This window comes from Brachycentrus maculatus, unplaced genomic scaffold (assembly GCF_059751285.1).
Source record: "Brachycentrus maculatus isolate JH-2025_06_01 unplaced genomic scaffold, ASM5975128v1 h1tg000374l, whole genome shotgun sequence".
Lineage (NCBI taxonomy): Eukaryota > Metazoa > Arthropoda > Insecta > Trichoptera > Brachycentridae > Brachycentrus > Brachycentrus maculatus.
Window position 1 is genome coordinate 872,509 of NW_028281123.1, and position 110,238 is coordinate 982,746.

Sequence of the window (110,238 nt, forward strand, 5' to 3'; positions counted from 1 at the left end):
GCTCCCTCTTTTATTTCTTATACATTCAAACAGATTGAGCCATTTAGGGTCATAGCCAGTATAGAATATTATAAAATCAGTCTAGTACTTACTTTATGATAACTCTCTTTTCCGCCAGGAAGCAGTATATCATGGTATCAGGGTTGATAAACTACTTTCTACACTATTTTGCTGGTTTGCGATACACGTGTGATGTTTTAATGTCACTTATGCCGGTAAAACGGCAATTTATTGCGTTAATTATAAATATTTACAACATTCCATATGCGTTTTATGAAAAAAATATTCATTTACCCAGTTTATACAAATAAATAACGGTAAGCAAGCATTTATTTATTTTTCATAGATACATTTTTTTAAATTATGTTTTACGGCTATTTAGGCATAGCCTGTGTTTAGCCGAAATACTTACATCGCTCACTCCTTTCAAGAACATCATAAATAAAAAAACTTGATTTTTCAGGAGAACGTTTTTAAAGTTTAAAAATATAACACAATGTATTAAAAATAAATATCAAGCCACTGATTGAGCTTTTTACTGTGCAACAGATCTTTTTAGGTAAAACCTGAAGGTTTTTTCTCCATTTGAAAAATATTTAGTTTATTTAAAATAATAATTTAACAATACCTTTTCTTCAAAATACAAAAACAACACTTTCTGCCCTGTAGCGGGTAAATATTAAGTTAAAAATATGCCTATTTTGCTGGGATATAGTACATTTTCTGGGCATTCCGAAAACATGCACAACTGAAAATTGACGATTTTTGATTTATGACGTTCTTGAAAGAAGTGAGCGACATGTTTATACAAAAAAAATTACTAGATTTTATACATTACATACAATACGGTTGTCCAAACTTAAAACACAGTAGGTAAGGGACATTTTTTTAAAAGTAAGTTTTTTTGCATTTTTGGACTTAGTAGAATTTAAGTAGTATATAGTCCAAAAATGCAAAAAAAACGCACTATAAAAAAATGTCCCTTACTGTGTTTTGAGTTTGGACAACCGAATAGATACAAGCACAATTTACGGTAGAAAGGTATTGCAATAAAATAATTACACCTGGATTTTAATTAATTAACATTGAACGATTGTCATCCTGGCGGATCGATAACAATGAATAAATACGGCGTCACTGCTTTAAGATAAAAAAAAAAACTTTAGTTCCAATCTTTTGTTTTTGAGAACTTTGGCACTTCGCAGTCAATTATATTTCCTTTTTTATAGAGTATTTGAAAATATATCAAAAATCGTAAATTTTCAGTTGGGCGTGTTTTCGGAATGCCCAGAATATGTACTATATCCCAGCAGAAGCGGCATATTTTAAACTTAATATTTACCCGCTACAGGACAGAAAGTGTTGTTTTTGCATTTTGAAGAAAAGGTATTGTTTGATAATTTTTTTAAACATACTTTTTTCAAATGGAGTAAAAACCTTCATGTTTTACCTAAAAAGATCAATAAGTGGCTTGATATTTATTTTTAATGCATTTTATTATATTCTTAAACTTTAAAAACGATCTCCTGAAAAACCAAGTTTTTTGATATTTGATGTTGAAAGGAGTGAGCGATATGTCACTAGAGCAACCCCTTCAATATATATTGTATTTTAACGTAGAAATGATTTACAAAATAATAATATCAATAATAATGATCTCATAATATTGTGATCGTCCGATTCGCTCGATCATTCGATTAAATAACCGATTATTAGCGTTGGATTTTTCAATTAATCGATGATTTACATATATCCATCCCTAGTTGAGACCTTTTAATATATTTTGTATTTAAAAGCCTTATTAACTTTGTGCTATGGTAATATACCACTCTCATTATTATTCATATTTTACTTTGTGTAACAGCACTTTAAAAAGTGGCCACATTTTAAGTGTAACAAGGTAAGTGTACAAGATAACCGATAAATTATAAGGAGAGTGTTACGAAGCCCTTCGAGTCTGGACTCGCTCGCAAGCGTATAATAATTTCACCAAAAATGCGTTAATTTCCCCAAATTTCCTCTGCGCATGTTCGAATAGGCGGGGTGAGCGGGAAAACGCCCCGGGGACGGAAAATCGCGAACGGTGGCGGAGACGACCGAAAGGGAAATCACGGAAATTGCCGAAGTGAGCCGAGCATTGCCGAAACGTAGAATCCCGGCGAGAACGGTGGCTAGTAAAAATTATTATTCCTATAGTAGAACGCGCAGAAATTCAGGATAACATTGTGAATACAAGGACCTTACTAATAAGGCGTTCTAGGTCTCCAATCTTGGATGTTTATTCACAGGGTTCTAAAATACATGATTTCCAAAAAATGTTTATACAAATTTCAAAGTATGAATTCACATAGATAAAGAAAAACATGGAAAAAATAATATGGATATTTAAAGGGGCTTACGACCTGTCATAGGCTGGTTAAGTGGTCACTTTACTTTACTTTAATTTTTAAACATGGAAATACTATGAGAATTTCAATGATTTAGAATTAGCACATAAACCCTGATGATGACAAGGTTCTTGTCTAAACCGGTTGGAAAAAACGTAACAATAAAAAGTGGTTAAAACAAAGTTGTTTTATTTTATAAAGTATAAACATATGGCTTCCTTTTAATTTTATTTATTTGCAAAAAATACGTACGAATTTTATGTTGTACAAATACTATACGATATAATCATTTCTGCAGAATTATTATTTATTATTTATGAGGCGAATGTTATTGGGAAAAGAAGCAGAGGAAGACCGAGAATGCCAAATACTTGAAAGTGATCAGGTTAGGAGTCGTAACAATCAGCGGGTATGTATGAGGAGATGCATGAACGTGGAAGAGGCGAAGAATGTTTGCAAGGACAGAGTGGTGTGGCGTTCTATTCTCTCTGCCTACCCCTGCGGGGAAGCAGCGTGATGGTTAGTTAGTTAGTTTTTTAAGAATTATTATTTGATATTTGAGTTTTCCATTTATCATTCGAAAGCTTAATTGATTTTCTTTACATAATTTACTCAATGAAATAAAAATTTAATGTATAAAATTAACGAAAATAGTAACTAATATAAGAGTTTCTGCTTAATAAAAAGCTTCTTTACATCTCACCAATAGATGTCTCTAGTGAAGTTCTATTGATTCAAGAACAAGATTTCTAAATTGGTTCATATATACAGAACTTCCAAGAATTTGAGTAGTGTGGTTGTCAATAATGGGTAGAATTGGTGAATGTTACACGTGTGTAAACTGATCACTTAAACCAGCCTATGACGGTCGTCAGCCCCGTAAATGCCCAGACTTCCATATTCTTCTTCATCTTTGATGAGATGTCAAAAATAATATAGTAAAAAATGGTTTACATAAAAAAATTCTTTGAATTACCTCCTCATTTGATGAAAATATAAATATGGCCTCCTTGTAATTTGATGTATGTACAAGTATTTGTACAATGTTCTCATAACTCATGTTGTACAAATACATACAAACATTTCCACAGAATTATTACTTAATATTTGAACTTATCATTCATCTTTCCAAATCTTAATTGAATGGTCGTGATTTTTTCAATGACTTTAATATTTGTGCTCTGTGATTGAAATTGAATTTTAAATAAAGTACCTACGTGTGTAATGAAATAAAACTTAATAAGTGGTATCATGCAAGTATTTTATTTTTTAAAACGTCAATAGATATATCGCGCACTCCTTTCAAGAATGTCATAAATCAAAAAACTTGATTCTTCAGGAGATCGTTTTTAAAGTTTAAAAATATAAAACAATGTATTCAAAATAAATATCAAGCCACTTATTGAACTTTTTACTGTGCAACAGATATTTTTAGGAAACCTGAATGTTTTTTCTCCATTTAAAAAATATTTGACTAACCCCCTCCCCTAACTTACCCCTCTCCTTATGTAAAGAACAGTTGTTTATTTTATATTTTAATTATTATTCAGACCTATTATTATTATTATTTTTGAGATTATGGAAGTTTAGCTTCTGAAACTGGTAGTCTTTATTAAAACTTAAACGGTATAAAAACAAGTGTTTCCTTAATCATTGAAAAATATTTAGTAAATTTAAAAAAATAATTAAAAGATACATTTTCTTCAAACTGCAAAAACAACACTTTCTGCCCTGTAGCGGGTAAATATTAAGTTAAAAATATGCCGCTTTTGCTGGGATATACTGTAGTACATTTTTTGGGGATTCCGAAAACAAGCACAATTGAAAATTGACGATTTTTGATATGTGACGTTGTTGAAAGGAGTGAGCGATATGTCAATCTGATAGTTTTGACCGTTTCAAGAATCAAAGCATCGGATTTTTAACAGCATAAGACGATTAGATCGTTGAATTAAAATGGCCTCCTTTTAAGCAGCTCACAAACCTAAAATCTCTCTCTTTTATTTTCTATAATTGCAGTGCAATAAAATACCATGTGGAGAACTTCATGCACCATTCCGATCATGGCCTATCCACTTCTCAGTAGATAAGTAATACTTTCCATTCCTACATAACACATCATTCTTTAGTCATTCCTTTTCTGTTTAAGCGGCTAGACCTGTGATTCCCAAAGTGGTCTATATCGATCCCTAGGGGTCTATGACAACCTGCAAGGGGTCTACGTCAGCGAAAAAAAAATTGGGGGTCCATGAAATGAAAATAGGGGTCCACGATAGTGGATCTCAACATATACACTGATAATACCTATTTTCTTACATCATACTATCTTATAATATCAAGACATATACATTATTTATAAAAGTACCTATGAAGTAAAAAAATTATTATATATGTTTATAAAATTGTGTAAGTTGTAGGATGTTGGTATTCGCTTTGTGGTCAGTAAAATTTTTATTTTGAGTAGTTTTAATTTAAATTCAATTAATAAATGTATAGATTAACATGTGTTTTTAATTAAAGTTTTTAACACTAAACTTCACGACAGTTAGAAATTGACAGGAAATCAATATCAGGTAAGTAGGGGGTCTACCCAACACGGAAAAACATGGCAAGGAGTCTACGACACAAAAAAGTTTGGGGAACTCTGGGCTAGACTATGGAACAAATTACCTTTTGACGTAAATATTACACCTTATGAAGACCTTCAAGAAACGTCAAAAATATTTTAATATACTTATAATATTCTTTAAAAAAAAACTATTATATCTTTTATAATATAACATTAAACCACGAGTGTAAGTCCCTTTCCAAGCACAAGAGCACATACTCTTTTATGGAGAGGCACGGCGAATCGTAATATAAAAGTTCTCCATATGTATAAATGATTCAAATGTATTATTTTATAAATAAAAATGTAAATATATTAAATGAAAAAAAAAAATATATTCTAACGACCCTCACTGATTATAATACCATCAAACAAAATATTTTAATTGATTTTATTTGTTCGGGAATTGTACAGCTTTACATTAAAAAAAATGAAAAAATAAAATAAAGTTACATTAACAATAATAAACATTACATTACATTAACAAAAATAGTAACATTAATTAAAAAAAAACCAAATCAACAATTCCGCATAAATGTTATAATAACTATTAAAACATTAAGAGATAAAAGAAAAGAAAAAAAAGGGTGGGAGTGTGTGTGTGAGGAAGGGAGTAAAAGGGTAAGTATGGTATAAAAAATAGATTTTGCAGGAAGGAAAATTCATTTAGTATTTTTTTTGGGGGAAAAGGGGATACTAATAATTAAATTAGCAAACAATTTAAGTAACAATAAAAACTAATGTCATTTTTAAAGGTGTCTTAACTTGATATGTCCGCCTCCGTAGTGTAATTTTTTTTATTTATTTTTTGTATTTAAATTAAGTTTTTTGTATTTTGTATTAACTAATTATACTTAGAAACCTATACCCTTATATCCTGTACTATGACTATTTATTTTGTATACCCACACACAGGCCATGCCTTTGTGGGATCTTTTTTTGTATTCATTTTTATTATTTATAAATATTTTTGTTTTTGAATTTATGTAATGCAAAAGAATTTTAAATAAAGAAAAAAAAATGGTCAGCACGCTCGGCTACCGTTCTGAAGGTCCCGGGTTCGATTCCCAAGGGGGGTAAAATAAATATTAGTGATTTTTTCACTGTCATATTTATTCAATATTACCCTGGACTGGTACCTGAAGCGGAGGGCTGATCACCTTTCCTTCATGTGTAAACGATCAAGATAACACTGCGTTTATATGACGCAGTGCCCTATGCACCATTGGGGTGCGGATAAGGGTTTTATTATTTTATTATATTAACTTGATATGAAACATATTTCTTATTTCTTTCTTTTTTCACGAAAGAAGATAGGGGGAGTCTGAGCAACCTGGGGCTTACGATCTGGTATAAGGTACGCATTGAACATCCACATTGCGTTATTGCATCCACATTGCGAGTGTTTTTGCCAAGAATTTTCACTCATGAATAAGGTACATGAAATTATAGTAATTTTAAACATAAAGAGTAAATCCACTCACGAGTAGGCAACGGCTATGAAACTTAAAAAGCTAAAGCCTGAGTAGGGTCATGATAAGCAGTGTTGTATAAGCCGTAGCTAGATTTCAGAGTCACTTGGACGTTAGGTAATAAAAAAAAACACATTGCATTAATTCTTGAAACCCGTATTTATGCATTGATCTTGGATCCTTCCGCCTAACGGTAAGGTTTTCGATACATTGATGAAATATCACTGATTGTTGCGTCATCAGTTGAGGGATCTGCGAAGTAATTAGTGGGCCTTAAAAATATATAAAAAAATATTAAATTAGCGAACAATTGAATAAATTAACAAAATAATTAATAAGCCAAAAGAATCTTTCAATTAAAAAATTAATTTTGTATTCTCTTAATTCTCCAAATACTTATACAAATACTTGAATATCTTGGTAGATTTTTGTTTCGTAAGGAAAAAAACCTTAAAAAAATAAACGTTAATTTTTTGATCTGTTATAGGCTGGTTACTGACCAGCCTATGACAGGTCATAAGCCCTGTGAATTCCCAGATTTCCATATTCTTCTTCATCTTTATTGAGACGTCAAAAATGTTAAATTAACTTCTTAGTGGAGAAATCTAGATTTGTGAAAAAGTATTTGGACTACACAAAAAAAAGTGAGTTTCATATTTATTAATATCACCCTGGACTGGTACAAGAAGCGCAGGGCTGATCACGACCAAGACTAAGTAAGTCGCTACGATGCAGTGCCCTATGGGGTGCGGAGAAGGTTTAAAAAAAAATGTTAGTAAAATTTATAGTTTGCGTAAAATTAGTATTGTTTAAAAAAAATACAACAATACTAATTTTACACATATAAAATTTTTCAGTTTTTATCTGAGTTAAGTTTTTTCTATGAAATTAATCCAATTGTAAAGAAAAGCCAGTAAAATTGTCAATTTATAATTTGATTAATTTAATTACTAAAAAAAATAGATGTAAAATAGTTATTCACAGTTGTGAACCGAGTTTTTTGTAACCAATTTATCGTTAGCAGAGGTAATTCAAATAAATACAATTTATGACTTCTCACTGGTAATGAATGCTGAGAAATTTCAATACCGAAAATAGTCTCCAAATAAAGCAGTTATTTTTAAATATATAAAAATAAAATTTTCAGCGTCTGAATTATTTATACGGCGGTAAAGGTTAAATTTATTTTTGAAAACCGAATCGCCTTTAAATTCGGATCTGTCAAAAAAACAAACGTATTTAATACGTCGGGTACTGTTCCAAATTTAAACGCTTCACGCAAAAAGCGGACAATAAAATAAAAGGCTATTGGGAAAGGCAGTTCACGGAGAGGCGAGATGTGCGCGAGTGCGAGGGAGAGGGCAGACGCGTTGATCGGGCTATTCTAGAGCACTTTCTCTTTTCAACCGTGTGACAGTTTCAGCGTTCCGCGCCTACAGACTGGAGAGAAATGGGAGCGACTGTGATGGGACGTGTTAAAAAACTATTTGTTATTTTAAAAAATAAAATTGTATTATTGTTTATTATTTTATTTTAACCATATTTTCATGATGATTTGTTATTGCATCCTAATTTCTTTATTCGACAAGAATTATTTAAGGGACAGAGACTTTAAATTGTTTTATACAATTAATTTAATGTAATAAATTATTAACTTCCGCCCTTTTTAAATTTTGTATAATCACTACTATAATTGACGTCCTAACAAGAGAAAAGTAACTAAGGACTTTCTTTTTTCTCAGGTCTTAAAGCTGAGAACGATGAGAAGCTCGTAAGATGCTTGAGATTCATGGCATTTATAAAGGCATTAATTATATAGGCATTAATATTTTACTTTCAACTGTCTAAAATTCTTTGCTTTATTTATCTGTATCGCAATATAGGTAATGATTTCGTTTTTGAGATTTAAAAATCGAGTTCAGATCTAAAACCGTTAGCATCATTGTGAATACAATTCGATAACAAGTTAATTTAACCAATTAATAAAAAATCTTTACTTGGTTATGTTATTTTCTATTTGTTGGGTTGTTAATACCTTTAAAAATTTTGAACGTGTGTTTATGATAACATTAATTTTTTTACATGTTGATTATCTCAATAAATTCAATATCTTTATTTTGGAAGTCAAGAATTGAAGTGCTAATGCTTTCTTTATTGAAACAAGAATAAGATACTGTCGAATGCTGATTAATTTATTTCTTACATGACCCATATATTATATTGATTTATTTATTGAATAAATCGATATTTGCTTCCAACAAACTGAAAAAAGTTTTCTTTTATTTTCTTTTTTCTTCTTTCTTTCTCCTAATGAACCTCTACTCGTCGCTTCAACTCAAATCCACTTTCACGTAAGGCAGATCGGCCACGATCGGAAATCTCCGTCATTGTTCGTCGCCGGGCGTTCAGTCGTTCAGCCAGGCTATTGGTTCCCGCTTTCCGAGGCTCAGTTTTTGCCCGGCGCTCGCGGAAGGAGTGTTAAAGCATTTTCCGACAGTTTTCACGTGAGATTCAATACCTTTACTATATTACAATCATCAATCTCCCTCAATATATCACACGCTCTATCATAAATGTCGTCAATCATCCAAACTATTCATTTAAATTAAGCAAAATACGTTCGAAATGTCGTTACGGATTTTTCGCGCCTATTTGACAACGTTCATAGATGTTGCACGAAGATCGATGATTGATTTTCTACTGGTGCAAATCAAACGTACCCAAATTTGAACATTTGAAGTAGGTACGCTACGGATAATTTAAATTCAACATAATTTTTTTTATTTTTTTATTTTTTTATTTATTGGCAAAGCACCAAAAATTGGGTGATACATGCCGTACTAGTAAATTTTACTTAAACAATTTTTTTAATGATTTTACTTGGGGTTACATGTTTTTGCCATACTTTTTTCAACATTATTTCCACAAGGTTCCAAGGCAGACACATCTATATTTTTTTATTATCATAAAATCTCCAAAAAAATTATCGGTTATTTATTTTGTAGAAGTTTCTGAGTAATTTTGCATTTTCGTATCAAATATGGAATTTTAAACAACATAAGTTTTTTTTTAAAAAAAAAAAACATTTTGATAAAAAAAAAATTGTAAAAAATACGGTAAATGTTTTTATTTTTTATTCTTGACCCTGTCTGCCCCTTGTTGGTGCTTAGGGCATCACGTTGTATATATATATATATATATATATATATATATATATATATATATATATATATATATATATATATATATATATATATATATATATATATATATATATATATATATATATATATATATATATATATATATATATATATATATATATATATATATATATATATATATATATATATATATATATATATATATATATATATATATATATATATATATATATATATATATATATATATATATATATATATATATATATATATATGATAATACCAACCATAAACACATAGCAACACAAGTCAAGGTTTCAAAAGTCATTGTTTCTTATACTGCCGTTTTAAATTGAAAAAAAGTCAGGTTGCGTGAAAAAATATGAAAAGTAAAAAAAAACAGGTGTCGGGTTGTGGTCCCGTGGTTAGTGTCGCGGACTCTTGAGTCAGAGTTTCTCGGTTCGAACCCACTCTACCATAATTTGATACCTATTTCTAATAATGAGCCGCTTGGGCTCACAGAAATAGAATGAAATTGAAATATTTATGCAACAATAAAAACACAAATATTTCTCTTTTTTTAAAAAAAACGCTTTTTGTACATACTTACATATTTGTTATGTGCAAAATAAAATTTTGAATTTTTTTAAGTCAGAGTTTTGTTACATTATGTATGCTTGTGTTTTTTTTCCTCGTGTAAGAAATCTATTATAATTTCCTCTGGTCATTAAAACATAATCATTTAAAAACAAGTAGAACCTGTTTTTTTCAAATCAACTTATGGTGTATTTGATGTCTTGCTTATTAATATTCACGTTTTAATTATTGTACGTCGCGAGGATCTTTAAAAAAAAACATAAATTAATTTGCTTTTGAACAGTGTGCCATTTGACCATAAGTTAAAAAAGTCCAATTTAAAAACAAAGTATTAATATTACGCGTTTTTAATAAATTGATCGTTTTACATCTATTTCAAACCCTTATTCGTACCCGATGGTGCATAGGGCACTGCATCATATAAACGCAGTGTTATCTTAATCGCTAACACATGAAGGAAATGTTATCAGCCCTCCTTTTCAGGTACCAGTCTAGGATAATATAAAATAAATATTAGAGTGAAAAATCAGACATATGTATTAGACACCCCTCTGGGAATCGAACCCTGGACCTCCAGTACAGTAGCCAAGCTTGCTGACTGTTACTCTACGGAGGCGGACATCTCTCTGCCTACCCCTGCGATGAAGCGGTGTGATGGTTAGTTAGTTAGTAAGTTATATAATATCGAAAAAAATAACTAACTAACTAACCATCACGCCGCTTCCCCGCAGGGGTAGGCAGAGAGAATCGAACGCCACACCACTCTGTCTTTGCAAACATTCTTTGCCTCTTCTACATTCATGCATCTCCTCATACATACCCGACGATTATTACGACTCCTGGCCCGGCCGCTTTCAAGTATTTGACATACCTGATTGTTCCAAGTTTTCCTCGGTCTTCCTATGCTTCTTTTTCCAACTACATTCGCCTCATAAATTAAAGAAAGAAAGAAAGATCGAAGAAAATAAGATGTAGTTATGATAGTCTGAGAATTAATTATATATGAACTGTTTTTAAAAATCTATGTAAAATGTGAACCCCATTATCTTAATTGAATGCCCTCCCCTCTCGATTAACGTACACAAAAAAGAAAATACTCGCTAAGTCACTGAATGAAAATAGCCCTTAATAAGTAAACACAAATAAATGTATCCGTTTAGATAACATCCCCCTGCAATTTTAATGGACTCGATTTAAAGGGAAGGGGGAGATACACCAAAGAGAAATTTCCCTTTGGGGGTAACTGTGAATACTGATTCGGTACCTACCTTCCTCCCGCCGTAAACGACACACGACCAGATAATGGAATCGCCCATCGCCGATCTGCGAAATGATGTTCGTCTTAACACGCACAGCGATTTTGAAAATGGAACCCCTTTGTGTAGAAGGCTGATGAATATATGAATTTGTAATACAATAGTACCTACCCGTATTACTTTACTTAGCTGGCGACGGGCAACGCTATTGGATTTTTATACGTGTCGTCAGTTTTTTTTGTTTATACCGTTAGACAGGGATTTTTGCGCATAATTTATTTAATAGAAATATCGCTCACTCCTTATCAACAACGTCATATATAAAAAAAACTTGATTTTTCAGATCGTTTTTAAAGTTTAAAAATATAATACAATGTATTAAAAATAAATATCAGCCACTTATTAAACTTTTTACTGTGCAACAGATCGTTTTAGGCAAAACCTGAATGTTTTTTTCTCCGTTTGAAAAATATTTAGTATATTTAAAAAAAAAAATAATAAAACCTTTTCTTCAAAATACAAAAACAATATATATTTAGTATAGAAAAATATTTAGTATATTTAAAAAAAAAAAAAAAAACCTTTTCTTCAAAATACAAAAACAACACTTTCTGCCCTGTAGCAGGTAAATACTAAGTTTAAAATATGCCGCTTTTGCTGAGATATAGTACATTTTCTGAGCATTACGAAAACATGCACAACTGAAAATTGACGATTTTTGATATATGACGTTGTTGAAAGGAGTGAGCGATATATTTAAACTACACATATTTATATAAATACATATTGCAGTATTTTTTTGTTATCAGTAAGCGTATTCACATTTTTTCCAATTTCGTTGCTACTCTGACCTGTGCTCTGGTTCGATCCATTTGTTTTGATATGATTCATTCCCATGCATCTTGTCTTATCATCTTGTCTTGTCTTATCATCTTGCTATGCATCTTGACATATCTTTACTATATTTTGGGTTTTATAACAAAGAACAGATCTGTAATACAAGTCATTCACAATAGAGCCATAGTAAATATTTTCCATCTACCGAACACCGCTAATGTATAGATATTTATTTTATGACTAATACAAAGCCATTTGTTTGACATTCTTTCACGTATGAGACGCGTATATCATGCCTCAAATTATTTTCCAGGAAAAAAATATCAACAGAACATACGAACACATAATAGAATAAATGTGGAGCAGATACGAACATCAAAGTTTGCAGATAGGTTTTTGCATTAAATTGAATTGCTTCGCCTTTTCTTTGGAAAATATTCTTTAATAATTATAATTTTGCAAAATTAATTTTTATCTTGTAATCTATTGATTACTGTCTGTAGTTAATTTAATGTGCGCCACATCTGATATCCTATGCGGAAGTTAACGCTTCAACACTACGCTACGAACTATTTTTATTCGGTTAAAATTCATTTTTTTACCCTTAAGTACGGATCGACATTTTTACCGGTTTAAAGACGCAAAGTCATTAGAAACATATAATTAAATAACAACTATATTTTTTTTAAACATTTATTTTATTCGACTAGTGAACAGGTTTCGTCCTTACCAACATCATCATCAGTAACGACGAAACCCGGTCACTGGTCGAATAAAATATATGTGGAAAAAAACTATGTTATTTTATTATATAAAATGCAGTTCTACCAAGAAATGTCAGTAAAAATTTTAAATCATTAGAAATATGTAAATGTATTATATTGGCGAATTTACGCCGTTTGATGTTAATTTGAATAAAGATTATATTAAAATTAGTGTAAAAAAAGACTCTAATACAACATTTTCAGTAATTTAATGTTTCACTAGTAAAAAGGTATATGTTTAAAGGTGATAATTCGTCGAACAAACAAACGCAATATTGCCAGTTAATAATGTTCCCATTAATAAATTTTATAATGTAAATAGTAGCAAACGCGTATTTATAAATATTTTCGTCTTTAAAGGAATTTTTCTCGAAGACAAATAATATTTACCGTTCCTTTGATCTGAACGTTTCAACAACAAAAAATGGCGGAAGAAAATATAATATCATTCATGAAACGTCTAAAAATCAACAGTTGCCTTTTCCAGACAAAAATGTTGATTTATCTCTTTTCTTTCATAAAGACTTCCGCTGTCGGAGCGAGATAAAAAATGTGCGAAATTCCATAGATAACGTCTCCCACGCAGAAAGGTTTTCGAATTACAGAGCATTCTATTTAATATTACGAATTTAAATAACCTTGGTGCCAAAAGGCGGTGCGTGGGAGTTGACAAGATAGCATTTTAAAGGTTAAAGGTTTATTGGACTCACCCCATAATTTTCCTTAAAATACCTACATTGTAGAAAAAACATCAAATACAAATTGAGTATTATCTTCTACGCCTGAATATTTGGCAATTTTCACGACATTAATTTATTTATTTTCATCCTTACAAAATAAACAAAAAATGTTTTGTGTGTCCTATTTACATAATTTTTCCACCTCCGCAGTGTAATGGTCAGCACGCTTGGCTACCGTTCCGGAGATCCCGGGATCGATTCCCAAGGGGGGACAAATAAATTTTATAAATTTATTCAAGATTACCCTGGACTGGTACCTGAAGCGGAGGGCTGATCACCTTCCCTTCATGTCTTAATGATCAAGATAACACTGCGTTTATATGATGCAGTGCCCTATGCACCATTGGGGTGCGGATAAGGGTTTGAATGTAATGAATTTACATATTAATAATAATATCAATAAAAATGATTCCATATTATTGTGTCTGAATTAAATTATAGATAAAAAAAACTCGTTTTTTTCCGCTTCAGTATTATATTGTTACGTCTAGTTTCGGAAGCTATGGATGCTTGCTTCTACGGGTTTGAATGTAAACCTACGGCTGGGAGCATCTGTAGCTTCAGAAATTAGTCTTACCAATATTATATTTAAGTGGTAAAAAACAAGCGTTTTATTTTTTGTGTTTATAATTTAATCATATTTTACCACAAAATGAATGCCGATACAAATAATATAAATAAAGTTGTGTCTGGGTTAATTGATTACTTTATACACAGTGTAAAATTCACCATTTATAAAGCATGGCCTATCACGTTTGAAGCGCCATTTTTTAATATTCCCGTGTAATCTCTATGTATTGCCAAAACCTTTATTTATGTTTGTGAGATTCTTTTTCTAATAATATCACCTACTAGGAAGTGTTTGAAAATATGCATAAAAAAACAAAACTCTGAAAATCCCCACTTCCTATTCTTTAAAAAATAAATCTTCTTCCTCTCTGTTAGGAAATCTAAATTTAACTCAACAGTACTTCCTCGGATTAACACTCATAAATCCCGTTTTTGTGTACATGTATGAGAATAGTTTAACTCTAAAATTCATATTTTAGTAATCCCTGTAATTTAAACTTTTGAACCTGAATAAAAATACCTGCTATTAAACTTTAATTTAAATTTACTATTAAAACTACATAAACATGACATTTCAAACTACTAAGTGTATTTTGCCAGTTTATGAAACGTTGAAAATTTTATAATGTGCGTCATTAAGACAAAATTGCATATTTTCGAGTTGACGTTTTTTGCCACTACACCCACGATTTTTTAAGATATTGTTACCATTGAAATATTTACCGATTAGATTAATTTTGACTTCCTCTAGTTCTTTCGTAAAGTGACTCGTTCACTCGTATTACTTACACAAGCTTCATACATGTTTGGTATACAACCCTGAGCCCCCTAGTTATTGTTACTATTGTCTTTCACTGCCTAATATTCCTTGTGTATTAACGACATTTTGAGTGTGTCCAAATACTTGTTCACAAATCTGGATTATCTCCAATTAAAAGTTATTTTTTATACGATTTAAAAAAAGCTTTTTTCATCTCACCATAGCTGTCTCTTATGAAATTCTAGTGAATTCAAGAACTATGTTTCGAATTTGAACAATATATATAGAAGTTCCAAGATTTGGGTTTTGGGGTTGTCAATCATGGGGAGAATTGGTGAATGTTACGCGTGTGTAAAGTGATCACTTAAACCTACCTATGACAATCGTAAATGCCCAGACTTCCATATTCTTCTACATGTTTGTTGATATGTCAAAAAACCTTATTTATTTCCTTATCCATACATATATTTTTTTTCACCCTGAGCTCCTTCACTTACGTCATGAAATATATTCTACTCTTAAAGATTTAATTAATAATATCAATTTACGTGTTTTCAATTGAATATAATATATTTATTTATTTTTTTACAGTGCAAGAACATGAACATCAGGAAACTCGGAATAAATAAAAAACTAAAAATTATTTTTAAAAACCTCAGTTTATTTGGTTTAAATTAAAAAAATAAAGAATCAAAATAATATAAGGATGGTGCTAAATAAAATTTTTTAAATTAAATGTAATCAACAATTTATTTTGAAATTAAAACCTAGTTAAATTGTTAATTTTTAAACATTTTTTGTTTTGTTATTTTTTTTATTTTTTACTAGTGAAGTCAATAAAAAGTGTCTTCAGCCATTAAAAATAAAGTCTGTTACGACAATAATAATTAAAATTAAAATTTCTGTTAATAATTGTTATAAATGTGTGAGTGACAATAAACAAAAAAACGACTATTTACCTGTTAAAATAATTTTTAAATTAATATTGTCATCCGTGAAATGATGCGTTAAAAATAAGAATGGTATTTTATAAATTTTAAATAAAAAAAAAATAAAAAAACTCGTCGAGGCTGAATAAAGTCAATAAATAAATGTTGCCACGGGTGAAATAATATCTACATATAAATTTTTCCATAGTATTTTGATGGGATTATATGAAATCAAGTTCGAATTATTTGAAATTTAAATAATTTGTGTTGCCGCGTGTGAAAAAAGAAGAGTACCTATTTTCTTTAATCGGTATTTCGGTACCTACCCGGCGAAATAAACGCCGCATTCGATTTGTTTGAATTTAAAACCGTAGTACGGTCGGCGTTTAGGAGTTTATGTAGGTACTCGGCTGCGTAGTAGTGTAGTGCGTGAAGGTGTACCTCGCTCTGCCCGGCGTAGCCGTGACATTTGTCTCTTTGTCTGTGGATCGCAAGCCCCGCCCACCGCAGTTTTCCCGCGCCGGAAAATGGACCGATCCACGGCGGCCATTTTACTGTTTGCAGCCATCTCCTTCGGCCTCGTGCACAACGGTGAGAATGATAAATAATTTTGTATTGATGTATGTTTCATTTCCTGCAGGAGATTGTTATTTATGAACGCCGCTCTGGAATGGACATGGAAACGAAAATGAGATTCGCGTTTTAAAATATTTCGCCAGCCCATAAAATACGCACATTTATTTTTTTTTACCTTTCTAAAGCATATTTTATTTATGACAGATATTTATATTTTTAAAATACACACACACACACACACACACACATACACACACACACACACACACACCGTCAGCGGTTCTAAAACTTCGGAATTTGTTAGACGTCTGAAAATATTATCACAGTTAAGTACCAAATATTCAGATTCATTATGAATTCGTTCTTCTTCTTCTTATGTGCCACGTTACGTCACCCCGACGTCGACTATCACTTGTGTCTTTGTCATGAATTCGTTAACAAATTGTTCTAGATTTAAAAAAAAAATCTTTTCTTATAGAGATAAGATAATCCTTCACTTCATTCATTTAAAAAAAATCATTATCTATGCATGGTAGACAATAATGGACGCCATTTTGGATAAAGAATGGAACTAGCTGTCAATCCATTATCTATGGTAAATGACACCAGGTGTCAAAATGTCGTAACCTGACTAAATAAAACTTAATTGAAAAAATACCATTGAAATGAAATCAAGTCTTTTTTTTAAAATGCAGTGGATCATCTTCGTTCGTCAGATTCGATATTCGGTAGGATTTGATGCCAAAAATATTCCAGTATTCGTCGATATTTTCGATATTTTTCACATCCATCTTCCAGCACTGTGTTGCTCAATTGGGGCTGTAGGTATGTCCGAACTTGCAAGGGCTTGTTTTTAGAAATTAACTGTTGTTTCTTTCGCAAAGATCTGCGCAAATATCTAGTATTTCTCTTCGATATTCCAACATTGGTCTCGTCAAACCACAAGATGAACTTAATTTGGTTCTGTATCGTGCGGCTTTTGTGAAAGTGAAACTTTTTGTATTGCTTTCGCTGAGAGTTTTAGCAAAGACGGACGAAAAGAAAGTGACGCGGTTCATTTCGTCATTCTAGAAACGTGAATTACATTTTCAATTTACTAGATAACCAGCGATTGTTGTTTGGTATTCTTTTTCTTCTTCTAATTGTGCCACTCCTTGCTAAAGGTTATCAATCATCGTTGCCATTTTTACATTGTCTACAGCAGCTCTAAATAGAGACATAGTGCTACAGTGTAACTTTTCCAATATATGATATAAGCCTTCTTCCTATGCTGTATTTACCTTCCGCGTTTCCTTGTACAGTGTGGCGCAAAATTAACCATCCTGTTTTGTTTTGAAATAACTTTTTTACTAAATGAAAAAATTCAAATTGAGTACTGAATATCTTTATTTGAATCACTACAATTTTATTTGTTACGTTGAAAAGATGATACCCGTTAAGTGGATGCCGCCAGTGTTGATACACATGTCGCTCACTCTTTTCAACAACGTCATGTATCAAAAATCGTCAATTTTCAGTTGTGCATGTTTTCGGAATGCCCAGAAAATGTACTTTATCCCAGCAAAAGCAGCATATTTTTAACATAATATTTACCTGCTACAGGGTAGAAAATGTTGTTTTTGCATTTAAAGAAAAGGTATTGTTTAATTATTTTTTTAAATATGCTAAACATTTTTCAAATGGGGAAAAAACCTTCAGGTGTTACCTAAAAAGGTCTGTTGCACAGTAAAATATTCAATAAGTGGCTTGATATTTATTTTTAATACATTTCATTATATTCTTAAACTTTAAAAACGATCTCCTGAAAAATCTTTTTTTTTTATATATTTATGACGTTGTTGAAAGGAGTGAGCGATGTGTTCCCGTTTTATCAATCTGTTTGTATACTGCAGCTGTTTAGCACCGTGTCACTTGAATGCACAATTGGGTGGATAAGGGTTCAAATTAGTCAAATAATCGTAAGAATCATATGTCGCTCACTCCTTTCAACAACGTCACATATAAAAAAAACACTTGAATTTTTAGGAAATCGTTTTCAAAGTTTAAGAATATAATGAAATGTATTAAAAGTAAATATCAAGCCACTTATTGAACTTTTTACTGTGCAACACCTTGACCTTTTTAGGTAAAACCTGAAGGTTTTTTCCCTATTTGAAAAATATTTAGGATATTTAAAAAAAATAATTAAACTATACCCTTTCTTCAAAATGCAAAAACATCACTTTCTGCCCTGTAGCGGATAAATATTATGTTTAAAATATACCGCTTATGTGGGATATAGTACATTTTCTGGGCATTCCGGAAACCTTCACAACTCAAAATTGACGATTTTTGATATATGACGTTGTTGAAAGGAGTGAGCGATGTGACATTCTGACCTAAATACAAGGTCACATTTCATTTCAAGTACGATTTGTAACCTGTAATTGTATAATAAGTTTCAAGAATTGCTCTTCTTAGGTCGTGATCGAAGATTAGTAAAGTACAAATTGAAGCATTGTACAAGTGACCGTGTTCTTGTTTTGTGCAATTTGTTACATGCAGTGAATTGAATGAGAGCGTCGTGGTCGTGTGAGCTTACAGCCATAGCATTGAAAGGCTTAAAATTGTATAAATTCATATGACATTGAATTCACAGAACAAAAAAAAACTATTCAGAACTCAATGTCATCACTGCAAACTTGAATAAAGAAACAAATAGTAATTTTCTAAGAGAAATAAAAATGAATAAATAATAAAAATAATTAAAAATTTTAAAATATTTTAAAATTAAACACTGATTTTTATTAAAGTCTACTTATTCTGAGTCTAATTTGGTAGATCTTAAAATAATTGTTTAATTTTAATATTAAGTACAAAAATTAAAATGGAGTTCTACAAATTAAACGCCAAATCTTCAAATATAGAAATAAACATAAATTTTTGGAATACGTGTTATATCCTAAAACTGTTTTTTTTTTTACATTTTAACATCTCAACATAGATGAAGAATAATATGGAAGTCTGGGCATTTACGGGGCTGACGACCATCATAGTGTAACATCAATTTATTATTTACCTTGCTTATTGTGTACAAGGTTTATAGATCATCAAATGGATTTTTGTTTCTTCTAACCAAATAAATATGTTTTTATTTTAATCTGTATTGGGAACAGGAGGGATAATCTAGTGTGGGCCAATCAGGAACTTCTCAGTATTTGCTCATTGCTGGGAGGAAACCACGTTGCACTCCTCAGTAGAAGCCGGTCTGCTGACTGTCGTCAGCAGACGTTCCGTTCCACTAGAAGAGGGTTCGGCATTTTGTGTCCTAGCTTGGTTTGTGTTACCTATGTCCTTCACTATTTGTACTTTTTAATGTTTTTACAAAAATGTTAATAATATTAGTATATAACCTCTCACCGAGATTTTTATGTCTACTGGTTTCGAGACGTACCCGTCTCTTCGTCAGGACAATCACTACCACAGCATGCAAACAATACCACCCTTCACCACCATAGCACCATTTACACACTTAAAACTACACAAAATGTTTAACACATGCGATTTTTGGTCGGCACGAAGACCAACATGCACTATAGGTTTCAGCACAAACATGCGTTACGAGCCGAGATCAAACATGCACTAGGATTAAACACATTAATAAACCAGCTTATATCCTCGTAGGATGAAACCGGTAGACATAAAAATCTCGGTGAGTGGTTATATACTAATATTATTAACATTTTTGTAAAAAAAAAATAAGTAAAAATGACTAACCACAAAGTAAATGCTTTAAATATTAATAATAACGAGAATATCACTATTTTTACTACATTTACGGGGCTAAGACTTCCATTTTCTTCTTTGTCTATGTTGAGATATCAAAAAAGAATATAAAAATAACTCTCAGAATTGGAGATCATCCAGATTTGTGAACAAGTATTTGGACACACTCAAAATGTTGTAAATAAATAAAATAATTTATATCACGATATTGTGGTTTTCACCGGTTGATAAAACAGCCAATTTCGAGCCCTCTTCAAGTGGAGCTAGGCACTTTTGATTCGCATCGACTCGTAAAACGAATGTTCCGGTGGTGTAATATGTTAGGTAGGTAATATTTCACATTGTATGATCATATTCCTTTAGGGGAAGATTTATAGTGTACATGATAACCCACCCCTGCGTACCCCCACACGTCATGGGGTGAGCGGTAACTAAGGATGCTTACAATTCTATCTTGTATCTCTTACAAATTGGAACATATCGTACCTACTTTAGACATAAGTTGAAAAATATTTTCTTTTTTTTTTAACCCGTGGATGCTTTTGGTGAAATAAGGTGAAATAGGGCACATTTTTTTAAAATGGAAATTGCTTTATTATTTACAATGCTTATTGTGTACAATGTTTATTAATAATTAAGTGGATTTTTGTTTATTCTAACTAGATAAAGATACTTTATTTAAATCTGTGTTGGGAACAGGAGAGATAGATAGATCTAGTGGTGGCCAAATAAGGATGTTGGTTGCAAAATAAAATAACAACCATGTAATTTTTCTACATAAATTTTACTTGACCAGCAACCGGGTTTCATCTCGACGCTTTGCAGATTATTATTTTAGAAAAAAGTTGACTGGAAATAGTGTTTTACTTATTATTTTAGATGTACTTAAGGCTCAGCTTTCGTTAAGTCGCAACTTAGTTTTCTCTAAATCCAGGTAAGATTTTACGTATTTGTTTTTTTTTCTTAAAACGCAATTTTTGCATTGAAAAATAAGTTTGAAAAAGAAAAGATTTATTGAAAGGTCAGTAGTTAAAAAAAAGATATGAGGAAAATATTTTTTCTGTGTATATTCTAATATTTTGTCCGCCTCCGTAGTGTAATGGTCAGCATGCTCGGCTACCGTTCTGGAGGTCCCAGGTTCATTTCCCAGGGGGGTTTAATAAATATAAGTGATTTTTTCACTCTAATATTTATTCAATATTACACTGGACTGGTACCTGAAGTGGAGGGCTGATCACCTTTCCTTCATGTGTAATCAATCGAGATAACACTGCGTTTATATGAAGCAGTGCCCTATGCACCATTGGGGTGCGGTAACGGATTTATTATTATTTATTATATTCTAAAAAACTAAAATTATCCAATATATGTATATTCTTTTCAAAAATCGGTCGTGAAGAGACATTTCACCTCTTCGGTAGAATGAATGCGACTTAACGAATTCTGGGTCTTGATTTCATATACCAAAGATGACCGATTAATTTCTAAAAGCGGTATATTCGAATCTATACTTATATAAAAGTCATATTCTTTTAAAAAATCGGGCGTGAAGAGACATTTCACCTCTTCGGTAGAATGAATGCGACTTAACGAATGCTGGGTCTTAATTTCATATACCAAAGATGACCGATTAATTTCTAAAAGCGGTATATTCGAATCTATACTTATATAAAAGTCATATTCTTTTAAAAAATCGGGCGTGAAGAGACATTTCACCTCTTCGGTAGAATGAATGCGACTTAACGAATGCTGGGTCTTAATTTCATATACCAAAGATGACCGATTAATTTCTAAAAGCGATATATTCGAATCTATACTTATATAAAATGCATATGCTTTTAAAAAATCGGGCGTGAAGAGACATTTGACCTCTTTGGTGGAATGAATGCGACTTTAACAAATGCTGGGTCTTAATTTCATATACCAAAGATGACCGTTTAATTTCTAAAAGCGGTATATTCGAATCTATACTTATATAAAATGCATATTCTTTAAAAAAAAAGGGCGTGAAGAGACATTTGACCTCTTCGGTGGAATGAATGCGACTTAACAAATGCTGGATCTTAATTTCATATACCTACCAAAGATGACCGTTTAATTTCTAAAAGCGGTATTTTCGAATCTATACTTAATAATATAAAATGCATTGAAGGTAGAACAATTTTCCCCTCTTCTTGTACTCTAAGGGTACGTTCTTTATCCAGACCTATCGAAGCTCTCCTGTCTCATTAACGTCAGATGAGTAGACGCCAGATAAACACGTCACAAAAATGCAGAGATGGACTTAGTTTATCGAAAAAAAATCATCGCCTGCATTTAAAAAAAATATATTAGTAAGTTTTGTACTGACATTTTATAGTGGAACTGCATTTTAAAGAATAAAATAAAAACTATGTAGTTTCAAGTACAACCGGGTTTCATCGTAACCGACATGTCTGATGATGTCGGTTACGACGAACCCCAATTGCTGGTCAAATAAAATTCATGTGGAAATAAGTACAAAGCTGTTGTTATTTTATTCTACATTTTTTTTAAATATCAGCAAGTATGTCTTCTTCTTTCTAGTCTTTTCCTAACTAATCGTCTTTGAAGGCTGTTAGGGCAGCTCTCCTCGTCCTCAGGTTGTAGGTCCTTCTATCATATACAACGTCACCTGGGTTATGCCTTCGATTCATGTTATCTTTCTGCAGCATCCATGAATTTTTCAGTCTTCCTTTAGATGTCTTTCGAGGAAGATCCATGGCGATTGCCTGGTTTACAATATGATCAGGTTCTTTACATTCTATGTGCCCATACCATCTCAATTGCCTTTCCTCTACCTTAATATTGATGTCAGTTACACCCAGGCTTCCAAAAATGCGCGAACTGTGGTATGTATAATATTGTATTTGTGGAGGTCCATACCAAAAGGTTACATTTCCATTATAAATTATTTGAAGTAATCAGGAATTCCAGCTTGTAAAAATTGTTACGTTTTGGTACGATTTAATGATTTCTTACAACTGTAATTGAGATTTCGATAGAATACAATAATAATATAATAATATAAAATAATACCCTTATCCGCACCCCAATGGTGCATAGGGCACTGCTTCATATAAACGCAGTGTTATCTTGATCGTTTACACATGAAGGAAAGGTGATCAGCCCTCCGCTTCAGGTACCAGTCCAGGGTAATATTGAATAAATATTAGAGTGAAAAAATCACTTATATTTATTTGACCCCCCTGGGGATCGAACCCGGGACCTCCAGAACGGTAGCCGAGCGTGCTGACCATTACACTGCGGAGGCGGACACAATACAATAAACAGAAACGATTTGCATTTAAAGGATTTTTAGTGCTATATTTGAAATGTAACATTTTGGTGAGGACCTCCACATTTGTTGGTATGTTTTAGTAAAGAAACGATGAAAATGATTTCTATTCTGACTTTTTTAATCTTCAAACTAAAGATGGAAATTTATTAATAGACTTTTAGAAATTTATAAATAGACTTCTTTGAAAATGTTTTGGCATATTATAAACTGCGTGGGAACGAACCTTACCAAAAAGTATTATTTTTGTATTATATTTTACGTAAAGCGTATTTCCGCATGTCATCTCAATATTTGATATTCTCTTTCATGCTTTTTCTTGTTTACTCGTACTTTTCATATTTGTCATTTATTAAATACAATTAACTTCTATTTTGAAATTGAATATTTTAGAACTACCTATATTTAGTTACTTCTAAAATAGAGTTACATTATATTTTTCTAAAGTTGAGAGTAATTATATTGTTTTTTTTAACTAACTTATTAAATAAATGTATGTTATGTATACAATGAATACGAATAAATACTTTTTTTTTTCGAATTAGCTAACGTCCAAGTGACTCAGAAATCTACCTACGGCTTATGCAACACCGCTTATCATGACCCTACTCAGGCTTAAAATTTTTAAGTTTCATAGCCTATGCCTACTCGTGAGTGGATTTACTCTTTATGTTTAAAATTACTATAATTTCATGTACCTAATTTATGAGTGAAAATTCTTGGCAAAAACACTCGCAATGTGGATGCAATAATGCAATGTAGATGTTTAATGCGTACCTTATACCAGATCGTAAGCCCCAGGTTGCTCAGACTCTAAAATTTTTAAGTTTCATAGCCTATGCCTACTCGTGAGTGTATTTACTCTTTATGTTACTTCATATTTCATGTAATTCATTAGTGAAAATTCTAGGCAAAAACACTCGCTGAATGAATAGATTGGATTATCAGTAACAAATATGTAAACCTCTAAAAAAAACAGTAAAACTTGTCTTTTCTGATTACCTACCTGTTTGTTTAGCTATACATATCTTTCTTGTATACCTAACAAAATTATTAATTAAAAAAAAAATCCAATCCGGCCCTTCCCCGCTCCATTTATCAGCCGTCCACGTGGGCGCATCACAATCTCGATAGACGGATTTGATGAAGTCCTTGTGCACGCGGCTTTGTTGGCTATCCTCGCCCCTTTCAGACTGACTTGCAACGCACTATGGTGCCATTTGCAAATCTGGAGGGACATCCGTGTTTTTTTATATTTGTCACTTTATATTTGTATATTTAATTTATTTTATTTTATCATACAAATAATTATACTTGGATCTGTTGTTCTTTATCTCTGACAACAATAACTAAACGTCAAGAAAGTATAATACTTAAAGCGCCATCTAGTTACAAAAGGCTGACTTAATTCTAACACCTAGGTGTGTGATTAATATGCAACAGTGTGAATTATAACAACATTTTGAGTGTGTCCGAATACTTGTTCACAAATCTGGATTATCTCCAATTATAGGAGTTATTTTTTATATTATTTTTTTACATACTTAAACTCTTGGAAGTTCTATATATATATGAACCAATTTTGAAACCCACTTTTCATCTCACCAATAGAAGTTCTAGTGATTCAAGAACAATGTTTCAAAATTGGCTCATATATTTATATATATATATATATATAAATATATATATATATATATATATATATATATATATATATATATATATATATATATATATATTTATGTATATATGTATATATATATATATATATATATATATATATATATATATATATATATATATATATATATATATATATATATTTATATATATATATGTATATATATATATATATATATATATATATATATATATATATATATATATATATATATATATATATATATAGAACTGTATGAGTAGTGTGTTTGTATGAGTAGTGTGTTTGTCAATAATGGGTAGAATTAGTGAATGTTACACGTGTCACTTAAACCAGCCTATGACGGTAGTCAGCCCCGTAAATGCCCAGACTTCCATATTCTTCTTCCTCTTTGATGAGATGTAATTTTTTTTTTACAAAAATATCTAGCATTTTCCAGGGAAGGTCCTGTTAGATATGCAAAGAGGCCACAGTGCGCCGTCTAGTTTATTTCTCACCGCTCATCCCTGCCGCTTCACATTATCTCCCTCACTTTCCCCGCCGATCCAGTTGGTACACAATCTGATTAATAGGGTGACCACAAAATAATTATAGAGCTTTTAAAAACAATATAAAAAAATGACATGCCAATTTTTCGTCGATCTTCCTCTGCTTCGATTTACAACCACATTTGTCAATTAAATTTATTTTAATTTTTTTGTTCACTCATTTGGTTTACCAAAGTATGATGAGTAATTTCCATTACTCATTTTGTGACATGAGATTAAGGTTAACAAGACTGAGGCACAAATAAGAAAGTTAAAAAAATATCAAAATTGAAAAAAACTAACATTTTTTAATAAAGGGTAAAATATAAAATAAAAACTAATAAACGGGTAAGGTAAACACATATTTAAAAAAAAAACCATGAGTTAAGAAGCTTGTTTAAAGGAAACAAATGAGTAGGCGTTTGAATTTCCTTGGTATTAAAAAAAAAACACCTCTTTAATACCTCTAAGTGAGTTTTATTTAATTACACACTAGTTTCGTAAACTACAATATAAATGTTTTTATCTACAGGTAAGTAGAAAAACTAACTGCAAAATACATCACCATTATTATCTATATTTCCTTTTACAAAAAATCCCGTTCCTTAACTCCCCCTTTATTTATTACCCTACCCACCTCTATATATACATAAATTATTTTTTGCTCGTTAGTTTTACTATGTACTTACCTGTATATGAAAACATCTGTAGTTTTCGAAACTAGTCGTATGTAATGAAATAAAACTAGTTAAGTGGTATTATTATACAAGTGTTTATTTCTTTCAAATAATCAAAATATAATTCCACAAAGTATGCCGAATCAATAAATAATATATAATTCATATTTGAAGCACTAACTTTGTGATTTTCCATTTTATAATTAAAATGTAACATTGTTTTAAAATCCCTGTAAATATGTTATTATAACTTAATTATAATGTCTACCGGTTTCGAAGCTAACCGCTTCTTTATCAAGACTGATTAATACTTGATAAAGATAAAGAAGCGGTTAGCTTCGAAACCGGTAGACACTATAATTAAGTTATAAAAACAAATTATAAGCATAAATAATAAAAATGAAAATGGCATTTTCTGGCGTTTCTCATGTGTGTGATATCCAGGATTTGGACCTCACATACTAATACAAGAGTTTCTGCTTAATAAAAAGCTTCTTTACATCTCACCAATATATTTCTGTAGTGAAGTTCTAGTGATTCAAGAACAAGGTTTCTAAATTGGTTCATATATATAGAACATCCAAGAATTTGAGTAGTATGGTTGTCAATAATGGGTAGAATTGGTGAATGTTACACGTGTGTAAAGTGATCACTTAAACCAGCCTATGACGGTCGTCAGCCCCGTAAATGTCCAAACATCCATATTATTCCTTATCTTTGACGATGAGAAAAAATAATAAAAGTTATAATAAAATATCAAATGTGATTTTAAAACAAAGTTACATTTTAATTAGTAAATAATATATTTTAAATGGCCATATTTCTCATTCTTTAAATTTTTTGTGTATGGTGCCACTTATCATCCCTTATAAAACCTTTGGCTACCCCCTTCAGTACGACAAACCCCGTCACGGTTTCATACCCTATAATTCATAGGGTTGAGAATTTTTTTCATACCTATTTTATATATCATTATTATTATTCTCAACATTTTGAGTGAATTCCAAAATCTGGATTATCTCCAATTACTGTTATTGGAGATAATCCAGATTTTGTGAACAAGTATTTGGACACACTCAAAATGTTGTAAAATTGTCTGGTCAAATTATAAGCTTACATAATAAAAATTAAAATTATGTTTTCTGGTGTTTCTCATGTGTGTGATTATAATCCAGGATTCGGATCTCACATACTAGTAAGAGACTTTCTGCTCAATAAAAAGCTTCTTTACATCTCACCAATAGATGTCTCTAGTGAAGTTCTAGTGATTCAAGAATAATGTTTCAAAATTGGTTCACATATATATATATATATATAGAACTTCCAAGAATTTGAGTAGTGTGGTTGTCAATAGTGGGTAGAATTAGTGAATGTTACACGTGTGTAAAGTGATCACTTAAGCCTATGACGGTCGTCAGCCTCGTAAATGCCCAGAATTCCTTATTCTTCTTCATCTTTGATGAGATGTCAAAAAAAATATTATTCTATACCTATCTTGAAATAATCTATATCTTTTTAATGATTCATATGAATGAAGGTGTTCACAACACTTTTGGGTACGTCCAAATCCTTGTTCACAAATCTAGGTTTCTCTTTTAGGAGTTTGTTTTATTTTTTATTTTTTTCAAAACATATTACATACATAAGTCATATATATATATATATATATATATATATATATATATATATATATATATATATATATATATATATATATATATATATATATATAATATATATATATATATATATATATATATATATATATATATATATATATATATATATATATATATATATATATATATATATATATATATATATATAAATATATATATTTAAAATATTCCCGAAGAGTAATTTCTATTTCTCATTTTGGGACATGGAATTAAGGTTAACAAGACTGGAACACAAATCATAAAGTTTAAAAAAAAGGTTTTAAAAAAAAAACAAAACTAATACATGGCGAAATATAAAAACAATATACAGGTATAATAAATATGCATAAGAAGCATATTTAAAAGACATAAATGAGAAAAACATAAGGTAAGAAGCATAAACCTATGACAGATCGTAAGCCCTTTAAATACCCAGACATCCATATTCTTCTTCATCCATGTCAAAATGTAAAAATATTAATCAATCGACGGATCACAGCCACCCCTGCCTTAGACTCAGCACAAATGCAAGGGTGCTAGTTCCTTTGTGAGTTAGGGGACGAGACATCATCTTAAATTTATCAATTATACTGAATGACTAAATGACTTTGTTCCCTCTTCCATTAGAGTGCCACCCCCTACAGATATTTATGATTTAAAAATCCATTTATATAATGCTTCATCTCCCACACAGGAAAACAATTCTACCCACGAATGCGAAACTTCTCAGCAAAAAAGCGAATTCGTCTTTGATGAGATGTCAAAAAATAATATGAAAATAACTCCTGTAATTGGAGATAATCCAGATTTTGTGAACAAGTGTTTGGACACACTCAAAATGTTGTAATATTTTTTGCTTAGAATATAGGTTAAGTAGCCAATACTTCAATTTTTCTCTTGAATATGGAGTAATTTAGATGAATGCGCAAGATATTCAACTGTAGGCTCCTTCAGTCTTCATTCCAGAACCAACAATGGCTTTTTTCGTCTGTACCAAGAATGCCTAGACAATGGCATACGATGACGCAACAAAAGACAGTTCGGTTGATGTGTTTCTATAGAAAATATTGATATAAAATAAGACCACTATTATATGTTCCTCAATACTTATATGAAATTGGTAGCGATGCCATGTCGTTCTATTCCATTTACAAAATAAATAATAAAATAACAACTATGTATATAGTTTTTACCACATATATTTTATTTGAACGGTGACAGGTTTCATCGTATCCGACACCATCAGCCTATCACGGTCGTAAGCCCCGTAAATACCCAGACTTCCATATTCGTTTTTAGACATTTTTATCGATTGTTGCGCGGTATGATGGATAATCTTTGAAATTATCCGGAGCATTGGTCTGTATGTTCCCGATAGTTATCTAAGACAGCGTCGACATGGATTGTTTCACATTCCTATATACAGGACCAACCTGCAGATGGTTATGCCTGTAGGAAGAGCTACCGCTATGTTGAACAATATCACATTGGATATTGATCTGTTTCATGTGTCTGAAGGAGTGTTCCGAGGCTAGATTCTTCTACATCTTTGAGTCTTCTTGCTTACTTTTTAATGCAAACGCCTTAAATATATTGTTTGTAATGTATATATTAATTTTTGAATTAATATAAATTGAAATTGAAATTTTATTTATTGTTTCGGCATTAACTTTATAGTAAGACATGTTACAATGATTAAAGAAAACACTTGTTTTTTACCACTTGAGTTTTATTATAGACTACATGTTTCAGAAGTTAAACTTCCATCATTCAGGTCTGTATAATAACAGACCTGAATGATGGAACTTCTGAAACATGTAGTCTATAATAAAACTCAAGTGGTAAAAAACAAGTGTTTTCTTTAATCATTGAAATTGAAATTGGTAATTGAAATTCTTCTTCATCTATGTAGAATGTCAATTTTTTTTTTGGTAAAAAGCTTGACATGAAGTGGGTTTCGGGACTTTTTTGGTTTAATATAAAAAGCCCCGCATACGAGTATATTTAAAAAAATATATATATATTATTACCCCTTTTTTATAAAAGCTTGTCATCTAATTAGATGAATGAACTAGTGAAACCGTTACGTTGGCGAAAGTTTACATAAGTAGTTAATTTAATTACGCATCGCATGTCTAGCTTACTGATAGATTACGTCATCAAATTAGGTTACAAAATGGCGGTGTGATCCAAATAGACTAATGACATTATTACACCAATTAATTTGCGATCATTTGTGCGCAAATTGTGGGTGCGTGTGCGCAAAAATATCTTTAACGAAGATATTTTTATCAGCATTAATTACTTTTTTATTTTTTTTGCAAAAATGTTAGTTATATTAGTATATAACCACTCACTTACACTTGAATAGGGAGAAGTATCACTTAATTCTACTGGAAAAGATACTACCAGAGATACAAAAACGAAGGTCAAATGGTAATCGAATATTTCAGCAGGATTTAACCCCCTGCCACAAATCCAAAAAAAATAATGAAATTTTTCACAAAAAAACAATGAACTGTGTTGGACTCGTCAAGAATTTTGCCAGACATGAACCTAATTGAAAATCTATCGGCAATCTGTAAGAATCGGCTCTCCAAAATTGATTGCACTACGGTGTAAAAGCTCATTTTGTCCATAATTCGAGTATGGTTTCGATACGAAAAAATGGCATCCACGTGCCAAAACCTTATATAATAGATGCCAAGAAGAGTAAAATCTTTGATTGAGCTCATATGAAATATTAATTTGTAATATACAACTAATAAACACAAGAATTTACAAAACTTTTTACGAAAATATAACAAAAAAAGTTTTGTTTTAATTCATCTGTTCCATACTGTACATGTGTAGGCAGTGTCTTGTGTTGTGTCGCATGTCGCGTGTCGCGAAATCAATCAATACCCATCATCGTCATTAGCGTGTCACGTATCGTGTGCCATTAATCTGAGGCTATTAGTATACTGTGGAGACCGCTGCGTCTACCGTGTATATTAATTGATGCAAATCGACCGTAATTTTGTTAGGAGGAAATAATGTAATAAATTAAGTCGAGTCATATTATTGATATGAAAACATACATCTCGACATATCGCTCACTCCTTTCAAGAACGTCATAAATAAAAAATCGTCAATTTTCAGTTTTGTATGTTTTCGGAATGCCTACAAAATGTACTATATCCCAGCAAAAGAGGCATATTTATAACTTAATGTTTACCCGCTACAGGGCAGAAAGTGTTGTTTGTGCATTTTGAATAAAAGGTATTGTTTAATTATATTTTTAAACATACTAAATATTTTTCAAATGGAGAAAAAACCGTCAGGTTTTACCTAAAAAGATCTGTTGCACAGTAAAAAGTTCAATAGGTGGCTTGATATTTATTTTCAATACATTGTGTTATATTTTTAAACATTAAAAACGTTCTCCTGAAAAATCAAGTTTTTTGATATATGACGTTCTTGAAAGGAGTGAGCTATATACATATTACAAGCCATAATATGATCGGTATTCCTGAAATTATCCGGAGTATCGATAACATTCTTATTATCTGTAGGGAACTAAGGGAGATATTAAGGTTTAAACTTTAGATATTTGAATAAAACGAAAAACGTGCGTACGCATACGTCATCAAATTTCCGTCATCGAACGTTTTATGACGTCATGTGGTTTACTGTCTATGGTTTATAGAGCTGTAATAGTAGTAGTTTGGATTGTTTGTTAACCACTACACTACCATTTATGTTGTACAAATATGAGCGTAGGGGGAGTGGGAGGGTGGACCATGGACATCAACAAATAGAGCCGCCAATAATTTAGCAATGTTACCAATATTAAAATAACTCAATCGTTTCTGTGACGTCATTCATTGCCAACTTATGAAAATATCGTTTTATCGAAGGCGAATTTTTCAAATGAAAATCATGAATGAAAATATTTAATTATATTGGGTGTTTTAAACATCATCTAATACAATCTAATACAATCCTTTATAGGTTGAGTATGTTAAATTAGATATTCCTCCCGTCTGACAAAGATCATTTGATTTGTAAAACGTCCATTATGATTTGTAAGGCATCCAATTTGGTTTGTAAAATGTTAAATTTGATGTAAAAATCTGTATTATTTCTTCATGTTATAATGATGTTAATTAAATTGAAGTTACGAGAGATGTATTTTAAGTAACAGGCCACTTAAGGGAAAATAAGCTGATCGTAAAAATGATTCTTATTATTTTTTAATGATGGGACAAATCGGGTGATAAACAGGAACCTGTTCCGGAATAATTCTACCAGAGAAGTCTTTGGTGTGACCTAATTTTCTTTAAACATTTTGACATCTCAACAAAGATGAAGAAGAATATGGAAGTCTGGGCATTTACCCATTCTACCCATGATTGACAACCACACTACTGAAAATTTTAAATATTCTCAATATTATTCATTATTTAAAGCATTTACTTTATGGTTAGTCATTTTTACTTGTTTATTGTTTCACAAAAATGTAAATAATACTAGCATATGACCACTCACCGAGTTTTTTTATCTACCAGTATCGAGACGTACCCGTCTCTTCGTCAGGACAATCACTACCACAGCATGCAAATAATACCACCCTTCACCACCATAGCACTATTTACACACTTAAAACTACACAAAATGTTTAACACATGCGATTTTTGGTCGACCCGAAGACCAACATGCACTAAAGGTTTCAGTACAGACATGCATTACGAGCCGAGGTTAAACATGCACTAGAATTAAACATATTAATGAATCAGCTTATATACTCGTAGAAAGAAAGGAGTGGGCGGGGTTCGATTTGGATATTGACGAATCTTGCTTAGCCGATGTTGAATCAAATAATGGACTATAAGTTAAATTTATTTTGTTGTTAATTAAAGGAATATTATTTTTAAGTGCTTTCCGAATATACAAAAATCTCTATATTATTTAGTTTTAACCCTTTATTATTAGCGTTTAATATTTTTACTCCCGTGTCTTTTTTGAAGACGTGATTTGAATCTATGACGTGTTTGGCAAATTCGGAGAAGTTATTATTGTTTAGACATCGTATGTGTTCATTTATTTGTTATATTAAAATTACGCGACGTTCTACTAATATATTCATAAGGACAAGTTAATTGATATATACCGGAATTGTCTAGGATATTGTTTTTATCTTTATTATTTAAAAGGATTTTCCCAATATTTTTATTAGTATAAAATACCGGTTTTGATATTTTTGGGTAAATGTTTAATTACTTTAATTGTTTTATTATTCATAAACATTATTCTTCTTAATTTATTGTTTTTATTATCATTAGTTACTTTGGGATATAAGAACTGGTTTTAGGTTTTTTGTTTATTTAAAAGAGAATCAATTAATTCTACATTATAACCATTACTTAACGCAATCTGTTTAATCGTATTAACCTCGGTGTCAAAGTTAGATTTGAATAACGGGACATTCACTAAGCGATGTATCATTGAGTGAAAATCGGAATGTTTGTTGGAAATTGGATGATTAGAAATATTATTAATGACCGCGTCTGTATAAGTTGGCTTGCCTTTTCCCCCTTTTCTGATAATTTATATTGTTGTTTTTGATAATTCGTCCTCATTCGAGTCATAACGATCGCGTCGTTGGCAGATCTTTAATTCCACTCGCAATAAAACAGCATTGCCGACAGAATAAACAGTAAAAATGGACAAATTGGTAGCGATATAACATTTTATGCACCCTCGAACGACTGTTCCTCCCTCGCAGAGGTTATAAAGGGTGGTCTACCCTAAAGCTGTAACCTGGACCGGTATATTATCACCGTAGGGAAGTGAGTCCCCGATTAGGAAATCAGGTTTCACACACGCGTTATCTCCAATTTATATACACGTCAAACTTTACTACATTAGAAAAAAAATTGACATCTCATCAAAGATGAAGAAAAAATAATATGAAAATAACTCCTGTAATTGGAGATAATCCAGTTTTCTCAACGAGTATTTGGACACACTCAAAATGTTACATTAGAAAATGTTGGGAAAATTCGAAGGTATCAATTTTATCACGTTAACAATTATATTACCTATCAGCGAAAGCTGAACTGGCAGTGCACAACGGAGTCCTGGTTCCAACTCTAATGTATGGAAGTGAAACATGGAGTTGGCAAAAGAAGGATGAAAGTAGACTGAATGCAGTCGAAATGCGATCTCTCAGGAGAATGTGTGACAAAACGTTGTATGATAGATGTTCGAATAGTGAAATAAGGGAGGAATGCAAAGCTGAGAAAAGCATTATCGATAAAATTAAGAAAGGTGTGTTGAGATGGTTTGGACATGTAGAACGAATGAGTGAGGAAAGAACGATAAAACAAATTTATGAGGCGAATGTTAGTGGGAAAAGAAGCAGAGGAAGACCGAGAAAAACATGGCACGATCAGGTATGCCAAATACTTGAACGTGGTCAGGTTAGGAGTCGTAACAATCGGCGGGTATGTATGAGGAGATGCATGAACGTGGAAGAGGCGAAGAATGTACATATATATATATATATATATATATATATATATATATATATATATATATATATATATATATATATATATATATATATATATATATATATATATATATATATATATATATATATATATATATATATATATATATGTAAATATATATATATATATATATGTATATATATATATATATATATATATATATATATATATATATATATATATATGTATATATATATATATATATATATATATATATATATATATATATATATATATATATATATATATATATATATATATATATATATATATATATATATATATATATATATATATATATATATATATATATATATATATATATATATATATATATATATATATATATATATATATATATATATATATATATATATATATATATATATATATATATATATATATATATATATATATATATATATATATATATATATATATATATATATATATATATATATATATATATATATATATGTATATATATATATATATATATATATATATATATATATATATATATATATATATATATATATATATATATGTATATATATATATATATATATATATATATATATATATATATATATATATATATATATATATATATATATATATATATATATATATATATAAAATATTAACTATCCAAAATTATTTTAATTTCATTTATTGTTAGGGATTCTAAAAACTGAATAAAATGGAAAGGTAAGATGGGGACCGCGCGCTTGTTTCAATTCTGCGTTGTTGACGATTCACGTATCGCGTATAATACTCTCGCTGTAGCTCGGAGGGGATGAATTTTCAATGGTAAAAATACTACCCTTGGCAAAGAATTTTCTAAGAGAAAACACCCCACGCATGGTCTTCATTGACTCGCCTCGCCGCAAGTAGCGACAGAGCAGCGTATTTCTAAAACCCACAAGGACAGAGCGCATCCATAAACTGTAGCACTATACTGTGCACCTGTAAAGTATACAATGAAAAGAAATATTGAGAAACCTTACGTGAAAACATACCATACTAATAATAATCATTAATTAAATCAATAATATAAATTAATAAAAATAAATTAAAAATTATTGATTTTACCTTTTTTGCCCTGATGAGTGAAGACACAGCAATAACAAAACGCGAGTTTGTAATAAATCCAAAGTATAAATGTTTTTTTAAGGTGAAACATCGTAATCGGCGACTCGATAATCGCTAATTGGACGAAAGCTGAGTACAAAAAATACAAATAATATATAATTGACACGTTTAAATCATTAAAAAATACTAACTCACGATTTTTTCCGAATTTTGTTATTTTCTGTTAGGTTCCTGATCGATATTAGATAATAAAAAGAAGGATGAAAGTGAACTTAATGCAGCCGATATGCAATCTCTCAGACAAATGCAGCATACAATGTTTGATATATGTTCGAATGGTGATATAAGAAAGGTAATAAAATTAAGAAAGGTGTGTTGAAATGGTTTGGGCATGTGAATCAAATGAGTGAAGAAAGAATCGTAAAACAAATTTAAAAGGCAAATGTGGTTAATAATAGAAGCAGAGAAAGACCGTGAAAAACTAGTTATTGTGAGAATAATATTATAAATATATGTATGAGTTACAAAAAAATAGTACATAGTGTCAATCAATAATGGTAGAAAGTGATTCCTTAAACCAGACTAAGATAGGTCGTGAGCCCTGTAAGAGCCCAGACATCCTTATTTTTCTCTATCTATGTTGACATGTCAAAAATGTAAATATGTTTTCTATTCCTGATGGTACAGCACTACAACATACAAGTGCTCTCTGACGTTATACACTTTGGAAATACGCGGATCAACATTAGGTATCCGCATGTGCTGGGTGCCCCACACACCACACCACATTTACTAAGCCTCTGTGCTCTACGTCATCCGCACTGCATTCCTTTCTTACCCCTGTTCACTCTTTAATACCGTGTTTTATTTAGCAGGAAGGGTGCTGCGACGGAAACCGGAGAGAATGTGGTATTTTTTTTCATTGTCAAAAGATTTTTAGACGTGGCTAAAGGATAGCAGACATGAGACTTTAATGATACTCCCAGAAGGCGAAACAGTTATCAATGTATCAATTGTACCCCTGGTTTTAGAATATAACAACACAAAAAAGTACTTCTGTTTTACGTTAAACATACACAATATAATATATAATGCGTTAATAACGCGATAAAAGTTTATTTTAATTTTATAAATGATACAAAAATAACTCATATAATAAGAGATAATCCAGATTTGTGAACAAGTATTTGGACACACTCAAAAGGTGTAAATAAATTAACCGGTCAAATTATAAGCTTAAATAATAAAAATGAAAATGAAATTTTCAGGCGTTTCTCGTGTATGTGATTATCAGTGGCGGTACTTCCCTAGAAGCCTAACAACTCCAAATAAAAATGACTAAATCTAGACCAAATGATTAAAAATACATGATTAATGTATGACTATTTTTAAATTATCGCGCGCTTACATGAATATTAAACACTATGCATGCCATTATATGGTGATGGTACTTATTGGTTATGGTTAATATCTAAGGAAAATATTTTACTAAAGTGAACATTTTCTTTATTTCAAGGTGATGGCTATACCTTACAAAAGTTACATGTTAGCATATTTTTACAATGATTACAATACATGGTTTATATTTATAACACTTTCTGGGTGCTTACTATACTGGGAATGATATGAGGTGAAGAAATTATAGGTACATCATGTATTCACGAATGTGAAAAATAATGGGCTTGCCTTACTGGTAAACCCTAGGCACGCCACTGGTGATTATAATCTAGGATTCGGACCTCACATACTAATAAAAGAGTTTCTGTTCACTAAAAAAAGCTTCTTTACATCTCACCAGTAGATGTCTCTAGTGAATTTCTAGTGATTAATGAACAATGTTTTAAAACTGGTTCATATATATATAGAACTTGAGAATATATACAACCAAGAATTTGAGTAGTGTGGTTGTCAATAACGGGTAGAATTGGTGACTCAATTAATTGAATTACACTATGACGGTCGTCAGCCCCGTAAATGTCCAGACTTCCATATTCTTCTTCATCTTTAATGAGATGTCAAATTTTATATGTATTTTATAAATAATACAAAAAATAACTCAAGTAGTTAGAGATAATCCAGATTTGTGAACAAGTATTTGGACACACTCAAAGTGCTGTATATTGTATTATTGGGCCTTCGCAATTAAAAATTATCGTATAATTGCGCCTTCTACTTTTTTACCTAACGTCCAAGTGACTCTGAAATCTAGCTACGGCTTATGCAACACCGCTTACCATGACCCTACACAGGCTTCAACTTTTTAAGTTTCAAAGTGCCTACTCGTGAATGGATTTACTCTTTATGATTAAAGTTACTATAATTTCATGTAATTCATGAGTGAAAATTCTAGGCGAAAAAAATCGCATTACGCCTTCTTGGTCTGCAGCTGTATATACCTATGACACTATATTTTCCTTACTCGAAAGCACCGGTTACTACCCTCTGTAGATGTTTAGGAAAATAGGGTGGAATTGGTGAAAATCCTGTTTATTCTTCCATTGAATCCTCCCCTGATCCGTGCGGATTTCCAGTACAGCAGAGCCTACTGGAACTGCACTATAAATCCTCTACAATCTCTGATAAGCTGTTAAACAGTACAGGGGACGTTATTGCTGTTTTTGTCACGTAAAACTTGGGTTCTTTCTGTACTTTTCGATATTGACAAGTATTTGGAAAGTACCTCAAGGTTTCGCGTTCGAGTCCTGGAGTAAATGTTACTTAAATCCATTAAAAATATACTGAAATAATTGAACATTCAGAAGCATATCAAACATATCGCGTGTATCCTAAAATATCGCTCACTCCTTTAACAACGTCATATATATATGTATCAAAAATCGTCAATTTTTAGTGTTGCATGTTTTCAAAATACCCAAAAAATTTACTATATCCCAGCAAAAGCGGCATGTTTTAAACTTAATATTTACCCGCTACAGGGCAGAAAGTGTTGTTTTTGTATTTTCAAGAAAATGTATTGTTTAATTATTTTTTTAAATATACTAAATATTTTTCAAATGGAGAATAAACCTTCAGGTTTCACCTAAAAAGATCTGTTGCACAGTAAAAAGTTGAATAAGTGGCTTGATATTTATTTTTAATACATTTCATTATATTCTTAAACTTTAAAAACGATCTCCTGAAAAATCAAGTTTTTTGATATATGACGATGTTGAAAGAAGTGAGCGATATGCATTTAAGAAGTACTGCCACATAACATGAGACAACACCTCCCAGCAAAGCAGACAAATAATAATTAACACACTTTATAGAAACGTATATGGAACAACACAGAAACACATAGAACAAAACCTAACACATACCTCTTTTGTTCAAAAATAATTGACAGAGGTATGTGTCCCGATAGTTACCTAAGACAGCGTCGGCATAGATTGTTTCACGTTCCTATATACAGGACCAACCTGCCGATGGTTTTGCCTGTAGGAAGAGCTACCGCTATGTTGAACAATATCTCATTGGATATTGATCTGTTCCATGTGTCTGAAGGAGTTTTCCGAAGCGGGATTCTTCTACGCCTTTAGCAATAGTTCTTGCATATTTTAGATTTTTGTATTATTTTTTAACATCTCATCAAAGATGAATAAGAATATGGAGTCTGGGCATTTACGGGGCTGACAACCGTCATAGGCTGGTTTAAGTGATCACTTTACACACGTGTAACATTCACCAATTCTACCCATTATTGACAACCACACTACTCAAATTCTTGGAAGTTCTATATATATGAACCAATTTAGAAACCTTGTTCTTGAATCACTAGAACTTCACTAGAGACATCTATTGGTGAGATGTAAAGAAGCTTTTTTCTAAGCAGAAACTCTTATATTAGTATGTGAGGTCCGAATCCTGGATTATAATCACACACATGAGAAACGCCAGAAAATACCATTTTCATTTTTATTATTAAGCTTATAATTTGACCAGATAATTTATTTACAACATTTTGAGTGTGTCGAAATACTTGTTCACAAAATCTGGATTATCTCCAATTACAGGAGTTATGATATAAAAAAAATAATATGAAAATAACTCCTATAATTGGAGATAATCCAGATTTTGTGAACAAGTATTTGGACACACTCAAAATGTTGTAATTAGATTTTTGTATTTATTTAATGTATATGCCTTCATTTTTTTAGTTTGTAATGTAAATGTTAATTGAAAATAAATAAATTGAATTGAATTGAATTGAAATGATTATTACGCAATAAAGTAGTACAACCTGCTTCCATTATCCAAAGTCATAAAAAAGTATAAAGGATAATGGATAATGGATAATTAGGGTAGATCTGAAATAGATCGCATTATTTGGCCATGTCGTATTTGATTGCATGTCATAAATAATTTTCTTCCATTAAGTTTTATAAATAAATAATAAAGCGTACTCTCGGCACGATAAAATTTAGTTAGGGCACATTATTGTAATTTCTAATAATGTGTATAATGAAGTATAAATAAATAACTAGGCTTCATTAAAAAATTTAATCTAATTTTCAGGCATCTAATACACATATTACATCCATATTATTATTTCTATTTTTTTTTTATATTTATTTTTTTTTTTTTTTATTTATTGACTTGGCGTTTAATTTGTAGGACTCCATTTTAATTTATGTATTAATTTTAAATCAAACACAGATTTTTTGAGTCTACTAAGTTGTATTTTATTAACAAAAACACATAAAAAATTATATTGTGACAATTGTTTCGCCTTGTTAGGGCATTATCAAACGAATGACATTCGTTTGATAATGCCCTAACAAGGCGAAACAATTGTCACAATATAATTTTTTATGTGTTTTTTGTTAATAAAATACAACTTAGTAGACTCAAAAAATCTGTATTTGATTTAAAATTAATACATAAATTATTATTTCTATATTATTACATCTAATAGATTGTCTGCCTCCGTAGTGTAATGGTCAGCACGCTCGGCTACCGTTCTGGTTCGATTCCCCGGAAGGGTCAAAAAAATACAAGTGATTTTTTCACTGTAATATTTATTCAATATTACCCTGGACTGGTACCTGAAGCGGAGGGCTGATCACCTTTCCTTCATGTATAAACGATTAAGATAACACTGCGTTTATATGAAGCAGTGCCATATGCACCATTGGGGTGCGGATAAGGGTTTTATTTATCATTATTATTAATAGATATAATAATATAGAAAAAATGAGAGAAGAACTAAACTGGTTATCTATAAAAAAGGAGACTTTAATTTAAAATGCTAATCTTCATACAAATATTTTTTAACGATAAATTACCAAAATATTTTAAGGATAAAATAGTTTTAAACAAAAATTGTCATGAACATATTCTGTACTAGAAATAAGGATAAAATAAGACTGCCATTGTTGAAAAAAAACGAGTCGCAAAATTGTTTAATGTATAAGGGTTTGAAAATGTATGATGAGATGCCTAAATGTATGAAGAATGAAAAGAGTCTGAAAGAATTTAAAAATAAAGGTTTTGTTTACTGTAAATATATGTAAATATATGTAGATTATATAAAATAAGTGTAAATAACAGTTTATATTAGTTGTAATATAAGCGAACTTTTTTTTTTTAAATCTCCTAGTATGTGAAATGTTTGATGAAATATTAATGATAATAATAATAATAAAACCCTTATCCGCACCCCAATGGTGCATAGGGCACTGCGTCATATAAACACAGTGTTATCTTGATGGTTTACACATGAAGGAAAGGTGATCAGCCCTCCGCTTCAGGTACCCAGTCCAGGGTAATATTGAATAAATATGACAGTGAAAAAATCACTTAAATTTATTTTACCCCCCTTGGGAATCGAACCCGGGACCTCCAGAACGGTAGCCGAGCGTGCTGACTATTACACTACAGAGGCGGAAATATGATGAAATATTGGCAAATAAATTTTTTGTCCAGATATTTATCAAGACTTTTTTTTCGCCATTTTTTTCTGCAATCCTTTCAAATAATTTCTTCCGAATGATCGCTTACGATATTCTGTCTGTAGGGGTCCGATATGTAGCCATATAATGCGTGTTCACACCGAGTGAATTCAACCATTATTATACGAGTAGGTGGGTGGGTGGGTGCCTTCGTATATCGCGCGGGGTTGGCAAGTTGAACGAACGCGCGCTTTATTCGGACGCATTCAACGAATCGTGAATCGATGGGCAATGCATATAGGCTAGGGTGGGGTAAGTTGGATATGCAATGCATACTAATGTGGGTACATCAGTACCTACTCTAAACCTTCGAAGGATTCTGCTGTTCTTCAGTTTATTACCTAAATGTATCACCGATTTCTGAACACCCTTGGATGGCTCAGTAACATATACGTTCATAATCATAGTATTAGTTTTCATGCATTAAGATCTATTTCTGACATGCTTCATTCACACTAACTAACTATCATGCCCATTTCCCGCAACGGTAGGCAGATAAAACTGAACGCCACACAACTTTGTCTTTGTTAACAATCTTCGCCTCTTTCACGTTCATACATCTCATTCATACCCGCCGATTATTCCGACTCCTAACCTTGAACATGCCCAAGTATTTGATATACTTGATCGTGCCAAGTTTTTCACGGTCGTCTTCTGCTTCTATTTTCAACTACTTTCTTCTCATAAATTTGTTTAACCGTTCTTTCCACATACATTCGTTCCACGTGTCTAAAACATCTGACCACACCTTTCTTGATTATCCGTTTAAGAGATCGCATTTCGATTGTATTCAACCTACTTTTCATCCTTTTTTCAGCTTCATGTTTTGCTTCCATATATTAGGGCTGGTACCAGGACCCCGTTGTGTACTGGCTGCTATGCTTTCACTGATAGACTTTTATATGCTATAACTGATTTTACTGCACTATTCACTCTGTTACCTGCATTTACATCTTTATCAATGTTTCCATTCTTAGAAAGTATTAAAATACATGTAATTCACATTTAATATTAAAAGCCATATTATAAAATATCAAACTGAAGCCCCAAAGCAGTTTTATTTATTAGTAAATAACGTAATTATTCATATTATTTTTGACATCTCATCAAAGATAAAGAAGAATATGGAAGTCTGGGCATTTACGGGGCAGACGAGCGTCAAGGCTGGTTTAAGTGATCACTTTGCACACGTGTAACATTTACCAATTCTACCCATAATTGACAACCACTCTACTCAAATTCTTGGAATTCTATATATATGAACCAATTTTGAAACATTGTTCTTGAATCACTAGAACTTCACTAGAGACGTGAGATTGGTGAGATGAAAAGAAGCTTTTTATTGAGCAGAAACTCTTTTATTAGTACGTAAGTTCCGAATCCTGGATTATAATCACACACATGAGAAACGCCAGAAAATATCATTTTTATTTTTATTACTTAAGCTTATAATTTGACCAGATAATTTATTTACAACATTTTGAAAGTGTCCAAATACTTGTTCATAAAATCTGGATAATCTCCAATTACACGAGTTATTTTCATATTATTTTTTTAGATGTCAAAAAATAATGTGAAAATAACTTCTGTAATTGGAGATAATCCAGATTTTGTGAACAAGTATTTGGACACACTCAAAATGTTGTAAACGTAATTATTATGCTAATATTAAATTTTAGTTCCCTGTTTTCATTTCAAATTACAAAATCATCTGCTGCAGCGAGGATACAAAGGATATTTAATATTTAATTCATCTTCCAATTACAGAAGGACATTTGAATAATGCTCCACTTATAAATCCATCAATTAACTTCATCCCCCGTCTTGAATTTTATTGTTTTCGACTTACCACCTCGTTTTGTTAGGGGTGGTTACCGAGAGTTGCAACGCAGCACATAGGGCTGAATTTCCGCAAATACGGACAAATGCGAATCGAAAGAGTGAAGAAATATTTCAAGTTAATTAATTTACTTATTTTTTTAACGGCTAATGCCCTTAACATAATACATTTATACAGTATCTTATATTAAAATACACTAATGAATACACTAATAGAGAAACAAAAAGTCTCAAACATATAATAAGAATAAAATAACGCATAGTAAGCGCTGGTAAATACACGTCTCCTTCACACACTATCAGCGAGCAGGAAGAGGGAGTGAAACACAACGTTTAAATTTACCCATTATAACATGGAGAAGAAATGCTGACAAAGTACAAGCTTCAAGGTGGATAACAATATATTAAATAAATCTACACTTTCAAAAACATTGGCTAACATGTGAAGCCGCGGAATCAGAGAGAACATGGCATAGTTTGCATTATGTAAAAATACTGCGAATATACATAGATTTTTGCCTAGTACCTCTTCGACGCACGCTAAGCTTTATTTGATGTAGGAGATCAGGGCTGTCCAAAAAATTGTTAAGAATTTTATATAACACGACCAAATCAGTAATAAGTTATTTAAACCCTCATCCGCACCATCATATAACCGCAGTGTTATCTCAATATGCCCTTCAAATATGTATATTACTTTTTTTTAAATATATTCTTCTTCTTCATTCCCTTATTTGCACCCCACTAGTGTAAGGGGCAATGCATTTTATAAACGCGGTGTTATCTTGATCGTTAACGCGTAAGGGAAGGTGATGAGTCCTCTGCTTCAGGTACCAGTCCGGGGTAATATTGAATAAATATTATTATGACGTTTAATAATGAAGAAAGGGTAGGAGATATTTCTTATTTTTTCATTCTTCAACAGCCCAAGGACACGACTCAAAAATTTAGACTTAGTTTCACATACGGTCTTTGAAAATGATGCGGAATGCATCGAAACACGTGTCAAAAGAGATTAAAAAAAAGGGTATTTACCCAGTAAAACAATACGATATTACCACAAAGTGACTGCCGATTCAATTAATTAAATGTATACTGTTGTCCAAACTTTATACATACAAGTTTATTTAAAATGATAATGCGAAATAATTTTACATTATTTTGTTAATATTTGTCCCAGCGTGCGACGCGTCGGTTTTCCGAAAGATCGCAATGAATAAGTCATGTGTTTGAAGCTTGGGGACGCAAACACCGTGAAATGCGAATAAGAAGAACAGAGATACTCAACTAGCAGTCGCACCATCTAAAAATTCGTAATAGAAAGTAAAATGTCAGAGTAAAGAAGATATTTTTTACTACTGTCCGCCTCCGTAGTGTAATGGTCACCACGCTGGGCTTCCGTTCTGGAGGTCCCAGGTTCGATTCCCAGGCAGGGGAGTCAAACAAATATAAATGATTTTATTCACTTTAATATTTATTCAATATTACCTGAAGCGGAGGGCTGATCACCATTCCTTTATCTTACCTTTGTGTGTTAACGATCAAGATAGCACTGCGTTTAAATGGTGCGGTACCCTATGCACCATCGGGTGCAGATAGGGGTTTAAATGAACATATTTTTTGTTTACACTCGTATAACATTCACTAATTCTACCCATGATTGACAATCACACTCCTCAAATTCTTGGTAGTTCTATATACATATACATACATATATGATCAAATTTCGAAACATTGTACTTGAATCACAAGAATTTCACTAGAGACATCTGTTGGTGAGATGAAAGAAGATTTTTTTATTGAGCAGAAACACTTATATTTTTATGTGAGGTCCGAATCCTGAATTATAATCACATACATGAGAAACGCCAGAAAATATCATTTTCATGTTATTATTTTAGCTTATAATTTGACCAGTTAATTTCTTTACAACATCCGTAAATGGCCAGACTTCCATATCGTTCTTCATCTTTATTGAGATGTCAAAAAATAATATAAAAAATAACTCCTATAATTGAAGATAATCCAGATTTATGAACAAGTATTTGGACGCACTCAAAATGTTGTCGATTTTTTTTGTTAAAATGCCTCTCAATAGAAAAGGTTTGTGTTCCCATCGTTCATGGCGAAGGTGGATATACCAGTCTAGGGTGGTCACACTCCAACACCCCTAGGAAATAATATTCATTAACTTCCCGCCAGATCACTAGGGGTTGTTGATCGGGGGTCGGGGAGGATATACGAGATCTGACAGGTGACGAGATAAGTAATGTATTTCCCTCGCCTTGCCAGCTCCCACATATGAAACACACACGAAGATATAATAAAAATGAAATATTACTAATTTGTATGATGTGTGGATCACACAGTTGATTCGCGCTAGCTGTTTTATAGTAATAATAAATATAATAAAACCCTTATCCGCACCCCAATGGTACATAGGGCACTGCGTCATATAAACGCAGTGTTATCTTGATCGTTTACACATGAAGGAAAGGTGATCAGCCCTCCGCTTCAGGTAACAGTCCAGGGTAATATTGAATAAATATGACAGTGAAAAAAATCACTTATATTTATTTTACCCCCCTTGGGAATCGAACCCGGGACCTCCAGAACGTAAAAGTAATAATATTAAAAATAATTTTAGGATATTAAAAATATAATTTATATTTGAAGCACTAACTTTGTGATTTTCCATTTTATAATTAAAATGTAACTTTGTTTTAAAATCAATATAATTTTTTATTAAAATTTAATTATAATGTCTACCGGTTTCGAAGCTAACCGCTTCTTTATCAAGACTGATTAATACTACTTTTAGTATTAATCAGTCTTGTTAAAGAAGCGGTTAGCTCCGAAACCGGTAGACATTTTAATTAAGTTATAATAAAATATTAATAGTTATTTGAAAACAAAGTAATATTTTAATTATAATTTAGTATATTTATTTATAGATTTGGCGTTTAATTTGTAGAACTCCATTTTAATTAATTTATTAAATATTAAAATCAAACATTGATTTTTAGTCTACTAAATTGTGTTTTATTATTAAAAACATATAAAAATAAAATTTGTGAAAATTATTTCACCTTTTTATGGCATTTTCAAACTAATGTCGTAACAATGTGAAACAATTGTCGCAATTTTTATTTTTATGCGTTTTTTATAATAAAATACAATTTAGTAGACTTTGAAAATCAGTGTTTGATTTCAATATTTAATATATAATTTTAAATAATAAATAAAATATAATTAGTGGAGTATTTGACATCTCAACATAGATGAAGAAATAATAAAAGTCTGGGCATTTATGGGCCTTACGACCGTCATAGGCCACTTTACACAGTGTAACATTCACCAATTCTACCCATGATTGCCAACCACACTACTCAAATTCTTGGAACTTCTATATATATGGTTTCATTTCAAAACATAGTGCTTGAGTCACTAGAATTTTACTAGAGACATCTATGGTGAGACGAAAAAAGCTTTTTATTCAGTGAGAACTCTTTAATTTGTATGTGAGGTTCGAATCTTGGATTATCATCACATACATGAGAAATCCTAGAAAATATTATTTTAATTTTATTATGTCAGCTTATAGTTGACCAGTTAATTTATCTACTACATTTGACCAGTTAATTTATCTACTACATTTTAAGTGTGTCCAAATCTGGATAATATAAAAAATAACTCCCAATTCGAGATAATCCAGTTTTGTGGACAAGTATTTGGACACACTCAAAAGGTTGTACATTTAAGTGCATAAGCGTTCAATTTCTCTGGAAAAATATTAAATTCTCGTTATTCGTTTTGAATTCTGCAATAAAATCTGGTCTCGTCGGTTCAAGGATCTCTTAAGGGTCTGTCGGAGACAAATAAAACGTAGAAAACGTCACGAGGGTGAGAACGGGGGGTGAATGCAGCCCCTATATATATTTATAGTGATTTGATTGATGTCCGAGTTCTTTCAACTCCTGATATTATACGTGATTTTTATTCGATGATATAATACACGGTTTTCTTTAAAATTTCTTAACTTTTTTCCAATTAAACATAGCTTAAATAATAAAAATGAAAATTATATTTTCTGGCGTTTGTCATGTCGCTCACTCCTTTCAAGAACGTCATAAATCAAAAAACTCGATTTTTCAGGAGAACGTTTTTAAAGTTTAAAAACATAACACAATGTATAAAAATAAATATAAAGCCACTTATTGAACTTTTTAATGTACAACAGATCTTTTTAGGTAAAACCTGAAGGTTTTTTCTCCATTTGAAAAATATTTAGTTTATTTCAAAAAATAATTAAACAATACCTTTTCTTCAAAATGCAAAAACAACATTTTCTGCCCTGTAGCGGGTATATATTAAGTTAAAAATATGCCTCTTTTGCTGGGATAGTACATTTTCTGGGCATTCCGAAAACATGCATAACTGAAAATTGACGATTTTTGATTTTTGAATGTTCTTGAAAGGAGTGAGCGATGTGTGTTATTATAATCCAGGATTCGGACCTTACATACTAATAAAATAGTTTTGCTCAATAAAAGGCTTCTTTGTGATGAAAAAAGTGATTCAAGAATAATGTTTCAAAATTGGTTCATATATATAGAACTTCCAAGAATTTGAGTAGTGTGGTTGTCAACAATGGGCAGAATTGGTGAATATTACACGTGTAAAGTGATCACTTAAACCAGTCTATGACGGTCGTCAGCCCCGTAAATGCCCAGACTTCCATAATCTTCTTCATGTTTGATGAGATGTTAAAAAATAATATAAACATAGGTGTTCAATTGAAAGCTACGCAGAAGTAATATTCTCACAAACACTCAACTGAGGGCACCGCCGCAAAAAAATTCACATCCATCGAAATGACGACTAACATACGAAAGGAATCCAACAATATTGCGTAAATTTTTGAAAAATTAATGCAATATGACTAACTAACTAACTAACCATCACGCCGCTTCTCCGCAGGGCTAGGCAGAGAGAATAGAACGCTACACCACTCTGTCTTTGCAAACATTCTTCGCCTCTTCCACGTTCATGCATCTCCTCATCCATTCCCGCTTATTATTTCGACTCCTAACCTGACCGCTTTCAAGTATTTGGCATGCCTGATCGTGTAAAAATTTTCTCGGTCTTCCTCTGCTCCTTTTTTACATTCGCCTCATTAATTTGTTTTACCGTTCTTTCCTTACTCATTCGTTCTACATGTCCAAACCATCTCGCCTCACTTTTCTTAATTTCATCGATAATGCATATCTAAAGCTTGCATTCTTTCCTTATTACACACCACACGATGTGTGTGCGTACATTTCCTAAACGTTATGCCTTTTCGCCTTTCACGGCTGAAATCGTTCTACTGGACGCGAGAACCGAGGGCGTTATGTGATTTTTGTAATCTAGATAATCGATTTTCGGCGTGCGGGTAGCGGAATTCGCTATATCGAATAAAAACGCTATCGCGTCGGGAACATCCCGCCGTTTAATTTGCTAAAAAGGATTCCGCCCCTCCCCCGCGCCGTTCCGCCGGCAAGGGGAAAATCGCTTACATCGCATTATTTTAGTTACGGCGCGTTGGCCACCCCTGGATAGCACGCGGTGTTCCAGGGCTGCCACTCGCGATCGGATATCGCTATTCATCTTTTAGACGTATCACTCATGTAGTTTATGTTTTGCTAACTTTTTTCTTTTTCACCTTTTTTATTTTATTTTATTTTTTTATTATTATTTTCTACTTTTTTTCTTACTCAAGTATTTGGTGCAAAGGGTACTGCATCAAATAAGGCAAGGTGATAAGCCTTCCGCTTCTGCCATGAACATAATGAAGCAACATGACATATATGATAAAAGTATGAGTTTCAAAAATTTGAGTAGTGTGGTTGTCAATCATGGATAGAATGGTGAATGTTACACGAGTGTAAAGTGACCACTTAACCAGCCTATGATAGGTCAAAAGCTCTGTTAATTTATGTATTAATTGTTAAATAAAACAAAGATTTTTTGAGTCTACTAAGTTTTTTTTATAATTGATAATTCATATTGTGACAATTGTTTCGCCAAGTTACGGCTTTTTCATACGAATTTGAAGATTAAATGGACTGACGGTCCTTATATAGCTATACTATTCGAGGTACCTGCTTAAGTTTATAATAGTTTTAATATAGTATAATAGGTTAAGTAATAGTTTTAACATGTCGCTCACTCCTTTCAACAACGTCATATATCAAAAAAAATCGTCAATTTTCAGTTGTGCATGTTTTCGGAATGCCCAGAAAATGTACTATATTCCAGAAAAAAAGGCATATTTTTAACTTAATATTTACCCGCTACAGGACAGAAAATATTGTTTTTGAATTTTGAAGAAAAGGCGTTGTTTAATTATATTTTTAAATATAATAAATATTTTTCAAATGGAGAAAAAACCCTCAGGTTTTACCTAAAAAGATCTGTTGCACGGTGAAAAGTTCAATAAGTGGCTTGATATTTATTTTTAATACATTGTATTATATTTTTAAACTTTAAAAACATTCTCCTGCAAAATCAAGTTTTTTGATTTATGACGTTCTTGAAAGGAGTGAGCGATATGTCATGATGGGTTCGCACATATGTTTTACAAGTTTTTTATACCATGAAATATGTGAACAAAAATACATAAATTTTATGAAATATGGTTAAAGTATGAAATAAAACCAGTTTTTAACCAATTAATTTTATTACAGATAAACAAACGGATGAAGTATTTTCAAGAAACTCTTTTTACAATTGTTAGTCGTTGAACAAAAACAATACAAAATGAATGAAAACTTAATTACTTTATTTGAAGCTTCACCCTTACAAGTCTATAATAACATCATCTATTTATTATAGACTTGTAAGGGTCTATATATTGTGTTATATTTTGAAACTTTAAAAATGTTCTCCTGAAAAATCAAGTTTTTTTTATTTATGACGTTCTTGAAAGGAGTGAGCGATGTGTAGTAATAATTAAATAAATAATACGGGAGACAACAATAGTTAATGGGGCATGTAGGTACGTACACTTACATATATTTATTTTCTGGGAAAGGAAGAATCTATTGACAAGCCAATTGCGAGAGAATTAATGTTTTAAAGCTAAATACAATTTACAACATTTTGAATGTGTCCAAATACTTGTTCACAAATCTGGATTATCTCCAATTAAAGGAGTTAATTTTCATATTATTTTTTGACATCTCATCAAAGATGGAGAGAATATGGAAGCCTAAAAAGCTTATTTTCATTCACCAATAGATTTCTCTAGCGAAGTTCTAGTGATTCAAGAACAATGTTACTGAATTGGTTCATATATATATGTAGAACTTCCAAGAATTTGAGTAGTGTGGTTGTCAATAATGGGTAGAATTGGTGAATGTTACACTTGTGTAAAGTGATCACTTAAACCAGCCTATGACGGTCGTCAGCCCCGTAAATGCCCAGACTTCCATATTATTCTTCATCTTTGATGAGATGTCAAAAAATAATACTTAATACAATTGTTGGTAATATTATAATAGGTTATTGATATTTGACTCAATACTATTAATACCCAGACTTCCATATTCTTCTTCATCCTTGTTGACATATCAAAAATTAATATTTTTCCGTTTTAATGTATTTTTTATTATTTTTTATTGTTTTATTATTAATTTCGATGTATAATAAAAGAGCGACACGGCTTTAACACTCAACTTATTAGCTCTCCAGCCCTACCACTTCACCTCTCGAGTCTTTTCAGGAAAATAGGTCAGTGAGTTATTCAACAAATACATATCTTGTACAGTGCACTCCCGATTTTCTGAGAGGGATCATGAAAATCCCGTATAATCGATTTCCCGTTTGATCAGAAAATATAAAAAAAATTAAACAAAGGTAAAATTAAAATATAATATTTTTCAATGTCTCGAGTGTCCCAGATAATCCGCTTCCCATTAAATTCGACAGCGGAAAATCGGTCGCGTATTGTATAAGAAAAACCTACCCTCCTTGCGCACAAAACAAAATTACACCTGTAATTTGGCTGGATTCTCGGAACCACCCTCAGAAATTTGATTTGCTTAATGAAAAAATCAAGTTTCACCCGGAGGGAAATTTAATTTGTCTTTTACGTAATTGAATCTTTTGTGAATGATGTTAAATTGTTTCCCGTTTTTGTGACATTGGAAACCTTCGGCTGAAAGAGGGTCTAGGTCACCATCGATTTTCAGCGAAGTATGAAATTTAGGAATTATAATTAAACAAATTTAATACTAGTACTAATAAATAAATAAATAAATAAACAAATAAATAAGGATATTTAGTTTTCTGCGCGTAATCATTAAGAATTCCAGTAGTGATCATGTCTTTAAGAACAGTGTCCGTCGATGGTTGCTTCTCGTTGGAAGGGACAAGGTAGAAAGTGAATAAATTAAAGTCCAGGTGTAATAATTCTATTGTAAAACCTTTATACTGTATCTATTGTTTGTAATGTATATAATCTAATAATTAAAAAATATATAAAATAATAATAAAAAAAAATATTACATTAACGTAAGTTTTATATTATCCACTGACACTTCGTGATGGAATTGCATTTTTAATATATTATTAGATTAAAACCAATATTTTTAGCTTTTCCACTTTATTTTTATTTGACCAGCGACCGGGTTTCGTCGTTACAGACATCATCAGACCAGTCTGATGATGTCTGTAACGACGAAACCCGGTCGCTGGTCAAATAAAAAAATAAAGTGGAAAAGCTAAAAATATTGGTTTTAATCTAATAATATATTAACGTAAGTATTTCTGCTCAACACAGACCATGCCTAAAGAGTCGTAATACAAATAGTAAAAAAAATGTACTTATGTATGAAACAAATAAATTTAAAATATACTTCGAAATATTAGAAATTAAAAAGGCAATTAATAATAATTTACAACTAATAAATACACAAGTAAATGATTTTGCTAAAAGTCCGTCATTAAATATGTTTCCAATCACTCATCATCCCTGATCCCTTTTGCCTGTAACTGCCAATCAACAAAAAAATAAAGCCACTTGAGATCTACCTAAGCTTCGTTCCCTAACCATCAGAATATTTTGAATATTGTTTAGTAGATAGTGTTTTAGTATTAATGAGTCTTGATAAAGAAGCGGTTAGCGTCGAAACCGGTAGACATTATAATAAATACTTAGAGTGATTTTAAAACAAAGTTACATTTTAATTGTAAAATGGAAAATCACAAAGTTTTTTTCAAACCCTTATCCGCACCCCAATGGTGCATAGGGCACTGCATCATATAAACGCAGTGTTATCTTGATCGTAAACACATGAAGGAAAGGTAATCAGCCCTCCGCTTCAGGTACCAGTCTAGGGTAATATTGAATAAATATTTGAGTGAAAAAATCACTTATATTTATTTTACCCCCCTGGGAATCGAACCCGGGACCTCCAGAACGGCAGCCGAGCGTGCTGACCATTACACTACGGAGGCGGACACAAAGGATCACAAGGTTAGTGCTTCAAATATATGTTATTAAAAAAAACCTTTATGTTGGATCAAATTTGCTGCATCATAAGGGTGTTTTAATTATGCAATGTGCTGCATTGTATTGTTGTTTTAAGGTCATGTCGTGGTTGGGAAATTTGCTGGGTTGTGAGTTAGGGGTTTTTTACAACGTTTGTTACGATTATGATAGTAATAACAATAAAAAAATTGAATAATTAATATAGCGCCATTTTCGTAAAATATTATCTCAAGGCGCTTCAATGTAAATGAATTTGGGAAAAGAAGATAGTAGAAATGATTAAGCAAACAAATGTGTTTTTTTTTTAAATTTATTAAAAGCATTGATATTTTATTTATTGTTTCGGCATTAACTTTGTGGTAAGACATGTTACAATGATTAGAAAAAACACTTCGTTTTTTACCACTTGAGTTTTATTATAGACTACATGAGTCAGAAGTTAAACTTCCATCATTCAGGTCTGTATAGAACAATTTTATATATATATTTTATATTTTAGTTACTATACAGATCTGAATGATGGAAGTTTAACTGCTGAAACATGTAGTCTATAATAAAACTCAAGTGGTAAAAAACAAAGTGTTTTCTTTAATCATTGTAAAAGCATTGATGACTTTGTGTTATAGCTATAAAACATTATCCTTATCATCTATTGTTCACTTTGTGTAATACCCCTTTTATAAACACTTATTCGTGACTACCGGTTTCGGAAAATCATTTCATCTTCGGGTCATAAAAATAAAATTATTACGATTTGACATTTCGCTCACTCCTTTCAACAACGTCATATATCAAAAATCGTCAATTTTCAGTTGTGCATGTTTTTGGAATGCCCAGAAAAAGTACTATATCCCAGCAAAAGTGGCATATGTTTAACTTAATATTTACCCGCTTCAGGGCAGAAAGTGTTATTTTTGCATTTTTAAGAAAAGGTAATGCTAAATTATTTTTTTTTAATATTCTAAATATTTTTCAAATGGAAAAAAAAAACATTCAGGTTTTACGTAAAAAGATCTGTTGCACAGTAAAAAGTTCAATATGTGGCTTGATATTAATTTTTAATATATTTCATTAAATTTTTAAACTTTAAAAACGATCTCCGGAAAAATCTTTATTTTTTATTAAGATGTTGTTGAAAGGAGTGAGCGATTTGTATAAAAATAAAATTTTGAAAAAGTGAAATGCATTTTTAGTTTTTTTTAAAGATCATATCACTCTCTATAATGTATTTATTGTAAGTTGGTACGAAATGATAAAATAATTTTTAAAAAATGTTATAAAAAAAACATGTAAGAAGATCTCTTTTGCTGGAATATTTTCTTTGAATTTCATAATTTCGCTCGAAATATGTTAATTATTTAAGTCTTCAATACTTATTGTATTGATACTTTGATGCCTACGCACATGCCGACTTAAAAATATTTTTTGTTAAATACTTTCCGAAGGATTCTTAAAAAAAAACATTTGGCTAAAAAAAACTTTTCTTCAAAGCTCATTACCTCATTAGCTTTCTTCGAGAAATTCTTTGTTCTCTTTTAAGTTCAAAATTTTCTCTTTTCGATTTTATTTTACTTCTGTATTCGTTTATTACTCAGGAAATCGGTGAATTGAAATGGAAGAAAAAATAAGACAGACTCGAGAAAATAATATTATAAAACAATGTGAGATCGAAATATTGATTTTGTGTATGTTTTAATGTCTCGCGTTTGGCTACCATGTTGGAGATCTCGAGGTCGATTCCCAGGGGGATGAAACAAATACTTTTAAAAAAATACTTACCATCTTTTTGCATTGACTGAAAAAAGTAACAGTTTTTTTTAAAGTTGATTTTTAACATATTATTTTTTGACATCTCATCATTGTTGTCAATAATGGGTAGAAAAACGCCACACTTATCTGTCTTCCAAAACAATATTCGCCTCTTCCACTTTCATTTTGTTTTTTTTTAAACGTTGTAGAATGTAAAAAGCAATAAGTAAACAGTTACATAAGTAGGATTGGATAAGTAGTTGGAGAAGACAAGTGAATGTGCGAAGAGATGGCGATAAGAAGAAAGTGGAAATACGAAATTGCTTTTCGCAAATGGAGAAAAACCAATTTTATACTCTTTTCCCTGCAACTCGAGATAAGGAAAGGCGCCGTATAAAACTACACAAACGTGATGCAGACTTAGTTTTAGACTATGACAAGAGAACATCGGAAATAACGAATATCGGATGTCACCGCCATTCAAAAAACAATTTGAAAACAACATGGACAAATCTGTTAACATACATGGATAGATGAAGTTTAAACTTATTATTTTTTGACATCTCATCAACGATAAAGAAGAAAATGGTCTGGGCACTTACGGGGCTGATGACCGTCATGGGCTGGTTTAAGTGAACCTTTACACACGTGTAACATTTACCAATTCTACCCATTATTGACAATTACACTACTCAAATTCTTGGAGGTTCTATAAATATGAATTGTTTACAAACACAGATTGGTGTAGCGTTCTATTCTCTCTGACTACCCCTGTGGAGAAGTGGCGTAGTAGTTAGTTATTGGTTATCATTTTTGTTTAATATCACCCTGACTTAGAACCAAGAGCACCGGATTTATTACCTTAGTTTGATGTAATAAACAATTAAATTAGGTACCATATTATTTTTGACATCTCATCAAAGATAAATAAGAATATGGAAGTCTGGGTACTTACGGGGCTGATGACCGTCATGAGCTGGTTTAAGTTATTATTGACAACAATGGGTAGAATTGGTGAATGTTACACGTGTGCAAAGTGATCACTTAAACCAGCCTATGACGGTCGTCAGCCCCGTAAATGCACAGACTTCCATATTCTTCTTCATCTTTGAAGAAATGTAAAAAAATAATGTATTTTTTTATGAAAATTAATTTGTTCGTATTAGGTGGCCTATAAATAGACAAAAAAGTATATGTAAAAGTATATGTCAAGTTTATTTTGCCCTTCCTCTGCATCTATTTCCAATAACATTCGCTTTATACATATGTTTACCTGCCTTTCTTCACTCATGCGTTCCACATGACCAAACCTTTAATTAAATATGAAAGATTTTGGTAACGTTTATTTAAACACATTAAAAAATGACCACCTCAGTAGTGTAGTGGTCAGTGCGTTTGGTTACCGTGCTGGAGACCCCGGGTTTGATTCCCGGGGGGGTCAAAATAAATTTGGGAGATTTTCACTCCCATATTTAATTAAAATCACCCTGGACTAGTACTTAAAGCGCAAGGCTGATCACCTTGCCTTCATGCAATTAACGATCAAAATAACATTACGTCTCTACGATGCGAGTGCCCTATTCACCATTGGGTGCGGATAAAGGTTTAAAAAAAAGGTTTATTGTTATTTCTAATTAACTAACCATAACGTCTCGGGGATAGACAGAGAGAATAGAAGGCCACACCAATCTGTCTTCACAAGCTTCGCCTCTTCCATATTCATGCCTACCCGCCGATAATTTTAAATTTATGAGTGAATGTGGTTGGTAATAGAAGCTGAGGAAGACCTAGGAAAACTTGAGCAAGTATTCCAAATACTAGAAAGTAGTCAGGAGTCGAAATAATCGAAGGATACGTTATTTCTATCCAATCAATTCTATAGTTTTAACACTAAATGCAGGTTGATAATTTCCAATTTAATGTGTTGCCATGCTAGTCTGCCTTCCGAGTAACGGGTAGGTACCTCGGTCCCGTTTCTAGAAAGCTCTCGAAGTGTGGCCACCCCAAACAAAGCGAAGGGGGCCGGCTCCGGTGTTGGCAGTTTGTTCCGCAAATCCCCCGATTACTCGAAACAAAATAAATCCCTGTAATGGAATTATTTATCTTGGGCTGGCAACACTGCGGGATTAGCGCGGGAAGACTGCGTTCCTTGTCAACGTATTAGAGATGGAGTCGGACAATGTACGATTTACGTTAAGAAATAGTTTATTCGCAACATTTTGAGTGTGTCCAAATACTTGTTCATAAATCTGGATTATCTCTAATTACATGAGTTATATTTCATATTATTTTTTTGACATCTCATATCGAATCGCTAAAAAGCAATATCTTCCAACCAACCAAAAACAGACTAGTGATATTGATCAAAACGTTTGATACCATATATATGTAGCCGTTTGCAATCAGAGGGTAGATAGTACTTGAACATTATAAAATATTAATTAAAAATAACATACAAAAAAAACATAAATTACAAAAGATGATAATAAGGACAGCAAAGGAAAAAGGGAATTTAAGGAAGAAGGTAGAGGGAAAAACTAAGGGAGGAGGTTTGATGGACAGTTAGGATTCTTATGATAAAAAGTAATTTACAACATTTTGAGTGTGTCCAAATACTTGTTCACAAAATCTGGATTATCTCGAATTACAGGAGTTATTTTCACATAATTTTTTGACATGTCATCAAAGATGAAGAAGAATATGGAAGTCTGGGCATTTACGGGGCTGACAACCGTCATAGGCTGGTTTGGGTGATTACTTTACACTTTAAACATCCACCAATTTTACAATAATAATAAGTAGAATTGGTGAACGTTACACGTGTAAAGTGATCACTTAAAGCAGCCTATGACGGTCGTAAGCCCTGTAAATGCTTAGACTGCCATATTCTTCTTCACCTATATTGAGATGTCATAAAAAACTAAAATTTATAACGGAATTGGAAAAGTACGAAATTACAGAACACGGGCGAAACCGGGTAAGAGAGTAAATAAATAAATACATAAATACTATTAAATTTTGCTTACGAGGGATTAGCCAGATTTTCGCGGGCTAACAATGAAAATATTGCGTAATTCCTCCTTTGAAAATACTTTTCTGTAACAACAGAAAATTTGGTTTCTACTCCTTCCTTAAATTTATTTGTATTATCTTTGCTAATTATTTTTAATACTCGTATTATTCATTGTTCTAAACTCTTATAACCATACTCATTTTAAATATCCTTTATTTTTTTTATTCAAACTCCATGTACAGAAAAAAATAAGTACATTGGCGGGCTTGTTGCTAAAAATCAGTATCTTCCAACCGACCAAAAACAGACTAGTGATATTGGTCAAAACGTTTGATACAATATATAGCTGTTTACAATCAGAGAGGGTAGATGGTGCTTGAACATTAAAAAAACATAAATTCCAAATTGATGATAATAAGGAGGGCAAAGGAAAAAAGGAGTTTAGGGAAGGAGGCAGAGGGAAAAGCTAAGGGAGGAGGTTTGATGGACAGTTAGGATTCTTACGATAGATAGTATTGTCACAGACGTTTCTTTCTTTATTATCCTTCCCCAAGATTATACTTTTTTTCTTAAAGGTGAACTTGAAATTAAACGTTACATTGTATTTTATAAAAAAATAGAATTTAAAAAAATGTATTCAAAGTTTTACTCATGATTCAAAGTCGTATTGAAAATCTTTTTTGAAAACCTGAGTATACATCGCGCGCTCAGACTACGTATTGAATTTTAAAGTAATTTTGCGAATTTAGTGTTTTTTCTGTTTTTTTTTTACTTGATTTTCTATTTATTTAAAATCTTTCTTTTTGCATGTGGTGGGGTGAAATAATTTGTATAATATAAACTGATTAACGAAAAAAACTTTGTTCATAAGTTAGAATTTTTAAAAATCTATTCGAAGTTGTACTCCTGATTCAAAGTAGTATTGAAAATCTTGTCTGAAAACTTGAGTACACATCGCACGCTCAGACTATGACAGCGCGCTGCTCAGTCTTGCCAACTTGACGAGTTTGCAAGTCTTAAGAATAAATGATGTGGGCAGGTATGCACGCTGACGGTATGTGTAGTACCAATATGAATATATCGCTCACTCCTTTCAAGAACTTCATAAATCAAACATCGTAAATATTCAGTTGTGCATGTTTTCAGAATGCCCAAAAAATGTACTATATCCCAGCGAAAGCGGCAAATTTTTAACTTGATATTTACCCGCTGCAGGGCAGAATGTGTTGTTTTTGCATTTTGAAGAAAACGTATTGTTTAATTTTTTTTTAATATACTTAATATATTTCAAATGGAGAAAAAAACCATCAGGTTTTACCTAAAGATATCTGTTGCACAGTAAAAAGTTCTATAAGTGTCTTGATATTTATTTTTAATACATTGTATTATATTTTTAAACTTTAAAAACGTTCTCCTGAAAAATCAAGTTTTTTGATTTATGACGTTCTTGAAAGGAGTGAGCGATGTATTTTCTTTAATCCCTACTTTTTTTATAAAATTCAATATAACGCCCATTATCTTTGTAAAACATCCGTCTCGGAATATTAAGCATTATTTTCATTAAGTGAACACCTAAACCAGCCTATGACTAACTAATAATATAAGTTTTACTGTGAATTTTTCTTATACAGAGCTTCCAAAATTCAAATGTTTCTCGTTCTCCACAGCCATACGAGCTAAATCACTGGATCGATTATCGCTCCAGGCGTTAAGTGTTCGGCTATGGGGTGTGTGCTATGTATGGGCTTTTAAAAGGGTGGTAGTTATGTGAGATGTTTAGTACAAACTATTAAAACCTTCTGAATCTAAAATCTTTGATTTCGGTCGCTTTAATATAACTTAATGCTAGAGCAGTCACGATCTACAAAAATAAAATCTTTATAAAATGAAACTCAAGCTTTGTTTTTAACCACTTTTCTTTTTGGTACTTTTTCCACCTGGTTTCGAAAACCATCTTATCATCTTCAGGGATGGATATGTACTTAACTTAAAATAGAGAAATATTCGTAGTTAGGTGAGTATTCGGGATAAAGAAGTGGGTAATTGAGTAAAGTGAAGTTTGAAGTGAGAGGGGATGGAGACGTTAAGTTTTAATTTTATTTATTTATTTAAAAAAAATATATATATTTGTGTTTTTATTGTATGAGAAGATGCACGAATGTGGAAGAGGCAAATAAATTTTAAAAGCTGAGTGATGTGGCGTTGTATTCTCTCCTCGTGGAAAAGCGGCGTGATTGTCAATTAGATAATTCATATTTTTATAAAATTTACCAATATAAATAAAACACTGATTTTGTTTCAAACCACTTTTATATTGGTACTATTTCTCCGATTTTAATCGGTAAATATCTTGTCTTCTTCAGAGATGGATAGATACTTAATTTAACAACTTTTTTTTTTAATCTGCTTTTCTTTCATTTATTTCGGTAAACTTGAAAAAAAATGTGTAGAACGGTGAATGGATATAAAATGGTCATTTAAGCCAGTCAGTGCCAGGTCGTTGTATATATTTCCATATTTCCCTCGCATAAAAAATATCTTTCGTCTCTGTTAAGGCGCCCATAGTATAACTCCTTAGGGTGAAAATCCAGTGTTTAATAAACACATTAAATTACAATTGTTAATAATATGTACCCTAACTTTAAAATTCTGTGAATTTTATTATATATAAATTTAAATTAACCCCAATATAATTCGTTCCCAAATAACGCACAGTGCAACGTGAAATGTATCAAATCCGGTGAGTACCTACCCTCATTAATTCCCCTTTGACGTATTTAGTATATTCAAATGAAGACATCATGCGTTCGGCATTCCCTTCTCACGAACACTTGTTGGTTGTGGGGTAGCTACCCTTCCACGACCAAATGATAATATAAATTCCTGGGTACCTACCGGCAGACGATATAGCCGGGGGTGACAACTCATTCAAAGAGATGCAAATAGTGATCCGGTGTTTTTTCGCCATGGCAACACAGTTGGGGGATGCGTCCCGCGCTTTTCATTGCGCCTTGCGACGCTAAGACAAAATTAGCGGGAAAAATCGAGAGTGTCTTTCGAACGGCGATGTCCGTCATTGTGAAATTTACACAGCTTTTCTTGGAATTCCTAGTCAAACAGTATATTTTCAAACTTTATAAAATAAATTAACTTTGTTTTCACCACTTTTTTAAAAAGTGGTGAAAACAAAGTTTATTAATTTTATAAAGTTTATAAAATGTACCACAAAGTATCTGCGGAAAACATTAAAGAAAAATTATGTTTTGAGCTCGTGTTTTCATTGCTAAATTGAATTATTAACCTTTTTAAATTAATGTTTTACTTAGTAAATACCACTATTTCTTAAAATCTACTGTGACACGTGTTTCGATGCATTGCGCATCATTTTCAAACACCGTGAAAGTAAAACATCAATTAAAAATTGATAGGTTTTACCACAAAGTGACTGCCAAATCAATTAATGAAATGAATTATTAACATTTAAAACGTAGAAAATCTTATTTGTATGCATACGGTTGACTACTTTTATTGTCTAATGCATTCTTTTATTTTTTAACTTACCGACTAACTAACTTACACACCGTTTACCGCAAAGTTAGGCAGAGTTAATAGAACGCCACACCATATGTTTATTTGCAATCTTCGCCTCTTCCTCATCCGCCGATTATTCCAACTACTGCTATTATCACTTCAAAATAATTGATTTTTTTAGAAAAGAATAAAAGGATAAAAGTAGATTGAAAGCAGTCGAAATTCAATCTTATAGACAAATATGTAGCAAAACAATATTTGATGGATGTTGGAATAGCGTAAAATGAGGAAATAATGCAAGGCTGAGATAAGTATTTTCGAAAAAATAATAAGGGTGTTTTGAAATGATGTAACAAAATGAAAATGATGAAACAGAAAAACAATTAAATAAGGCGAATGAAGTTGGAAATAGGTGTTGGAAATAGAGAAAGACCGATAAAAACTTGGCATGATCAAGTATTTTAAATATGTGAATGTGGTCAGGTCACGAGTCATTGAAATCGGCTTGTGTATGTATGAATATGGAAGGGAGAAGATTGGGTGCAAAGACAGATTGGTGTGGCGTTTTATTTTCTCTGCCTACCCCTGCGGTAAACGGCGTAATGTCTAGTAGATATAATCACTCAACGACATGAAATCCCCAATTACCTGTAAAAATACTGAGCGCTACACTTTTATCATTAATTGATTCGGCATTTACTTTGTGGTTTAATCTTACAATTTTTAACTAAAGTTTTACTAAGTAAATCACACTATTTATTCAAATTTACTACGACATGGGTTTCAATTCATGCCTCTAGCGAGATAGCGAGTGTTTTTACCTAGAATTTTCACTCATGAATTGCAAGAAATTAAAGTAACTTTAAACATAAAGAGTAAATCCACTCATAGGCTATGAAACTTATAAAGTTGAATCCTGAGTAGGGACATGATAAGCGGTGTTGCATAAGCCGTAGCTAGATTTCAGAGTCACTTGGACGTTAGGTAATTTTAAAAAAATACACCGTCTTCGATACATTCCGCATCATTGTGGTGCTTAAAAATGCAACACTTTTTTTACTGAAACGCAACGAACCACAATGTTCATATTGGTCCAATATGTGATCTCTCTCCCCTAAAACAGCATCCACAGTAAATTTCTTCTCTCACGAGGTGACTCATACAGTATCAAATATCTAAACCACTGCCTTCTAGTATTCTATGGGACTGTTACCACTACCGACCACTGCTTGCTATATAGACACACCCACACAGGGGCAGTCACGCTAGGGGATTCTTATTATATTTTCCAGCTTTTCCGACTGATTGATGTTCTTGTTTGATCCGCCATCCCCGCGTACAGATTGTTCGAGGGTTGGTACAAAATCATACAGCTGTTTTAAGATAAATACTTAGCGAATGGAAATACATACCATATATCACCATATATTATTGTTTTTTATGTTTTAAAAAAGAGAAATATTTGTGTTTTCACTATTCACACAAATATTTCAATTTCATACTATTTATGTGAACCTTAGCAGCTCATTATTAGAAATAGGTATTAAATTGTGGTACAGTGGGTTCGAACCGAGAAACTCTGACTTAAGAGTCCGCGACACTAACCACGGGACCACAACCCAACACTTATTTTATTCTATATTTTTTCATATTTTGTCCTTTTTTCGTATTACATATATAATATATATATATATATATATATATATATATATATATATGTGTGTGTGTGTATTTTTTTTACTATATTCAGGGTGGCGCAAAATAGCGTCGTATGTCAATTATATTAAACATTTGTAAACTAGTCAGCTGCAGTAAACAAACAAATTGATCCAAGTGATACAAAATTAGTCTTCCAATTTTGTTTATGAATAACTTTTATGTCCTAAATTAAAAAAAAAATTGAGCATTGAAAATATTTATTTGGAATTTTACAATTTTTTCTGTTAAGAAGAAAACATGATATCCGTCAAGTGGTTGCCGCCAGTGTTGATACACATTTGTGCCCGTTTTATTAATTTGTTTGTTTACTGCAGCTGTTTAATTCACAAATAACTAATACGATTGACGTACGACGCCATTTTCAAAAATTATAACATCTTCCGATAGGGTGATACCTAATATCGTGGTCGTACAGGAGAAAGTGACCAAGTGCATTGGTTTACAAAAACGTGATCATTGACTATTTGATACCTTACTAGCTTAATATTGCCCAAAAGAAATCCCAAAGCGATTATAAACTTGGAAGTATAATATATTGACTTGCTAAAAATGACTAACTGCATTGATGTTTATTTTCTTGCCAAACAAAAGTGATTTAAATGGCCCTCCTTAACTTTTTATATACGGTGTTTGAAAATGATGCGGAATGCATCGAAACACATGTTACAGTAGATTTTAAGAAATAGTGGTATTTACTAAGTAAAACATTAATTAAAAATGGATAGATTTTACCACAAAGTGACTGCCGAATCAATTAATGAAATTTTTATATTTTGTTAGTTGGCCATTTCTCCTGTACGACTTCGATATGTAGGGTGAATAAGCCAGTGTCTGATAGAATAAATCTCTATATGTATATAATAATTATTATATTACATATATTATATATCCTTTTATTTTCTCTGCATCCCTGAAGCTCTCGCTCAGCCCCCTGCCCTCCCCTCCGTTCCGCTCCCTCCAACCTCCTTTCTTCTCCCGTCTATACTATAATGATTCTCCCCTACCATTCTCCACAAATCATAATGCCGATAAAGATATAACGCGCAGATTAGGGCTGTAAGAAACGGCTTTTATATTTTGTTCAGCGAGTATTTGCTTCATTCAGAAGGTATTTTTCACATTCGGTATATACACACATAATTTTTTTTTTCATTCATACCCTTATCCGCACCCCGATGGTGCATAGGGCACTGTATTATATAAACACAGTGTTATCTTGATCGTTAACACACGCAGGAAAGGTGATCAGCCCTCCACTTCAGGCACCAGTCCAGGGTAATATTTAATAAATATTAAAGTGAAAAATCACTTATATTTATTAGACCCCCCTCTGGGAATCAAACCCGGGACCTCCAGAACGCTAGCCGAACGTGCTGACCATTACACTACGGGGGCGGACAAAAACTATATTAACGGAACTATATTAAATAAATAAAAGTTTTAAAAAAATACCCTACGGAGGCGATCTATATACATATTACTGGGCCTTAATTCGTGAAAATAGTTGGGTTGTACTGGTGGATCAGCCACGGTATGTCGGTAAATCGCTCATAAATGTGATTTCCTCATGTTTGCACGAGGGTTGACTGGGAATTTCGTTATGGATTGTCGGCTAACTTGATACCAAAAATCGAATTGTGCACTGGCCAATGCCAGGGGTCGTTTCAAAACTTCGTTATCCGCCAGTCTCACTTCCGGGTAGGTCGTCGTATTTATTTAATTCCTTAACGTGAAACCAGCAAAAATATATTGTATTATTCTCAATATCCTCACACTCAAAACAATAGATGCTTAAATATGTACAACATCGTGAGTGTGTCCAAATACTTGTTCACAAAATCTGGATTATCTTCGATTACAGGAGTTATCTTAAGGTCAGGTCATAAGTCCAAATAATCGGTTGGTATGTACGAGAAGATACATGAATGTGGGAGAGGCAAAAATTGTTAGCAAATTCAGATTGGCGAGTATTTATTTTCCCTGCCTACCCCTATTTTCCCTATCTATTTTCCCTGCATACCCCTGCGGAGAAGTGGCGTGATGGTTAGTTGTATTTTTTTTTTATAAAAATAAATTTGTTTTAAAAATGGTCAATTTAGGTACCTACCGTAGAACGGGGGTTCTACTACTTGAACTTCGATGTGTTACTTGAGCCCAGTACAAAAAAAAATCTGTATTTGGTCTATAATAATGAACGTATCGACATGATTCATTGATTCCCTAACAGGTGACACTAATTGTCACGATACCACGATCTAAATGTTTTTTTTGTACTGGGCTCAAGTTACACATCAAAGTTCAGGTAGCCCCGTTCTACGGTACTTATTTCCTTGCAATTCGCGCAATGTTACGAGTTGGACGATTTTCCATATAAGCATGCATTTTGCTAGGTGATTCACTGCGAGAGAACTTGTACGAATGTGCGCTCTGTACGAAAGCCGGCACTAAATTTAAAATGTGCCCGAGATCTCGCAGAAGTAATGCTATTAGTTTGGCGTCGCGACGCCCCCCGGCGCGCCTCCCCGAGCGCCGCACGCGCCCGTCACGGCCGATAAAGCGGACAGTTATAACGCCGATAAATAATATCACACACCCGCTTTTAGTGAGATTATATTGCGATCGTATGAGAGGGTGAAACTGTTGCTTTTCCCTTTGTTCTCGATCCTTTCTTTCCCAATATTACCCGGTTTTCTGCGATACAGTATTATGGTCTTACTCACAAACACAAACTTGTTCGCCTCCGTAGTGTAATGGTCAGCAAGCTCGGTAACCGTTCTGGAGGTCCCGGGTTCGATTATCAAGGGGGGGTCAAATAAATATAAGTGATTCTTTCACCCTAATAATTATTCAATATTACCCTGGACTGGTACCTGAAGCGGAGGGCTGATAAACTTTCCTTCATGTGTTTACGATCAAGATAACACTGCGTTTATATGATGCAGTCCCTATGCACCATTTGGGTGCGGATAAAGGTTAATAAAAAATACTCTATATGTAAAAAAAAATATGAATGACTCACAAACACAGAATTCAATCAGCACCGACCGCCGAAGAAGTTTTTTTTTATATTTCCTTTAGTATTTATACCCGCTTGTAAATACAGGATAAATTACAAATAAGAAGTTTTTACATATACATACATATATTACTTTGTTTTCAAAGACATGTATGAAAAATAATAAAAGGTTACACGTCACTCCGAGCTCGATTTTTTAAAGAATATATATTGGAGTTTTTTCGGTTTTAGGAATATAAATTTATATATATATATATATATATATATATATATATATATATATATATATATATATATATATATATATATATATATATATATATATATATATATATATATATATATATATATATATATATATATATATATATATATATATATATATATATATATATATATATATACACATATATATATATATATATATATATATATATATATATATATACATATATATATATATATATATATATATATATATATATATATATATATATATATATATATATATATATATATATATATATATATATATATATATATATATATATATATATATACATATATATATATATATATATATATATATATATATATATATATATATATATATATATATATATATATGTATATATATATATATATATATATATATATATATATATATATATATAATAAACAATTACTACTCCTTACTTTCAATAACTCTAATGATATAAATAATTTATTTTTTCAATACAAAATCGGGGTTTTAAGAAAAAATTCAATTACGTAAAATGTGACCTGGATTAACAATAAATTAAGTTGCGACTTATAAAATACTGAGCCTTACTCTCTAGATTTTCATTATTAATATTGTTTTTGTATTGTATTTTTATTTTTAATGCGTGTGATTTTTTCGGATGTGTACAAATGTTAAGTAATTTGTATTTTAAAAATCCTTTTTCTATTTTTAAAAGGTCTAGCGTGGAATAGTAATTATGGACCCAGGAAAGTTGGTAAGTTTCTGTATTTTTAAAATGTTTAATTTTATTTATTTATTATATATTTTTATGTATTTCCTTGTTTGTTAAAGTTACATTTTAATTAAATATTGATAATTGTCTTTGTTTCATAAACCTTAAGATTTATCACAAAGTTATTGCTTGAAATATTGATGATTGTCTTTGTTTCCACAGGATACAACCAGGGGAACAGGACTGGGAGGAAGCAGCTGTACCTCGGGCGCCTGATAGGTCCGCTCGTGGAGTTCGCGCACGGCATAAGGGGCACCGTGTACGCGGTGGACGAGAGCACCCTCTTCATCAGGGGGTTCGTCTACGACGGCACGGGGCCCGACGCCTTCTTCTGGGTCGGCAACTCCCCCCGCCCGTCTCCAGAGGGATACATCATACCTTATCCAGAAGACTACGTGGGCAGGTATGTGAGACTTGCAATTCCTAGTCGTTTTCTTGCATATCTTGCTCAGCAGAGATTCATGGTTCGACTACGTGGGCAGGTATGTTGGCCTTGCAATTCCTAGTCATCTTCTTGCATATTTTGCTCAGTAGAGCTTCATGGTTCGACTACGTGGGCAGGTATGTTGGCCTTGCAATTCCTAGTCATCTTCTTGCATATCTTGCTCAGCAGAGCTTCATGGTTCGACTACGTGGGCAGATATGTTGGCCTTGCAATTCCTAGTCATCTTCTTGTATATTTTTTTCAATAGAGCTTCACGGTTCGACTTCGTGGGCAGGTATGTGGGACTTGCAATTCCTAGTCATATTCTTGCATATCTTGCTCAGCAGAGCTTCATGTCTCGACTACGTGGGCAGGTATGTTGGCCTTGCAATTCCTAGTCATTTTCTTGCATATCTTGCTCGTCAGAGCTTTAAAATTTCATCTCGAGTATCGCGAGACTACCTGGGTTGGTGTAAATAGTATAATGGTCACAATATTTTGAATGTGTCCAAATCTTTGCTCAAAAACTCTGGGTTTGTTTCCGTTTAGGAGGTATTTATATTGATATCTCAACATCTCGGTAGTAACAAGAAATTTCTTCATACATTCTTCTTCTCATCTTCTTCATGAGCCCTCTTTGCTCCACTGCTGGATATAGGCCTCTTCCCCTTCTTTCCATTTCATCCGATCGGTTGCTGCTTACAGTCAGTTTCTACCCCCCACAGTAACTATGTCCATCTCTTTTGGGGTCTTCCGACACCTCCCTCCCAAGGTCTCCATCGTAAAATTCTTGGGGTCCATCTTGTGGGGTCCATTCTTGCCCTCATACAACCCCGCTGATTATTCCGACTCCTAACCTGACCATTTTTGAAAATGGTCAGGTTAGGAGTCGGAATAATCAGCGGGTACTTGAGTATTTGAAATACTTGATCATACCAAGTTTTATTTGGCTTCTATTTCCAAGGACATTTGCCTCATAACTTTAGTTCAACTGTACTTTCTTCACTCATTTGTTCCACATGTCAAACCATCTCAACACACTTTACTTAATTTTATCGATAATGCCTATCTCAACCTTGTATTCATTATTTATTTCACCATTTAAACATTTAGCATACAACATACGTAAATGGTCACAATATGTCTAGTCCGTCTCCATAGTATAGTAGTAAGCACATTTGGCTACTTTGCTAGAGGTCCGGGATTCTATTTCCAGGGGGCAAAATAAATATACCTATGTTTTTTCACCTCAGTATTTATTTCATATTATTCTGGACTATATATCTATTATTCTGTACTGATACCTGAAGTAAAAAATATAGTAAAAAATAAACTAAAAGAGACCATTAACATTGCATCAATTTTGTTCGGTTCACTATGCACTTCTTTCATATAAAGAGGAACGATTAATGTTTCACATCAATTTGAAACATATTATTTTTTGACATCTCACCAAAGATGATGAAGAATATGGAAGTCTGGGCATTTACGGGGCTGGCGACTGTCATCGGCTGGTTTAAGTGATCACTTTACACACGTGTAACATTCACCAATTCTACCCATTATTGACAACCACACTACTCAAATTCTTGGAAGTTCTGTATACATGACCCAATTTAGAAACCTTGTTCTTGAATCACTAGAACTTCACTAGAGACATCTATTTATGAGATGTAAAGAAGCTTTTTACTAAGCAGAAACTCTTATATTAGTATGTGAGGTCCGAATCCTGGATTATAATCACACATGAGAAACGCCAGAAAATACAATTTTCATTTTTATAATTATAATTTCACCAGTCCATTTATTTACAACATTTTGAGTATGTCCAAATACTTGTTCGCAAAATTTGAAACAGCTCAAAATTGAAATCTCCTCCGTAGGGCGAATAATCCAGTGTCTGGTAAAACAAATAACATTGATATTGCTGATAAAATTGATTCTAAGTAATAATGACAAATTTCTGAATAGTTCCAATAGTTCACGGGATTTTTTAAGACGATCTCTTAAAATGTCAAGAGAATCGGAAGGCATAAGTATACAACAAAGAAAAACAATTAAATTTGGTCGGCTGCTTTGTGTTCTTCGATCCAAAACTGGCGAAAGCGTCACGAGTGCTCTTAAATTTCCATATTAATTAAACTGGGTTCTTAACAACGAAGCAATCATAATAATACTCAAAGCGAATCGGGTTTTGAACGAATTCATTTTAGAATCCCACGTTTGTTTAGTTTTAATGATTGACTTAATATTTTAACCGAATGATTTCATTTTCCCCACAAATCGATTATTAATTATCTATGTACGAGTATGTCATTCATTATTTATCATTTTTTTAATTTAAATTTCATTTGGTAAATACTACTGTTTTATAAAATCTATTGTTCACAACATTTTGAGTGTGTCCAAATACATGTTCACAAAATCTGGATTATCCCAATTACAGGAGTTATTTTCATATTATTTAATAATATGAAAATAACTTCTGTAATTGGCGATAATCCAGATTTTATGAACAAGTATTTGGAAACACTCAAAATGTTGTGAATAAATTATCTGGTCAAATTATAAGCTTAAATAATAAAAATGAAAATGGTATTTTCTGGGGTTTCTCATGTGTGTGACTATAATCCAGGATTCCGACCTCACATACTAATAAAAGAGTTTCTGCTCAATAAAAAGCTTCTTTTCGTCTCTCCAATAGGTGTCTCTAGTGAAGTTCTAGTGATTCAAGAACAATTTTTCAAAATTGGTTCATATTTATAGAACTTCCAAGAACTTGAGAAGTGTGGTTGTCAATAATGGGTAGAATTGGTGAATGTTACACGTGTGTAAAGTGATCACTTAAATCAGCCTATGACGGTCGTCAGGCCCGTAAATGCCCAGACTTCCATATTCTTCTTCATCTTTGATGAGATGTCAGAAAAATAATATGAAAATCTGTTTCGATGCATTCCGCATCATTTTCAAACACCGTATGTGAAGCCAAGTCTCAATCTCAGAGTCATTTTATTTTTTAGTAGATCCGTCTATATACCATTACAATATTCGACTCTAGATACTACAAACACGTTAATTAATTGACGATCAGCATCAACATGCAGATTCTTGCGAATGCTCTAAATTTGCCTTTCTACCGGTGGCAGAGCTTTCCACGCCATCGGTCCCGCAACAGCGAAGACACGCTCGCCAAACAACAATCGTGCTAACCACTAGACAATGAAGCCGTGGGGTACACAGAGCCGCGACTCATTCTCGTCATACTGAATGAAGAATGGTCACTTTCATTGAATACGACCCTTGCTTTGGGGGTAGAAGCAGCCCCTCTAGGGACTGAAATTTAAATGCACTCCCGGAAATGAACCCGCTACCGGAGCTTTTGATGAAGTGTCGACACTAGGGTGGACCATCGTGCCACGGAACAAAAGTGTAACATGGAAAAAAAATCAATTAATTATTGAAAAAATAGTCGAATTTACCAAGTAAAACATAAATTAAAAATGGACAGGTATTACCAAGTGACTGCCGAATCAATTAAGGCTTAGATCTCAAGCTTGTCTCAAGCGTTCAAATCAGAATGCGTTCAGCCGCGCTCGGGGCTGGTCGTGTGCTCACGCTCAATTTAAGTTTTTTTAATGTATGTTAGATTTTTTTTGTTTTTTTATAATATATGTTTGTATATTGGAATGGAATTTTACTGTCCAACAGTTCGTTTTTTTTTCAAATAAAAGCTACTACGCCCATTTAGCTTAACCCGACCCGTTTTATCGTGCTAACCGGAGTGCCGGACGGAAAATTCCTGTACTGCACAAGCGCTCATATAGGGCGTTTGTACACTACACGGAATTACACGGAATTTTACCGTCCGGCACGTCAGTTAGCGTTTTAAAACAATGATTGGCTTGGATTGGCTTGTGCTTTTGTCCATCTTTCTTCGGATCGGAGCTCTTGATTGATGCGTGAACACGTTGCGCGTAAATTCGATCACGCTAAACTGTCGTAGTCGCTTTCATTTTTCAAAATCGGACTGCCGGACGGTGAAATCCCATGTAGTGGACAAGCGCCCATAGTATACCAAAAAAACCACTTCAGGAACAAAACATTTTTTGATATACGGATTTTTATTATTTAAAGTCAGCTCTCAACAATTATTTTTTTAAATGAATATCTTAATATTTTTTAAATAATTTTAAAATTGTAATATCCACTTTGAGAAAGTGTCTCTAAGGGTAGCGTCCAACAAAGCGGAGGAAGGGGATGATTTTCACCCTTCTAACTGCGGATAATAAATGTTATTGCCGACTCTAAGAATAGGGGTGGCCTTCTGCGACTATTAGTATAAATTCATTTTATGAGTTCTTCAATCACCGTGCAAATTTATAATATTACTTTTATACCTTTCTAATCGTTCATTTTTTTATCCAGGGCTAGAATAACAATGAATATATATATATATATATATATATATATATATATATATATATATATATATATATATATATATATATATATATATATATATATATATATATATATATATATATATATATATATATATATATATATATATATATATATATATATATATATATATATATATATATATATATATATATATCTATATATAAATATATATATAATATAATATGTGTATATATATATATATACATATATATATATACACATATTACAAATTTCAGGAAGTTGGATTTGAAAAGTAACTTTCAGTATCATTTCAGGGAGCCGCCGGTTCTGAGCGCGCACAACGGAAGTGACGTCATACTGAAGCTACCGCTTGGGAAGAGGCTCAGAGACATCCGTTGGCTAAGCGTTTGGTGTAGGCGCTTCACGGTTAGTATACTAAATATTATTGTGTACAATATTTTGAGTGTGTCCAAATACTTGTTCACAAAATCTGGATTATCTCCAATTACAGAAGTTGTTTTCATTTATTAAATATATATATATATATATATATATATATATATATATATATATATATATATATATATATATATATATATATATATATATATATATATATATATATATATATATATATATATATATATATATATATATATATATATATATATATATATATATATATATATATATATATCAATCATCAATCAGAACCTAAAATCTGGCGGTGTCAAAAGTCTACACCAAAGTCTGCGTAATCGGAGGGCATGTATGACTATGAGAGTATGTCAAGACTGAAGAGTGTTACGTTCCATCCTCTCTGCCTACCCTTGCGGGGAAACGGCGTGATGGTAGTAGCAGTAGTATCTATAAGCAGAGATAATATAACGCCACACTTATCTGTCTTCCAAAACAATCCTTTACTCTTCCCTTTCATTCAGTTTTTTTAAACGATGTGGAATGTAAAAAAAACAATAAGTAAACAGTTACATAAGTAGGATTGAATAAGTAGTTGGAGAAGACAAGTGAATGTGCGAAGAGATGGCGATAAGAAGAAAGTGGAAACACGAAATTGCTTTTCGCAAATGGAGAAAAACCAATTTTATACTCTTTTCCCTGCAACTCGAGATAAGGAAAGACGCCGTATAAAACTACACAAACGTGATGCAGACTTAGTTTTAGACTATGACAAGAGGAAATCGGAATTAACGAATATCGGATTCACCGCCATTCAAAAACCAATTTGAAAACAACATAGAAAAATCTGTTAATATACATGGATAGATGAAGTTTTAACTTTATCGTTTATATCGCGAAAGCGATGTGATCAATTCTCGAGATCAAGATGAGAGTTTAAATACTGACAAAAAATATATTTACAACATTTTGAGTGTGTCCAAATACTGGTTCACAATATTTATTATTTAAGATTATCTCCAATTACAGGAGTTATTTTCATATTATTTTTTGACATCTCATCAAAGATGATGAAAAATATGAAAGTCTGGGTATGTACGGGGCTGACGACCGTCATAGGCTGGTTTAAGTGATCACTTTACACGCGTATAACATTCACCATTCTTCGCCTCTTCCACATTCTATTCACATTATAACGACTGTTGTTTTTTTCTTCTTTTTTTACTCTAGTCTTTTCAATTTTCGACACTAACCTCGGAACTACAACCCGACACAATTCGAAAAAGATATCAAATTAATAATTTATTTTACTATGGATTTTTTAATAACATAACCTCAACTATCACACGGACTGATTTACTGAAATACAGTTTATAATTACATATTACATCAAAGATGAAGAAGAATATGGAAGTCTAGGGATTTACGGGGCTGACGACCGTCATAGGCTGGTTTAAGTGATCACTTTACACGCGTGTAACATTCACCAATTCTACCCATTATTGACAACTACACTATTCAAAATCTTTTCATCTCACCAATAGATGTCTCTAGTGAAGTTCTAATGGTTCAAGAACAATGTTTCGAAATTGGTTCATATGTAAAGTGTGGTCGACAATAATGGGTGGTAATTAATCTACCGGTTTCAAAGCTAACCGGTAAACATTATAATTAAGTTATAATAAAATATTTATTGTGATTTTAAAACAAAGTAACATTTTAATTATAAAATGGAAAATCTTGTAACTTTGTAGTTAGTGCTTCAAATATAAAATGAAATATAACGTCATTAAAAGCGGATCAAATTCGGACCGCATATCGCTCACTCTTTTCAACAACGTCATAAATCAAAAATCGTCAATTTTCAGTTGTGCATGTTCGGAATATCCAGAAAATGTACTATATCTCAGCAAAAACGGCATATTTTTAACTTACTATTTACCCGCTACAGGGCAGAAAGTGTTGTTTTTGCATTTTAAAGAATAGGTATTGTTTAATTATTTTTTTAAATGTACTAAATATTTTTCAAATGTAGAAAAAAACATTCAGGTTTTACCTAAAAAGATCTGTTGCACAGTAAAAAGTTCAATAAGTGGCTTGATACTAATTTTTAATACATTTTACTATATCTTTAAACTTTGAAAACGATCTCCTGAAATTTTTTTTTTTATATATGATGTTGTTGAAAGGAGTGAGCGATATGGCTCCCGGCCCGCTGGTTTTTTCTATGGTATTAGACCAACGACCCATTCAACGTTGCGGAGTATTTGTATCATTTCATGTACAGCAAAATACCGATACAAAAAGTTTTTAATAGCACGGTTTTCAATGGGATACAGAAATGGAATTCGATTTAATCTGAAAGCATATTTTAACAATTTCGACTGCTAAAAATACTTTTAAAATTTGCATGGCTGATCAATTTATATATGAATGGTAGATCGAATTCAAACCAATTTCTTGAAAAGAAATCGTTACTGTAGGACGGGGCTACTTGAACCGTCTATTAACTACATATCACTCACCTTTCAAGAACGTCATAAATCAAAAATTGACAATTTTCAGTTGTAGATGTTTTCAGAATGCCCAAAAAATGTACTACAATATATCCCAGCAAAAGAGACATATTTTTAACTTAATATTTACCAGCTACAGGGCAGAAAGTGTTGTTTTTTGCATTTTGAAGAAAAGGTATTGTTTCATTATTTTTTTAAATATAATAATTATTTTTCAAATGGAGAAAAAACTTTCAGGTTTTACCTAAAAAGATCTGTTGCACAGTAAAAAGTTCAATAAGTGGCTTGACATTTAATTTAAATACATTGTGTTATATTTTTAAACTTTAAAAACGCTCTCCTGAAAAATCAAGTTTTTTGATTTATGACGTTCTTGAAAGGAGTGAGCGATGTGTTACTTGAGCCCAGTACAAAAAAGAGATTTAAATCTGTAACTAACCGTCAAAATATTTTGAATATGGTTTAGTAGATAGAGTTTTAGTATTAATCAGTCTTGATAAAGAAGCGGTTAGCTTCGAAACCGGTAGACATTATAATTAAATATTTGTAGTGATTTTAAAATAAAATTACATTTTAATTATAAAATGGAAGATCACAAAGTAAGTGCTTTAAATGTAAATTTAAATCTGTATTTGGTCTACAATAAAAAACGTATCGTGAAAATAAGTGTCTCCTGTCAGGGAAACAATGAATCATTTCGATACGTTCATTATTGTAGACCAAATACAGATCCATTTTTTTTGTACTGGGCTCAAGTAACACATCAAAGTTCAAGTAGCCCCGTTCTACGGTACTTCTTTGGATTCAATAACATTTTTTTTCTTTATTTTAAATTATTTTGCATTATGCAACATAATATAAATACAAATACTAAAAAATATATGTAAAAAATAAATGCAAAAAAAGATCCCACAGAGGCATGGCCTATGTGAGGGTATACAATATAATTTAGGTTCATAGTCAAAGGGCACTGGCAAGAATACAATAGATATTATAAGAATTAGAACTAGAATAAAAGGGTTAATATAAAATACAAAATACTTGACTATCAGAAAACAAAAATAAAATAAAAAACTACGAAATGTCCATGTTTCACATGTTCAAACCATTTGAACACACCTTTCTTAATTTTATCAAAAAGGCTTATCTCAGCCTTGCATTCTTTCCTTATTTCATCATTCGAACATCTATCAAACATCGTTTTGCCACGCATTCGTCTGAATGATCGCATTTCCACTGCATTCAGACTGATTTCATCCTTCTTTTGCCAACTCATCGCTTCCATACATAAGGTTTGGAACAAGAACTCCGTTGTGTACTGCCAGTTTAGCTTTCGCTGATAGATTTTTATTTGCTAAAACTGATTCAAAGACGCAGTCCATGAGCATGCTGTCCGCCAGGAATAATTTTTAGTATTGCGTTTGTTGGTGTTACATTCAACAGATGGCGCTGTCATTGCGGTAAAAATAAATATATGGAGGAATGACAATATGAAGAAAAAAACAATGCCATATATAAATATGTTTATATATATATATATATATATATATATATATATATATATATATATATATATATATATATATATATATATATATATATATATACATATATATATATATATATATATATAAATATACATATGTAAGAGATACTGATGAAAACTTTTCATAGGATTTCATTTCATGAAATTCTAGTATTGAAAACAGTCTAGGCAAAAAGAGAGAGAGAGAGAAGAAGATACAAAGTTGCCCCGCCCGCCGATCGATCGCTCCCTCTGCGCATGTGCCGTCCCTCTCGCTCACACTACCAGCCCCACTTGCGAGTGCAGCCGTCCCTGTCTAGCCTACTCGCGTGTGGTATATATATCGCTGTCCCTCTCTGGCCTGTAGCTCGTAGGGCTCTGTGTGTCTCTCTCTTTCTTGTGCTACGCTCGTATGTCTGTCTCGCTCTGCGGTCGCTCTACGTCAAGGAAAGGATATATTTACGTAGAGGAAAACGTTTATAAAGGCTCGTTTACACATTCACTCAAATAATTTATTTTTTTATTTAAAAAAAATAATGAAACTACCCGAACGTATATAGCTACGGCTCAGTGTGGTTAGGTTAGATTTGGTTACAACATTTTGAGTGTGTCCAATACTGTTCACAAATTTGGATAAGAAGTTTTTTTTTTTAATTTTAAAGGTGTCTCAACTTAATATAAAACGTGTATCACTCTTCCCTTTTTTATGAAAGAAGATGGTCTGGAAGAAGTCTGAGTATCCCAAGACCTGGCATTTGGCTGGATTAAGCGATCACTTTATACACGTGTGTAACGGCCACCATTCTTCTGGCCGTTATTGAACATCCACATTGCATTAATTCTTGAAACCTGTATATCGTAGTCGTACAGGAGAAAGTGACTAACAAACAAAATGTAAAATGTTCAGGAGGGCCATTTAAGTCACTTTTGCTTGAGAAAAAAAATATATAAATGCAGTTAGTAATTTTTAACAAGTCAATATATTATACTTCTAAGTTTAAAATCCTTTGGGATTTTTTTCAGGGCAATATTATGCCAGTAAGATATCAAATAGTCAATGATCGCGTTTTTGTAAGAAATGCACTTGGTCACTTTCTCCTGTATGACTACGATATGTGCAATGGCCTTAGATTAAATACCAAATTTCCAAATTATTACCATTCTTCGCCTCTTCCACATTCTATTCACATTATAACGACTGTTGTTTTTTTCTTCTTTTTTTAGTCTAGTCTTTTTAATATTCGTCACAATGTCAAAATTTTAAGGTAATTGTGAATACGCGCATAGATGTTTTGCTTCTGACATTGGTTGTCTTTTCGCTCACTCCTTTCAACAACGTCATATATCAAAAATCGTAAATTTTCAGTTGTGCATGTTTTCGGTATGCCCAGAAAATGTACTATATCCCAGCAAAAACAACATATTTTTTACTTGATATTTACCGCTACAGGGCAGAAAATGTTGTTTTTGCATTTTGAAGAAAAGGTATAGTTTAATTATTTTTTTAAATATGCTAAATATTTTTCAAATAGAGAAAAAACCTTCAAATTTTACTAAAAAATATCTGTTGCACAGTAAAAAGTTCAATAAGTGGCTTGATATTTATTTTTAATTTGTTTGTTTATTTATTTATTTCATTTCATAGATACATAGATACATATTTATTTCATAGATACATTTACTATATGTATTACATTCTTAAACTTTAAAAACAATCTCCTGAAAAATCAAGTTTTTTTATATATGACGTTGTTGAAAGGAGTGAGCGTTTTGTAGAAATTACTTAGGTTTTTTAGCGTGTGTAGATGAGGCTTTGCTTTTAAAAGGTCCAGGTCTAACCTTCCCTTATGGCCGTTATTATCAAAGAAGCTTTTTTAACGTAAAATGTTTCGTAAGTATAAAGAAATCTCTCCAATATTTAGTTACACGTATCAACCCTTCACACCCCATAAAAATAATGATACTAATTATGATATCATGTTTAAAAAATCCCTTTTTTTCTAAAAGTTGATACATTTTTTTTAAATTTTATAACTTAAATGTAACTTTGTATTAAAATCACCATAAATATTTTATTGTAACTTAATTATAATGTCTACCGGTTTCCAAGCTAACCGCTTCTTTATAAATACTGTTAAATCAGTCTTAATAAAGAGGCGGTTAGCTTCCGAAACCAGTAGACATAATTCAATTTCAATTCAAACCCTTATCCGCACCCCAATGGTGCATATGGCACTGCATCATCAAACGCAGTGTTATCTTGATCGTTTACACATGAAGGAAAGGTGATCAGCCCTCCGCTTCAGGTACTAGTCCAGGGTAATATGGAATAAATATTAGAGTGACAAAATCACTTATATTTATTTGAACCCCCTGGGAATCGAACCCGGGACCTCCAAAACGGTAGCCGAGCGTGCTGACCATTACACTACGGAGGCAGACAAACAGGTAGACATTATAATTAAGTTGTAATAAAATGTTTTTTGTGTTTTTAAAACAAAGCTACATTTTAATTATAAAATGTAAAATCACAAAGTTAGTGCTTCAAATATAAATTACATTTATTATATAAGTATTATTAAGAAAGGTGTGTTGAGATGGTTTGGACATGTAGAGCGAATAAGTGAGGAAAGAACGGTAAAACAAATTTATGAGGCGAATGTTAGTGGGAAAAGAAGCAGAGGAAGACATGAAGAGAGAAAAACATGGCACGATCAGGTATGCCAAATACTTGAAAGTGGTCAGGTTAGGAAAGAGTCGTAAAATTCGGCGGGTATGTATGAGGAGATGCATGAACGTGGAAGAGGCGAAGAATGTTTGCAAGGACAGAGTGATGTGGCGCTCTATTTTCTCTGCCTACCCCTGCGGGGAATCGGCGTGATGGTTAGTTAGTTTTTTTTTTTCAAAAGTATTATTATGAATATTTGATGTATAAAAAAAACACTTTTTGTTAATTTTTAATTAGTAATTTTACCAGTAATTTTTCATGTTTTTACAAAATGTTAGTATATAACCTCTCATTCAGATTTTTGTCTACCGGTTTCAAGACTTCCAAATGTGTGTCCAAATACTTCAAGTATTTGGACACACTCAAAATGTTGTAAATAAATTTTCTGATCAAATTATAAGCTTAAGTAATAAAAATGAAAATGACATTTTCTGGCGTTTCTCATGTGTGTGATTATAATCCAGGATTCGGACCTCACATACTAATAAAATAGTTTCTGCTCAATAAAAAGCTTTTTTCATCTCACCAATAGATGTCTCTAGTGAAATTCTAGTGATTCAAGAACAATGTTTCGAAATTGGTTGTCAATAATGGGTAGAATTGGTGAATGTTGTGTAAAGTGATAACTTAAACTAACCTATGACGGTCGTCAGCCCCGTTAATGCCCAGACATCCATATTCTTCTTCATATTTGATGAGATGTCAAAAAAAAATACGTTTTTTATATTTTATTAATTATATGTATTATGGCTCTTTAAGCATAGCCTGTGTTGAGCCGAAATACTTATATACATACTAATATAATATAGGGTTTTTTTAATTACCAGATTTTAAACATTCCAAGATATAGTACAATAAAAAGGTAATACAATAAAATAATACAAGTGTTCATTAATTTGCTAGATCTACACTAAATATTTTGTACTAATCTTTATGTTTCTGTGGTTAACTATAATTGGCTTGTTTAATGTATATCATTTAATTGTTTTGTTTTACACATCGCTCACTCCTTTCAAGAACGTCATAAATCAAAAAACTTGATTTTTCAGGAAAACGTTTTTAAAGTTTAAAAATATAATACAATGTATTTAAAATAAATATTAGGCCACTTATTAAACTTTTTACTGTGTAACAGATCTTTTTAGGTAAAACCTGAAGGTTTTTTTCTCCATTTGAAAAATATTTAGTATCGTTAAAAAAATAATTAAACAATACCTTTTCTTCAAAATGCAAAAACAACACATTCTGCCCTGTAGCGGGTAGATATTATGTTTAAAATATGCCGCTTTTGCTGGGATATAATACATTTTCTTGGCATTCTGAAAACATGCACATCTGACAATTGACGATTTTTGATTTATGACGTTCTTGAATGGAGTGAGCGATATGTTACTGTTGTTAACCTAAATAAAAATAAAAATAAACCTGGGCTCTAATTAGGTCTGTTTCCACCTTGTCCCTACCAACCATCGATATTAATGAACAAATATTTGGACTCACTCAAAATGTTGTGTAGCTTTTGTTTTATAATATTATATTTTGATAGTACGTATACCGTTTTCTCCTCGACAATTCGATATTCTGGAGTTGTGAAAAGTTTCCAATATCGCTCGGTTTCCAGCCCTAGCGGTATGTACAAGTATAGTCGCTTCCCATATCGTCGGGAGTGCATTTAGCCGACTGTTTGCCTTCTAAAGCCTTCAATATCGTCTGCATCTGCATATAGCTACTAGCGTGTTACATTCTGCATATCCTCGATGCACACATCCATGCATACACGTAGGAACATTTATTTATTTATTTAAACTTCATGTACAGAAAATAAATAATCTAGATTTGTGAACAAGTATTTGGACACACTCAAAATGTTGTAAACTTCATACTTCACTCAATTCCATATATTGTATAAATATCTTTTTAATTCTCCAATTATTTTTCACTTCTACCTTATACTGGGTAGCACAAAATGAATCATTATTTTGAGAAATAAAAAGACTTTGTGTTTTGATCTACTTACATTTTTATAAACCAACTAGTTTCGGCAACAACCTGTTGCCCTCTTCAGGGTTTAATTTATGAATTTTTGAGTCATAAATTAAACCCTGAAGAGGGCAACAGATTGTTGGCGAAACTAGTTAGTTAACAGAAATTTGAGTGGGTCAAAACACAAAGTCTTTTTATTTCTCAAAATAATATTTCAATATGATCCACAAAGTTAACGATTTCAATATTCAAAGCAAAATAAATCACCCTATCGAAAGATGCCATAATTTTCGCAAATTAATTCGTTCGTCTATCATATTTGACATTTGTGAACTAGACAGCTGCAGTATACAAACAGATTGATAACGGGCACTGTGTGAATCAACACTGGCGGCAGCCACTTGACGGATATCACCTTTTCCACTTATCAGAAAAAGTTGTGAAGATTTCTATCACTCATTAATTTTATTTAGTAAAAAAGTATTCAAAAACAAAATTGGATGATAATTTTTTCGCCACCCTGAATTTGTTTGTATACTGCAGCTGTTCAATTCACAAATCGCTCACTCCTTTCAAGAACGTCATAAACCAAAAAACTTGATTTTTCGGGAGATCGTTTTTAAAGTTTAAAATATAAAACAATATATTAAAAATAAATATCAAGCAACTTATTGAACTTTTTACTGTGCAACAGCTCTTTTAAGGTAAAACCTGAATGTTTTTTCTCCATTTGAAAAGTATTAAGTAGATTTTTAGAAATAATTAAACAATACCTTTTCTTCAAAATGCAAAAACAACACTTTCTGCCCTGTCTCTTCTCCGTCTTAATCCTCATTGCTGAGGGCTGTGACCCTTGCAGAATCAATGACTCTTCTCCAGTTATCCCTTGACTGCGCTGCACGTAGCGCTCCAACCACTGAGGTGCCTGCTGCTGCCTTAATTTGATCGGTCCATCGTGTGGGGATCTTCCTCTCCCTCTCTTTCCCTCCAGGCTACCGATCACAACTAGTCGTTCCAGGCTATCCTCGTTGCCACGCGCAACTTGTCCAAAGAACTGGAGAATCCGTCGGGTACAGATATTGGCCAGAGTCGGGGTATATAAAGGTTAATAAATATAGGAAGGGGAGGAAGGGTTAAGGAACAATTTTTTTGCAAAAGGAAACATAATAATGGTGACGTATTTTGAAACACTATATTATTATAAAACTCATCAAGTGGTATATTCTAGTGTTTAATTTAAAAAATAAATAATAATTAATCTTTATTAATGATGTGTCACCCTGTATATTACATACAGGGGTTAAATCCAGTATGTCAGTACTAGCAAACAAAAAATCAGACGATATTATAATGTAGGTAGGTACCCATCTCCACAAGGGTGGGCGCGTGTAACGTGCAGTTAACACTAACGACATCTAGCGGCCATTAGAACAATGAAAGTACCCAACGGCCGTCGGGACAATAACGACGCGTTACAATAACGCCTTCCCGCCGCAGGGGTCGCTCCGGAAACGGATGTCATCATTTTCTAACGTAATTAGTCCCCCTCCTCGCCGGGCGGGCGCTAGATGGCGTGTTATGTCATCTGTCAATGAATAATACCCGTTTAACTAACTAACTAACTAACCATCACGCCGCTTCCTCGCAAGGGTAGGCAGAGAGAATACCACTCTGCCCTTGCAAACATTCTTCGCCTCTTCCACGTTCATGCATCTCCTCATGCATACCCGCCGATTGTTACGACTCCTAACCTGACCACTTTCAAGTATTTGGCATACCTGATCGTGCCATGTTTTTCTCGGTTTTCCTCTGCTTCTTTTCCCGCTAACATTCGCCTCATAAATTTGTTTTACCGTTCTTTCCTCACTCATTCGTTCTACATGCCCAAACCATTTCAACACACCTTTCTTAATTTTATCGATAATGCTTATCTCAGCTTTGCATTCCTTCCTTATTTCACTATTCGCACATCTATCATACATCGTTTTGTCGCACATTCTTCTGAGAGATCGCATTTATACCCGTTTATATTTTATGTACACCCGTATTGCATACCCGTTTATATTTTATGATTTTGTTAACATTTTATTTCTAGTTTGTTAAGACCCCTCGAGGTACAAGCATGTATATTTTCTTTGTCGATTACAATGATTTTATGATACTACTTTTCTATGATATACCTGAATTATTTGTTGAAAGAAAATTATGGTATTGCAATTACCTATGGTCAGCCACGTGAATGTGCTCCAAAGAGCAAGAGCAGGGAGACAGTTGCTGACTATATCAAGGTCCGGAAGGTGTCCTATCTGAGGCATGTGCTGAGAGGAGACAAGTAGGAGCTATTGCACCTAATTGAGGGTCGACGAGGTGTGGGCAGAAGGCAGATCTCCTGGCTCCGGAATATACGAGATTGGGCGGGGATCAGGACCATCGAGGCGCTGTTTAGAGCTATCCGAGACTATTTCTCTCTGATGATAGTCGACATCAAGAAGACCTGACATGACACGCACAGAAGAAGAATATACCTAGGATGCGGATGTGTCGTACCTAAATTAATTCCTAATAAGGCGTAAATCGAAACATGTAATGTATATTATGTTAGGAAGAGGTGAAGATGTTTACAAACACAGATTACTGTGGCGTGCCTTTCTGCCTACCTCTGCGGCGAAATGGCATGATGGTTAGTTAGTTAGTAACATATTATATTTTATTTCGAGAAATAAAAATACTTTGTGTTCTGATCCACTCACATTTTTATTGACCAACTAGTTTCGGCAACAACCTGTTGCCCTCTTCAGGGTTTCATTTATTACTAAATATATATATAAAAAGAAACAGTGTACAAGTTGTTGGGTTTTAAAACCACATCTTATCTAATAATCATTCGTTCAATTTTGAAGATGGGATAGAAATTTTGCATTGTAATAACAGAACTAGTCAAATTAATAATTTAGAGGTGTTAGAAATAAAAAAAAGCAGTTAAACAAAAATGAAATATAATTAACAACCAAATAAACGTTAGTCAAAGTCACATTTTTAACATTTTTCCCATAAAATCAAACCCAACCTAAGCAGAGTTATCCCCTTCCTTGCTCTTACCCCTCCTTAAAACACCATTACCCCCACCCCTGCCCTTTTGAAACCCAACAACTTGTACACTGTTTCTTTTTATATATATTTAGTAATAAATGAAACCCTGAAGAGGGCAACAGGTTGTTACCGAAACTAGTTGGTTAATAAAAATGTGAGTGGATAAGAAATAAAAATACACAAAGTATTTTTATTTCTCGAAATAATATATCAATATGATCCACAAAGTTAATGCTTTCAATATTTGAAACAACATATTATATTACCTGAAATTTACGGGTTGACGGAAATATTTACCTATTGTTCAATAAGTCATTTCAAAAGTCCTGTAACCTTATATATTCTGCGCGCGCCTTCTATATCTGACAACTCCCTTGTTTTCCAAGCTATGGAGTTATAACGACATAATATAGTGAAGGAGTTTGTCTTATGATACGTTTTTTCCATTTCTAGGTGGACTTCGGGGAGGTGTTCATCCCGCCGGGTCTGGACCCGCCGCGCGCGCGCGTGCTGCCCGAGCTGAAGCGACTCGCGCACGGCCTGCGCTCGGGCAACGTGAGCGTGCTGGACGCGCGCACCTTCTACATCCCCAACCTGCACTACGACGGCGCCGGCCCGGACGCCTACTTCTGGGTGGGCACCGGCAGCGAGCCCAATCCCTACGGCACCAAGGTGAGGACCCTCGGAACACCTCTTGGGATGGTTGACATCTCAATATAGATGAAGAAGAATGTGGGAGTCTTAGTATTTACAGAAGATGTTGGACGGCGAGTCTAGTTTTGTGAAATTAACACAATTGCTCCAAATTTTGATTGCCTGTGCTCAGTTAAGTAGGTTCACATTTTGCATTAAACATAATATGGTAAATATGTTACCATAATATGGTCCGCCTCCGTAGTGCAATGGTCAGCATGCTCTGCTACCGTTCTGTAGGTCCCGGGTTCGTTTCCCAAGGGGGGTAAAATAAATATAAGTTATTTTTTCACTGTTATATTTATTCAATATTACCCTGGACTGGTACCTGAAGCGGAGGGCTGATCACCTTTCCTTCATGCGTAAACGATCAAGATAACACTGCGTTTATATGACGCAGTGCCCTATGCACCATTGGGGTGCGGATAAGGGTTTTAATAATTTATAATATGGTAAATATGCACCTCTGAAATTTCTTAATTTGGTAGGTGTACCTTTAATAGAAAAGGTTTAAGGAACACTGCCCTACGGGACCAAGGTGCAAACCTTGGGAACACCTCATGGGAATTTTAATTTAAAATTTTCACTGGACGATTGATGATTATAAATTTCTAGCCTTTAAATAACATAACTTGCTCATTAACTACCACGCAGCAGGGGTACAGGAATAGAACGCTACACCAATCTGTCTTTACAAAAAAAAATCGTCTCTTCCGCATTCATATTTTAATTATATTGTATAATATGTTTTCGGGGGTTTTTCAGTATGTAAAATAATCCGAGATTCGGATCTTGCATATAAATAAAAGGGTATCTTGCTAAATAAAAGCTTTTCTCAATACAATATAGATGACTGTTGTGAACTCATATGAACTGTGTTGTGAGATTAATGATATATGTAGATTTCTCCTAGGAGTTCCAAAAGTTGAGTAGCTTGGTTGTCAACTATGGGTAAAATGGTGAATGTATCACGCGTGTAAAGTGATCACTTAACCATCCTATGACGGGTCGTAATCCCCGTAAATACCCAAACTTCCATATATCTCAACATAGATGAAGAAAATTTTTAAGATGTCAAAATGTTAAAAAAAAAACCCTTAAGAAACCCAAATGTGTGGATAAAACTACAGCAGTTAAACATTATATTATTTAATTTCATCCTTGAATTATATCTTTCTTTTTTATTTATTGCCTGATAACATTTGTGTGACAATGATTCAAGAGAACACTTCGTTTTTTACCACTTGAATTTTATTATAGACTACATGTTTCAGAAGTTAAACTTCCATCATTCAGGTCTGTATAGTAACTCAAATATAAAATATAAAGTTGTTCTATAAATAAGAAGAGGGGAAAGTAAGGGGAAGGGGTTAGTCAAGGGACGGAGTTTGAAAACAAAGGAAAAATGGAAAGCAATGGTGAAGAATTTTGAAACAATATATTATTTAATAAATTATTATTAGAATTCAGGTTTTTTTGGATTTCTAAATTTTCAAGAAGAGAATCAAACCATGGAACCCGACATTTTGGAAGAAGAGATTCGAAATGCACTGAAAAAACTAAAATGCAACAAGTCCCCCGGCAATGACTGCATACAGGCCGAGCTTCTAAAAGAACTAGGGGATAAGGGCATAAAAACAGTGCTGGATCTCTGCAACCTCATATGGAGAACGGGAACATGGCCTCAGGAATGGGCTGAATCTGTTTTCATTCCTCTTCACAAAAAAGGCTCATCCAAAAAGTGTGAAAACTATAGGACAATAGCACTTATCTCTCACACCAGCAAGATAATGCTATATGTTCTAAAAGCACGATTACACAGTTACATTGGATGGCAAATACCAAAGGAACAAGCTGGTTTTGTGAAAGGAAGAGGAACAAGAGAGCAGATCCTCAACATCCGCCAAGTGATCGAAAAAAGCCGAGAGTTCCTGACGCCAACAGTTTTATGCTTTATCGATTACAAAAAAGCTTTCGACTGCGTTAAGTGGGAACATCTGTGGAAAGTACTCATGGAGATGGGAGTCCCATCCCATTTGATAAAACTCATCCATGGACTTTATGCCCAAAGTAAGGCAATCGTAAGAATCAATGGCATAAACACTGCAAGCTTCCCCACTGAGAAAGGTGTAAGACAGGGATGCATACTCTCCCCTGACCTGTTTAACATCTATGGGGAATACATCATGCGCAGGGCTCTCTACGAATGGAATGGAGGAGTGTCCATTGGTGGCGTAAAGCTGTCCAATATACGATATGCGGACGACACAACACTTCTGGCCAAAGACCCAAAAGAGATGGTAGATCTCCTTAAACGAGTAGAGATTGAGAGCAAGGCACTGGGACTAGAGATTAACCAAAGCAAGACCAAGATCATGATCATAGATCGATCTAAGAAGTTTGGTGATCTCGGGAACTCACTGGAAGGTTTAGAGATAATAAACGAGTTCCAGTTCCTTGGATCTCAAATCAGCAATGAAGGAACTTGTGAAGGAGAGATTAGACGTCGTATCGCCATCGCCAAAAGTGCCATGTCTAAGCTAGACAAAATTTGGAAAGACCGGGGTGTGAGTAACTACACCAAGATGAAGCTTGTCAGGAGCTTGGTCCACTCCATTTTTCTCTATGCTGCTGAAACATGGACTATAAAAGCAGCAGAAAGGAGAAAAATTGATGCCTTCGAAATGTGGTGTTGGAGGCGCATGCTCCGAATTCCATGGACAGCTAGACGCACCAATGAGTCCATTCGCCAGGAACTACGCTTGGATGGCTTGTCTCTGGCCAATATCTGTACCCGACGGATTCTCCAGTTCTTTGGACACGTTGCGCGTGGCAACGAGGATAGCCTGGAACGCCTAGTTGTGATCGGTAGCCTGGAGGGAAAGAGAGGGAGAGGAAGATCCCCCACACGATGGACCGATCAAATTAAGGCAGCAGCAGGCACCTCAGTGGTTGGAGCGCTACGTGCAGCGCAGTCAAGGGATAACTGGAGAAGAGTCATTGCTTCTGCAAGGGTCACAACCCTCAGCAATGAGGATTAAGACGGAGAAGAAGAAATTTTCAAGATAATTCATAATAATTTATTAAATAATATATTGTTTCAAAATTCTTCACCATTGCTTTCCATTTTTCCTTTGTTTTCAAACTCCGTCCCTTGACTTCCCCTTACTTTCCCCTCTCCTTATTTATAGAACAATTTTATATTTTATATTTTAGTTATTATACAGACCTGAATGATGGAAGTTTAACTTCTGAAACATATAGTCTATAATAAAACTCAAGTGGTAAAAAACGAAGTGTTTTCTTTAATCATTGTAACATGTCTTACCACAAAGTTAATGCCGAAACAATAAACAACATTTGTGTGATTGAAAAAGCATTTTTAGTTAAAAATACATCCTTCTTCATAGGTCCCTAACGAGATGGGTTCTCTGGAGCCGCTCCGAGGGTACCAGGGTGAGGACATCGAGCTACAACTCCCAGGAAACCTGACAGCCCACGAGATAGACTGGCTCGCCGTGTGGTGCGTGCAGTACCGACACAACTTCGGCCACGTCGTCATACCCAAGGACCTAGACGTGCCTCCAGCCTTGGGCCAGACCAAAATAACGGTAACTCTACAATATTTCGCTGAAGCAAGTAAGCAAGAAAAATACGCTAGATCGAAGATGTCGTTAATGTATGGAAGTGAAACATGGAGTTGGCAAAAGAAGGATGAAAGTAGACTGAATTCAGTCGAAATGCGATCTCTCAGGAATATTTAACAATCTATAAGGAAGGAATGCAAAGCTGAGACAAGCATTATGGATAAAATTAAGAAAGGTGTGTTGAGATGGTTTGGAAATGTAGAACAAACGAGTGAGGAAAGAATGGTAAAACAAATTTATGGGGTGAATGTTATTGGAAAAAGCAGAAGGAAGACCGAGAAAAACTTGGCACGATTGATCGTACTTGAGTATGTGAAATACTTGAAAGTGCTCAGGTTAGGAGTCGAAACAATCGGCGGGCATGTATGAGGAGATGCATGAACGTGGAAGAGGCGAAGAATGTTTGCAAGGACAGAGTGGTGTAGCGTTATATTCTCTTTGCCTACCCCTGCGGAGTGGCGTGGCGTGATGGTTATCCAGACTCCCCCACATTGATCTGCTCGGTCAACCTCCTTATTATTTTTTGACATCTCATCAAAGATGAAGAAGAATATGGAAGTCTGGGCATTTACGGGGCTGACGACCGTCTTAGGCTGGTTTAAGTGATCACTTTACACACGTGTAACATTCACCAATTCTACCCATTATTGACAACCACACTATTCAAATTCTTGGAAGTTCTATATAAATATGAACCAATTTAGAACTTCCAAGAATTTGAATAGTGTGGTTGTCAATAATGGGTAGAATTGGTGAATGTTACACGCGTATAAAGTGATCCCCGTAAATGCCTAGACTTCCATATTCTTCTTCATCTTTGATGAGATGTCAAAAAATAACATGAAAATAACTTCTGTAATTGGAGATAATCCAGATTTTGTGAACAAGTATTCGGACACACTTAAAATGTTGTAAATATCTTATAATTTTGTTTCAATATCCTGATTTCAGACATGTTTTGTAAATCCAATGCAAAATTTCCAAAATTTATTTTTACTGTTTGTGAAAAATCCTTTCAGATTGGAAAAAAAACACAAAACAGTCCTCGACGAAAACATAAGCCTGGTGGAAAAACTAAAAAACGTAAAATGAATAATCAAAGAAGTCCTAGCCATGATTTTAGACATTTTGTTTGGGATACTATTGAATTTTAACAAAAAATACTGTGTATGGTATATATTATTGGTGTTTAAACTGAGATGAACCATCTGTTTTTTATACGAAGAGAAGATGGAAGTCTGGGCATTCTTTGTATTTGGCTAGCTTAAGTGATCACTTCATACACTTGTATAACTTTTATCATTCTACCCATTTTCGAACATCCATAATGCATTAATTTTGAAGAGAAAAATACAGAAAATAATAAATTACTTAAGTTTTTTCTTTATATTACAAACAAAAATTTAAATTTTTCCTCTCCTTTGATATGTCTGCCATAATGGATACAGCCTCCATGGTGGTACAATCCGGTAAGAAAATAATTATTTTAAAAAAAACACCTTCACACTTGTAGTCACTTTATTTTAATATTATTTAAACAATATTATTTAAACCTCTGGGTAATTCTTACACTAAGTGACAGCTGCGTCGCACAGGGCCTAGCGCCCATATAACCCTAGATTACGGGGTATTTGTAAAATTTACGACGGACATTCAATCTGTGAGGGGGACCGAAACAACACATGTTAATAATAGAGTAGTGATAACTAGCACGTATCTTAATTTTTTGAAGGTATTTTATGTTTTATTTTATATACATATTGCTCACTCCTTTCAACAACGTCATATCGCTCGCTCCTTTCAAGAACGTCATAAATCAAAAATCGACAATTTTCAGTTGCACATGTTTTCGGAATGCCCAAAAAATGTACTATATCCCAGCAAAAGCGGCATATTTTTAACTTAATATTTACCCGTTACAGGGCAGAAAGTGTTTTTTTGCATTTTGAAGAAAAGGTATTGTTTAATTGTTTTTTCAAATATACTAAATATTTTTCAAATGGAGAAAAAACCTTCAGCTTTTACCTAAAAAGATCTGTTGCACAGTAAAAAGTTCAAAAAGTGGCTTCATATTTATTTTAAATATATTGTATTATAATATTTAACATTAAAAACGCTCTCCTGAAAAATCAAGTATTTTGATTTATGACGTTCTTGAAAGGAGTGAGCGATATATCAAAAAACTTGATTTTTCAGGACATCGTTTTTAAAGTTGAAAAATATAATATATAAGTATTCTAAATAAATATCAAGCCACTGATTGAACTTTTTACTGTGCAACAGATCTTTTTAAGTAAAACCAAATGTTTTTTCTCCATTTGAAAAATATTAAGTATATTTAATAAAAAAATTATAACAATACCTTTTCTTCAAAATGTAAAACAACACTTTCTGCCCTGTAGCCGGTAAATATTAAGTTAAAAATATGCCGCTCTTGCTAGGATAAAGTACATTTTCTGGGCATTCCGAAAATATGCACAACTGAAAATTGATGATTTTTGACATATGACATGGTTGAAACGTTTTGCACGTGTTACACTTATATTTAAATGTTTTTAGTATTTTTTTTGGTTAAATGTAGGTCTTATTTAATTACTAATCTTCTTGTACACAATAAATGCACATTGGCACTCTTATTGCTAAGAAGCAATATCTTTCAACCAACTAAATTTATACCTGGGTTTCCTAAAAATATATCAATGTGGAGTCACAATACATACATATATGTAATACATAACATCCCGTCATTCAATTTTTGACTCAATCTATAACGCTTCTTCTTTTTTACATTATTCGCGATCATTGTTTAGCTGCAGTTTTCATATTTTTTGTTTATTTTATACATTGACACATCACAATTTTTGCAAAAAAAAATCATTTAAAATGTTTTTTTCAATATCCCCAATTTATACGCTCCCTCTATTTAGGTTTTTGTATGCAAACGTGATTTTCACAAAAAACAAATAAAATTAAAACATTTTTTTTAATACCCCGCATTAACATTTTCCCTCCATTCAAGTTTTTATTTTCAATTCCCTTAAAAAACCTAAAATAGGGGTTTCATTGTGTAAATTATAATTATACACGTATTAATTTTGATGTGTTACTTGAGCCCAGTACAAAAAAAAATAAAGATCTGTGTTTGGTCTACAATACTGAATGTATGGACATGATTCATTGTTTCCCTGACAGGTGACACTTATTGTCACGATACATTCATTATTGTAGACCAAATACAGATTTAAATCCATTTTTGTACTGGGCTCAAGTAACACATCAAAGTTCAAGTAGCCCCGTTCTACGGTATATGTATATGATTGGAAATACACTGCAAGTCCGGTGGTGATGATTTTCTTTATGATCAACTGAAGTGTTGAAGTATGTAATATGATGTGATGCATTTTCAGACTAGCTCCACCATGAAGCCCACAAGCTCCGTGACCAAGTCCAACTGCCGTGAGCTCCTCGACCAGCGGCTGCAGGTGCAATGGGAAGTGCAGGTAATACAATGCATCTCACATCTCCTTCAAACATTATGTCAAGTCCTAGATAAAATTTGTTTCATTAGTACTAAGAGACATAAACAAAAAATGCACTTAATATTCAAAAGAAAACACTTGGAAGACCACTTTTGAGTTTACTAATGTAAACATAACAAGAACTACATATTACAAATATTTATATAAAAGCGAAAGCATTCACAAGTGCTCTTACATATGCATATTCATTTAACTGGGTTCTTAACAACTAATGAATTATAATATGAACTCATAGAAACCATTAAGAATTCCAGTAGTGATCATGTCTTTAAGAACAGTGTCCGTCGATGGTTGCTTCTCATTGGAAGGGACAAGGTAGAAAGTGAGTTAATTGAAGTCCATGTGTAATTATTTTATTGTAAAACCTTTATACTGTAAATTGTTATTGTATCTATTGTAAGTAATGTATATAATCTAATAATTAAAAAAACAAATAAAAATAAATAAATAAATTGCATTAACTTGTAAGTATTTCGGCTCAACACAGGCCATGCCTAAAGAGCCGTAATACATATAGTAAAAAAAAATGCATGTAGCTATGAAATAAATAGTGAATTGAGTTTATATATAATTAATTTTAGAATCCTACGTTTAATTAATTCAAATAGTTCAGTTGTTATTTTAACCGTATTGTTTAATTATCTGCGCGAATCAATAATTAATTATCTATCTAATTCATTATTTATCCCTTTTTTATTTTAATTTCACTTGGTAAATACCATTATTTCTTAAAATCCGTAGTGATATTCATTCAGATGCATTCCGCGTCATTTTCAAACACCGTTCGAACTGTAAAATAATCCAAAATGCATCAAAACACGTATCACAACATATTTTAATAAAAATTGGTATTAACTTAGTAAAACTTAAATTGAAAATGAATATAATTAAAGTATAACTTTGTTTTAAAATCACTATAAATATTTTATTATAACTTAATTATAATGTCTACCGGTTTCGAAGCAAACGCTTCCTTTTCAAGACTTATCTTGAAAAAGAAGCGGTCAGCTTTGAAACCGGTAGACATTATAATTAGGTTATAATAAAATATTTGTAGTAATTTTAAAACAAAGTAACATTGTAATTATAAAATGGAAAATCACAAAGTCAAATATAAATTTAAAAAAAATGGAAAGATATTGCTCACTCCTTTCAACGACGTCATATATCAAAAATCGTCAATTTTCAGTTGTGCATGTTTTCGGAATGCCCAGAAAATGTACTAAATGCCAGCAAAAGCGGCATATTTTTAACATAATATTAACCCGCTACAGGGCAGAAAGTGTTGTTTTTGCATTTTGAAGAAAGGGTATTGTTTAATTATGTTTTTAAATGAAGAAAAATCATTCAGGTTTTACCTAAAAAGATCTGTTGCACAGTAAAAAGTTCAATAAGTGGCTTGATATTTATTTTTAATACATTTTACTATATTTTTAAACTTTAAAAACGATATCCTGAAAAATCAAGTCTTTTGATATATGACGTTGATGAAAGGAGTGAGCGATATGTGAAAGTGACTTCTGAATCACAAAGTGACAAAGTCACAAAGTGACAAGTATCAACAATTGATGAAAAGTAACTTTATCTATGGTGTTTGTTATCTTTATTGTCCAGGGTGACTCCGTTGAGATCGAGTTGTCATCCCGCATACTGCCACACCACTACATGAGTTTCGGGATCAGCGGCAGCACTGAGAGGCCCTCCATGATCGGGTCAGACCTGGTCGTGGCCTACTGGGACGCAGAGTCCGGCGAGGGCCGCGTAGCCGACTACTTCGTGAGTCACGCCGCTCAGTGCGACGGGAAGGAAGGAGTCTGTCCGGACGCTAGAGCTGGAGGAAGCAACGACGTGGCATTGGGTTAGTCAAAATTTATGTTTTTAATATTGAAAGCATTAACTTTGTGGATTTTTTTATTTTAAATTCTTTTGCATTACATGACATATATTCAAATACAAAAAAATATTAATAAAACATAAATATAAATACAAAACAAGATCCCACAAAGACATGGCCTGTGTGTGGGTATACAATATAATTTAGTCATAGTAAAGGGTATAAGAGAATAGGTATTATAAGTAGAACTAGAATAATAGTTTTAATATAAAATGATATTTTATTTCTCAAAATAATATATGTAGTTAAAATTTATTCACAACATTTTGAGTGTGTTCAGATACTCGTTCACAAATTTGGGTTTTCTCCACTTTCAAAATAAATAAAAAATCATTTTGACCGCAGATAATGTCTTCATCATCTAGGTTCTCTATGAAAAATTATAAATAATAACACATGTTTTTTACCACTTGAGTATTATGTTTAATTACAACATTTTGAGTGTGTCCAAATACTTGTTCACAAAATCTGGATTATCTCCAATTACAGGAGTTATTTTCATATTATTTTTTAACATCTCATCAAAGATGAAGAAGAAGTCTGGGCATTTACGGGGCTGACGACCATCATAGGCTGGTTTAAGTGATCACTTTACACACGTGTAACATTCACCAATTCTACCCATTATCATTAAGAATTTGAGTAGTGTGGTTGTCAATAATGGGTAGAATTGGTGAGTGTTACACGTGTGTAAAGTGATCACTTAAACCAGCCTATGACGGTCGTCAGCCCCGTAAATGCCCAGACTTCCATATTCTTCTTCATTTTTGATGAGATGTTAAAAAAAATATTATGTTTAATTTTTAACTGTTAGTTTAACTAGTTGACTAGTAACCAACAAGTTTGACCAGTTTTACGACTAGTTTATATTCAAACCCAAAGATGGAAGCATCTGTAGCTTCTGAAACTAGTCGTTAAAAATCAAATATAATACTCAAGGGGTAAAAAACAAGTGTTTTTATTTATAATTTAATTATGTCCTACCACAAAGTGAATGCCCAAACAATAAATAACAAGTCTGGGTATTTAATAATAATAAATAATAAAACCCTTATTCGCACCCCAACGGTGCATAGGGCACTGTGTCATATTAACGCAGTGTTATCTTAATCGTTTACACATGAAGGAAAGGTGATCAGCCCTCCGCTTCAGGTACCAGTCCATGGTAATATTGAATAAATATTACAGTGAAAAAATTATTATATTTATTTTACCCCCCTTGGGAATCGAACCCGGGACCTCCAGAATGGTAGCCGAGCGTGCTGACCATTACACTACGGAGGCGGACAAATGGGTATTTACAGGCATTAAAAAGTGATCTTTTGACAAACTGACATAGGTTGGTTTAAGTGATCACTCTTTACGCTTTAAGAGATCACTTTGTAAGCCGTGTAAGTACCCAAACATCCACATTCCTTTTCATCTATGTTGAGATGTCAAAATCTAAAAATATCTCATATAATAATTGGAGTAACTAACTTAATTACAAATCTATTAATAGTATAGAAAAAAATTTTAAATGCTCAGAAAAAACAGTGAGTGAAATAAAAAATAAGACATTTTTCACATCTTAACATAGATGAAGGATATGGAAGACTGGATATTTACAGGGCTTATGACCTATCGTTGGATTGTTAAGTGATCACTTTACATACATGCAACATTCATCATTTACCCCGTCATTGACAACCACACTACTCAAATTTTCGGAATTCCTAGATATTTTGATCAATCTCATGACACACTACAAATGACTTCGCAACAGTCATCTTTGTTAGATTGAGAAAAGAAAGCTACGTAAATAAATGAGAAACCATGTTGTTTTTTTTTGTTTTTTTTTTGCACACATTTATGTATTTTATTTATTGTTTCGGCATTAACTTTGTGGTAAGACATGTTACAATGATTAAAGAAAACACTTGTTTTTTACCACTTGAGTTTTATTATAGACTACATGTTTCAGAAGTTAAACTTCCATCATTCAGGTCTGTATAATGACTAATATAGAACAATTTTATATTTTATATTATATTTTATATTTTTTATATTTTATATTATATTCTATTTTATATTTTGCCATTATATTATATTATATTTTATTCATTCAGGTCTGTATAATGACTAAAATATAAAATATAAAATTGTTCTACAAATAAGGAGAGGGAGATTCTATATATGATAAAACTCAAGTGGTAAAAAACAAGTGTTTTCTTTAATCATATTTATGTATGTAATAATAATATTTATTTTAATATTTAGAATATTTTGATTTTTTTGCAGAGACCCACCAAGCCACCTTGTGTGTCTTGTCGGTGGAGTTCTTTTTTTATACATTTTTCATTGTTTTTAACGATTTTAACCTAATATACACACAAAAAAAAGAGAAAAAAAAAATTATGTAAACATTTTTTGTCCGCCTCCGTAGTGTAATGGTCAGCACGCTCGGCTACCGTTCTGGAGGTCCCGGGTTCGATTCCTAAGGGGGGTAAAATAAAATATAAGTTATTTTTTCACTGCAATATTTATTCAATATTACCATGGACTGGTACCTGAAGAGGAGGGCTGATCACCTTTCCTTCATGTGTAAACGATCAAGATAACACTGCGTTCATATGACACAGTGCCCTATGCACCATTGGGGTGCGGATAAGGGTTTTATTATATTATTTTTTAAGGCTTTTCTCAGGATATGTATAAAAATAGTCTGAGGTTCGGATCTTGCATAAAAGGGCCTCTGCTAAATAAAATCTTTTCTCAAAATATTGGAAAATGCTGACATTTTAATCCCATTTTAAATTACCGAATCGTTTGCAGTCTCTTCATCAAGAATCGATGGCATAACGAAGATCGTCTACCGCAGAAAGCTGGCAGCCAAGGATGACTCCATGGACAAGTCTATACCGACGGACTCTAAGGTCATGGTTATAGCTGCGCTGGGTCCAATCAACTCTAGGGGAGAAGCTAACGCTCATTCTATACCTGACAAAACTACTAAGAGCGAACAAATACATTTTGGATCCAAGGTAAATAAAACCATTTTTTTTATCCAAATTCATTAAAACAATATTAACGTGATCACTGCAGTTCAAATCAGTTGTTCTTCTTCTTCTTCTTCTTCTTCTTCTTTTAGGACTAGGTCCTGTCATTCTCGGGTCGCTCCTGGGAGGTGGAAGACCAGCTATCCTTCCATCGTTTAGGTGGTCTTCCTGGGGGTCTGATCCCGCCTATGCTACTGTCCACCCTCACCACTCGATCCGAACTCGCTCTTCTCACATGATCTCTCCAGAAACGTCTTCTTTCTCTTCCCCATCGCACAACATCTTCAACATCGCAGATTTTTCTTATATCTGAGTTTCTAACTCTGTCGCGAAGTGTTAGGCCTGCAATGGGTCGTAGAGTCTTCATTTCCGATATCCTAAGAAGGCTTTTTGTTCTCGCGGTGTCGGCTCTTGTTTCCGTGTCGTATGTCAAGATCGGTCTTACGCAGGTTTTGTAGATCCTCTTTCAGCATGTATTTGTTTCTCCATACAAAATTTTTTAAGCATCCAGCTACAGCAGAGGCCTTATTTGCTTGCTCTCTTACCTCCTTGTAGAGGTTATTGCTGCTGGACACTTCGACACCCAAATACTTGAATTGCATAACTTGCTTTATGATTTCATTATTGATTGCAAGTTTGCATCGTATTGGGTGTCTCGAAGTGACCATGTTCCTTGTTTTGTTAATGGAGATTTTCATGTTATATTTTTGAGATGAAAGGTGGAATCTATAAAGCAGCCTCTGGAGATCATCTTCGGAATTAGCAATAAGAACAGCGTCATCTGCATAGCATATTATGTCAATATTTTTATCCCCTATGGTGTAGCCCAGCCCTAATTCTTTGACATCTTCAATTATCTTATCCATGATAATATTGAATAGGAAAGGGCTAAGACTGTCTCCTTGCCTGATGCCGACTGCGGCTGGGATTTCCTTTGAGAGATCATTTCCCACTCTTATGCGCATTTTATTCTCAGTATTTTGATTCCTAATTGCTTTAAATCAGTTGTATGGTTATGAATTATTTTATTTATTATTTTTTGTCTCCACTTATCGTAAACCATATTTTTTTTTAGTACAAGAACAAATGTTACATAATTACTACAAAAAACAACAATATTAATTCAAATTATAACTTCGCGGGTTGTGGTCCCGAGGTTAGTGTCGCGGGCTCTTGAGTCAGAGTTTCTAGGTTCGAACCCACTGTACCACAATTTAATACCTATTTCTAATAATGAGTCGCTTAGGCTCACAGATATAGTAAGAAATTGAAGTATTTTTGTGAATAATAAAAACACAAATATTTCTCTTTTTTAATCAAAATAATTAATCAAGTTAACATATATCAAGTGCTCTATACACTATATGCAGTGGCGTGCACAGATAATTAATTAGGTACTACTTACTAAGGTAGGCAGTAAAAGGTAGGTAGTAAGGTAAGGTACTACTAAGTAAGGTAGAGTAGGTACTGGTTGCATTTTTATGTCACATGGGTAAGTTAGGAAAGGCACTGATTTTCTGCCTAAATGGAATGCACACCCTCTGCATATGGTTGCAGATAAAGGTCGAAGAACAAGACTGTCAGGAACTGTTATAGTGCTGAATAATTTTACCCATACTTTGGGAAAAATGCCGAAGCAAGATTTACACTAAAGACTATTTGTATGATGTTTTTCATTAAATAATAATGGAATAATTTTGTAAACTTTGATGATTTTTCTAGGATGACAACACGTGCCAGGGATTGGCGTCTCTCCCCACATCGGGAGTGAAGGTGTGGCCGTCTCGCATCATATCCGGAGAGACTTCCTTCAATGTGAGGATTGGCCCGACTGGGGGCCAGAGGGGTTACACACCGCTAACTGGTGAGATGACAAAACCATCCTATAACCGAAAAGCGCTGATCCATTAACTCAATCTCCGCATTTCAAATCAGTGGCAAAATAAAGATTTTGTTGTATTTATTTTATTCAACGTTTTTGTTTCAGGAATTCCATCTTGGGGCATAGCTTGGTACATTAACGACCTTCTGATTCCGGAACTGTACGTGGAAAGAGGACAGACTTACCAGTTTATTGTGGAAGGAGGAGATGACATTACTTATCCAGCCAAGTAATATATATATATATATATATATATATATATATATATATATATATATATATATATATATATATATATATATATATATATATATATATATATATATATATATATATATATATAATTTATATTTGAAGCACTAACTTTGTGATTTTCCATCTAATAATCAAAATGTAACTTTGTTTTAAAACACTATAAATTTATAGTGATTTTAAAACAAAGTTACATTTTAATAAGTAATATATTGTAACAGCCGTCGTGTTTGTTAGTAAAAAATACTTAAGGTTTACTATTTCACAACTCCAGCGCAATACGATTTTATGTATGATCTACATTGGTCTCGATACAGGGAAGAAGTGCGGGTTGCCAACGGTTGTTTTCCAATACACATGCTCCACACAACATGGCGGGTATCCATTGGCTGACATCATTCCCCACTCCTTGATATCAATGTTGCCATGTTACAATATATTTATAACCCTGAGTTTATTTGTATATAAATTTGATAACTCATCATACCACATTGTATTGATTTCAAACCTCATTTACCTTACAAAATATCAGATATTGTAAATGAACTTTTTACGACAAAATTTGATCTATGAATGTTATTGACTGCATTGAATGATCAAACTCATTTATTTTATTTTATTTTATTTAAAGGAATAACCTGCAAAGCCTCTATTTTTAAGATTTGTCTGCAGGTAGGAAAGTAAGGGTAGGGAAGGTAAATGTGAAAAACAACCAAATAATTGTTGTACAAATACCAAATACAAAACAAAAAAACAACCAAACAAACCAATCGAAAATAAATCATTCTTGAATTTATTTTGCAATTGGCGGGAATCGAACCTGCAAAGCTATTTTTGCAGTCGAGCCTCTACCCAACCATGCTACAGCACCTGTCATAGGTCGCCAAAGCATGGCTTGGGAGCCCCATGCGGCTCTTTGACCTTTTAAGTGCGGCTCAGGCACAAATATCTACGGGAAGGCTCTTCGACACTACGTATTCACGCAATCAATATTTTTAAGCATAAACCTTATTAAAAGCAAACTGAGAAATTGCCTTACTGACACGAATCTGGAAACGTGCTAAAAATAACAATATACAAACCTGACTTGATCAAACAGCAAGGACATTATTCGCAATACATAAGTAGCGCTTTTATGAATACCTTACTTTTCAAAGATTTTTAGTCAAAGAATAAGTACTTATTAACACATTTTGGATGGGTGTTTTTACGCCTGTGGATCGCTGGCTACGGGATTTGTTAATAATATACATACAGTTAAGATCTTAACAAAGAGATTGGAACATAATATTCACATAAAAACATAAATAATTCCTTCTTTTCTGACTTTGAAATGACGCCGGTGCAGAAGGAAAAATACCCTTCTCGTCCTTCAGCATCAATCGACCGAACGGGTAGTAAAATACCTTTCCCGTCCGAAGTGTGTTAAGTGAGAAATCAAGTTTTATTGCGAGTAACCATAATTGAATAAAGGTTTAATTAAATTAATTAGAGTGTACTAGAATTGCAAACAGATTTAACTCTTGAGAATAATTTTATTATACTTCTTCTTCATCTTTTTCTAGATCCTAAGGATCTGTTTGTGCCTCCGCTTATAGCTCTTGGGATGTTGACTCCCAGCTGTCTTTCCACCTTTTTGGAGGTCTGCCTGGGGGTCTGCGTCTTTCGGGGATTCCTTGAAGGGCGATACGTGGAAGTCTGTCATCTGACATTCTGTTTACATGATCATTCCAGTATCGCCTTCGTTGTCATCCCCACCTCACGATATCCTCCGTCTTACACATGCTCCGGATGTCGGTATTTCTTACTTGGTCTCGCAATGTGTTTCCGGTTATGGATCGGAGAGTCTTGATCTCGGAGGTTCGAAGTCGAGATTTTGTTCTAGAAGTATCTGCTCTTGCCTCAATCCCATAAGTGGCTATTGGTCGAACACATGTTTTGTATATTTTCATTGTACTTTCTATTCTCATGTGTTTGTTCCTCCACACCGAGTTTCCGAGAAAAAAATTAATTGTCGTAATGTGCTTACATATTTATCTAATAAGTTTGTCGACCACTGACCTAACTGGATTGTAATGTATATAGGTATCACCCATTCTACATCTGCGACTCTCCAGAAGGTGGATTTGGGCAGAAATCGGAGTTGGAACGGAGAAGACAAAGGGTGTTTGCGGGAGTGGCTTATGATTCTGAGGGATATGCATATCCGACAGCAGGTTGGTTAATAAATTACTTCAATCATTTTATGATTACAATTAGTTTTATACTATATTATTATAAAATATACCCACATGGTATGCCTATTACGGTTTTTTTTTCATTCATTAATTGATTTGACCGTCACTTTTTGGATCTATCCATTTTTAATTAAAATTTCATACCATGTTTGAAAATAATGCAGAATGCGTCAAAACTTTTTTCGCAATAGATTTTAAGAAACTTGTATTTTTTGTTTATATTTTAAAAAAACATATAAATTAATGCGTGTACCATGAGATGATGAGAAACAAAATGTAGACAGAAATTTATAAATATGTATGTAATTAATAGTCAACACTTGGCATTGATCAGAAGTCTTTTAAACAGTTGCCAGTTTATCCCTCACGTGACTCGGGCAAGGAGTTTGTGTCGCATTGATGAGTCCGAGTGCTGCTCGGGTAAATCGTATTCCAACTTGGTGGTAATAATTAGCCCGAGCCATATATATTTATGTATTTGTTTTTATTGACTAAGCCGAGCAGTTAGTCCTGTTTTGAGTTGTTTGGTTTCCTTGATGATTTCCTGCACCAACAAATTTTCTCGCCAATATTTGACTGTGAAGTAGTTGAAGAAAATGTTTCGTAAACTTGTAACAGTGTAATAAGGTAGCTAATTCAATTGTTTGATAAAATTTTGTTTCGAAACATTACATTGGTAACCAAATCTTTATAAACAACTCTGTAATGATTAATAATATATATAGTTCTTTGTACATACTTTTTTATTATTTCTGATCAATTTTAACATAATATACATAATAAAACAAGAAAAACATATATAAAATTATAACAATTTTTCCAATATTGATCATTTACCCATCTCTTTAGCTCATATTTCTGTTTGCTTTCTTTTCTCCGCCGCTAATAAATTAAATATGAAAGGAGTTATTTATCAAAGTGTTTACTCTTGGGACCATCAACCCTTTGATGTGGGTACAGCTGGTATCATAGTCGTGTACTGGAGAATTTTTATACTTTTTGCTAGTTTGTTAGTTACTTTTTGTACTATGGCACAGATTTTACCTCCAATGATAAAGCTTCCTGTTTGTAGCGGGCCGTTACTGTGAATGGACACACAAAGACATCGATCGCTCTATGGAATCTGAAACCTTCGAGGAGTACACAAAGACCCTGGAACTAAAGTGCGGAAATGGAGAACCAGCCATCCTAAACTGGACTGTAGCGGAAGAAACTCCAGATCTCCTTTACTATCAAGTAAGATATCAATTTTCTCTTTTCATTATATTAATTGTCCGCCTCCGTAGTGTAATGATCAGCACGCTCAGCTACCATTCTGGAGGTCCCGGGCTCGATTCCCAGGGAGGGGTCACATAAATATAAATGATTTTTTCACTCTAATATTTATTCAAAATTATCCTGGACTTGGTACCTGAAGCGGAAGGCTGATCACTTTTCCTTCATGTGTCAAAGATCTAGATAGCACTGTGTCAATAAATATAAATTATTTTTTCACTCTAATATTTATTCAATATTACCCTGGACTGGTACCTGAAGCGGAAGGCTGATCAGTTTTTCTTCAAGTGTTAAAGGTCTAGATAGCACTGTGTCAATATGATGCAGTGCCCAATGTACTATCGGCTACCATAAGGGTTTGAAGATAATAAGTTTGAAGAATATCCAAAACCAAACCTAGTATCATCTCCATATCTCGCCTTGTAAATGCGAATATCTCTCCCCGTAACATCATTATGTTTGTAAATCATACAGAAATTTATTTTTTTGCAGTGTTACACGCATAACAACTTGGGATTCAAGATCCACGTGGTCGATCAGGGAGTCAATCTGGAGAGAAATGATCTAGGAACAAATGCGGCGAGTACTTGGGCCCGGAGCCAGCCGTGTTGGGTGACTTGGCTCACCGCTCTGACAATAATACTCACAGTCACCGAACCCTGTAGATAAGACAAATGTCAAATAAGATTTTATATATTTCTTATTGATACTTGAATATGTAAATTTTCGCTACTCTAAATGATATTTTGATCCTGAACATTGTATTTTTTGTATTTTTGTGACGGACAACGGTTTGAGAAAGTTGTACATACACACACACACACACACGCATACATAATACACACTAGAAATAGTGGTATTTACCAAGTAAAAAATTATAGAAAAAGACCATAAGACAAATAACAGTATATAAGATGCAAAATGAAGGGAAATTAAACATTTATATGTAAGCACATACATACACACGCAAATATGCGTTTCTGTTAAAATTTTTACCTTTTCACTAGAAGTCCATACAAAAAAAATTGATATTTAAAATCAATATTTTCTAATAAATTACCGACACTTGTGGTATGCAACCTGATTGCTTATGTTAAATGAAATTTCCAAAGACAATAATTAGAAATTTGAAAATACTCTGTAATTTGCGCGCTTAGTCTATGCCTTCATTCATTTTTTATGTTCGGGTTAATACTATTTAATTTATGAATTAAATGTTAAATCAAACACTGATTTTACGCGTCTACTAAGTTGTATTTCATTATGAAAATGGCGAAAACTAGGCGAAAAAAAATCACAAAATTGATTTTTATTTGTTTTTTTAACAATAAAATACAACTTAGTAGACTCAAAAAATCAGTGTTTGATTTAATATCTAATACGTACATTAAAATGGAGTTCATCTATAAATAAATACTATTTATGTAACTTTTTGAATTCCTAAAAAAATATAATTTTTTCTACGAATGTATGAAACAAATGATAAATGGTCACAATGGCGGTTGAAGATGTGTAACATAACATAACGAATCACTAGCAGAGTAAACACAATAATGGATAATTGATAATCTATTTAAAAATTGAAAAGAAAATCTTTCTCAAATCGTTGGTAAGGGAGTTATCTTGTAAGTACTTTTTGAAAAAAATTCGTCAATGTGATTTGAATTGTAACTAACAAGTAAGGTTTTGAAAATATATTATATTTAAGCTGTTAAGGTGATCTGAGAGTTAAATTATAATGGCCCTTTGGGCACTTGTAATTAAAAATGACTAAGGAATTATCAGTACATAATAATATCCTGTTCTATTAGAATATTGACAATAATTTTTCGTAATACGAAACATAAACTGTACATTTAAGCATAGTGCATTAATGAAACGTGAGACAATAAATAAATGGATGAGCAAAGAACTGTTAGAATTGTGTAATATTTCTACATTGTAATGCGTTGGGTCCATATTTTTTGCTGTTTTTATGAATTTTTTCCATTATTGTTATAAACATTTACAATATTATATATATATATATATATATATATATAAAGATATGTAGTTTTCTGCATAACAATATGTTATATTGTATCGTTGGCTCATTACTTAAACTAAGTAATGCTAAATTCTCTATTCTTTAAAAAAATGTTTCATTGTCTCTTCTGTGTAGTTGCAAGCAGCTTTAGTACCTGCTAATTCGAACCCATAAGTGGTGCACAGGGCACTGAATCACATTGACACGGTGTTAACTCAATCATTGTTTAAATGAAAGAGGGGTGACCAGTCCGACTGTCCAGGTTCTTGGACAAAAATATGAATAATAGGATGTAGGTGATGCAAGTGAAAAATCTCAGGGTGAAAGATAATACTGCTGCGAAAGGAATCAGACAATAGCGAAAATGGTTTGGGCACTCGTGACTGAATACCTGTACTCGTACTAGCTTGTGTAAGTTACACACTGTTTATATGTACAAGTCCCTCAATTGGGCTTCGAGGCATAGAACTAATATTTTTCATGAAACTTCTAAATAAGATCTCAATAAATGTAATAAATTTGAAAAAAATACTCGACTATAGCAGTTCTAGAATTTGCAATACTAACTACTGAACTAAAAATATTGAGTTATCGATGGCAACTTATAGGACTATCTATGAGAACTGAAAGAGCAAAATAACCAAGTTGGGAAATGTATTTTGAGACACCTATCTGCCGTTGGAAAGCCCCATTGATGAGCAATTCATTGATGTAAAAAACTCTACCGCTACTAATCTCTATCCTCACTCAGTGGTACATTGGGCGCTGCGTCATATTAACCTTTATTATTAATTACATAAAAGCAAGATCACTTTGTCAGTCGCCTGTCCGGTGATATCAAATAAATATTAGGCTACAAAATCCCCAATATTATTTCTGACCCCTGACCTACAGCGGAGGAGAGCATTATAACTTTGCTTAGTTTGGTTTTGAGCCTTTGATATTACAAAATGTTCTCATCGAGGTAAAACTTACTAACTAACAAATATTATGGCAACATTTTTCATATTCCAAAGCAACAGAAAAAAATAATTTTTATTTTTATTTCGAAACCATTATAGGTGAAAATAAATACAATTGATTTTTTAATATGTTAACACATTTATAAGTTTTTCCGCAATGAATAGGGCTAAACATATCGTAGTCGTACAGGAGAAAGTGACCAACTAACGTAACGGAAAATGTTCTGGAGGGCCATTTAAGACATTTTTGCTTGGCAAGAAAATAAACATCAATGCAGTTAGTCATTTTTAACAAGTCAGTATGTTATACTTCCATGTTTAAAATCTTATGGGATTTTTTTCAGGGCAATATTAAGCTAATAAGATATAGTCAATGATCGCGTTTTCGTAAAAAATGCACTTGGTCACTTCCTGTATGACTACGATATGTTTCCATAAAGTCAGCAAATCGTGATATGATTGTTTGAAAGATAAAAAATGTACTTTGAATGGATAAAGTTTACCCTGGCATTTGTTACATAAGCCTGAACACAGATGAAATAATTACAATACAAATATGAATATCTACTGTCCAATACATAATTATATTGGTTTAAATGTTAATTTGTACTTAAGTTATAAATACTTATATGTTTTGTTGAAGATAACTAAATATTATGTTGATTTATTTAAAATCTTTATATAGATATCACATAGTGGTAAAATTTAACTTAATACGTTCTTTGTAACAGGTTTTCAAAGAGAAAGGTTTTTTCTCCAAAAAGAAGTAAAGAATTTTTTTGTAAATCAAGCCAAAATATTAGTTTTCTATGATTTTTGGTTGTTGGGGTTAAACATTAATTGAGTCACATACTCAAATTTCAAATTGGTATATGTACTAACAAGAATTTACAAAAGAAATTAGATATTAAATCAATGATCTTTCTACTCTAGTTTGTTCGTATTGCCTGCGTTTTTACATATCGCTCACTCCTTTCAACAACGTCAAATATCAAAAAACTAAATTTTTCAAGATATTGTTTTTAAAGTTTAAAAATAAAATAAAATGTATTCAAAATAAATATCGAGCCACTTATTGAACTTTTTACTGTGCAACAAATCTATATAGGTAAATCCTGAAGGTTTTTTCTCCATTTGAAAAATATTTAGTGTAATTAAAAAAATAATTAAACAATACCTTTTCTTGAAAATGCAAAAACAACACTTTCTGTCCTGTAGTGGATAAATATTAAGTTAAAAATATGCCATTTTTGCTGGGATATGGTACATTTTCTAGGCATTTTGAAAACATGCACAACTGAAAATTGACAAGTTTTGATATATGATATTGTTGAAAGGAGTGAGCAATATATACTGTTTACTCTGAGTAAAAAATTCTACATTGAAGAATAAGAAAAGGTTATTGAAATTTTATATTTATCCCGGTGGTAACTTGAAAAAGGTGTTTGTTTTGTGATTGTTGCTCGGTGTATAAAAACATTTAAAAATAGTAATTCATTGAATATGAGTTAGAAATTATTACACATCTAGGGAATGGTTATATTGACGCTAGAAACAGGCACCAGAGAAAAAAAAGAGATAAATGTGTATCAGGTACTTGTATTAAGAAGATAGCATGATGATTAGTACGTCGTATACCTGAAAAAAATATCTGTTGCAGAATTAAATGTGGACGTTTTGTTCTTTTGACAATATAATCACCCCCTTTTTACTTATAAATATTTTTTTATTTTTTTATCTTCATTTAATTGCTTTTGTGGTCAGAGATGGAAAAGAAATCATAAATGTGATATCATAATCAATTAAATGCTTCAATAAATGAAATAATGACAATAATAACTATGTATTATAATGTTAAATTCACTATTGTGTATCCCGCTAATTAGGTGTGTTGAATCGAAGAGCGTCTCAAACAGTGATTGAAAGAAAAACAATTAAATAATTTGTAATTCTAAATTCTACATGTAGTTGAAAATTCTACAGTTGATGTTCAATTATAGTCTAAGAAAAGAAAATTAACAATTAATGTTGTAACGTTTTAAAGTTCCATAGTATTTAATTTGTTTTTAAAGGTACCTACCTAAATGCTTATAAATAATGATGTCATATATAAAAAAAAAGTGTAATGTACTACAGACATACCCCATATTACTAAAGGAAGTATGAAAAAAATACCAATATCCTGATTCCATATCGAAATAAGTCTGAAACATTCAATTTTAACACATATCCAACTCTTTATTAACTGTGCAATGGGCTGAATTCCAATATTTTTATTTTTTATTTAAATTTTACTTGGCACATACTACTATTTCTTAAAATCTATTATGACACATGTTTCAATGCATTCCGCATCATTTTAAAACACTCATGTGAAGCTATGTTTAAATTTTAGAGTTGTGTCCTCGGGACATTGAAAGTTACATTTTGCCGAATCCATCCTTTTACAACTTATTATTTCTTTGATCAAATTAAGGTATAATTTTCACATGAAAAGAGTGTTATAAGTTCCCAATGTCTGAAATTTTGACATATCAAAGTGTTTATTAAAAATATTGAGGTATGTCTGTAAAAACGTACATTTATATATTTATAAACTTAGCATATCTTTTATAATACATCATTTTGTATTTTAAGACAACTTATCAAAATCAAATGAAGCCATATCTGTAAAATAAAGTATACCAGTTATCAGCTGAATATTTTACAGGATATATTTTGATCTTTTTGGTTATTTTTCAGCCTGTATTATGATTTTTAATGATTTTTCTTTGTATTAATATTATATTTATAGGGATTTTTAAAAATGATTACTTTAAATTTTAAAAGTTTCAATATGTAATCTACCCATATTTTTCTTAATCTAAATCAAATTTGAAGTAATATAAAAAGGGGTGAACTTGACAATAAACATGATCTGCCTTTTAATCCTAATTCGTACTAATTTATTATTGAATAATAAATGTATGCCAGTGATATTTTATAAAATTCATACTAGCAACTAGTTCTGGAGCCAATATTGGAAGTTGTCTTATCATTTTGTTATTTAGACTTATGCATTGGATAATATTTAAACCTGACAAGGAGTGAATTTTGGAAAGTTAACTTTATCTTAATGAGCCATCGGCGTTACTATAAATTGAAATAAACAAAATTAAATTAAATTGTGAAAAGTCGGCATAACTGATAAATTAATAAACTATTTTGAAAAATCCACAGATATCACTATAGTCCGAGTTTTCAAAATAATGACAGCAAAGAGCAAATTATGTAAATTTTCATTCACTCCTGGGGAACTAAACACCTATGGGAATTTTTAAGCACTAGTTTTAACGGCACTGCTACCAACTTTCCAAAACGCAATGATGCAATATGCCAACTTACTAAAATGCCTTATTTGGTTATGTGGATTTCATAATTTAAATTTCTGATTATTACTAATACAAAAATAATCTTATTAATCCATTTATATGTACAGTGTGTTAAATCGGGCATTTCTTCTGACTGAAAATAATCCATTGGTAAGAACCAAATGATTTATTGTAGATTATGAACATTCCTATAGGCACTTCCATTATTGGATTCTGAAAAATAAAACTGAATTGATTAATTCATAATTTCTTTATTGCATAGAGAATTAAAAATTTCTTTATTATACATTTGAAAAATTGATATTTTAACATGCTTGACAATGTCTATTGTGTTTAAAAATATTTATTGTGTGAGTGACTATAAAATGAATTGACTTGTTGAAATATGATGACAATACAAATATGTCCATAGGATAAAAAAATGGTATTTATTATAATATTTTAAATTTACATTGTAAACATTAATTTGTAGTCAAATTTTATTATATCATACTTTATATGTAATATTATGGACACATGATCCAATTAAAACGATACAATTTCATGCATTCGCATTTTGTCTGACAATAAATTTGTAAAGTGTATATATATTTAGATGAATTTATTATATATCTATCAATATTTAAAAAAAAAACTTTTAACTGTAAATACAAAAATTGTATATAAATATTGTTCTTTGCTTTGTTATGTTTCCGTATCTTGAAATATTTAAACTTGTAACATTTTGTTAAATTATGACGATTTTGCAATTTATAATACCTGTTTTCAAATGTTCTGGTAATTATTTGTACCAGAAGAATTTAACGACATGATAAAAAAAATTCTTAATAATTATTACTTTATTAAATAAAAATAAAGTTATAAGTTGAAGCCCTTGAAGCAAGAACATGTTTTAAACAAAGTAAAAAAGGGATGCTTGAGTTCTAAGTGAACAGAAGTGTTATAATATATCTTGTTTACAGTATGAGCTTTATGTTGATATTTCTTATTAGAATCGTATAACAAACTAACAAAGCATGCTACAGTTGAA

General features: G+C 32.4%; 1 protein-coding gene across 2 annotated transcripts; it reads left to right on the top strand.

Annotated features, from left to right (window-relative positions):
• Window positions 1-8,915: 8,915 nt before the first annotated feature.
• Window positions 8,916-104,441, top strand: LOC148303291 (protein Skeletor, isoforms B/C-like). 2 transcript variants are annotated; one of them, XM_088270231.1, is made up of 14 exons: window positions 8,916-8,971; window positions 15,747-16,675; window positions 67,447-67,687; window positions 72,448-72,559; window positions 84,846-85,064; window positions 88,496-88,696; window positions 92,140-92,232; window positions 93,886-94,129; window positions 96,980-97,188; window positions 98,926-99,067; window positions 99,191-99,314; window positions 101,423-101,553; window positions 102,647-102,810; window positions 103,342-104,441. In XM_088270231.1, exons 2-14 carry the CDS (start codon window positions 16,612-16,614, stop codon window positions 103,516-103,518), a joined length of 2,121 nt encoding a protein of 706 aa, XP_088126357.1. In that variant the 5' UTR covers window positions 8,916-8,971; window positions 15,747-16,611; the 3' UTR covers window positions 103,519-104,441. The 2 variants fall into 2 exon arrangements, with proteins under 2 accessions (XP_088126357.1, XP_088126356.1); XM_088270230.1 differs by lacking the exon at window positions 8,916-8,971 and adding an exon at window positions 67,228-67,266 and having other exon boundaries at window positions 16,501-16,675.
• The last annotated feature ends 5,797 nt before the right edge of the window (window positions 104,442-110,238 follow it).

Excerpts from the sequence above, each read along its gene's own strand:
- LOC148303291 (XM_088270230.1), top strand. The coding sequence starts at position 16,612 with ATGGACCGATCCACGGCGGCCATTTTACTGTTTGCAGCCATCTCCTTC. Across the intron at positions 85,065-88,495 it reads CCAATCCCTACGGCACCAAG|GTCCCTAACGAGATGGGTTC; the intron begins GTGAGGACCCTC and ends CCTTCTTCATAG. Across the intron at positions 101,554-102,646 it reads ATATGCATATCCGACAGCAG|CGGGCCGTTACTGTGAATGG; the intron begins GTTGGTTAATAA and ends TCCTGTTTGTAG.